This window comes from Cryptomeria japonica, chromosome 11 (assembly GCF_030272615.1).
Source record: "Cryptomeria japonica chromosome 11, Sugi_1.0, whole genome shotgun sequence".
Taxonomy (NCBI): domain Eukaryota; kingdom Viridiplantae; phylum Streptophyta; class Pinopsida; order Cupressales; family Cupressaceae; genus Cryptomeria; species Cryptomeria japonica.
Window position 1 is genome coordinate 10773434 of NC_081415.1, and position 144179 is coordinate 10917612.

Genomic DNA, 144179 nt, shown 5'->3' on the forward strand with positions numbered 1-144179 from the left:
CTCGATCCTTGGCTTTTTTCCCGAAATTTCGCGAGTCAAAATTGAGTGTATTTTTTTGCTTAAATCCAAGAAATTGGCGTACTTTATCGGTTTTTACACCGCTTAAGGTCGAATACAAATTCAAATTTCCACTCTCTTAACTTTTAAATTAATTTTCATAAAAAGGTCCTAATTTTATATCTTCTTTTCAAGTAAATTAAGATTTTAATTAAGAGACTTTCAATGACAATCAATGCATTAGATTTATTTGCCATTTCACATATGATTACATTATTTTTAACATATATTTAATACAATCATGTGTTGGATAATGGCTTCTTTCATTTCATGTTGCTTCTTTTCATTCATAGCACTTGGTCATATTGTGTTGCTAGGATTTCAAAGTCATTTCCTTTTCAAGTTGATCTCAAAGCTTTCATGAATCATTTTTGTTGCATTATTGTGATGTTATTAACAAAATGCATTTCATATGTTAATCACCTTAAGGCTTTTGTAGATCCCAATCTTACAAATCCTAATTCGTGCAACTCTCCTAGGGTATCTTTTGTGAATAAGATGAGAGCTACTATATCAACCAATAATCTTTTTAAAAAGAGCAAACATTGGAAAGCAATATGGGCTCATCTTCTTCTCATACACATACCCTTGAGCAAGGGGGGCAAAATCAAAATATCAAAATTCTCACACCTTTGGACCCTCCTTATTCTCCTAGGACCTATCTTCAACATCAAAATATATGTAGAGAGGATGATGTTATGAATTTTATTTATGATCTTTCCCCTCACATAGAAATAAGTAAAGATGAGCCTTTAGATGTTGAATATGTTCATCCCCAATCTCCCAAAAAGGATAAACATGATAAAAGAAAGCAAATTATCCTTTCAAATGATCTTCCTTCTTCATCTACGAATCCTTTTATTCTACCCTTACACATCATATTTCAAAGAAAATCATGATCATATTCCCCAACCTCCTCATTTGCAACATTCTCATAATCGTGGCTTTCATATAATAACAAAACAAGGTTTTATAGGACAAGAACTTCGTAAATTTGAGCAAGGAATTCGTGTCCCTATAAATCCTCCCACATAAGCTACTACAGAAGGCCTACGAAATGAAACTCGTCTCTCTATGGATAAACTCCTTAGGATCCACAACTTTAAAAACTATCTCCAAACACAACAAATCAAAAGAGCCCGCAAGAATGCTTCTTCAAAACGTCCTTTTGGTTCATTTCATTAAACCCATGATCACAATGCTGACGATTGCCCTGATTTTCAAAAATCTATTCAAGATGGCATAGACAATGGCAAAATTAGAATCGTGGATAATAATCCTTCATCTCCTAATAATTCTTCTCCTTCTTGTCAAGAAAATGAATTAAAACATATTTATCATCAAGTGAAAGACTATCTACAAGGATCTATTGGAGATTGAAATATGATAAGAACATTTCCTTTCCTCCTAAAAACCAAACTAAAAATCTTAAGCAAGTGAAAGGATAGGAATATTGCATTTTTCATGATTCATATTCACATTCTCTTGGAAAATGTCATGCACTTAATAAATTTGTTCAAAAGCAATATGATTGTGGACGAATTTGTCTTACAATAGATCTAGTTGTATTTCTTGGCAAAAACATAGTGCCTTAGCAGTTCTTTTCTTTTCAAGATTGCTCTTCACCCTAAGACCTAATTAGCCAACTTAACTGGGGGCCCTTTATCATTTGTGGTGGTATTGTTTCAAGTTTACATACTTTGGGGCAACAACATGAAGTTAACTTTTCTTCTTCTTTTTCATTTGTGCATTATTCATTATTAGATATCCTTCCTTGCATAGAGTCATTCTTATATGAGCATATAATTTTTTTCTTTCGCTTTCCTCTTTGCTAGGAGAAGAGCATCTTTTATGAGTAATCCATTTCTCCTCTTGCCTTCATTCTCTTGGAAAACTTACCTCTTCTATGGTTCCAGTTATTCACAAGTATGATATACCCCCTAGCATGGAATGATCTCTCGTGAATTACATGTCCCTTCCTTGAGAAGATTTGTTTTGTTAGGAGGGCATATCACTTGAAAATGATCACCATTAGAAGATGTGTAACATTTCTCCTTGTTCTTCTAACTTGGGTAGCAAGGATTTTGCTCATTTCTCTTTCTTTTTATCTCATTATTTCCTTTAGGCGCTACATTTTTCATATGTGATTATCATTTTTGACAATGGTATGTTCTTATGATTAATCCCTCTTGGGGAGTATGTGATGCCTTATTCTCTTAGAAGATTACCACTTCTTGAGACATGCATTTTACATCTACTAATGTCTTTTCTTGCATGTTGTCATGTAAGTTCATTGCGCATTTGCTTATGTTTAATCTCTCTCTAGAAGATTGTGTAAGCTCTTCTCATTGTCTCTACACTTGGGGGGCCCATAATTTCTCTCTTTCTCTAAGGATCCACCCTTTCCTATGTTGTGGATGGTGTGAATTTTATTACTTGATGTCATTCCTTCAGTGAAATCGTTGTTGTTTGCTCAAGGATTCTCTCTTATACAAAAGGTGTAAGTCCTTGACTACAACCTCTTTTACATTTGGTAGTGTACATCTATAATAAATTCACTCCTCCCCGTTGGGAATAAAAGTGAGTCATCCTCCATCAAGAATCCCTTTCACCTAGCAATAGTGGGAAGGATTGAATTCTTGTTCTGTTTTGTCCTTCGTTCTGGAAGATGTTATATTTGTCTAAGACAACTCCTCTTGGACATAGATGTCTTTTCACCTAAGATCTCTTCTCCTCCAAGGATCTCCTTTAGACCTATAGAAAGATATCTCTTTTCAACTATCTTATCCTTGCTTGAAGAGTATTCCCTCTCTTGCTTGTATCTATGACATTGTTGCATGATGGATATATTATTTGTGTCGAAGGAAAATATCCTTGTTCTACTTTCCTTAAGATATCAACATTAAACTATGTTGACATCTTAAGGGGGGGCACCCATACTGCTCCTTTCGTACTATATTTCTCTCGTGCATTGTGTCTTTTAACAGTGGGTCATTCTTGGAACCAGAGGACAGCCTCTTCGAGCAAGATGTTGCCACTTTTCTCTTGTACAGTGGCTCATTCTTGGAACTAGAGGACAGCCCCTTAGAGCAAGATGTCGCCACTTTTCTCTTGTACAGTGGGTCATTCTTGGAACCATAGGACAACCTCTTAGAGCAAGATGTCGCCACTTTTCTCTTGTACAATGGATCATTCTCTGAACCAAAGGCAGCCTCTTAGAGCGAGATGTCACCACTTTTTCTCTTTTAACAGTGGGTCATTCTCGGAACCAAAGGGCAGTCTCTTAGAGCGAGATGTTGCCACTTTTCTCTTATGCAGGGTGATTATTCTCAAAACCAAGGCATAGTCTCTTAGAGCGAGATGTCACGTCTTTCTTGACATTTGTACTATAAATCTTATACAGGTTGTAGCATACTCGGGCATAGACTCCTATGAGGTGCTCCGAACTTCACTTGCACACACACGCAAGAGGTTGAGTGGAACTAACGGCGTTCTCACCCTCCTCCCTTACATGGATCACCTAGAAAAAATCTGGGGGCTAGTTTTCCATGTCCTTTTTTCTCCATAGATCACCTAATTCTAGGGGCGACATGTCCATGGTTCCTTTTTGTTCACCTTTCTTCTCATGGATCACCAAAGTGTGTATTCATGTCCTGTCTCTCCTTCCTCTCATGAGCTCATATTTTTACTATTGATGGTTCATGGATGATGTTAGCTTTGCTCTTTTATGTGATTGTTGGTGTTCATGTGATGGCATTTGTCTTTGTGTTTCAATTAGTTGTTTGAGACATTTGTATGAAGGTCTATTCAGCTAGTTCATGTGTGCTCTTGTGTTTTGTTTCTATCATGTGTATTTTGTGCTTTGTCTTGTTTTGTTTGTCTTGTTCTTTTTGTTTTGTGTGCTCTTGCATATGTTTGAGTGAGTTAAGTTCTAAGATTGGGGGCTTTTGTTCCTCAAGATTAGTGATGTCTTATACTCTCAGTGGTATTGCTTTGAGTCTCTCATCTTCATCTCTTCCTTTCTTCTACTTTCCTGGCAGTATTGGCATAATTCATACTCACGCTAAAGTGGGGGCTAAATGTAGCGTCATAAAATTGCGACTCTTGCAATTTTGACTGTGCTTTAGGTCCTCACCCTAGCAACTGCATCTCTCTACTCGACTGAGACCCTTTCCAGCACCTTCATTATGAATCTTCTCTCATCTCAACCCTGATGACACCTCAGGACCCTGTCCAGGCCCCAAGATAGGGCAAGACAGGGGCATGGCACCCCTGTCCCCCTTGGATAGAGGTGTGGTGCCCCTATCCTCCCTCTTAGGGTGGCCCTAAGATAGGTCTTCTCGGCTCTTGAACATAATTTTCTCTTCGGGGACTTAAACTCTCCTTTGTCAGCTTTCGATGGGATGAAAATTAATCCTCTTAGGCATGTATAAAACGAGACATAATTCCCTAATTTGATGATAATATACAAGCATACAGAGGAATAGGCGAAGTTCACGAGGAAGGTCTTCATTATCGTCACCAAGCATTCAAGCCTTCAAACATCTCCTTCTTCATGTGTCTTTTGCATTCATCCATTGGAGAAACATTACAACATTCATTGGCAAGCATGTGTGTGTTACGGTTTTGTCATGTTACATGTCATTTCATACAACATTTGTGATTACATTCTAAAAGCAAAGCAACTATCATCAATCAATTGCAGATCTACAAGTATAAATTTTCCATCATTTACATTTAAGCATTTGCAATTACTTTCTTTCAAGGTTGATTCCTCAATCGGGGTTTGACTGAGGCAAACCCCTATCCAGATCCCTTCTTCTTTTCTTTTATGTGTGGAGGTTGCAGGTGTCCAGCTCTAATTGCAAGTCTGGGCTTCATTTGCAGAGATGGAAAAACCCTTTTTGGCACACGGATTTTTTGAAGGACCAAGTACACTTTAAACCTGGGCCCGACAACTTTTCTCCAAATTTACAGGGCAGATCCGTATCAGTCTAAATATCTCAGATCTAAAGTTCCAGAGCGATCCCGAACCAGTAACTCTTTGTTTCACTCATTTTATCCCCCTTTTCTACATAGTCAACAAGTCAACATATCTATTTAAAAAAGAGGTCAAATTGCATTCCAACCTTTTGCAATCCACTTGGTATTCATATCCTTATTTCCTTTGGATTTGGATCTAGTGGATTGAATCCCCTCTTTTGAATGTAAAGTATCTCTGAAGTGAAAATCATCCTAGTGGTTTTCTTTCTCTCTCCTAGGTGGCGGACCAATAGGATCAAGTTTTCCACTTTACACTAACCCTATCCTATCTTGCACATCCTAACCTCTTTTATACTAACTTCTTATGGTTTGGATATCCCCTCCTTTAGACACATGGCACTTTGGCCATATGTCTTCTCCCTTGTACACTTGCCCTCTCATGAGCAAGGTTCTTTGACACTTGTCACCAAAAAGATGACATGTGTCCCTTCCTCCAACCTCTTCTCCAACTTTCTCAATCTTGGCCCTTGATATCTTCGGATCAAATCTAGACCGTCGATCCCTGCCACCTCAGCTTTGGCCTTGGAATTCCTATAAATACCCCTCATTTTGGAGCAATAAAGATCCCTTGCATCCTAGATATTAGCGTCATTACTATAGGCATTTCATATATTAATCATCTAGCATAATTGGCAATTAAATCAATATTAGCATGTTTAGAATAGCTTTTAGCATGTTAGTTTAATTTCCATTTTATCAATCATATAACTTGAATAGATAGTTCTAGCTAAATCATCCATCAATCATCATGCATCTCATATCATTTGCATAATCAATCATGATAAAGTAGCTACTCAAATCTTGAGTTGTCACTATTGAAGGTCATTGCTTTGTTGAGAGCCAACAATTCTACAACCTTCAAGGTCCTCAAGAATAGAGGAAGATGGGATATTTGAAAGGAGGCTATGGGTTTGCATCTTTAATTTAGCTTTTGTATTTGCTTCCTACTTATGTTTTATCGTCTCATCTATGTGTAAGCTTGTTTTCATTGACACACATTTTTAACAACACAAAATTAAACATTGGAGATGTCAAAACTGTGCATAAAATCCACTTAGTAGAATCTCTAAACCTAGAAGAAAAGGAGAATTTTATCCAGTTATTTAAGCAAAGATCGATAAATTTTTCCTAGTCATATGCTGACATGTCAAGGCTGGGTCCAGAACTCCTTCACTGCATCATTTATCATTGCTTCCAAGAATAAAACCATTTAAGCAAAAGCTTTGAAAAATGCATCTACAAACCACTCTGTTGATTAAAGTAGATTTATGGAAGTTGTTAGATGTGGGTTTCATCAAGCCAATCAACTGTGTAGAATGGATATCCAACTTGGCACTAGTTAAAAAACTCACTGGAAGCATCAGGATTTGCACAAACTTCAGAGATGTGAATAAAGTCTACCCAAAAGATGACTTTCCACTCCCAAACATTGACATGATTGTAGATTTAACTACTGGGAATGAAATGTTATCACTCATGGATGGTTTATTTGGGTATAACAAAATCAGAATTGCACCAAAGGATCAACATAAGATAGCATTCACTTATCCATGGCGAACATATTACTCGAATGTGATGTTGTTTGGGCTAAAAATTGCTAGCGCTACTTACCAAAGAGCAATGACGACTTCCTTACATGACATGGTACATGATATCATGGACAATTATGTTGATGATTTGTTAGCAAAATCCACGACCAAATATAGTCACCTTGATGTCCTTGCAAAGATTTTTGACAGGCTTGAAAAGTACAATGTTCGACTAAACCCAAAAAATTGGGTATTTGGAGTAACAACAGGAAAACTCTCGGGTTTCATAGTCTGAAATAGGGGCATTGAAGTAGACCCTGCTAAAGTAAGAGCTATTCTAGAAATGCCTCCATCATCTACTCTAAAACAATTGAGGAGTCTACAAGGAAGGCTTCAATCCATTAGGCGCTTTATTGCACAATTGGCAAACAAGTGCCAACCATTTCAACACCTTCTCAAGAAAGGTGTAACTTTTAAATGGACAGACTAGTGTCAAGAAGCATTCCAGGCACTAAAAGATTATCTTTTCTCAACACTTGTTCTTGTCCCTCCAGCACAAGGCAAGCCTTTGCTATTATACATATCAGCAACTAATTCATCCTTAGGAGCACTCATGGCACAACATGATGACCAAGAAAAAGAAAGAGCTATCTACTACATCAATAGAACACTAGTAGGATATGAGGTCAATTACACCTAGATAGAGAGAGCATGCTTGGCAATAATTTTTGCATCACAAAAACTCAGACATTACATACCTAGCCACAAGGTGCAACTAATTGCAAAATTTAACCCGCTCAAGTATCTACTAAGCAAAGTTGTGTTGATAGGCAGACTAGCTAAATGGGTCATGATCCTAAGTGATTTTGACATCAATTATGTCAACAGAAAAGAATCAAAAGCCAGATAATAGCAGATCAATTAGCAGAAGCACTTGTACAAGATAACCATCCATTTCTCACATATTTCTCCGATGAAGCAGTATTCACATTGCTAGCTTCCACAAGATGGAAGTTGTATTTTGATGGATCGTATACCAATCATGGAGCAGAAGTTAGAATTCTCTTTGTCACCTCCAAGGTGATTCAATTCCCAAATCATATAGAATAAGTTCCCCATGCACTAACAAAATGGGTGAATATGAGGCCCTGGTTATAGGACTTCACATTGTTGTGCAATGGAAAATAACACTTGCATGGTTAGACACAATACACCACTGAGAGGGGGAGGGGGTGAATCAGTGGTTCTCATACTTTTCTCTTTAGCTATCCTATGTGACCATACCGGTTAATAGATCTAACTTAATGCAGACTTACCAGTTAGTGGGGAAACCAACACAAATGCAATCACACACAAGGGGCATCACATAACACAAGCATGTACGAGGAAAACCCAAGATGGGGAAAACCTTGGTAAGCAATGTTGTTGGAGTCTACTGCTCCAATCCAACCTCACAATGAAAACTCTGTTACAATGTTTAGGGCACCAACCCAAGGAGCACCAACCCCTAACTTGTTTATGGGCTACAACCCCTGAACCGAGCTACAACTCAGTGATCACAATGTAAACTTCAAGTACAAAAGTAGTTATCTTGTTACAAGTGAATCTTGCAACCATTTGATATACCTTACTCTGTCAGTGAGATACCTTCTCTACAACACCGACTCACTTCTCTTGCTACTTTCATCTACTGCTTCTTTGTCGGTAAGCTCTACCGGTACACCTCTCCTCTTCTTCTTCCTTGTTGAGTCTCCACCCTACTCTTTTCTCTTCACCAGTATAACACTTTGTCGATTCTCTGTCTTCCTTCTCTGCAACCTCCTTCACTTCTGCTCTGTCGGTATGGTCACTACCGGTTCTGCTCTGCTACCGGTTGAACACTTCAACCTGATTCTCACTCACTCTCACTCTCTTCTGAGATATTCGTTGAGCACTCGGCTTATATGCTCTTACATGAAGAAGTCACACACTTTGCAGCAGCACAATATCCTTCTATCTAGCAGAAGCAACAATTTCTTTGGCCTGCATATATATAGTCAGGTTTTCCTGCCAAAAGCCAATTCAAAATCTAGGCGGTTATGGTTTCCTCATCATCCTCAAGGCAAAACAAATCCAATCAGATCTTGCTCGATCTGATCTTCCTGATGGCCAACTGTACATCTCCACCATTACCATGTCTTCTTGATCACGCCTTCTATCTTTGGTGATCTGCTTTTACCCTATCGATTGATCTCTTGGTCAAACACCAAGATCTATCATGTTGTTTCCTTCATCTGCCTTGATCTCCTCAGTTACTCTTAGCTGGCTCGTAGTTGTCCTCTAGACCTCGAGCCGCAAACCTCTGCAAGGACTCTGCAACACGTCCCATGATTTATGGGATCTTCCATCAATCTCGACCAACTCTTCAACTACCCTGTCTGTGTACATTCCTTCTTCATCCGAATGCAGGTCTGCCACCTTGATTCCATGTGGCATCCATGTCAACCAACTCCCAGATTGGCTCTTCAAGTCGGTCCAAAAAGGATCACTGACCAAACCCTCTACCAGTTCCTTTTTCTTGTTAGTTCACTAACCCTAGCGGTATTCCACATTCTACCAGTTAACACCTGATGTCTACCACTTGTTGAACTGTCGATGGAACACCTAAACTGGTCTTCAAACATGTCTATCCCAAGCATGCACGTTCCCACAAAGTGGGAGGACATCTGCATCTGCATCTTGCTCATATTACCTGTGGACTTGCATACCGGTAAACCCTCTAGATCTGTACCGGCATCTCAACATGCCTTCTTAGTTGGTTCAGTGCATATCCCTGATTTCAAGCAATTGATGCACACATCTTCTTCCTTGTCTCACAAAACTATGATGCACACAATGCATAATAGGAGATAAGTTCCTCATATCGGTGGAGTGACACCTTATCTTCTACATCCTACAATGTGCACATGTGATCTCGTGTGGGCACATTCATTGTTAGTCATTGTTTTTCATGATGACTGCATCTTCATCACGTGGGAGTCCTGATATCCTGCAACCTTACAGTATACATGTGCTCTGTTCATTCTTTCTCCTCGAGTGTTGATGTGATTCAGGTAACATTCTGCCTCTTCATCACAAACAACAGCTCTAACAGCTTGGACCTCCTGCTTGTATACTGGGCATGACCTTTGCAGGCTAATAACTACTCACTTGGTTGATCTGACTTCTTCATGTCAATACATAACCTACCATTTTGTAAAACGGAAAATCGAACCCTAGGTGTTCTCCCCCACTCCAAGGAGAAAGGGGGTCACTAGGATTGACGGTTTTCACTTAGGAGGGACTTTACATTCAAAAGAGGGGTTGAAACCCACAAGATCCAATCCCACACAATGCAGGAATGGATTCTAAATGAGTTTCAAAGGTTGAGACATCAAGGATACCCTCTTTTGTAAAGATCGTAGATAGAAAGATTGAACTAGGAATGCATGTAAAGTAAGAAAGATTCGCTCATAAACAGAGATAGGGATACGGGATGAAGCTGCGGACCTGGAATTAGCAGTAAAATGTCGAGATGATGTTGTTCTGCAAATTTGGGCGAAAGTTGACGGGAGGATGGCGCCCGGCGTCCACACGGTCCTCCGAAAAATCCGCGAAATGAAGGAGGATCTGTTCGTCTCTGCACAAGGGTTCCAGATCTTCAATTACAGTCGCGTACCTACAACCTACACACAGAAAAGAGAGGACGATTGGGGGGTTAGGGATTAGGGGTTTGCCTTTAGGTCAAACCCCAGTTTTGGAATTAACCAAGAAATGAGAATGTTGTAAATGTAAATGTTTGTAATGTAAACAAGTACTGATACCTTGTTGTAAGAATGTTTGTATTCTTACATGCGAAGGTTTAATGAATGTTGTATTTTGTATGTTGTAAGTGATCTCCTCTTCAATGGTTGAATCCTTGTCTTGAATGCAACACTTAGCCTTGAATGGAGACTTAGAATGCTCAATTGCTTGAAGGAATGCTTGAATGCTTGAATGTTTGAATGTTTGAATATCGCTCCCACGTTTTTCACCTATATCTCCTCCTCTTTTGAGAGGGGAAATGTAGTTTATATACTTGTCAATTAGGGTTGATAGACTGATTTTTCCGACCTTAGGCCGACCTAGAAACAATATTTTCCAATTTGCAAACTTAAAGACCCGATGCCCAAAAGAGACCGGGCCCAAAATAGGGCCAAGGACCAGGGCGCTGGGCGCCGTGCTCCCACCTCCCGGGACAGCAGGGTGCAACGAGGATCAGGCCAGGGTGCTGAAAAATGCAGTTTTTGGTGTCGTAAACAAGTTTCGGGGTCTCCATTCAGGTTCAACGTTGCGCCGCCATCGTGAAGACCCAAATGCAGTCAAAATTGCAAGTGTCGCAATTTTAAGATGCTACATTTAGCCCCCACTTTAGCGGGAGTATAAGCGTACGCCCATACTTCCAGTAAAGTACAAGGAAACAACATTGAAATACTTTCACCACGTCAAGAAGGCAAGATACACCAAGCCCCAAGTGGACTAAGGATCTTACGACTTCGATTGACAAAATAAAAGGGAAGATCACGAGGGAGAACCATGACTGTCAGTAGTAAGGTTCCCTCACTATGAGTCATGCAAGAAAGATAACAAAAATTTTCAAGGCAAAGCTAAATTTGTCAAGAAATTTTCAAGTATCTTGAAGAGATATGAACAGGGTGTATGCCCCCCTACGTTAAAGCGATCGCACACGCCTTATCGGGGGTGATTGCTTTAAGGTAGTGATACATATAGGAAATGAGAAGGAAAGGAGCACCTTATCACAAGGATTTAGCCCCCAAGTGTGAGATAAGCCCAAGGATAATAGACACAAAACACAAAGCACAAGGTGACTTCGCTTTCCTTGCGGTCAGTATGTTGTATGATAATTCATCTATATCATATGTATGTATGCATAATTGTTCTTCATTCCCCAATCAAGGAAGGTCACCTAGCAGAAGGGAACACGTGTCTTTTGAATCAACATGAGAGAGACCAAAAGAGATCTCAATGCTTTGCATCGTCCTCAAGTAGACAACACTAAAGACAACAAATAGAAGAATGAGAATAACACATAGAAGAAGTAACAAAAGAGAGGAGGAAAGAGTCTGCTATGCTGATGAACTAGTCTAGCACGTCATCTACCCCCCGATCTTGCTGATCAATGTTTCGGGAAGGCAGGGAACACGCTAGAGGAGGAACATCCAACACAGCAGATGGAGCTATCACAAGATCCAAACAAGGGCTATGTTCATGTTCCAAGCCACGTTGTTCTTGTCTAGGAGCTAGGATAAGTGCTTTAGAAAATTTGTTAGATAAATAGTTATCAACATCAACATATTCATATTCACTAAAATAAGTATCTTTTTCATCATGAATAACATTTTCATCTATATCATCATCAAGATTTATAAAAATAGGATCTTTAACTCGCACAGGATCAAGACCATCATGCATCTTATGTTTAGGAGATTTTGGCTCAATTTCCAGCTGAGGAGAAAATGGAATAATACTAGCTGAAGGTGTTTTTGGGGATTGCAAAGTTTGAGAAGCAGCTGCCTGAGCTCTAAGATGACGCTTTCGTCGACGTTCGCGTGCAGAACGATTTCGTCTAGTCTTAGTAGGAAGTTGAGAAGATTGAGGAGGAGGAATGTTCTCATCCTTATCACTTGGGTGTTTAGGTTGTGGTCTCTTAGGTTGGATAATAGGAGAAGAAGAAGGTCTCTTCTCTCTATAAAAAGGAGGAGGAGGGAAAGCTCCATATAAAGGAAGAATATTTGGTTTAGGAAGGAGACCAAGTCCATCATGACGAGGAGGTATAGGTCTACTTTTAGGAAGTTTATTAGGCATAGACATAGTCACATCCATAGGGATGGGTTGAGAATCTTCTTGAGGAAAGACATTAGTTTTATCTTTCGAAGGAAGAACTTCCTTCTCAAGAATGATAGGAATATCAAGTTTGGGTGTTCTAGGTTCACTTAGAGATAGGATCATATCTTTTTTCCACTTTTGATAAGATTTGAAAAGATGATCACTTCGCGGTGGAAGAGATTGGAATTGTTTAGGCCAGAAATAATCAATAGGAACGCTAGAAGTTCTTTCAACTGGTTTAAAAAGACTATGATTGACAGTAACAACTTCACCATTATGGGGAAATTTCAAACACTTGTGAATAGGAGAAGCAATAGCTTTCATGGAAGATAGCCAAGGATAGCCTAGCTTCACACGAAATTGTTCGGACGATGGAATAATAGCAAAGCTCACATCAAGGGATTTGTTATGGACTTCAATAGGTAATGTAATAGAACAAATTGCAGGGGAAGAAAATGCATCAAATAATTTCACAACCACATTTGTTTCGTCATAGATCACTTGATTCAATTGCAAAGTAAAAGAAATTCTTCAGTAATAATATTAACCATGCAAGAAGGATCAATAAGCACCCCACGGCAAGGTGTATTCTTGACTTTTGCAACTATATATAAAGGACCATCAGGTGCCCTGATAGTTTCACTGGAATCAAAGGTGATGGAAGGTTCTTTAGGGATTTTCTGCTGCTCCACAAAGTTAATCACATTCGGAGTCATAGAGACAAGATCATCAGGTGAGACAGAGGAATCATTAGTATCGATCGCATTAGAGGTATGAGAAGGTAATGGATCAGTAAAAATCTGAAGATTTTGGTTAGGAGGAGCTACAGATGTGTTGCCTTTATCATTCATACCAGAAACAGAGATAGTATTATTATCAATCAAATCTTGAATTTTACCCTTTAAAGCAAAACATTTTTCAGTATCATGCCCAGGTTGACGATGAAATTGACAAAAAGATTTGTTATCAAAATAGGGTGAATTAATCTTTGCAGGATCTATTTGCCTTATAGGAGGAAGAGTAAGCACATTTTGTTCCAATAATTTATTCATAATACTATGCAATGATTCATTCAAAGGAGTAAACTTTCTTTCTTTCTTGAAAAACATAGAAATAGGAGGCACACCTGATGCTGCATTGACATTGTTGTTGATGATGTTTTCATTGAATTTAATGGACTCTTTGTTTGGTTTAAACTTCCCAAATGGTTGTTGACTACTATCACCCTTATCACTCGGAGCCATAGGATTTGCTTGTTCCATTTGACTCAAAGTCAGTTGATAATTGTGAAGAGTTGCACACAACTGTTGGAAAGAAGTAAACTCAGAAAACAAAAGTTTTTCTCTAATATCTTTTTGTAAATTAGAAATAAAGATTCTTTGAATATCATTGTCAAGCACTGGAAAAGAAATTTGAGCATACAAATGCTTATATCTACCAATGAAATCAGTCACTTTTTCTTTAACACCTTGTTTACAATGCATTAAATCAATCAAAGTAACTTTAGGACTTATATTGTTTTGAAATTGTTGAATAAAAGCATTTGCCAGTTGTTGGAAAGAAGTGATAGAATAGGAAGGCAACGAGCAATACCATTGTAGAGCAATTTCGAAAGTTGTTCTTCAGAAACCTCATGGAGAGCTTCTTCATCATTAGGAGGATTAGAGGAATTACCCGTGTCCTCGTTAAAAAGGCCATTCAAATTAGTTTCCATCTCCTCAGTAATTAAACCTTGGAAAGACTTAATTCTAAGGCTTCGTCTAACAGAAATAGTGTAAGTAGGGCTTATTGTTGTAAAACTCGTGCACTAGGGAGAGAGAACATTTTGAATTTTAGAGGTAGCAAATTTCAGTAAAATCAGCCAATCTCCTAGATTTAAGTTGTTAAATACAATCAGGACAATCTCCCGAAATTTCGGAAAAAATGTCAGGGACCATGGCGAACGGAGTGCACACGGTCCTCGCAACTTTTTTCAAAATTTTCAAGGATGAAAGTTATGATGATTTTAAAGCTAATCTGAAAAAATTGAGTGATTTTAAGATTTGTAGATAGGCCAAATTAAAGTTGCAATCTCAAAATTGAACCCTACCAAGATTGTTGAAAAATGCAAAATTTGAATTTTGAAAAAGAGAAGGAAACTGTAATTTTGAATTTTATGATTTTAGAGGGAATACTAAAAGCAATGCAGGTTTTGAAATTTAAAAATTGACTCAATTTCACGCAAAATTCAATTTTGAAAGTGGAAATCAAGGTTGTTGCAATTAAACATTAAATTTCAAAAGTCACAAAATGCAAAAATTTGAATAAAGCACTGAAATTTCGAATGAATGCCAACACACTTTTCAAATTTAGGATAGTAAGAAGCACAATTTTGACATGAATTTTAATTTCAGCAATTTTTGAATGTTTAGAAGCCTCAATCCAAGCAATCACTAGACCAACTTTGACTTTAATTTTGAAAGTGTTAGAATTGATGAAATCAGCCAAAATTCTGGATTTTAGCAGAAAAATACAGTAAGATCTACCTCCCAAAATTTCGAAAAAAATGTCGGGGACAATGGTGCTCGGGGTGCACACGGTCCTCGCAACTTTTTTCCAAATTTTCAGGGATGAGAGATATTATGATTTTGTTGCGGAATCCAAAGTTACAGCTTATTTGGAGATGTTTTGATCAATGAAATCATCAGTCAAAGGCTGAATCAAGAGGGTTTTAAAAATTAGGGTTTTGACACTTAACCACTTAATTTTCAAAAATAAAGCACAGATATGATTTGACAATTTGCAGTAGAAGGGTAGATCTGAAACAAGCATTAACGATTAAACATTTCACAAGCTCAATTACTAAAAAGAATATTTAGGGTTTTGTGCAATTAACCTCTAAAATTTGCAAAAGATCAAACATGGAAATGTAATCAAGGAAGCGAATTTTTCAGATCTAACCATGAATAATCAGAATTAGGATGTTCACGTCGGGTTCACCAAAATGTAAAGCGGAAAATCGAACCCTAGGTGTTCTCCCCCACTCCAAGGAGAAAGGGGGTCACTAGGATTGACGGTTTTCACTTAGGAGGGACTTTACATTCAAAAGAGGGGTTGAAACCCACAAGATCCAATCCCACACAATGTAGGATTGGATTCTAAATGAGTTTCAAGGGTTGAGACATCAAGGATACCCTCTTTTGTAAAGATCGTAGATAGAAAGATTGAACTAGGAATGCATGTAAAGTAAGAAAGATTCGCTTATAAACAGAGATAGGGATACGGGATGAAGCTGCAGACCTGGAATTAGCAGTAAAATGTCGAGATGGTGTTGTTCTGCAAATTCGGGCGAAAGTTGACGGGACGATGGCGCCCAGCGTGCACGCGGTCCTCCGAAAAATCCGCGAAACAAAGGGGGATCTGTTCGTCTCTGCACAAGGGTTCCAGATCTTTAATTACAGCCGCGTACCTGCAACCTACACACAGAAAAGAGAGGACGTTTTGGGGGTTAGGGATTAGGGGTTTGCCTTTAGGTCAAACCCCGGTTTTGGAATTAACCAAGAAATGAGAATGCTGTAAATGTAAATGTTTGTAATGTAAACAAGTACTGATACCTTGTTGTAAGAATGTTTGTATTCTTACGTGTGAAGGTGTAATGAATGCTGTATTTTGTATGTTGTAAGTGATCTCCTCTTCAATGGTTGAATCCTTGTCTTGAATGCAACAATTAGCCTTGAATGGAGACTTAGAATGCTCAATTGCTTGAAGGAATGCTTGAATGCTTGAATGTTTGAATGTTTGAATATCGCTCCCGCATTTTTCACCTATATCTCCTCCTCTTTTGAGAGCGGAAATGTAGTTTATATACTTGTCAATTAGGGCTGATAGACTGATTTTTCTGACCTTAGGCCGACCTAGAAACAATATTTTCCAATTTGCAAACTTAAAGACCCGATGCCCAAAAGAGACCGGGCCCAATATAGGGCCAGGGACCAGGGCGCTGGGCGCCATGGTCCCACCTCCCGGGACAGTAGGGTACAAGGAGGATCAGGCCAGGGTGCTGAAAAATACAGTTTTTGGTGTCGTAAACAGGTTTCGGGGTCTCCATTCAGGTTCAACGTTGCACCGCCATCGTGAAGACCCAAATGCAGTCGAAATTGCAAGTGTCGCAATTTTAGGACGCTACACATTTAACATCCTTTCCTTTGCGGTGATGCATTGCACTGGGATCGATCAACTTACCATTCTATCCACACAAGTCAGGCACCAACTTGTGTATCGGGGTTATCTTTCTTACCTTACCGGTGTTTTGCAGCACAAGGTGATATCAAAGATATCTCAACCTGTACTCCTCCTTGACGGTGTTGCACATACATCTCTCTTACCGGTAGTAATCCCATACCGGTTGACATCTGTGTAGGGGAAAAAGCGAGACTAGGTTAACATGCCCTAATCCTACCTTTTTACACACATTACGAAATACGAAAGAGCCTAGAGATATCGCACAATTGGCTACTTCTTTTTGTGAAAGAGAGAGCCACGGGATATCTATTAGGATTTCTATTCCCTTGTTGAAATTGTAAGATCAAGTAATGCAAGTTCAAACCCTAATCCCAAAATGCAAGTATGAACTAATAACAAGATTGCAGAATTGAGATTAAACAATGAACAGTTGTAAATACAAGGATGAGATAAGAATGCAGATGTGTACCCGGAGTCAAAATCGGACTGAAAATGTTCGGGACGGGAGCGCGGGCGCCACTGTCCTGAAAACTGCACCAGAAACTATCGTTCCGCACTCTGAAACACTGTCGGGAAGCTGTCTGAAAGCTGTCTGTCCAGAGGACCAGGGCGCCCAGCGCCTCTGTCCCAGGGACCAGGGCGCCCAGCGCCCCTGTCCCAGTCTTCTGCTCTGCAATTTGACACAGAGTGCTCTTTCGACCTTCTCTCTCCGGATCTGTATCCCGCGGCGTCGTCCGAATCCCGAAACCTACAATGATATTCGAAAAAGGGTGTATGGGCGGCTATATAGGGTTTTGCCTTAGTCAAACCCCCGCTTCGGTGATTTCCACCTCCACGAATAGCCAAGTTGTTTTGTAAAATGTATTGTGCGTGCAGACCTAGTGTGTATGCAAGGTCCTAAAATGCAAGAAAACAAACTAGAGCAACCTAGAAAGTAAACCCTATTTGCTTGTAAATGATAATGTAAATGCTCTAAATCAAGATGCAACGTGATCTAAAGCATGAATAAATGATGTATTGAATCTTATGTAAAGACATGAAAACAACATGAAATCATACCCAACCCTCAAGGGAGGAGTACAAGCCAATCTTCAGTCGGTAATCTCCTATTGTTCTTCAATGTCTTCCAAACCCTAAGTGGATGAATGAATTTGATAGATGTTTGATAGAAGGATGTTGAATGTTGTTGAAGTCTTCAAAGATCTGCTCTTTCGCTGCATATGAAGTTCCTGAAAGCAAAAATCGGATCCTTTCAAATGAAGAAAGAGAGCTCTTATGTAGGAAACCCTAGATCGTAAATTCGTCTTTTGGCCGACCTAGAGATTGAATATCCCGCCAATTTCTTGGGGTTAAGCTTTATTTTATGATTGGATCGTGCTCCTAAATTTTCGGGAAAAATGTCCGGGACCATGTGCACTCCGGGCGCCACGGTCCTGACAACTTTTCACCAAATTTTCAGGGCCACCGGATATGATGATTTTAGAGAGAATCCCGAAGTTACAGGTGATTTCGAGATGTTTTGACCCCGAAACCAAGCCCCCAAGTTCGAAATAGGACTTAATTAGGGTTTTTGATTAAGTGATGTATTGGAGGAATAAAATGCGAAGGGCACGCTTTAGCGAAAGGGCCCAACTTTATGATGTAGAGAATGATGAAATAGGACCTTAGACCTAATTAATTTGATTAATTAAGTGCTAAAGGAGCAATGCAATGCAAAATGTAAAATGCACTAAGGCGGGTGCTAAACTAGGTGTGAAATTGTATCACCCTAGCGAGTGCATACAATTTATGACGCTACAACATCAATGACAACACAATGCCAATAAACATCTACGGAGATCCATAGCTCATAGTCAATCAAGTTAATGATGACTATACCACCAAAGATGACAAGTTAATGCCTTGTAAAAGGATGGTGGATGACTTCAAGCAACATTTTAGTCATATTATCTTTGAGCAAATCCTTGGACTACAAAACGGAGCAGCAGATGCAATGCCAATTGTAAGATATCTCCTTTACATGTCGAGCAATGTAACACAGTTGAAGTTCATGGTTGAGCAATTGATAGTACCAGCATATGAGATCCCCCCTTCGGAATATGTATGCATTATGATTGGTCCTAAGTCACCATGGTATAATGACATATATGCATATCTTCATGAGTAATACATGTCTCCTGATCTATCGCGCAATCAACGCAAAACTCTTATGCGTCAAGCATCTAGACATATCCTCCTAGTAGATACTTTATATATAAAGAGTTTAGATGGCACACTTCTTTGATGTTTGGATTCTGAAGAAGCACAATTGCCCTTAAAAGAAGTGAATGGAATTTTTGGCGCCCATTCTAGTGGCCCCCGCTTCGGCAAAGAAACTCTTGGACACAAGTTACTATTAGCCAACCATGGAGAAAGATGCATATAAATATGTGCAAAAATGCAAACAATTCCAAATACATGGAGATCTAATTCATGCACTGGCCCAAGATATTCAACCTATCACATCACCATAGGCATCTTCACAATGGGGCCTTGACCTAGTAGGAAAAATCAACCCTTCTTCCAATGGGCACAAGTTCATTTTGATAGCAAACAAATGGCAAAGTTTATACTCAACTACATTATCTGTCGGTATACAATCTGAATGTGTATAGTGATAGACAATGGACTCCTTTTCGAGAACGAAGAAGTGCACGAATTGTGCGATCAATTCCATATTCAACACCACTTCACAACCTCATACTATCCTCAAAGCAATGGGCAAGAAGAGGCAACAAATAAGACCATTCTCAAAATTCTCAAGAAAGTTGTTAACGAAGTTGGACGAGATTGGCACCTCCAATTGAATCCTACACTTAAGGCTTATAGAACAAGTGTCCACGCAGCTACAGGAGCTACTCCCTACTCTTTGGTCTACAGATCAGAAGCAATTTTGCCTATTGAGGTAGAATTGCCATCCTTGAAAGTCTGTTTGAAAAATATCATATCAGATGAGGATTACAGAGTAGCCAGGCACTACTGTATTTGACTCCTAATTATGGCGAAAGTTTGGTGACATATCGACAAAATATTGTCGATTTACCGACAAAACACTGGCTTAAATTTTGCCACTAGAATTTCTTCATTATAACGACCAATTATTATACGCTGAAACCACGACCCATATTCATCGGTCAACAGCAAAGAAAATGTTTGCGATTGTCGTCACAAATATTCGTCCATCTATCGATGAAAAAGACCACAAAACATTGCAAAACATTCATTTGAAATCGTCGAAAAAACACTGCACCGTCGTCCATTTTTTGACGAAGTGGAGCAAAATATGGTTCTCATTACAATGAAATCAATGTCTCGTGTACAACAACCTTGTCACCAATGTTTGTGCTTCGTGGGGCTTTGTACGTCGCAAGTTTAAAAACAATAATTGATCGAAATAACTTTTAGAATCGGTGTACCCCTTTCAAGTTATCCCGACAGTGTTAGCTTGGCGGACGAGTTATTGTTCGAGATAGCTATTCTAATGTAGTGTTTTCAGAATGACCTGTGTTGTCGGGATACATATTCTGATAAAACTATCATTTTGGTGACCGATATAGCTATGCCAAAAAGGTCATCTCCGAGGATGTTTGTTTATCGGTATAACATATACCAATTTCTATGTTTGTCGAAATTTCGACGAAACTTTTCAGTTTTCTTTTTTTTTTTAATAATTTGTTCAAAAATTGTTTTGGACTTAGTGGAAGCATATCGAGATAATTTACTGATGGTTAGTTTTCGCCTTGACAATAGTTATTGGGATAGCTTAGCCAATGGCCAGCTGATCAAAATAGTTTCTACTGTCGATTTAAAGTTTTCGTGCTATTATGATACTATAAATCTGGCTAATGACTCTTGATCGATATAGCTATACAGATAGTGTTCCAAGGTGCATTTTTGGAATAAGTCTATACTGTCGGTTTATCTTTTTTGTGCAATTCCAGTACTGTTGGACATTCCGATGGGATTGTGTTTTGAGATACCAATGCAAATACAGGAGGATTCACAATATGTCATCCGAATGACTTATACTGTCATTTTAGCAAGTTTTTGTTATGCCAATAGTGTAATAGTACATTGCCACATGATGAAGCTACACGCAACATCATTAATTTGCAGTAATAGGACAATGTAATGAAAGCAACAATAACTTAGTGCTCAGCAATTAAGAATCAAAAGTAAAGAGTCAAAAGTATTAAAGCAAATATACGCACATCAAGACAACATGAATAATGAACATTGATCACTAATACATCAACAGAAAACATACAACAGGCACCTCTTAAGGATGTTGATACATTAACAAAGATGATACAGGCCTGCATTCATTGGTTGTTCATGAGGCAATAAATGTTTTCAAACAATGTTGAAATACATATTGTAAGTACAAGAATGGTATCTCCAAATAATAAAATGTACCTCTAACTATTGTGATAACTAAAGGAAGATGTAGCATCAGAAATCCACATGACATATTTGTGTTCAAAACATCCCCAAAAATCATAAAACTCTCACTATCATATCTTAAGCAAAATCAAGCATAGGTGATTAATAGCCCTCATTAACAACTTGATTGATCACAAATTTCCCCAACCATAGAGAAACTCTCCCTTGACTCAGATGACAAACAAGATTTTACAACATTCCAACTTGTATCTGTATACACCTAAAAATCGTTTGAAGATAGTTAATTAAATACGCTGTTATTTGATTAATCCCCCTTCCCAATTAATTGAATTCACAAGCAATTTGATTAATTTCTATATTCATCTACTAAAAAATAAATCTACATGATTTATTTATATAGTTCATTTCATATCCCCCTTTGATTAATTAATTCTAAATTAATTAATTCCCCTCATTTTTGTCAATTCTTCTAATTCCTAATTAAGATTAACAAACTCAAGTTTGTTGAGATTAATTACCATTTTCCAATTATTTTAATTTTTAAATTCAAATGAGCACGACTCCTAACTTTTAACCACCTAACCTAACCGCCCTCTAACCTAACCCACTCCACCTAACCCTGGGTTTAACTAACCCTATCCTATCTTGCACATCCTAACCTCCTATGGTGTGGATGTTCTCCCCTTGAGACGCATGGCACATTTGCCACATGTCTCCTCCCTTAGACACTTGCCCTCTCATGAGAAAGGCTCCTTGACACTTATCACCACAGAGATGACAAGTGTCCCTTCCTCCAACCTCTTCTCCAACTTCTTCAATCTTGGCCCTTGATATCTTCAGATCAAATCTAGACAGTCGATTCCTACCACCTTAGCTTTGGCCTTGGAATTCCTCTAAATACCCCTCATTTTGGAGCAATAAGGATCCCTTGCACTCATAGCTTTAGCATCATTACTATAGGCATTTTCATTTCACTCGTCTAGTAATTAGCATTTTGAATTAATCATAGCATATTAATCTAGTTTCTTAAATCATGCATTTCATATCGTTTGCATAATCAATCATGATCAAGTAGCTACTCAACTCTTGAGTTGCCACTTTGGAGGTCATTGATCCGCTGAGAGTCAATCAATCCAACAGCTTCAAGGTCCTCAAAAATAGAAGAAAATCGGACATTCCAAAGAAGGCTTATGGTTTGCATCTTTAATTTAGTTTTCAATTAAGCTTTCCATTATATTTTATTGTCTCATTATATGTATATGCTTGTTTCTATTTGCCACATTTTTAGCATCACAGTATCCACGTAGGTTCAACTCTTAACTAAAAACAACTTTCAAGATGCAAAGTTCAATCCTGGATTGTGACTGCTGTAGAATTGACATGGCAGGCAATAACACTATGAGAAATAAGCAACTAAGGAAACATTTACCTCTTGACATCTTATTGGAGAAAGTCCATGCAACATTGGAAACATCTCCACAATCTACCACCACCTAAACCCATATACATCATGCCCAAATACTTTAACAATCCACTATCATTGTTATCACTGATCACAACCATAGTTTTCGCAGTACTAGGGCGTCATTAAAACCCTCCCAAACCTCTACGAATTAGCCTGCCACTTTGAAATCTTGCAGTATATATATAAACCCTACATATCACCAAAAACTAGATTTTGCCACTGGCTATATTAGGAGTTACAAATAATTTGCTTGTTGGTTACCCGAAAAACTAACATAACTTGCAAAAAACAATGTGAAAATTACTTCATATTTGACCACCTCTTTCACTGTAATACTCATAGAGTTGCAAAACTATATGACAAGTGGTCATCATGTTATCGAAATTTAATTTCTTTATACTTTCTCTTGAAATTGGACTCTAATGAAAGGAAAGACATTTATCAGCATGCCATGTTATATAAGACTATTTGAAACCAAAGAACATTATATCCTTCATGTACTACGGTCACAAAGATCTGAAACATGAAAGAAAATGACAAATTTTCATAGTATTCATTATCAAATCTCCTTACAAACCTCGACACCTGCCATCTCTCGATGGAATCATGTTAAATAAACCTTCATAGACTTCACATCACTCTCAATTCCCCATACCCGATCATATAACATTAATCATTCATTCATCCATTAATAACATATAGCATTCATTCATCCATCCATTAATAACATATAACATTCATTCATTCATTAACATATTCACATTCAATCATTAACATATAACATTCATTCATTCTATTTTTACATATCATCAAAAATATGGTTGTCAAAAATATGATTACAATCACTTTTTTTCTTTTCTTTTTTGCAACTAAATAAAGAAGTGGAGTATCATTTTCTATATCATTTGTCCCCCTTCAGTTGTTCTACCCTCTGCACATAATCTTAATCTATGCCTAGTCATGTACTCACGACGTGGAGGCCGCTGCAAGGGGGGTTCTGTTGCAATAGCAAAGAAATGTTAAATTGATACATTTTATTATTATTGTTGCAAGTATCTCATTAATTAAAACAACATTAGAGTGGTCCTCTTTACCTGATGGTGCCACATCATGTTCTTGATCGTGTATAGCTTGATCATGCTCAACATGTTGATCACGCTCTACATCCTCTACAGTTGAAACATGAAAGGTTACATTAATTGCAGAGGGTAGAACATTAATACATCAATTGCAAGTAAATATATATGCTTAAAAGAACATTAGAGTGGTCCTCTTTACCTGATAGGGCCACATCATGTTCTTGATCTTGTCTAGCCTGATCATGCTCAACATGTTGATCACGCTCTACATGCTCTAAAGTCAAAAAACGAAAGGTTACATTAATTAATACACCAATTGCAATTAAAGATGTTTAATTGTATTAATCCATATTGCATTTTGTAGAGACATGAATACATCTAGTACCGGGATGCACATCATGACCTTCATTTCCAGGTTGTGTTCCACCCTCAACACGCTGCATTCCAATATCATGTGCAATATTATCATTGCTTGCCTGTTTAAAACAAATAGGCACATAATTACTTTATGGTGGAAATTAATATAAAATAGATTGCAAAAGTATTCAATATTAAATAAACTTCATTGAGTTGATTTACCTGCGTGTCAGATGCAGTGAAAGCTTTTGCTTGCCCAGATAAGAGTCTTAAGCGTTCAGCCACGACTCCATAGCCTTGTTGAAAGGCCATCCTTAGGTCCTCTTCTGTGGGCACTCTATTGAATTCAGAGCCCTGCATTTTTGCATAAGATCATGAATTTTGCATCTATGGTGTGATAAAACCAAAAGTGTTTGCAATTTATTATTTAGAAGCAATATTTCATTTATTGATACTTACAATTCGTGCGACTAAATTCATATAACCACCAAACCCAAGTTTGTGGTGCTCGCATTTTTCTAGTCTTGCCTTTGTTGCCTTCGATGTGTCGAGCATCCTATGAAAAGTTTGAAATACGTTAGATTATGTAAAAAGAAAGAGTAATCATTATATAATTACATTGTTGATAGTATCACATACCTTCCTTGGCCCGATGGTGTCTCTCCTTTTTTCTTTGCAGTCTTATCCTTTCCATCCAACACCAGGTCCTTCCACTCCCTCTCTGGAATCATGGGGGGGCGCTTGTACTTTGTGTTCTTCTCCAAATGTCTCCTATATCAGTGCCTCGCATCCTTCAGATAGCTACAGGCATTCTTAAGGACCTTGGTTCGGTTGAATGTGTTATTACCAAACAACAAAACTAAACGGTTAATGAGCTCATCTTTTAAATCTTGATTTTGGGCATTCCACCCTGTACGTATGGTGGGCCCGAAGATCTCCAATGTAATATCATTTAGATGTTTATAGAAAATGTCATTTCCTGCAAAAAGATCATGGATCATTAGTCTAAAAAGAGTGATCAATAACTAAATTTCAATTGGATTATATATAATAATAATTAAAACATTTTAAAGTACCTAGGACCTTCTCGTTCTTTATGGGAACAAAATCCTCGGTCACCACAAATGTGACCGGCAATGTTCCTGTACTAGTAATACGGGAAGATCCAGGAAATGCTACTATAATATCACCACTAATAGTGGCCTTTGCATCCCCAGGTACATGGCTTGACGCATGTTCTGGTATATGTTCACTGCCAGAGGGTGCACTATGCAATGCCTGCATGCTAAGTGTTGTCGACAGAAATGTCGACAATATAGGCACAAATGATGGTGTCGGATGATGTGATGTACGCGCAAGAACATTAGGATCGACACTTGTACCAAACCCTACTCTCCGAGTAGCACCTCCAGTACCCTGATCATGGCCAGCAGCATCATGAGGACGCAAAAAATCCTGTAAAAACAACACTTTTTTAGTTCATGACATAAAGGAGTACAAAATATAAAACCATGAATGAACTTGTGTTATAATTAAAGATCTTATGAAAACTTGCATGTTTCATGCTCTCTCAATCAATATTTTAACCTTTTCTCTTATCTCATCTGTTTGAGGCACTATAAATAACAATTGAAGGATTTCTTCATTGCATTTTTTTTGGGTCTTCCTTATCATTTCCAGAAGGTTTGCGGAATATGCGATGTCATTATCGCATAATAGTGGCTGCACCTCCCTATGGATGCTCCCCTCTAATGATGGTGTCTTTCCCCGATCATCCGACTGCGACAAGAATATTAAAAACATTATCGAAATTAACCCAATAAACTTACAAACAAAAACATAATAATAAAACATTGTGCTTGTATCTAATTTGTACAATTACAATGAGGTAAACCTGTCGGGTAGAAGCGATTGAAGATGCATCACTATATGTGCTATGGGCCGAAGTCTTCCCTTTACAGTCAATGTCCCGTTGTGACAAAAATTAAAAATAAAAAACATTACCAAATTGAAACCAATAGACTTACGACAAATATCATAATAATAATAATAAAATGGCATATTGGACTCATTAATTGGAGGTTAGGTAAAATGGTATATAGTATGTACCAACCCCACAGTAACTGTGTTTGTATCTATGCGATTCAAATTGTAATCGATTAGCAACAATTCCACTGCAATAATTGATTTTATCGCACATACGAATACACGGTTTCCCTCGCGCACCTCAAATATGCAATTGGGTTGCTTATTTGTTGACACAGGTCCTATACTGTTTATAAACCCTGAAATATTCCCTGATGCTTTTGGCCTTCCGTCAATGTACATAGCCACTCCTTTATTTTGATCCTTGTCTTTTAACTCTATATAATTTGTTGATAGTGCATACCTATGCACACTTCATGTATATCGAACCAACTACATCCAATCTTTGTAACTATAACAGGGTCCGACATACTCCATCAATTCAGTAACTTTGTCATAACAAACCTTTATGTTGTCCATGCAAAATAGGCCCAAACCATGTAATGGCGATGGTGTTATGTGATATATCGTCTTGTTGACACAAAAATCAATCTTTATTGGAGCAAGTTCCTTGCATACCCATTGTTTTTGTAGATGTTTGTACCTCAAGGGTACCTCAATGTCGCCTATGCTCTCATCATCATAAGAACATGACCCCCCTTTCAGCAAGAAAAAATTTCATGTGTTTACGAAATTTTCTTCTAATCTTTTGACCTCTAGTTGATCTCTCTCTTTTAGATCTACTACATGTCTCGCTTTCCTCTTCTCTTCTTGAATTTCCCTCGCTCAAGAAAGACGGATCTAAAAAATAACTATTTGCTGGTACAAGCACTCCATCGAATGAGATAAGGCAAACAAATACTCAGCACTTTCTCTTGTGACAAGAGAATCTTCTTAGGGCGATGTATGGTGTAGGAGTACCAAGAGCTCTTTGAGGCCATTCCCTGAATAAATAAGGTCATTCCATGTATTGGATCAAAGTTGTAAGGCCATCGTGCCATTTTTTGTCATCTCTAGGTCAACTAGATCCTGAATAGGTCAACATTGGTCAACGCCTCCAGAGGTGGCCAAAACTGATGAAATTGATGTAATTCATGGTTTTATGTCATATTTAGCATGTTTGAGGAGTCCTAGGTTGATAGGAGATCATTTAGTTGAAAATTGCAAAAGTTGTCAAAATTGCTCAAAACTTAAAAATGAGCAACTTTGCGATTTTGGTGCAGAAACTAGAATTTTATTTCCCAAATGACCAACTAATTAGAAAGTTAGTTAAAATAGTTGGTGAGGGTCTATAATGACTATATAAATCTGCTTTGGAACGAAGGTGTAAGTTGGTTTGTCGCTAATTGTTGCCCCAAACTACTGCTCTGTCTAATCCATTGTGTAGCCGTCATATGTACAATTGACTTTGGTTTGTTTTGGAGTCTGATGTGTCTTGAACCATCATTGGAAGCATATTACAACACACCCAAACTCCAAAAAATGGCTCCACAAAATCTTAATCCATTATTTCTAATATACTATTATTATTTCTAGTATACTATTATTATTTCTAATATACAATTACTATTATTTATAATATACGAATGTGTATTCAATACTAGCCCCTGCGAAAGGATAGTGCACATAGTATGGGACATGTGAGGAATGTTGACTCTGATAGCCTTAAATTCCGACGGTCGATGTTGAGATGGATTGCGGATGTTTCCTGTGTTAATGCATTTAAAGCCTTTAATTCCAACGACCGATGTTAATGCATTTAAAGCCTTGGGCTTGTTTGCAGTCGTCACTTTTGTTTTCTTGCTCAAAGCTACAAATATCAGGTGGTTTTGGTTAGTGCATAATGGAAGCGAATTTCACATTCTTGATTGACAAGAAATCGTTGTCATTTTCAGGCAAGATAACAGATAGGAGAATGAAAGGTCTTTTCCTTTACAAAGACCAGTGTTTGTATGAAGCAGTTAAAATGTTGCTTGGGGAAGATTTTGTCCATGTGAGTCACCGATATCAGACTAACATGGAAGTGTACTCTTTGATTGTTGCTTGGGGGTTGCAATTTGAGGAAGGGGTGGAGAAGTTGAGGAGGGCTCTGAGAACTTTGATTGATTCAAACTACCTGTTGAATTTGGATGATATATGTGAAAAAGCAATTCTGGGTGTGGGCATTAGGACCTCTGCAGGCGAGGATGTACTGGGTGCGCCATTACCTTTTTATCTGATGGCAAGAGGATGGCTTGAAGGCTCGTTGCAGGGACCTAGCTCGTCATGGGTGGGAAGCATTCAAAACCTTTGCTAAGTTGATGAGGTCAGAGGAGATTCTGCTAGCTTTGCACAAGGTGGCGAGAGCGGAGGTGGGTCGAGAACTACGACCAAGGCCGAGGACGGCACAAGCAATGAAGTCCCTCTCCGACTTCAACAATGATCCAGCGTAAAAGCCACTTATGGGATAATTGTTGTGCCTGGTTTGGATTCTAGTTTTCTTGGTCTAGCTCCTACTTTAATAAAATGTTGTTTCATGTCTTTGGTGTCTAGGACTTAGTCTCCAACTCTGTGAATTCGAGCAGGTGTCATGGACACAAATTTTGTATTGTCGGGTGTGTGGATATGGGGTTTTTTTTGTATGACATGGGGGTTTCTGCATCTAGTCTGAATAGGCGGTTTTATAGAAGTGTTTTTTGGGCGGTAGGGCTAACTAGTGGTTTTATGAGACCACTTTTCTCTGGTTCAAATGTACTGGTTTTCTTATTAAATAATATAAATACCAATTATCGATCCAAAAAAAAGCATATGTTATACCAGAAAAATTACTTCTCCTACAATAAAAAACTAATTAATAACAATATTGTAACAAATATGAGCTCAAAGATTTAAGACTTTTTCAAGATGGCAAGTTTGCTGAAAAGACAGAAGGAAGGGATATCTTCTCATGACCTCATGTAATGAAAAGGCAGAAGGACGGGATATCTTCTTTTTTTGAAGATGTAATGTTATTGTGTGTGCTTCAAGATCGAGCAAAGCAGTAGAGGTCTTTTTGATGCAGCTTAAACTTTTTGGATGATGTTTGTAGCTCAGTTATTATGACTAAAGCCCTAGGTGTAGTCGATAAATTATGGTTAGGCTTTGGGAGGTTTAGCACTTAGTTTTAAGGACTCATTTGTGGAATGTTTTGAATGTAATTTCTAAATGTGGGGAAAAAATCACTTAGTCATGGTCCCTTGGTTGATTTTCCCTTCCTGAGTGCCCTCGCCTCTTGCTTTCGCTTTCCTCCAGCCAAATGGTTCTCGCATAACTCATATAGATAATATAATTCTATCAAGAAATCAATATCAAATAGATAATATAATCGCATAACTCATACATTTCAATGTCATTGATCTTCTTCTTCATCCAACTCTGTCTCTATCATCCAATCCAGATTCGACATTGTAAGGATTGGTCATATCATCATCGTCGTCATTGATATCAGTTTCGATAATGTCATCATCCACACCGATGTCACCGATATCTAGTTGATCTCCCTCTTTTAGACCTACTACATGTCTCAATATCATCTCCCTCGTTTAGACCTACTACATTATGATACAAATAGCTTGGGAAAAGGGATGATGAAATGGTTAAGTATGGGAAATCATAGATATAGATATAACACCAAGGGAAGAACACTAGAACTAATTTTAGCACTATGGATTAATCCAAGACTCAAAATTCCACTAAGAGGCATCCCTTACCTCTTAAACTAATTCCATAGGAGGGTTTATCGGCCAATATAGTGCCATTGGTTAGCTTATCATGTGAACTTCCGCTATAAGTAGGATTACCATATACTTTCATAACATGCATGTGTGGTTTCAAAGAGGTTTATACGTTCTTGTGAATTTGTAAGAAAGCCATGTTTTGACTTTTCCAATAGGTGTTAGGGGTTAATTTGACTTGGTTTTAGCATTAGACTGACAAACATTGTGGTTTAGGTGTTCCTATTTTTTTGACAAAGTTTAGTCTTTCTCAAATAATAAGTTAACTCCCCTTGTTATGTCATCACCAAGCTTTTGTATTCAACTAGAAAAAGAAATTCTTCTCTAAGGCTCTTCTCAGTATTTTCTAAGTTGTCTACAAACATTGGATTGAGAAGAATGGTTTATTTGATCACTGTTGTTGAAGTTCATTAATGAAAGACGTGAATGATAAAACAATTAAATATGCATCAACTACTGAGTTTGCTTAATACATGAACATGAGTGCTAAATGTAGCGAAAAATGTGGCTCCCATGAGGGTCGAGCCCAGCATGGAGTAACAAAAGGAAACGAAATCTATCAATTCATTTCAGAAAGTCAAGGAAAAAAATACATTATACTCCTCGTTATATGAAATACTCAGTATCGACAAGACTCATGAAATGCTACAACGAAAAAGAATCTTTTGGAATAGCTAGTAACAACGCCATAGTAAGTATGACCTTATTTCGAAAGGGATACTTGTACAGAAAAGGAATTTCATATCGGCATATTATCACATTCAATATGCTGAAAATACAAATTTTAGTGTATTGTATTTATTCTACCAAATATAAAAGTACTTTGTCGAAAGCACATCCTACAACAAAGAGAAGATATATCGGGGTAAGTCATGCAGGTTATACCAACGATATAAGGTGTTTTTTCTTCCCACCAAATGTTTCTCGACAAAGTATTTCAAGTCTCTTAAACCCGAGGTTGCTTTACTGAAGCGGTATGTTATACCGAAAAGGGGAAAACGAGGTATCGGCAAGCATGAATGTGGTCTCACCAAAAACTTGTTTTCAATGTAACCATATCATTCGATGAAAGGTGAAAGCAATATACCGAAGATGCATCCTTTGACAAAACGAGACTATCGAGGGAACCATATAGACATTTTGCCGAAGTGTTCAAGTTTTGGTATAGTGATTCAGATTTACAACGTTATGAAGTCGGACGTTATGCCTTAACTACAAAGGTCTTACCGAAAAACTTGTTTCCGGAATAGCTAAACCTATCGGTAAAGGAGCATGAGTACTAGATCGAAGGTTATATCTACGTCGAAATGTCCGAGAAATGGAAGGATGCTACACCGAAACATTGTGTAATTCAAGAAAGGTAAAGATGACAAAGAAGGAAAGTAGGGCTTTGGCGATAGGAACACATACACTAAAAAACCTAAGTGACTGAATAACGAAGCCCATTATTTTCCGACATTAATAAACGTCAAGTTGATAGCTTGTCACACGAATTCGAATTTAGGGCGATAAAGGATCGTTCTACAACTACATTTTAAGGCAACGATTCGTAGAGTTAAAGCATATACTTTGCACTCATCACATCATTGTGGAGGAATTCAAGTAGCAGAAGCTAACACGATCGAAGAACGAGGAACTAAGAGAGATTAGCTACAGAGATTTCATAACAAGTGAGTGCCTAATCTCCTAAGAATTCTTTCAGTTTCAATTAGTTGGTACTAATTAGAATGGAAGGCACATCTAAGAAACCTAGGGCTAAGAAACAAATGGAAAAGTTCATAGAGCCACGTAATCCTCCTGAACCTAAACCTAAAAAACAGAGGAAGCAGGGACAACATTTGAACGGAGACCTGATCGAACAATTTCCTGATTTTGGTCAAAAATACAAAATGTCCTCCCAATTCAAATTGCTAGGAGATAAACATAATAGGCCAGAGCCACTATGCAACCCGTGTGAATTCAACATAGGGAAATTGGTCGTATCGAATGTCTTTGTGAATGTTGATTTGATGATATCATTGGCCAAGAATTATAGGCCTGAAGACAAAACAATTTATGATGCTACCGGACAGCCATTGTTGCCGATAACCAGGGATTTCATGTCGAGAGTGTTTGACCTAGATATAACCCTTAATGAGCATATCGACCCCACCCTCTTGGCCAATGAATATGTAAGACTTAAGGAGATATACAAACGATGGATGTTGCGAATACACAAGCGAATGGATGGAAGCAGTCTCAGAGTGTTCAGAGAAGATGAGGAACCTCCACATGATGTCGATTTGTTTCATCAGAATTTCAAATTCACCTATTATTCAATATGCCAGATCATGGGAATTGAGGTGGGTGTATTGATGGAGGTGGCACCTATGGTATTAACTGTTTATGCATAGACACATGATGCTTAACCATTCGATTATGTAACCTTAATGGTGGATCAAATCAACCATGGCTTGGAGAGGATAAAAAATGATTCCAGTGATATCCATTTTAAACATTATTTTGTGCTAAAGCATATCTCGTTGTATGTTGGTCAAACAGATATGTGGAGTGACAGTATGAGAGTGAACAAATATGATAGGGAGGGTATCAGGAAACCAGCACAAATGTGGACAATAATATGGGATCAGAGGAGCCAGCGGCCCCAATATTTATGCTTTGAAGAAGATTTCGTTAAGCCTATGTGTCAACTCCTTGGCTACCCCTGCAATTACACTTTAACTCTAGCGATACAAAAGTTCCTCGAACCAAAAGATAATGATGATCGATAGTTAGTGAATCATAATTGGGGGGACTTGTTGCTTTGAAGAGCTACACCAAGATCAGAATATATGGGTTTGAGGGTGGTCCCTTGCTACTTTCAAAAACAATACCAAATAGGGTTGCATATTTAGAAATCATGATGCAGTTACCGGAAGCAAATAACTTACATTTGGAGAGACATGGGAAGCAGTCCAAATTAGCTGGCTATTTGTGTTTTGAGAGTTTTACTATTTTTTCTATAAAAGGATACGAATGTATTAAAGATAAACTGGCCTATTATGGCCTAAGCCATGATGTACCAAAGGTCAATTATGATCCTAAAGGTTTTATTAATTCTGCAAAACAGTCACAAAAGCTAGGCCCATACAAACATGCGCCACTAGAAGAGGAGGATTTGATCTGAAACCTGGAGGAAGCACAGGCTACTGAGAAGCTAGAAGCTTATGAAAAAATTAGTAGGGCTGAGGATTGGAAAAGGGGCAGAAACTTGCCAATGTTGGACAAATATTCAGAAATTCAAGATCCCATTGCTCGTGCAAACATCAAAATTGCTCATCTAAATGAAATAATTGAAGGTGTCCCAATGAGCATTATAAGCGGGGAAGCAAGAAGGCCTATAGGAAGAGGCATACAAATTATGACACCTCTTGCTCAGTTGTCCCCTCAACCTGCCCCTGTGATACTTAATGATACAGAAGATGACCAAGAATATGACTTGCAACAAGAGTTAAGAAGAAAGGAAGCTCAACCTGATGATAAGGACACATGGTCACTTGCGAGTGAGAGGTTCGTCTCTGATGATGAGTTTATCCATTCACGTTAGTTTGAAGCTTTCTTGTAACAAATATTGAGGAAAATTAATTAGGCAACAGGCTGGTAATGTGACTGCTGACAGTGAAATTGCTACAATGACTCCAGTCAAAGGCAAACAGCTTTTACAAGAAGTTGATGTACTCACTGTACCTAGATGGAATATAAATTTTGCTCTTCTTTTTTATAGCTTTATGGAAAATCACAAAATGTTTGGGCATCTTATGGTTCAAAGAGTGGGAGAAACGAATCCCTTGGAAACGGCTGATATTAATGTCAATGTGGCAGAATTTACAAAAGCTCAAATGAGACATGTTGTAAAGGAGAGGAATGCTTACAAGTCAAAGTATGAGACAGCCGAGTGATGCAGGAGCATCCCCGGTTCACAGCAATCTTGCATCAACCAAAAACAATTTTTTTTGTTTTGTTTTATGTTAGCAGTTTCAATTATCCTTTCTGTATATCCCGATTTTGGCTCACCGAATCTTGTGGAGTTGGGTTCTACTTGAAGACTTGATCATCTTTCTTGCTTTCGGACCACATCGGATTTGGATCACTTTCCGGCAAGATATCGCTACCGGTTTTTGTGACAGTTTCTTGTTACCGGTTGCCTGAGACTTATTTTGGTGATCTACCAGAACCCATTCTGAAGCTTGCAGAGCCTTCAGCATTGATTTCGATGTTCCTTGGCGTCTGGCCGACCTTTTCCCGCGATCTACGTTTCATCATTTGGATTTTCCAGAGGAATCTCTTAGCAGAGGCCGACCTTGTTTATTTTGCACGTTAGGTCTTGTTCTTCGGGTGTTGATCCCTTTTTGGGTCGACTGGATCCTTTGGATCGATATATATATTTGTAATCATGTTTTAGAATGCAAGTACTTAGAATCAATCAAAGTATCACATAGATAGATTGTGCCTAGAAGATAGATCTTTCGATTCAAGGTCCCGATTGTGACCTATTCTACCAGGCATGTGCGTCGATATGTTGTAACCCGGTTGTTACCGGTTGGATGTAATCAAATTTCATGCAATAAAACTATATGTTCTACATTGCCTCTGTCATCTTTGTGAGTTTCTGTTGTGTTTACTCTTGTTGACCGGACCAGATTGATCTCGTTAAGATCCCTCCTCATCGATGACTGCTTCACCGAGGAACGAATCCAACAATTGGAAAAGCAATTGAGATTAATGACTAATAGGGAGGACTTTTCTTATGAACGTGAACGGCAAGTTACTGAAGCCCTCCAAGACACCAACTATCAGAGATATCAGTCTGAGAAATTGCAAAAGAAATTGGAAAAGAAAGAAGTGCAAGGAAAAAGAATATTTATGATATGATGGCAGGGTCAATTACCCATAAATTCAATAAGATGAAGAAATACACACATGGCTATTGGAAAACCTATGTGGGTACCTATAGGGCATTGCAAGAACACACTCAGTTAACAGGAAGGATTGTAGAAATAATGAACAGAGAACAGGATCCAGAGTCATCAAAGTTGCCAAGGGATATGAGAAGGATGTGGTCTAAGCACATAGAGTATAAGGAGGAGTTGCAGAATGACCTAAAAAGGCTGGATACGGAGGATACTGAAAGTCTTCCTTCATTGCTCGGCGAAGTTGGCACACTTATGTCCTAGGATGAGTGGAGAAACTTACTGTCATAGGAGCACCCGCGGGCATTGGATGCAATCAATGATGAGGATCACATCTTGGATAAGGCAAAGATAATCTTGAGTAGATTATACAGAAAGGAGTATGTTATGAGACACTTTGTCTCAAACATAACAACATACAAGGATCAAGAATACACAAATCATTTAGGGGCTCTTAATCTTTTCCTTTTACACAGTTAAGTACTTGTTTGATAAGTTACGATATGTAACTAATTTATTTACTATTCCCAAAAGACATGTTGTTATATTTGTGTTGGAACTATCCTTATAAAAGGAAGATCATTTCAATGTCATGAGGGATCATCAAGACTTTCAGTTTTAAAAAGACATTAAGAATTTTAATACTTTTTATATGCAATTATGATGCAAGTAATATAAAATCAGTTATCTTTATGCTTATATGTTGTATTCAGTTTACTGTGGGTTACTTTCGAAACTCCTATTTTGATACTGTGAAGATTGAACTGTGAAGATTGAAGGTTGCAATAAAAGTTCTTTCCATGTATTGTTATTGTCTTGTTATTTTCATTTCATGAACAAGGAGGTATACATTCTTGGATAAGTTATTGTGTGCTTGATTAAATTCGCCATATAGTGCTTGTCATAATAAGACTAATTGGTGTAGGAAGATCAACAGTTGATAGTTAAGTGATAACTGTCTAGTAAGGAGACAGAAAGAAAGGAAGCTTCATAAGACTTTGTGCCCAATTAAGAGAAAGACACTGGTATGTATTGCATGTCCAGCATTGCGATTTAAAGCATAATTCTATTTTTAAATTCACAAAGTATAAGTTAAGATTTCATTTTAAGTTTCAATTTTGCAAAGTAGGAGTAGAAGATATAAGATTTAAGTCATTCTTATTTCCATGCCATTTGGAAGTGACTTAAGATAAGAATACTGTAATATATTTTGCCTAAGTATTACCAGCTAATTGTATTATATAGGAGGGGAGTTGGTAATAAGGTACACCTGCCTTGGTTTGGTAGGGCCAAAAGTAAAAGGAAGATACGTCAAATTGATCACTCCACTAGTTGGCTAAAATCAATTGTTGATCTAATTATAGGGAGTAGCATATCCTTAGGGATCATCAAACTAGTGATTTTAAGCTCCAACATAAGGTATGTTCCATAAATAAAATATACATCATGAATTAATTATGTAATGGCATAAAAATTAAAAACATCATGAATTAATTATTTAACCATATAAGTCAAATATAATTCTACCAAAAATCAATATCAAATAGATAATATAATCTCATAACTCATACATTTCAATGTCAATGATCTTCTTCTTCATCCAACTCTTTGTCTATATCATCTAATCCAGATTTGAAATTGTAAGGATTGGTCATATCCTCATCATTGTCATTGATATCAGTTTCGATAATGTCATCATCCACACGGATATCATCTTCATGAACATTAACTCCTACATCATCATGATCTAGTTCCTCTTCCTCGAGATCTTCGTCAGGCACATCATCAACTAATTGTTAATCCTAATCTTCATCTACATCATCTTCTAGTACTTCATGTCCCAAAATGTAAAACCATCTGCAGGCATTCGAAGAAGGCATCTCCACTTCTATTTTGTGCATGGTAATCCATAAATTGCGCTAAGGTTTCACACCTAAATAATCATTGCATGTGAGGAATAATGAGAATATAACAAAGAACCTTGCGAGGCACCTTTTTTGTTAGTTGATCTGATCGATATCTACTGATATGACATTTCAGGCATTCTATTGCAAATTCATGTTGTTTATGATATATAATATGATCATTGGGACATGCATTTATTGCTTGATACTCCATTCCAATATCTTTCATAATGGCAGATAAAGCTCGATATGAGCGAGGTAAAATATTTGATGGTGGTAACAAAAATTCACCTATCAATCTACAACAAAAAATAATAATTTGTTAATATATATAACATTAATGGTACATATTTCATCATTTATTTACTAGTGATGAACTAACAACAAAAATAGATGAAAAAAGATAACATATATGACATACCTTAACATTTGTGAGATTGCTATGTTGGATAAACCATTCATAACTTTCAAGTTCAACACCAACAAAACAGCAAAGAGAAGAGTTGTTTGGGAGCCCTCATAAAGGAGCTTGTATGCCTTCTCAAGTTCAGGTAAATCATGAACATCATCAAAGTCATCTTCATCATCATGATCAGCCGCACCACTAAATGTGTCATGGATAAATGTATTTGTACCATCATCTTCAACTGTGTTTTCTAGCGTATGATCATCTTCTTCCATAAGATCATTAACTTCATCTTAGATATTCACAACACCATGTTCCTCCGCTTGCAAAACCACATTCTCTAGGCCGTGATAATCCATATCGTGTGCCCTAGGGCACCCCACCTTTATAATAATGATCGACACAACTAAACCATGAACATGACCAAGTGATTTTTTGTATACATACAAAATGTTAAAACGATATAAACATTTGCAAATTCAATCAATATAATGACATATAATGAACATCTTACCAATGGACAATAATCATGCCCCCCTTTAACGTGACCATGTTGCCTACAATGTTTTTCAGTTGTTGTGATTAAAAGTCTTCTCGTCTTTAAGCCCTTACAATTATTACAAGGACAATAACATTTCCCATCACCCTTTCTTTTCAATCTAGCCCACAATCTAGCAATTGTCTCTTCATTTTGTTCTGAAATAATATTATCTGACATGATTCTTCTTTACCAAGCTCACAAGTATATGCAAATTTGATTACAATGGATCAAGTTAAAGAGTCAGCCATAGGAGTGCATACATTTAATTTGATAGAAGGTAAAAGACCCTCAAAGGTCAAAATCCCCTAATAAGAGTCCAGAATCCCTTCCACGGTTAGTTATAAATGTTTTTTGACAAGCATTAGCCACAGCGGGTCGCAATTATAGATAAATTAACGAAATCAATTTTATTTTATCAAAAAACATTCGTTAATACCTCGACGAATGCTAACCATATACCCATCGGCCCACAAATTAAGGTGGCACTGAACATATACCCGTCAGCCCACAAATTTAAGAAAATGTTGAAATAGCGACGAAAATCATGGAGCGTTGCAAGTTTGACGAACATTGGGCAAAAACGAAAAAAAAAAATTAAATTTCGCATAGGCACCCGACGATACAAATAATTATTGGACTTTTGTTGGAAAGTTCTGTCGGATTTTGCAGTCAAACGAGTTAATGAGCCTACAAGAGTTAGAATTGCTCGATGAAAAAAGACAAAGTGCACTAAACCACTTGCAAGGATATCATAATAGACTAAGAAGGAGCTACAATAAGAGAGCAAGGGTAAGGTTCTTTGAAGTTAGAGACCTAATCCTAAAAGAAAACAAAGAAATCTGGTAGAGCAAGAAAGACCAAACAAGATTGAACCTAGCTGGTTGGGCCCATATGTGATAACCAAGGTCGTTGCCAATGGGGCATATTATTTGACAGCAATGGAGGGAGATTCACTCTTTGAACCCATTAACAACATGCATCTCAAAAAGTACTATGTCTAGTGGTTGGGTAGTTTAAGTTTATTTGCATTATCTCAGCATTGCATTGCATATAGTTTCTTTCAAAGTTGTACCGCATTTACATTTCCATCGCATTGCATATAGTGGATTTAGAATTGCATCGCATTTGCATTTGCATCAATAAAACGTTTAAGCATGCAATTGTGTGAATAAGTCACTTGTTTGCATTCGAGCAAGTCAAGGTTCATCTCATTTCTTAGATATTCATCCATAAAGTCTTCGAGACCCAAGGTTGGTTACCTTTAGTATCATTTCGTGATTATGATTTGTCCTTGGTTGGGTAGAGAGCTCATTGTTGTTCTTGTTACCGAAATCTATCAATTGCAATATCTTTTACACATTAAATCATTTGCTCTATCTCATTATAGATACCTGATTGATAGTTTGGCTAGTGAAAAATCTAAAATCCTAATTCAACGCCACTATAATTATCACACCCATGTAAGTTTCATTACTTACAAGCTAATGCAATGACGAAATTAAAAATGTGTAACAATGTATCAAATATCAAAGCAATAATAATGAGCAATAAAAAGAAATATCAAGCAAAGGATCGCATTGAATATCAAAGGCTTGGCTATGGGAACATACGAGTAACTCCATCGAGGCTATGAACACTCGCTAGCAATGGAGCAATGTTTGAGAGATTACAGTGATAACCTCATCGAGGCTATAGACGTTTATTGGCAGTGAGGCTCTATCCAGGATGTTTTTGGAGTTAGGATAACTCACGTAGCTAGTCACGTAAGATTCTAAGGGTCGCTAATGGTCACAAGTGTTTGAAAGAATTCAAACGCACATATTGTTGGTTCCCAAACCACCAGTCCCCGAGTCCTAGAGGAATTGCCACTAATTCATAATTGCCACTAATTCATCGACAGACTCGGGGAAGGATTTGGCCAACGAACGAGATTCGATCACAAGACTGAGATCTCCTGCACTTTTGGTTCTGCAAGACCAAGGCGGGTGAACCTAAGCAATGTCCTAAAACTTTCAGCTTCAAAACACTCTTGACATTACATGTTACAGCAAATCATCTCAATGAAAGATATTAAGGAAGATGGATAAACTCTTGGTTATGGCTTTAACCTTAGTTTGTAAGCATCTAAGCACTCATTGAGGAAGGGGGTTTCTACACTAATCCTATTCCTAATGCAGAAAGGAAATGCGGAAAGTAAAAAGATTGATTATGAAACGGGTTCTGAAAACTGTAAACAACCCCATGATTAGTGCCTTGTATGGGCAGCAGAGTCTATTCTCAGTATGCAACCTTACACCTAAGTAGCTTGAACTGTAACCACATAGATCTCAGCATTAATGCATTGACATTAACACCCATTAGCTTGGTCCTTCCTGCAATCATACTTAAAGATCCTATATGCAAAAAAATATTCCATCATTCCACTCAAGCATCTTAGTCTCTTCCTTGAAGAGAAGCAAAAGTAAAACACACACCAGACTTGTTGGGACAAAGTAAGTAATCCTTGATTATTTACTTCATAAAAGATGATATTACATATTAGAGACAACAATAAGAAAGACCAATATTCATAATATGTTTGTCTGGTTACAACTACTCAGACCATAAAACAACTACAAACTAAAAAATGACACTAACTGTCATGAAAATCTTGCACACTTGCATGGAAGCCCTGCTTCCAGGAAAAGTTACATTCAGAATCCTTTTTTTTTCTGAGAAGAGAAGAGAAAGATATACTCAAGAAGAGAAAAACCTAATAGAAACCCTAAAGGAATCTCAAAAAGAGGCCTCTCTTCTTCTTGAAATCTGCAACTTTGAAAATCTGCTCCCCTTCTTTCAAAATTTGCACATTTTACCCACTTGCCAAAGTTTGCTAAAATTAGCTCCTGCCCACCTCTGATTCAAAAAAGTTGAAAAATTTAAAAATTTCATCTCATGGTTGCTTGCCAGTTTCGAAATTTGCTCACTGCTCAAAATTTGTTATTTTTGATCCATTGTCGCACTTGTCATCAAGAATTCAATCTGTTGAACACAACATCCCACTGAGAGGGGGGGGCGATTAGTGGTTTCCAAACTTTACCCTTTTAAACCTAAGGTGTATGTACCAATTAGCAGATCTAACATAAAACAAACATACCAGTTAGATGGGAGGATGACACAAATGCAACCACACACAAAAGGAACATCACATAACACTGGATGTACAAGGAAGATCCAACATGGGAAAAACCTCGGTGAGAAATGATGTTGGAGTCTACTGCTCCAATCCAGCCTCACAATAAACACACTGGTTACAACATTTAGGGTACCAACCCAAGGAGCACCACCCCTGCTTTAGGGCACCAACCCCTATTTTTAGGGCACCAACCCCTGCACCGAGCTCCAACTCAATGATTACAATATCATATATTAAAACAAAAGTAATATCCTTGTTACAAATGAGCTTCGTAACTCTCACACATGACTCTCCACCGATTTACCTCTATACAACTCTCTGTCAGTTCTCTGCTCGTCGTCTCTTTGTTGCAACCTTATCGGTTCAGCCTCTGCTTCTTCTCTGTCGGTACTCTGCTCTCTACTCACTACTCTCTGATCACTATTGGTTCTTCATAGATCCTCATTATGCTCTTCTCTTCTTTGCCTCCTCTTTGTCAGTTCAATCACCACCGATGCACTCCACTATCAAGCTCAATAATCGTCTACCGGTTACCTTACCCTGTCGGTTGAACTCTTCTAATCGGTTCTCACTCCCACACTCAGTCTCCTCTGTGATTGTCGATGGTACTTGACTGATTAACTTTCTGGTTTCACTCCCCTCACCGACTTTACTCTCTCATGCAACAGCAACAGATCAGGTCTTCAATCTGCACATTTATACTATGTCATCCCGCCAAAACTACATTCAAACTTCTGGCGTGCTAGGGTTCCTTCATCAACCTCGAGGCAAACCAAATCCAAACAGATCTCCTTGCAGAGATCGACCACCTGCAACTGATCACTTATCACCGCCAATCACGCTACGTCCAAAACACATTTGCTATATTTTGCAAACACGACACCTGCATTTGTCAAAAACCTATGAAGCGATCATGCAGATAGCTTCACCTACCCTGATCAGCACCTGGACAAACTGCCTTGATCATGAAGCCACCAAATCATATTTTTGTCCTCTGATCAGTCTCGAGTCGCACCCTTCTGCTCTCGAACCATGATTCACGCTATCAACATTAATGTCGACCAGTCACTACCTACCTCACCGACAACACTTCACCGACCACAGCATGCATGACACTCGTCACCTATGTGTCATCTTTGTCGGCATCCACCTCTGTTAAGTCTTTCGTGTCAGTCCAGACAAGATCACTGACAAACCACACAACCAGGTCATCCCTATCAATTCTCTAACCCTATCAGTTATACCCTAACCAATCTGCCTTCACACCTGCACTTTGTTGCTTTTTCGGTGGAACACCCTTACCGGTTATCACACTTGCCAAGCCACCTCATGCACATCTTCCACATATGGGAACCTTTCACTTTTGCACCTTGTTAGCTTTACCGGTGGACATACTTACCGGTAACCACCTTGATGACACCATGTCATCAACCTTCAACAATCTCCATTTGTATGCATCTGTGGCAACACCTTTCTCCATCTTCGATCTGGTTGCACTCTCTATCTGCAACTGCTTCAACTTTGCCTTCTTCATCAATAGACCGGTTCTCCTACCAACTGGTTTGTCAAAGTGACAAATCTATCCTTCCTTCTCTATACCGGCAACTCATCATGTCAACCCTTGTTGATCTGGTGCACATCTCTGATTTCATGCACTTGGGGCAACTTAGTGTTTCACTGGTCCATCCGGTGAGAGCCTTCAACCTAGTTGTCATCTACTTTTTTGTCTTATCTCAAAGGACTAAGATGCATTCCATGCATAATGAGAGATAAGCTCCACTTATTGGCGAGAGTGGATCCTTGTCATCTCATTCTACATCTGTCATTGCATTAACATGCCTTACCTGACATTGAGCATATACATCTTCAATTAGGCACATGTGATTTGGTTGGGCACATTCATTGTCAATCTTCTCATCATCTGGTGACTGCATCTTTATCTGGCGGGAGTCATGTTGTTTCACATCCAAACATCCAACAGCATAGCGGTTGACACTTCTGCATTAGCTCACCCTGCTTGCTCACTTGTCAGTTGGCAACAATGCACTGTCAACATGTCACTTACCGGTTGTTATCCAATACCGGTCTCCAATCCTTGTGTCTTCAACACAAGCCAACACTGACTTGTGTACTGGTGTCTCCAATGATCATTATGCTAGATGACATCAATGACACCATTTCTAGTATGCATTAATGACAACACTGCTCATCAATCTCCCATACCGGTTGCCATCCTATACTGGTTGACATCAACGACAACACAATGCCAACACACTTTTCCATCTGTTCTCAAAACTGAAAAATCCCCTTTTGGTGAAAGTCAAAATCTGACTTTTACCGCACCTTCCATCTGATCAAAAGTAGCAAAATCTTAATTTGACTGAAAATGAAATATCAGTGTCTTTAACTGCACTTTCCTATTCATAAATATTTTGTACTCCTGTTTGGAGATTTCATATTAGAAATCTACCCGAGTAAAAACCAATTCACCCTGCATCTGATTTGAAAAATATTCACCTTCTCTGAAAATGGTTCCCTTTGCTGAAAGTGACAGATGATTTACATTTTACACTATGCACAATCATTCAAAAGTAAAGAATAACCCCCTTAACTGAAAGTGCTTTCTCACTGGCCCCTCTGTTGGTTTCTTCAGTAGAAATATTCTCATAAGTGAAAATATCCACTTTACCAATATTACTCTTCACTTGCATCCTTACCCTTGACCTTTGAGGATTGACGACCCTCTGCGCACAATCTATCTCTGGGTAAGAATAGTATCCTACGAGTACAATTTTCATATTCTACAGTGTGCAATCGGATCAAGGATATATAATCTGGAAGAATAGCAGACACTACTTCCATATCGTCATTTTTCATTACATTTTTTAACAAGACACTTAAATTGCTTGGCATCAGCAATCATAGTCCTCTCTTAATACCGGCAACCGAATACTGGATGTACTGTGAGCAAGGATCGAATCTGTAAATAAGTCATAACAGTGCAACCCTAATTCTATCCATTTCTGCCTCTTTCTCGTGTAGCTTCTCGCACATTGGGTGTGCATCATTAACATGCGCCCAAGTTCTTTCTGGTGCCCCATTTACTAAAGTAACACAAGTGCCCAAATCTCGGTCTTGCAAGATGCACTCGTCCCAGACCCCTAGAATTCTGTCATTTCCAATTCGAAAAGCTGCCAAGATGATTTGGATGTTGATTAAAAGGTAGACTCGAACCCGTGAACACTGTCGCTTCTCTATGCCACGGGCCTCCCAGATACTCTGCCAATCCATTTTTGTGATCCTCGGCATACTGTGCTTGATCAGCTTCCACTATCCTCACCTATCGGAGACTCCTTATTAACAACGATACGCCATCAGTTTATTAGTAATGGCTAAGCAATAATGCAACCATCGTTTAGAGGGAACATCCTGCCATTACTGTGCTATATGATATATGCATCCCTTTAGGGGATCCCACCGAATCTACTTTCCTCGAGATGAACTTCGCTTTCAATATACACCACAGCCTTTGTTCTAGAAATCAAATGTCAAAATTGCAAGGGTGCCCTTGCCGCCACCTACGAGCAGATAGGTATGGGCAATCGGCGCCCTGAACCTCCTCTCACATCGTTGAATCAGTAAGGATTTGACTGAAAAAACACTAATTGCCCAGCTTCCAAATCATGTTGCCATTACTTTGCCTATCACCTGCAACTAGTCATAGCAACTAGAGCCTGACGCCCGGTCAGTGTGAAACCCTAAATTTTACCCATATGCTTTCTCGAGTTTCACCTCTCTTTCGGAACTGCATACATTTTCTTATACCGCATAGATTTTTGTTGGGTCCTTATCCATCGCGGGATAAGAAACTACTCCATCCGAAGAGCATGACGTCTATCCCGACCTGGGACTTTCCACGACCCTAACTAGCGTGGGATAAAACACTGCTCAATTACCCAACTTCCTTAGCCCGCGACGTTCCCAGCTGCACCATTTGCACACGCAGGATAAGGGCGTTGCCTCTCTTCGCATGTTTAACGATTATCTCGTGATATAGGGGAAAGGACCCAGTAGTTGAGCATGTACCAATTGTTGTGAGGGTTGTTGATACCTTTTGTTCCAAAAATTGAACAAATAAAACCTATTGTTTGAAACAAAAAATTTCAATTTTTGTTAGAAAATGTACCAACAGTTGTTAGGAAATGTACCAATAGTTGTTAAGAAATGTACTAATATTGTAAAAAGTAACCAATCAGGTGATGCCATGTCAGCTGCACAACTATTGGGGTCTCTTTTGCACGCCTATTGGTCTCACTTTTTTGGGGGGCTGTTTTGGACACCTTGGCAAAAAGCATGCTGATGAGGCATCATATTTGATGACGTGGCCCTGAAACCTTAGTTATTAGCAGGGGACTTGCCAAGTAAGCTGCTATAAAAAAATCGGAGTGATTTGAAATTTCCAAGTAGGATTTTGAGAAGCGCGAAGTTAGGGTGCACGACTACTGGGTCCTTTCCCCTACTGCATGCTCCACAAAATGCTTGCGGGATGACAACTCATGAGAATTTCCCTCCCGTGCAACATTAGTTCCCCTCTGTGGGAACGACAAACCTCTCAATGAACACACGGGTGATTTAATTTGACAACCCAAATCACCATGAAGTAAATTTTTAAAAAAAAACTTTTACCCTTGACTTCACGGGCCATCCCAAAAAAAACTTTTGAAACTTAATTTTCTCTTTCCTTTATCTGACTCTTAATCGGCCCATAGGTGACTTACTGGAAGGTAAGATGCATCATGTGTAAAATTACTTTATAATGTAATCATTTAAATCTTGCGAAATGATTCAAACACTCATTTATAAAATCATACGCTAATGATCATGATTTATTGACTTTCACCTGCCCCCTTGATCCAATTGATCAAATCATAAGCTTATTTAAATCGGAGAGATTTAAATAATATATTTTCCTTCAAGAACCTTAATTGGTTGCATAAGGACATAGCTTTAGTCGAGTCCCAAAGTGGGCCCGACTAAAAAAACATTGTTTCCTGGCTGGCTAGCTGAGAACACTCTGAATGCTGACTGGAAGTGCTCGGGATCTGAAAAAATTGAATTCAGGATCATTAAAATTGACATTTGTTGCAACTTTGAAATTTGGCAAAAAACACCTAAGTAGCCTCCAGAATCAATTTCAAAAACTGATCAAAACACCTGATCAAACCCTGAGCGTTAACACACTGATAGACTGCAAAACAAAGATTCTAGTGCATATGACAAATTGTCGTTACGACATCCGAGTCAGAAGTTATTAACTGTCAAAGTTGCCTACTCAGGGTTGTTCGAAACTAAAACTGCTGAATCAACCTAAGTAGCCTGAAAACCTTGATTTGAAAAATATCAAATCACAACTTTGGGAGCCACCACTTGGCACACTGGCACATCAATAGACCATGAACATGTGTGCAGGAGGGTTTGACCTGATTAGGTCACATATGAAAATTATTAACCCTCAAAGATGGCTTCTCAAAAAATTCTGAACATGTTGCTTGCAAAACCCTGAAAATGTTCGTTTGGAATGGGCTTCAAAAACTCGTCATATGAAGAGCTAGGGAGCTACAAACTGGGAATCTTGTAGAAAATTCTACAGAGAATCATGGGGTACAATTGGGTTGAAATGCAAGTCAACTGAGCATGAAATGTGAATTTTCAAAATGGCCTCTTGACTGCTGTTTGACACAGTTTAGTTGCAAAACTGAACTTTTTACAAATGGAATCAACTTGGGAAACTTGTCAAACGGATTCATGGGAATGAGCCACTTGACACAGGGCTTCAAAAAATAGCAGGGGATCATAGACAACTCTCTATTTGGCCTGAAAATCAACCGGTCCAAAGTTATAATGTCTCAAACAGGGCTACTCAAAAAAGTGGAATAACTGCAAATCAGCAACCCTAACTTCAGGACCTCTGAAGGAGACTTCACAATCGCATCATAACTGATCTAGGGAAGCTGCAAACACGCATTTGGCATCTTTACTACAAGGTGTATAACCATCCCTCAAAGGGATTTCTCTCGACAATTCTCTGATGCAAAAATATGAGCTCACCAACTGAGCTACAAAGGCATGCTTTGAAAGGCGATTTTGAATGCAATCAACAAAATTTTGAGCTGGGGTCTTCAAAATTAGACAAAAATTTTGAAGTCCCAATGCATACATAGGCACTTGCAGACCAAAGTCTTAAGAGTCAATGGAGGAGTTTTATGTGTCTCCATTTGCAAATCATAATCACCTAGTGTACCAAGATTGAGCCATCCAAAGGTTGTTGAGAACAGAATGGGTCCTTATCACCTAAATGTTTTGCAACCTCAAACTTATCAGTGTATGACATGATCAAGACACACAATCGCCATTGTCTGAATAGGCATTTCATTTATCATTATGCTTTGCATAATAAAAGCATTCATGTTGTGTCAGTCATCATCGTGTCAAATACCCAGCTTGCATGAAACATACACATGGTTCATTGACTACGTCATATGGGTATGCAAAATGGACGCAAGTCTTTAAAAAACCCAAAAAATAAAATAAAAGTTCAAAAAAAACCCTAAAAATAAGAGAAAGTCCTTAAAACCCCTAAAAATCAAAAAAAGTCCAAAAAAACCCTAAAAAATCGGAAAAAGTCTTGAAACAAACCTGAAAATCGAAAAAAGTCCTATAACCCTAAACATCGGAGAAAGTACTTAAAAACCTTAAAAATCAAAAAAAGTCGTGAAAAAACCATAAAAATTGGAAAAAATCTTAAAAATCACAAAATGTCTTAAAAAAAATTTAAAAAAATAAAAAAAACCCTAAAAATCGGAAAATGTCAAAAAAAAAAATCAAAAAAATCTTTCAAAATCCAAAAAAAAAATCATATAATGTCGTGAAAAACCCCCAAAAACATCACATAAACTCCAAAAAAAAAAAACAATTCACAATAAATTATTCTTTGCAAATGACAAGCATTTCAAGAAACAAAATACAAACAGATCAAAACATTGAGCTTAAAAATCATGCATCAATAGACAAACTACCAAACTAGCCTACAACTTAATTGATCAATTGCCTATCAGTTTTCAACATCCTTATCAAACAATGTGCCTTTATAGATACATCGTTCCTAAAACATGCACCTTATCAGATATTATGTCCTAACAAATACATCTTCCCTACAATGAACATCCTATCCAAAAACACTTATCCTTGGCAAGAAGATCAATATGATTGTTGACTCGTTTGGTCTAGTTAGTCTTATCTTTTATTTGATTTACCTTTATCAATTGGTGATAGACCATGTTCCTATGCTACTCAAGGATGTCCACAAGTGACTAGAGGAGTCTGGATCGTTCATGATCCTTTTTTTTTGTTATCTGTGGTGTGAACCAATGAAGTTCTAGGGCAATGGTACTTTGAGTGTCTGTGTCGGTATGTTCGTTTGACAAGTATATTATGCAAAAATGAAGTCAAGGATAACTATGTTTGTGACTATCACACGTACCTCAACCCTTAGTGTCATACAAAAGATGGAGGGGTTCACTCCTTGTCCGTAATGTGTTTGTTTTCTACAATGGGATATCATTCAAACCTTGGTTCCTTATACCCTAGTGTGCAAAGTTCCATTAAAACATAATAAGGCTCAATGATGATTATATTACGCTAAAAAATAAAGGCACAAGAAATCGTGGTTATATTTTTTCCAATCTCTTTAACTCATCTTCTCATTGTTGGACATTGGTTGATGTGTTGTCATTGATGTCAACATATTCTTCTTTGTATTCCAATGTTGTAGTTTTTGGTTGGATGAGTTGGTTTAGCCTGTGTGTTGCAGATGAGCTAATGCAGTTTAATGGGTTTTGAGATTCTTATCTCTAGTTGATTCAACAGAAGTTTCAGAGGTCCGCATGTTGATTTGATTGAGTTATGAGATCCGGTATTGAGGATGTTATTCACTTGTTCATGTTATTCTATATTCTGGTTTGTGCTTCGTATTGCTCCAAAATTGTAATATCTTTAGTTGCGAATGTGTGGGATGTATTTTGGACATTGATGTGTGTCCTTAGTTCGATTGGTTCGTGATTTGGAAATCTACAAGTAAATCTTTCAAGCTGACAGTTAGTTATGATGGTGTTCTTGGGCTTCGGTAATGAGATGATGATGATCTGAGTTATTGCGGTTGTTATGGTGCAATTCGTGTTGCTTGTAAATATCTCTAAATCGTGTTCTATGTGTATTGGTGGTCCGCATTGATTATTGCGCGCGTTATTGAAGATTTTCTTTGTCTGGTAATGTTCTTCGTGTTATGCGATATTCTTAATGATTGTAGCATGTTGCGAATGATCAAGGCGTAATTGTTGGAGGTGTTGCATATTCATAATGGATGTTTAGGTCCAGACTATGTCTTAGCTGACATTGTTTTGGTCTACATGCATTGTTGTAGCATGCGAGGTTATTATTTTGTAAATTTTTTTAAAGGTTTAGCCAACTTTAAAATATAGGTTGATGACTTGTATAAATGAATGTAATAATCATTGAGAGATATCATGCTATATGTGAATATTGTATGAATCATTCAAAAGCAGGAAAGTTGTACGAAGTATACGAAGAAGTGTGTTGCAGAGAAGATTTGACAGTGAGCTTAACCGAAATTGTACTTAGGCATATGGAGATGCTATTTTCACAATTCATGTAATTCGGATTGTTGTCCAAATGCTTTTGTAAGTCAGTGAGACTTCCTGTAAGGCAATGAGACTTCATGTAAGGCAGTGAGCCTTCCCTAAGGGTTGTAGCTTTTCTGGGTTTCTTGTTTGAGCAGTGAGCTCTAGGCAATGTGCCTGAATGCATGTATGCATGTGCATTCCCCATTGTAATATTTCATTTACTCCTGATAGGGTATTATCTCATTGTGGATAGGTTCCCACCATGGTTTCTCCCTTAACCAAGTTTTTCACGTCAAAAATATTGGTGTTACGTGTGTTATTGATGTGGTGTTGTTTCATGCTTTAACTGTTAATTATCAAATCTGATTTGTGGTTTAAGTTGTAGAAAGTTTTTTAGCAAACTCATTCACCCCCCCTCTCAGTTTGTTGCATTGTTGCCAACATTCATTTCTCCGAATTCCATCTCAAATCATTTCCTCACATCAATTATTTTATTCATCAATCAATTCTATCTCCTAACATTCTTCACCTTCATAATATCTTCATCATTCATCCAACTTTCATAAATCGTATGTCTTATACACGATGTGTCCTTCCTGAAACCAAACGCGATCATCTATCTTCATCTTATACAGGATGTGTCCTTCTTGAAACCAAACGCAATCATCTATCTTCATCTTATACAGGATGTGTCCTTCCTGAAACCAAATGTTTTGATCATATTTTTCTTATATAGGATGTGTCCTTCCTAAAACAAGACTTGATCTTTATCAAATCAATCCAATCAATCCCATGAATCCCATCAATCTTATCAATTCAATCAATCCAATTAATCTGGTCAATCGATCAATCTACAAATCACTCCAACCATATCGTCTGCATAATTAGACCCATGCATGTTATCAACTAACAATTCTTCTATCTCACATTCTTCTTTTTTTGAGAGATCATTCATGCCCTTAATGCACAAAAAATCTCTCAAGGAGGCATTACACGCTACAATCGTCGGGGCACACTGGGGTAGGAGAAAGTCCTGCAAAAACTCTAAAAAATCAAAATCATCAAAAATCAAAATCGAAATCATTAAAAATCGAAATCATTGAAAAAGGGAAAATCAAACAACGCAAAATGTCCTGAATTTTTTTTTTTAAAAAGCATATAATGACCTAAAAAAATCATCAGAAACAATGAAAAATGGTCTTGAGAAAATACCAAAAACAACAAATATGATTCTAAAAAAGCCCTAAAAATATAGTCTTGAAAAAACACTAAACTCAAAAAATCAACAACAAAAATCTTGCAATAAAACGTCTCGAGAGATTAAACACTTGGGCAGATATCCAGTAAACACTTCGCACAAAGGATAAAACTATCTTATCAAAATCTACAATCAAACCGATTAAACTGTCTTAGCAATCGTACCAACCAACCGTATCAATCAAACATCATCTTCTCTTAAATAAGGAAGGGTACACTCGAAATCAAATAAATCAGACTTAAACGAGGTATTCAATCTTTGAGATCAAACATTATCAACCATCACTTCAAACAATCAAAGCAAAGGCACAAATCAGTATGGTTGTTAGATTTTTGGTCCTAAGTTAGTCTTTATCTGTTATCAATTAATGACAAGTCATGTTCATATGCAACTCAAGGATGTCCACAAGTGACTAGAGGAGCCAGGATGATTCGTGATCTTTTTTTTTGTTTGTTGTTTATTGTGTAAACCAATGAAGTTCTAGAGCAATGGTAATTTGGGTGTCTGTGTTGGTACGTTCATTCGACAAGTATCCTATGCAAAGTAAAGTCAAGGATAACTATGCTTGTGACTATCGCACATACCTCGACCCTTAGTGCTACACCCAGAATGGAGGGATTGACTCCTTGTTTGCCATGTCTTTGTTTCTACAATGGGATATCAATTACACATTGGTTCCTTATACCCTAACATACAAATCTCCACTAAAAATTAATAAGGCTCAATGAGAAATATGTTGCACTAAGAATAAAGCCATCAGAATTTGTGGTTCTATCATTTCCAATATTTCATTCACTTCTAATCTCTCTTAATTTTATCTCAAAATGTTGCCCATCAACCTTTTCTATCTTTAATCTACTAACACTTCTTTTGAAAGACTTGGGGCACGCAATAATAGATGTTTTGACACATTGAAACACACATTTGCATTAGTTTGCATTCATTAACACATTTGCATTAGGTCGCATTCATTATCATTAGGTTGCATTCACTTTCATATTCACATATTGGCATTATGATGACATTTTATTTAGTCTCATCATAAAACACATCTAAAATTCATTATTCATTAGTTCATTTTTTAGATACCATTTTATAAGCACGATCATTCATTAGGTTTCATTCATGTACCATCGTAATTGCATCATCATTATATCATATACAACATTTAGAAAGGGCATAAGCAACACAGCATCACATCAATATAAAATGCATCATGTAAAGCATATAGAACATCATAGAGTAAACTACATCATCATAGAATCATGTAAGAAAACACATAAACATGCATATAGAACACCGACGCAACTACATATCTCATATAGCTCTCAAAAATAATAATGTGTCAAGATACAAATATCATAAAAGGCTCAAAGGTACAATAACATGACTAACAAGTGTCTCAATCGACACTACCCCTATCAGGAGCCTGTCTAGGCACTTGTCCGCTCATTCCTAACCCAAGATGACCCGATGGTGGACAAGGTGGTCCCATCACACCCCCATTGCTTGTATCTCAAGTCGTAGACCTGCCAGGCCTACTTTGAGACCAGTAAGAGCAAAAACTTTGCACACGATGTGCCTCAGGAACAACAGCCTCGTAATGCTAATGCCAATACATAGCCTCCTACACCGCATGGATGGGCCTATCATCACGTGAGCATGTATTCGTCCTAGGAGCAATATATTGATCATGTGCATCTTGAACTAACTAAGCTCGACGAACAAAATCATCCCGCTCATTGCGAAAGAGATCTTGCTCTACTATGGCTAAATCTAGCACTATCCGCAAGCTATCCCGCTCAGCCATCAATGTATCTCACTCATGTATCCAATCCTCCTCCTCCCAACAAAATAGAGCCTGATCATATCTCTTGCCCTGTTGCTTTGTGGCCAAGTCATCCAGTAAACTCTAGATCTGCGCTCTCATAACATGCATATCCTTGCCTTGATCAATAACCTATCAAGCAGACACGTCTCAAACAATTAAGTTGACATAAGTAGTTGTTGAGGTTAGTGTGTAGAACCTTTGGCTTGGTAGTTAGAGGTGTGATCAAGCATCTCTTAGAGGTTACATATGTTGATTATATGAAGCATGAGTTCATATATATGGCTATATGGTTCTCATTTGCTTGTTCACACAAAACTAATAGTTACCACTGTTTTCTAATTTTATATTCAATTTTTAATATATATTTATATTTGTACGATTAATAAAATTGATAAAAATAATTTAATGAAAAAAGTTTAGTACAAAATCCTTCATAATTAAATTTTTATTGACAATTTACAATTTTCTTAAAACCTCAAATGAAAGGCATTTTAACGATCAAATTGTCATAATTTTTCATGAAAGGTACAGGTGACCATCAAATTCCACGCCTGCATCTTCATTAAAAAAGTAGCAAATATGTAGTTTGAAGTTTGATGAATCAACAAAATCCATCAGCTTACATTAGAATAAACATAAACAATGGCACTTGCTCGAGTGATTATATAGATTTTAAATAAAGGCAACAAATCAACAAAGGAAAGAAATATTATTTATGTTTGGGATCATTTACTTTAACATTGAGTTTTAATGTGCACTAAGCAATTTTGGCTATTCCTCTCAAAAATTTCACACAAGATAATCTAAGATCATATATGCCCGCCTAATGAAAGAAGTAATACTTCACTACTAACACAGCGATGCATCTCTTTCGAAGTGATTTATAATCATTATTAAAAATATACAAGAAAAAGGTGTCATATCTATAACAATTTTATGAAAATTTAGAGTTGCATTGGTAGAAAACATCCAAACGTTGTATGGTAGTGTTGTGACCTAATTCACACATCGCCCCATCGTAGATGGGAACCCCTGTTTTTCGCTTTTTAGGGTTTTGTCCTAGCTTTGCATTTTCATATAACTTCATTTTCTGAGAGTTTAAGAGTTAGAGTTTTGAGGTCATTCTGAGTCAAATTAAGAAATCTTGCTCAAAACTGCATTTGAGTGTTCACAAAGTGCTCAAAGGGTCTGAAGGACGAGGATCGCAATTGCTTTGGGTCATTTCTGACAACTTGCTATTTTTAGAAATTTTTGCTTTTTTGTTTTTTTTTGGTTTTTTTTCTGTTTTTTTCTGCTTTTCTGCTTTTCTGAAAGTGGCATATGGATTTTGTTCCTCGAGTTATTTTATTACTACCCATTTTGTCAAAATTTGAAAATCTTGTCTCTAGATATAAAAAGAAGGCTTCAAATTTTTTGCTTTTTTTTAAGATTATGGTTTTGTTCTTTACGTCATATTATTCTTGCCCATGTTTTCAGGGTCGAGAAATTTTGCTTCTGAGGATTTTAAAAGAGTAACATATTGAAAGTTTGCCTATAAAGGATAAAGTTCACTAATGAAGCTTCCCAAAGAGCAAACACAAATTGAGATGAAGCATGCCAAGACATAGGAGGTGCAGATTGAAATAAATTTGTTCCAAAGACACAAACCCTGAGGCATGACATATCCACAATCAAGAAATTGCCCAAACCCTCGTCCAAGCAAGTTGATCAAACACTGACACGGATTGATTCATCTGGGCATAAATGGAATATGTGAAAATGCCTGACTAGAGCTAAAATTTGATCCATTAAACATGAAAACAATCAAAGATAAAAATTTGATCAAGAATCCACATCAGACCAGCAGGTTGGAAAATATTTTTTGTTAATTATTTTCCAAATTATTTTTTAAAAAAAACAATTTTTAAACACTTAGAAAATTTTCAGAATTCAAGAATTTTGGAAAATTCAAGAAGATTCTTTGGCTAAGATGAAGTTTTGAGAGAAAATAAAACTTTCCATTTTGGAAAGATTTAAAACACAAAATATAAACAAAAAAAAATTATTAAAAAATAAAATAAAATAAAACTTCTAAGTTTAAGAATCCTAAACTCTATATATTCTCAACTAATTCACTCTCACAATTCACTATTCGGGTTGAGAATTCAGAGAGCAACTAAGAAGAAATTTTCTCTCAAGTTTATGAAATTTTTTATTTTCAAGAGAAATTTTCAGGAAGCGAAAACTTCTAAGTGTTAGAGGTCAAGAAATTAGGTACTTTCTCTGATTTTAAGGCAGATTTTCAAAATCAAAGGTTAATTTCAGTCATAAAGATAATTCAAAAACTCAATCTAAATGAATTTCCTTCACTTTCTGTCTTATTTTCCTCAAAAAAAAATTAATTCCTTGGCCAAACCCTTCACTTTCAAAATGCTTTTTCGCAGAAATTTGACCATTCATCAAGCTGAAAATGAAACTTTTGGGAAAGGGGTTTAAAAATCAGGTTTAAAAGCTGAAAATAATATTAAGTTTTCATGTGTTTTGTAGGGAACGCCATTCCGGAAGCATCAATGAAGTTTGCAAGCAAAAGGATACAGATGGACTCTAAGATCAAATCCAAATGGAAGAATGTCACAGACACCAATCTTGGACATATTGACTTTGAAGACTTCAAGAAGAGAATGTACGATCTTGATGGACACCTACTAACACCCTTAGCTTTTCGGATGATGAGGAATGGCATTGTCCAAGCAGCAAGATTTCCTCTAGCTAAGCAATGTGTTGAGCTAATGGTTGAACGTGCTAGACACTACAATGCACAGTCAAGAGAAATCATTGCACCTGATGGAAGAGTTTTAGCCAACCTTTGAGAGCTATCCATCCGGAAAACATTCGAAATTCCAAAATACAATAAGACCACCTACAAGACAAAAGAGGACACTAAAAGGATTTATGATGCTCAGTTTGAGCTCTATGCAACCAATGTAAACAAATCTTGGTTGGAAAAGAAGACCCCGAGGAAAAATGCCAAAGGACCTGCTACGTCCATACTTCAAGGAAGAATATAGAGACATTATCCTGCTACTGAATAGGCTAATGGGCAGCCCTAAGGGTGCACCATTCAAAACATGGATGTTTTACTTCATAGATGAGATCACCTCAGGAGTCAGGATGTTTAATTGGTCTCGCATAATCAACAATAACCTTCATGAGCAGCTGATAAATTTGGAGAAGACAAAATCATTCTACATGAGTTCTTGCATAGTCTATCTACTAGTTGCAACCTATAAATATTCTAGACTAATTTGTAGAGGCATAGTTAGCATTGGAGAGAATGAATTCTGGTCCTATGATTGCTACCCGTAGCTGCAGCTGAAGGAGAAGAGCTATCAAGCACATGATGCATACCTAATGTACATTACAAGGACGTTGCAAGGAGGAACTCGCCAAAGATTGTCTCCTGAAGCTAAAAGTTTGATTAGCAAATATGGATCCCGATTCATCCAATGTCCAAAATTTACATACATAAGGATCCAAGGCTTTGAAGGTCATCCTTACAAACTTCCAATTTACCCAACCAACCCAATGGTTCTCCTTGAAGTCCTCAGGCAACTTGAGACATATCAGAATTTCAAAAGAATAAGGCAGAAAGCAGCTATCACATTTCCATTCTTTATTGGAAATATGGAAGAGTATTGTCCGACAATGCAGGCAGCCGAGAGTGCCAAGCCCTAGAGATGCAATGGTACCCTTTCACGTTCTTTCGACCTAGAGCAAATTATGATCCTCATAACAATATCAGATTAGCAAATGAAGGAAGATTCCAACACAGGGTAGACATAGAAGATTTTTGGGCTACTGTTGCAAATGAATTTGATATCATGAAAAGGTTTTTTTCCAAACTGTCAATAAATTTCACCAAAATGACTGAACCTTTTCTTGTGCAAGATCAGTTGGAAGATAATGGAGAACATACTCGGTCTGGCTTTGACGAGCATGCACCCATTCCTCCTATCAAGTGGTCAGAGCCAGATCATGCAGATTTGACCACTTTGATGTGGCCAGTTATGCAGTATACCAAGTGGTAGGTTGACCAGCAGTGTCATAGGCTGGAGCAGAAAAATATAACTTTAATGTATACCCTAATGGAAGCGGCAGAAGGATATATCTCAAATGAAGAAGCAACTCAAAGTGTTAGTGCTAAAAAGGGGAAAGCAATTGTAAATGAGGAGCCTACTCAGAAGAAGCAAAGAGTAGAACCATCTTGTTCTACCACACCTAAGAATGAAAAATATATACTAACTGTTGATGAGTCATTTGTGAAGATAGACATTCCTTCTTCAATTCATGAGGAGAATGCAAAATTGGTCCACCAAGAAGATGAACGACCACCATCTCCCACTAGCACGAAGATTCTAAAATCAGAAAATGAAATGGATGTTGAAGAAGGAAAGTTTCAAGAAGAAATGATTTCCACCCTTCGAGGTATTGGATTTGAATAAGGCAATCAGGAGATGGAAGGCATTGAGCAGCCCACTGTTCCTAACTGGCTAAAAGAAAGATTGAAACTAAGGACACTAGTAATAGAGAATTCAGAAGAGGATGATATGGCAGATTTCTTGGCTATACTAGAAAAGGTGGTAGTGAAGAAACCAGACAAGAAATTTTCCACCATCCAAAGAGATGAGGCAGGCAACCGTACAGTGCAGATAGTCGTGCCAAAGGTAAACAAGGCAAAGGGAGACATTGCTCCTAATGAGTATGAGATCACCATCTTTGACTTGGGACCGAGCATAAAGACCAAAGCAAAAGAAGACCTGGACAATTCAGTTGCTTCTATAAAGGCATAGCTGGACGAAGAGACAAAGAAGAAAAGAGAATAAAAAAGAGAAGTTGAGCGTCTAAAGAATTATATTCAGCACTTAACTAATCCAATCAATCAAGCCAACCCAGAAGCTCTCTCACTTTTCAATTCACAGCATGTAGTCAAAGGTTCTGAGGAAGATGCAATAACAACCAAAGAAACTAGAGATTGGATGGAAAGTATAAGAGGAGAAGCAGCCAAGTTTATGGAAGGAATATCATCAGCATATGAACAAACTTCTTCTTTACTTTCTAGGATCGCGAACATGGAAGAAGTGTGGACTGACTTCCAAGATATCCAAGATACAATCATCCCATGCCTTAAAGAGCTAAAAGGAGTCTCGCCTCAAGAGTTGGTCGATCAAAATATAATTGAAGGAGGGGTTGCCTATGACTTCAACAGTTGGCACTGGACACTAATTGCAAGTGAAGTCTTCGAGAAGGTAAACGTTGATGCTGATAAAATAGAAGAACGGATAAGGGCAATTCAAGACAAGATTTTCTTTATAGTTACAGAGATGCTTGGGAAGAAGACTATCCAGGAAAGTGATATGCAGTTGGAGAATTGGAAGGCAAGAGTTCAAGACATCTTCTTTGCCATCACAGGATCAATCTTGAAAAGCAATTTGGCTAAGGCGTCGAACCTCCTGTCCATCAAAGATGCCTTTCAGAAGCAGGAGCTAGACTAGGAGATCACCTTTGCTCTATGTCCAAATAACTTGGAAGGGTTAGAGTCCAAGATCAACATGTTGTCACATGTCACAATGGAGGAGGTTGACCAAATTGTGTCTAAATTCATTGAATATAAGAAGAAAGGGATGCAATCCTAAAAAATAGCATCTTGTGCTACGTGTCTCATTTGAAGTTGATCTTGGATCTTATTTTAGGAAACTCTATCTAGGGCTAGGTTGTCTAGATCTCAGTCATCGTTCTTAGATTGATCTCAGCCGTTTATTTTGCTTTCAAAAATTCTATATAAACTCGCTCTCTCATTTCATTTTAGTGTGGAGAGATTTATGAAGTTGTTGCCTAGAGCTATTTGAGTAATAAAAGTTCATTATCGGTATTGTCTTGAAATCTTTTAATTGCTAAATAGTTGCATGGTTGCATATTCCCTTCAACACTCAGATTATATTTGCTTAAGTTATTTGCTTTGAAGTTGTTAGATAAATGACGGATTGATAGTTTAGATTGGTGAAATTTTGCTCGTACTTTTGTTGAATGGTTGATTTTCATTCAATGTGTAAAGTTAGCCTGAGCTTTGATGTGGATGCTTAACTTCTGCTTTGAGTAATATTGTTCAATTGTTGATATTATTCCTAAGTGTGAAAATCTTAAGCACAACCCTAGAAGATTGCACCTGCTTTGCATAGTTGTCCGAGTGTGGTGAAACAAAGTGTTGTTACCAGTTTCACCCAATCTTTACCGTCTCTTGAGTTCATAGGAATAGCTTAGAAGTAGGATAGAATTCCCAAACCCTTATCCTTTTTATCCTTCTTTTGAAATCCTAAATCAGAAAATCCAAAAACAAAGAGCAGTCATTGATAAATTCGCCTAAGTCTAACTTGTGAATGTCCCCCTTGAGATTTTCAACATAAACTAACCAAAAAGGTATCCCACTAAAGCCATTTGTTCGCACATATAGACCTTGGAGTCGCGTTGTGGTCTTCTCACAATCTTGGTACAAGTAGTGATTTTGTTCATGAGAGGATAGAGTATCCTTGTGGTATTTTATTCTAATGTTTGGTAGATGATAAAACAAACACCAACAGGTAGGTGGCTCTCATGAATTAAGCTTCCAAATTAATTCAACACAAGAAGACCTTTCATGTTGGTCAGTCTAATAACCCTAATTTAGATCATGTAGGTAAGATCAGATCTTGGTAAAGGCTAGTTTACAACAATTTAACTTATAATAGCTGGTTTCTAAAAGTAGTTAATATAATTTGTTGGTAATACAATTATCTACATAAGGAGGTATAATTTGCATTCTTAATACAAAACTCATACCAATATTCTTTCAAAAAGTCTTTCAACAACATTATGGAATATTGATGCCTGAAGTATTTAATCGATCAGATCTTAACAAATTTAGACATGAACACAAAATGATAAACAGAAGAAAGAGAAGTAATAAGGTTGTCTACCTTTTCTTCATCACGTTTGCGTTTCTTTTCCTTGACCTTTTCTTGAAGATGTGCAATGTACTCATCAAATATCTCCCGACAGAAGCTTTCATCACTAATTGCTCTAAATATTCATATCCAAAATATATTTGTAAGTAATAGTAGTGAAAGACACATAACAACTACCATTTATTACATACAATAAATTAATTCTTAATAGTTGACTCTTTTACCTGTACACTTGGGCATCTTTGAGCAAAGGTATGCAATCCTCCCATTTTGAGGAAGCAACAATTTCCTGAAATAAAAAAGCTATATAATTAATCCATCAAGAGATGGATAGAAATTCAGTCATGATAAGAAATTTTAAGCAGATGTAAGAAAAGTACAGTAAAAAGAGACTTCATTAGAAGGTTATTTTTCCAAAAGGAAGAATTTAAACCTTCACAGAATAAAGCAAATCCATGAAATCATTTGCCAGTCTTTGCCTCTTTTTTCCTTCTTTCTCTTCCTTTTCCTTTGCTTGTTCAAGCAGTTCTTCAAACACAAGCTGCAAGGAAAACACAAGATGCCAATAAGACCAAAAAGAATCATCTACTCAAAAAGAACTTGAATTACTTTCAACATTTGTATTTCTTACAGTTTACCTAACAAAAATTCAATATCTATAAATAGGAACAGGATGTTGTGGATCCGCTATAGTGATTCATTTTCATTAACTACTTGCAAGTGCAAATAAACATAATAGAGCTGGTGCAATGATCTAATCAATTGAAACCAGTCATATGGCACAAAAGGCTAAGATCCATATTTGTGTAGTTAGAATTTGATATGAGCATAACAATATGTGGCACTGCATAACACCAATGTCACATCGTTCAAATTAAAATCCCAGATACTTTTCTTGTAAAGATACTGTAGCTAAGACCAAAAGTCTAGATATGGAACTAGAACAAACCTTAAGATTTGTATTAGATGCGGCAGCCAAATCATATACTTCACCAATGGAGGATTTGAACTTGTCAAGAGTCCATTCTGATGTTACTGTGTACTGCAATCATCACATCAAAAAAATTACAATATGTTTTTCATTCCATGGAAAATCTCAAAGCACAGAAGACACACCTTTCCTGCCTTCAAAGCATCTTTTATGTTTGCTATTTCCTCCTGGTCCTGCCAAGCATACATCAGATTCAACGTAAGATTTTACCGAAGGAATGAAACGTACATTGCATTGAGTAACAATGATTACAAACCTGGTAGTTAAAGTGCAATTAACGTCTGTAATAAAATCATTGAACAACTTCTAACTTTCATACCTGCTTTTTCATCTCTTCAACAGCATCTTCAAACAAATCCTTGGGCGGTGAACCAGATGTGTTTGAAGCCATGGCAAGATAAGCAGGATGGTCCTTGACCTACAACGAAACAGATCAAAGATCTTACATAGAAGCACATAATCTCAGAATGAACATGAATAAAACTCCATTAAGAGTAACGCTAAAACAAAACATTAAATTTCTATAAAGTATTCTAAACAAAATCCAAACATTTAATACCTTGGCAAAGCAATCAAGCCAGTGTGTCTTTGCTGTAAGCAGGCCAGTGGCCTTATGATCCTCCATTAATCTTCGAAATTCATCCCAATTTTTACGTTCCTTTCGGCGCAATTGATCCTGCATTTAAAAATATCCAAGTCATTCAAATGTGCAAAAATAAGACAGTAAAAACTATGAAAGCACAACTACTCTCATTCTAGACACCTTTTGAATCTTTTCTTCTTCTTCTTCCTTCTCCAAATCACGTATATACTCCTGCCATATCAAAAACCCATATTAATGGCTAAGATAACAAAATAAAATGGCTAGAAAAATGAAGAAAATGTTATTTGATGTCACCTGGAAAATCTCCAACCGGTCTGTTATATCCAGTCTTGAGCATCTCTCATCATCCTCCAGCCTATCTTGAACTTTCCTCCATTGAGTATTTGCCTAAAAATTAGACATCAAACCATGAATCATTCTAATAGATCTTATAATTTCAGAGAACTATAAAACATTTTGAGACGAAGTTTAAGGTGCGCACCTTTATGAAATCACGAGATTCCAAAAAGGCTCTATACTCAACAATATTCCTTTTTAGCTCTTCTTGTGCCTTCTCCCGTTCCTGAATTCCTCACCTAATGTTAATTTAAATAATAATTGCTACCATACATAGATAAAATCTCTTCACAGAGAGGCCAAATCATGATGAAAGAGTAATCAACAATTGTAATGTCATACTGTGATTCAGTTTCTTTAATTTTCTAGATTATAGACCTTTAACAAAGCAATAGAGTTCTTCTATACTGATAAGCAAACCAAGGGAACAAAATACAAAAAACAAGGAACAAGAAACAGCCTTCATATGTAGGAGGCGCTAAAAAAGCATGCTCTTTTGTGAATAGCATCCAGCTTTCTGCATATCTAACATTTGAATTGCATACCTCTGAGCAGATCTGTTTCATTCTCATTAAAGGTCAAAATTTAAAATCTACTTAATACTTATGCCTCTTGCCATGTTTTAACTTTTCATTTTTAGTCAGAACTAATTAGCTACTGCTGGTAATTAGTTGTCTCAACTTCCTGTACTCAGCACTATCATGAATAACTTTGACATTGAGATAATTGAAGATGTAATCCAATTGGCTGGGCCTATTTCACTCCTGAGCTTTGCCACAACTTCAAAATCAAAGGAGGCAAAGAATTGGAACTATATATTTACACAGATAAGACCAGAGGTCTCATACGAAAGTCAGGCAAGCAAAGGGACAGAGTTAATCCCTGCCACCCTTCAATCATCTTCACAGGCGCATATGCTATAAATTGGCATCTATGCTACTTTAAAATGTTATCTGCCCAAAATGAAAATAATAAATCCAAAATGTCCATGGCATTTTGACAACAGAATGTTGTGCATTGAGTTTGACCACAACCTGCTGCCTCTAACCAAATCATGAATAATTACACTTGAACAAGAGAATAGCCGAGAGCAATGTTCTATAACACTGTGGTAAGAAAACTGAATTCTGACTGCATCTTGAGACATCATAAACTTAACAGAGATCCATATAATTCTAATTTTGATTTTAGTAGAGTTCAAGCCAATCGAAATCTTCCAAAAATAGGAAGCATTTTGTCCGGGGAAAAGACATACAAGAAAAAACATAAATAAGCTTATCCCACCATCAATGAAGCAAACTCTAAACTAGGACAACATCAACTTTTAACAGATGACATAACCAATAGTAACCATATTTGAAGATTATTTGAAAAAACTTCAATTCTTCAACACTCCATTGATTTGCCTCTCTAACAAAGGTATGGAACTTTACAAAAAACAAATATAAAAGATATCTTAATCCAAGCAATCTAGCCAGGTTGATATAGCAAAATGAGCAGAATATGACAAAACAAATATTCAACATGACACGGTAATTGTTAGTCTGCAAGATGACCAGCCAGCATTGATACAAAGAATGTTATACTCTTTAATAATTTTCCAATACAAAATAGAAGAAAAAATCAATTAACAATACAATATTTCCTCAGACCATTACAATGAGTTAGCAAGATTCTGATAGAAAACTCTGCAAGCTTTTTGTATTGTACAATGACAGAAATCAATTCACAAACACTTCTAAGATGAGATCTGACTTTCAGACAAGTCTCTCTTTGATGCTATCTAACACCATACCAAGTACACACAGTCCTATGTTCATGAGAACCAACCAGTTGAATGTTCTTGAATTGATGTCATCCTGCTTTGACAAAATATTTCAGTGGTCAAGCAGGTATAGTATGTCAGTTTTAGGCTTCCAACCATCAACAGTTTGTAGGAGTTTATGATGTGCTATGCAAACTCTACTCTACAATTCCTTTTTAAGAATCAACTGGATTACCCAGTTCTGGCAATCCTGAATTTAACATAAATGTTAAATTTAAATAGAAAGCAGGATAGCTAAAGTGTTTAGAATGGTGAAATATACAAAACCCAAAACGCTTTCCAGTTTTCATCCAATCAATATGCTAACAAGAATTTTAAAATCAAGATAAAACATATAAGCAAATATATGCCGAGTATGTTTTGTAATATTAAACCTACAAGCAACATGGAGCTTGCACTAGCATGTAAAAACCAATACCGTAATTTTTGGCAAACTAGCAATGCTTCAGAGAAATTCCATTGTATTGCATTGCATCTGAAATTTGGAAGGCTCTAGAAGCCTACCAATAGAGTCTAGTAATACTTTTTATTTGTTTATTTGAAGAGATGAAATATATGCATGTGAAAAGCCAAGAAACAAAGTATTCTAAACCAATTTTCAATTGGTTTTTCAATAATGAAAAAGGTGAGCTCTTGAAAGGAAGAAAACAGGGAGACTCTTGGTAAGGAAAATGAGGGGGTGGTATTCTTTTCAGTAGAGCGAGATTCTTGGAGAAAAAGGAAGAACCGAGTTCAGATTTTGCAAAGAGAGATCAATTGATGTTACACAAGTTTTTGAAGACCTGTCATAAATTTTTTAATCGGTGTTGTTGCTGATCATGCTTTCATGATTTCTGAGTTTTTGAATCTGAATTAAAATTATGGTTTTTTGTGTCTTTATCATGCATCAGCGATATGTGTATTAAATCTGGATTTTGGCTGCAATGATGAGGCTGCCATTAATTTGGATCCCTATCCTTGACAGCATCATCTGTTGATCAGTGTAGCTAAAGGCCTTCAGAACAAGCTTGTGTTGTTAATTTCGTAATGTACAGAGGTATAACATTTAACATTCTGATTCAATTAGGTTCTTTTCATTCTTTCCAAAAATATAAGGGCAGTATTCCCTTTGCAATTATAATTTTCAATCTTTCCTGTATCTCTTATTCTTCAGGCTAATATGACCTAAATATTTAGTACTTTATTGGAAGTTCTTAACAGCATTTTTTCTTCCTAGGTTTATTTCATTATTGATTTTTAATTTTTTTAAAACTGTTTTTCGATAGATACCGTGCAGGAGTAATTCATGACATATGGACAACTATCCATTTCAAGGCCTCAATAGCAAGTCCTCTTTTATTGCAAATTTAAAATTCTACACAATACACTGTTTTGGTATAATGAGGGTTCAGAAGTCATGAAAATGACAATACTCGACATTTTTCGCTTGGAGCAAAAGGGCAAATCCGTCATAAAAGTAATTGTATAGTTTGGATAACAAGGATTACCTAGCTTCATAAAACAAGAAAAAGCACATCAACAATGCTTATAAGGCTATAAAAATGGCAAGTTTGCACTAGGTTTTTTCAGTACGAGAGGAACGAATAATTGGTACATTGGCATCTGGGGCTAACAGAAATTCGGTCATAAGCACGCCCGGCGTTCTGGAAGTTTCAAAAGATGGTCATCTTAGACTGCTTGATAGCAATGGCAGGTCAGTTTGGTCGACTGATATTGGTCTAATAAAGAACTCTGCTAATTTCATTATGCGGATTGATGCCCACAAAAAGTCTGAGATTGTTTGGGAGAGTTGCCTGGCATGTAGATGTGGAAAGACATGAAAATAACTTCCCAGAAGTGTTCCATATTTCTGGATCCTGCAAGTGGGCTTTTTTCTTATGGAATGGACATGTCCTCAGGCATTATTGGTATACAACAACAGTGTTCCATATTCCTCAAGTGGGGAGTGGACTGGGAATTGTTTTACCAAGATTCCGGAGATGGAAGGTTAGAAGAGATTCTGAATGTTTTGTGTATAAGAGACCATATGGAGAGGATTTAGCGAACTGGAAAAAGGGGAAAGGAAAATGATCCTAACACTAGCAAGCAGAGACATAACCAAATACTTATACAGACATTTTTTACAATGGAAATAAACATATAGACAACTGCCAAAACAATTGCAGCAGATGAAATTAAGTGTACCGTATAGGATGATGACGGTGGCAGCATACTGACAGTCTGTGATGATTTCTGAGATTGCTGTAACTAAGAAGACCTAGTTAACATTGGCCTTGAATGCTGAAGTTATGACCTGAGAAGAGCCTGATGCTGCTGAAACAACTAGAGACTTTATGCATTTTGCTTAAATCCTACATTAAGCACCCATTCTTAATGAAAAAAATTTACCTTCCTTGTTTCAAATTTTTCTTGTGTGTACACAAAGATACCAGAAACAGGAATTTAAGCATGCAAGTTCATTCTTCAAAAATATTCTTGCTTCGTACACTTCATTTATTGTGACATAATCTTGTTTGGTGTTTTTATTAAGTCCTCACTTGTCATCTAATTATTTTTCAACATGGGGCGGATTTTGCCCGCATGAAGAAATTTAAAATTTAAAATTATTTTCGTAGCATAAACAAAACTGCTGTGAAATACCCTAGGTATTGCCATTATTTCACCCGTATTCTCCCTCGCCATTTTCTCGGTTTCTGTTTCACGTCGTAAAGAATGTGGACCTGGCGACATTCTCTGTTCTCTAGGACAAGGTAGCCATGTTCATTACGCCGAAGGCGTTCCCTATATGAGATTGAAGAGCTCATTTTGTTCATCATTCCGTCAATTTGCATTGCCGTCAGTTCGTCTTCGTCAGCGGTTTTATTCTGAGGATATTCGCTGTTTACCGTTGTTATTATCAGTTTGCACATTCAACGAAGCATAAATGCTGCCACAGTGGGCGAGCCGATACATTTTCCGCTGATTGAAGGGCCATTAGTACCATCGATATTATTACTCTGCCAAGACTGTCAGGACCGACCAACGATGCAATCTGCCATCCAAGTTACCGTGGCATGCGCAGATGTAATAAAACCTAACCTAAACAAGAACGGAATTTTTTTCACGCTTGCAAGCCTTCATTCTTCACTTCCTTGCAACTCCTCCACATTCTGTCCGTATACGACAAAGAATTAAAGATGAAATTCATTATTCTTTCCTTTGCCTGTTTTTCCACGCTATGAGAAAATCAAGGAATTAAATGTAATTATTTTGATGGTTTGTTTTCCCTTTCACTTATCAGCATATACGTTGAAGGAGGGCCTCTTTTTAATTGTATGTGAAATTGACATGTTATTTGTTTTACAAGTATAATTTTACTTTTAACATTTTAATTTTAGCTTTTTACTTGTAGCTTTTATAAATAATTATTATTTGTTTAGTTTTAGAAATAATTTATTTAAATTTCTATTTTTTTATTTTTCGTTTATTAATTTTTAGATATTTAAGTTTATATTATTAAAATAATACATATAATATATTCCTATAAAAACAAAATACATCTAATACATTATTAATCATTTGTAATAAAAATCTTTTAATTATGAATTTTAAATTTTAAGACTTTACAATTTATTTCTAATTTATTTATTTCAATAATGATTATTATTATATTATAATATACAAATGAGTGATATTATGATCATATGACAAATTTTCATAATATTATTATTTAAGTTTTTAAAATATATATAGATAAATAATAGAAATTGTTTATAAATATACTTATTTTGGCAAAAAAAACATATTAATTATCATAATTATTCATATATATATAGTTAAATATATAATTTTGAACTAACATGTTATATTTTAAATAAGTATAATTTTATTTTTAACATTTTAACTTTAGCTTTTTACTTGTACCTTTTATAAATTAAAATTTATCTTTTTCTTTAATAATTTTTTGTAAAGTACAATTTTTTTAGAAATAATTTACGTAACATTTTAACTAACAAAATCATATGATAACAAAAAATATAAGTATAGAATAACCAAAAAAAATTTAAATTGCTAATGTAATATATATTTGTTGTATAGGGAAGCAATTACTAACACATGGCGAGGAGGAATGGGGAAAATGCTCTGCAAAATCAGTTACACATCAATGGAGGAGAGAACACCAGGAGGAGCAGTAATTTTCAGGAGACAAAGCGGGAGAGAAGGGAAGAGGAAGCCTTCGAAATTGATCTTTCCTCTGAGGTGGAAGAAGAGAGAGGGCTTTGGACGGAGTATGCTTTAATCGGCAAAGTGGTTGGTCCGAGGATGACCAGAGCCATCATCAGAGATTCGATATCCAAAAATTGGGGTCAGAGGTTGATTGTGAAATTCATCCCTAGGAGTTTTTTCATAGTGATTTTTGAAGATGGGAAGGAGCGAAATAAGTTCTTGTGCAAAAACAATTGGTTTATTGAAGAACACCCTTTGTATTTACAGCCTTGGTTCCCCAACTTTAATCCATTACTGTTGGCAGTCTACGATAAACCAGTTTGGATAAGGTTGTACAATTTGCCGATGGAGTATTGGGGTGAGAATTGTTTGGAGAAAATTGGTCGGTCATTGGGGACCTTGTTGGAAACTAATGAGGTGCTTTTAGAAAAAGACAGTTATATTTATGCCCGATTGAAAATAGCGGCGGTAAAGGAGATTCCTCCCCAAATCTTGCTAATCTCTTCGGTTGGAGTATGGATACAACAGTTGGAAATCGAGAAAGATATCACCCCTTGTCCGAGATGCGGTAGCAAAATGCACAGAGAAGGGGATTGCAGTATGTATGTTAGAAAGGCTCAAAGAAATAATTTCCCCAAACAACCTAATAAGCATCGTTGGGTCGAGAAAACCGTTAAACTCCCTGTAACAAATATGGACAAATCTCAGAAGGACCCGGACATGGAAGCGTATTTGGCCCCTGTAGTTAAAGAATCTGCTAATACGAATGGTTTGGAGAACGAGGACCATCTGTTTGCGGAATCTACAGATATCAACCCAACTAATAAAGAGGATATCCAGTTTCCCTAGACCTCTAACTCAGAATATGATGAAGACCCAATTCCTAGAGAAGAGGATTTAGAAGATGAATTGGAAAATTTGGATCCTAGAAGCATTAGCCAATCTGCAAACATTTTGTTGGGCAGAGCAAAAGGTGGTGGAGGTAGAAGGAGTCATAAACAAGTCAAAGAGGAGAGGGCTCTTGAGAAAGGGATCGTCAGTGTCATCGACTTCTTGAAGAAATCCAAGAGAGGGGATATCTCCCTTGGAGATAGATGAAGATCCTCTCTTGGAATGTCAGGGGCCTTTCGGCCCATGACAAGAAGCGCTTAGTTAAAAGAGCATTAAAAAATCTTGAATGTGATTTAGTTTTGATGCAGGAAACCAAGCTCTTGGAGAAAAATATGAACGATTTTATTAAATCTTGTTTCAATTGGAATGGAATGTCCCAGTCATCCATAGGCTCTGCAGGAAGTTTAGGAGTACTCTGGAAACCTGAATTTTTTCAAGTATCCACCATCTTCTCTCATTAGCATTGGATGGCATGCCAAGTGGTTAGATTGGAGGATCATTTTGACTTCCCATTAATAAATGTTTATGGGCCTATCAAGTCGGAGGATAAGAAAGATTTATGGAACGTTATCAAAAACCAAATGGAGAATATAGGTTTTGAGAGGATTATTATGGCTGGGGACTTTAATGCTTTGTTAGAATTAGATGATAAAGAAGGAGGTTTAAGAAAGAGCACTCAAGTCATGGAAGATTTTAGGCAATTTATTAATGATATGAGGGTCATGGATATTGTCCCCAAAAAAGGCAAATTCACTTGGACCAACAGAAGGCTCAATTTTTCAAATATTTCTGAAAGGTTGGACAGATTCTTTGTAGGTAAGTTTTGGATTGATGGGCAGTTTAACCTAGCATCTTTTATCATCCCACAGCCAGGATCCGATCATTTTCCCATCAGACTAATTTTGGATGGAAGTAAGCCTCCCCTGAAGAGCTATTTCAAGTTCCAAAGTATGTGGTGGAGAGACTCAAATTTCTTAAACAATTTGAAATCTTGGTGGGAGGAAAGCAAAATTTTTGGAGGAACACCAAGTTTCTGCTTTGTTAAGAGATTGGGATATATTAAAAAGAAGATCAAAACATGGAACAAGGAGCATTTCAAGAATATCTTTTCAGAAAAGATTAGATTAGAAGAGGAAATGGCTATATTAAATGAGAAAATCATGATGGCAGGCATGTCAAATGAAGAATTTGAACTAGAGAAGAGTCTGAAGGTAGAGTACATGGAAGTTCTACGGAGAGAAGAACTGTATTGGAGGGATAAGTCGAGAGAACTTTGGATCGCGAAAGGTGATTCCAATACCAAATTTTTTCATGCTTCGGTAAAGGCTAGGATTTCCCACAATCGTGTTATCGGCATTCAAGATGAGCTCGGCAAGATCTACTCCACAACGGCTGATATAGAGAAGGCGACAGTGGATCACTTCACTAGAATTTTAGGATCCAAGGAAACTCTCAAGAAGGAGAGTGTTCCGTTGGTGGACAGATCCATTGAGAAATTGCTATGCCAGGAAGATAATGAGATGTTGTTGGCACCTTTCTCATTTGAAGAAGTTAAAAAGATCACGTTTGCATTGCAACCCTTTAAAGCTCCGGGACCTAACGGTTTTACAGCAGAATTTTATTAGAGATGCTGGGATTTCATGGGAGAAGACATTGTTAAGGTAGTTGAAGATTTCAGAAGAAACAGGAGATTTGTTAAATCTATCAATCATACGATGATAGTTTTGATCCCAAAAAAATCTACATGTTCAACCATGTTAGATTATCATCCTATATCTCTTTGCAACGTCTTATATAAAATTATCTCCAAAGCCATGTCTGAAAGATTAAAAAAGATTCTGCACAGACTCATTTCAGAAAATCAGAATGGCTTCACCCCTGGAAGGGAGCTAGTGGACAACATTATTCTTACCTCGGAGGCAATCCATTCGATGACCAAGGACAGGATCAAAGGGATGGCAATCAAACTGGACGTCTCCAAAGCATATGATAGAGTCCTTTGGTTTTTTCTGGAGCATGTCCTTAGAAGGTTTGGTTTCGACAGTAAGTGGATTGACTACATTAGATTTTGTATCTCTTCTGTTAGTTTTTCCATTTTAGTTAATGGAGCAATCTGTGGTTTCTTTGTTGCTACTAACGGGTTGAGATAGAGAGATCCCTTATCACCTTCCCTTTTTGTTTTGATGGTCGAGGTCCTTGGGAATAGTATAAAGAATAAGCTCAGGGAGGGTGTATGGAAAGGTATCCCAATACATCCTGAGATGGCAAATTTGACGCATTCTCAATTCGCGGATGACACGCTCTTGTTTGGTGTTGCATCGATTACAGAAGCAGAAGTTATCAAGGAAACTTTGGAGGAATATGCAAAAGAGTCGAGACAGCACATGAATAAAGATAAATCTCAAATCTTCTTTTTTAATACCAGTAGGCAGAATCAGAATTCTATTGTGTAGATTCTGGGTTATCCTAAAGGGGAATTTCCTTTGAAATATCTAGGCATTTCTATAGGAATAGGTACGTTCCAAAAACAGCTATGGGAAGAGGTGGTTAATAAATGGAAAGGGAAGGTGAATTCGTGGAAAAATAAATGGCTCTTACAGGCTGGAAGGATTCAGATGATCAAGTCTGTCTTGTCAGCAATTCCTATATATAGCATGTCTTGCTTCAAGATGTCCAGGCAAGCATATAGTAGTGTGGATGGTTTGCTTAAGAAATTTTTATGGGAAGGTTCCAAAGAGGGTAGGAGAATACCGTTGATTAATTGGGACACTGCCTATCTTATCAAGGAGGAAGGTGGAGTAGGTCTCAGAAAAATGGAATTGCAAAACAAAGCATTGGGTGCCAAATTAGCCTGGAAAATTTATAAGTACCCAAATAGATTATGGTGTAGAGTGATTAGGAACAAATATTTGGACTCTTCAGAGTAAAAAAGGATTTTAACAATGGCAAATTCGGAGAAAGGATCACCTATCTGGAATTTTATTTGGGACAGCAGAAGTCTAATCACAGACCACCTATCTTGGAATATAGGTAATGGTAAAAAGGCAAAATTCTGGTCAGATTCTTGGGGAGGAGAAAAACCTTTAAAGGAAATTTTTGAGGATCAGGATTGGGTCAATTCTGTGGAAGCCATCATGGGTAGCAAAGTGAAGGACTATTTTTCTCTCGAAGGTATGACAGGGGAGAGAGTCATACGGAAGAAATGTTGCATAGGAAATAGGGACCTATGTGTCAAACTAGATCAATTGTTATCCCAAAGGTAGATTTTCGTATCTGACAAAGAAGATAAGGTTTTTTGGTGTGCTGCAAAATCAGGAGAATATAAAGTCAAATGGGGCTACGAAGTTCAGAGAAAGAGAATCAGAAATCCTGAGTGGCCGTACAAATTATGTTGGCATAACAGAATCCTTCCAAAAGCAGGAGCTTTCTTTTGGATAGCTCTTCAAGACAAAGTACTGACAGGTAACAGACTAAAATCTATTGGCATAGCAGGTCCTAGTAGATGCATTTTGTGCAGAAAGGATGAAGAATCTGCCAATCATTTGCTGTTTAATTGCTCTTTTGTGAGTAGTTGTTGGGAATGGTTCTTTGATATGATAGAATTTAATTCTGCAAGAAATTAAATACTTTTAGATTTCATGTCTGCTTGGCCTCTATACTACAAATCTAAATGGGGTGATTTATGGTTAGTAGGTCCCTCTATGATCGTATGGCATATATGGAAGGAAAGAAATGGGAGAATCTTCAGAGAGGAATTTCACTCAAGAGAAGAGGCTATCATATCTATCAAATCTGCTATTGAGGAAGTAGTTAATGGGAACATCAGGAAGAAAACTATCAGATTCTATAATGCTTGGGATAAGATGATGGAGAAGAGGTGGGCCTTCAAGGATTTGATCGAAGTTAGGATTGCGGATAAAGCCAAAGATAGAAAAAAGGTCAGATGGATTGCCCCAAAGAAGGACTGGACTAAGCTTAATTTTGATGGTGCTAGTAAAGGCAATCCAGGTAAAGTAGGGTATAGACCAATCATTAGAGATGAAAATGGATCCTTCATTCAGGCAGTTTATGGGAAAATTGAGGATACCACAAACAACGAAGCTGAAGTAAGGGCCTTGGAAGCAAGTCTAAAATTATGTATAGAAAAAGGACTAAATAAAGTCACCATAGAAGGTGATTCCCAAATTATAATCAATGGGGTATCTAAAAGAAAATTTATAAGTTGGAAGTTAAATAAGTGGATCCCAAGAATTAGCGTTCAGTTGGATAAAATTGGAGTCTTCGAACTCAGGCATATGTATAGAGAGGGAAATAAAGTGGCAGATACTCTTGCAAACATGGGTGTTTCAGCAGATAAAGGGAAAATTCTCATGGAATGCATGTCAGGAGACATTGAAATTTTGGTACAAAAAGAGATAATGGAAGGATCTCGTGAAGGGATCGGGTGAACCTTGTTCAATACAGCAATGAGATTGAAAGGTCTCATCAGATGGGATGGATAGATTCTTTTAAGTCAGGGAAGTCTTTTCTGTATCAGTGAAGGAGAGAATTATTCAGGTCTGGTCGGAGGACGTATACAGTGTCGGCACTTTGCAAAAGCATTTAGCCTACCTCGGGTTTGGAAGATTGAAGTGATGGAGGCGGTTTAGGTAGCTTCGAGAATTCTGGAATACCTATATTAGATAGTCGATTCTTGTTGGCAAGTCTTTGTGATAGTAGAAGAATCAAACATGGTGCACTTCTTGGGTTTAAATTGTGCCAACTATGATGTCCCTCTGGAATTTTAGGTTAGGGACCCGTTTGTTACTTCAGAATTTGGTTATGATGCCATCTCGGGTATTGTTGAAAGCTCCCTCAGTTTGGATCGGCATTGGTGCGATGGAGCAATTTATGAGGCGGTGCTTGCACCCATAGTGGATATCCTAGAGTCTAGGGTCAAATACGTGGAAATGTTGGAGGGCTTTGTGAAAAAAGAAAACGGAGACATGGTTGCGGAAGCCATACTCGACCTGGAGGAAGGCTGCAAGAACAATGTACTCAAGGTTTATTTCAGCCCTGAGAATTATTTTTCAGATTCAGAGGAAGAGCCTGAGGAGGATGATAGAAATGAGGAGGAGGAAGGGAACGACAGGGATAAGGAAGCAGAAAAGGAGAGAGCAATAGAATTCGCAGAAGCAGTTTGGCAGCATCTCAAGCACGGGATCATCAACAAGGATCTTGCAACTTTTAGAAGCTCTGTGGAGTTTGAGGAGTGGTGGATGTCAGAAGCATCCACTAAGAAACTAAATGACTTAACAGATTATGCTATGGTCATTTTCCAAACCATGAAAAAGTAAGGTTTCCTAGATTAGATATGTGGTGGGTATTAGATTTCAGAAGTAGGTTGTTAGATGGCTTCCTTCGGGGCTGTTTAGGAGTTTATGGTATGTTGTGATTGCCTGAGTAATAGGCAAATTTTGTAATGAATATATTTTGTAATTTTATTTAAGAAATATAGGGAGCTATCCCCATTAAAGATAGCACTTATCTCAAATATATATATATATATATATATATATATATATATATATATATATATATTTGTTGTATAGTATAAATATTATATATTATGGTAAATTATTAAATAAGTATCATTTTAACCAAAAAAATTATTAAATTATTTTTTTCTTTAATATTTTTTTGTAAAGTACAATTTTTTTAAAAATAATTTACTTAACATTTTAACTAACAAAATCATATGATAGCTGTAGGATAACAAAAAAATATAGGTATAGAATAACCCCCCAAAAAAAATTGCTAATGTAATATATATTTGTTGTATAGTATAAATATTATATATTATGGTAAATTATTAAATAAGTAGGATTTTAACTTTAATTTTTTACTTATCTTTTATATATTAAAATTTCGCTGAAATGAATTCAATATAGTTTATTTTTATTTTTATTTTTTTGAAATACAAATTTTTAAATTTAATGTAATTAACATTTTAACTAACAAAATCTTATGATAGCTATTGATCCAGTATATTACTTTTTAATCAAGAAGATATTTATTTTTTCTCTCAAGAAGATATTTATTTTTTCTCTCTTCATTGGAATCGCAGAGATATTTTATTCAAGTACTTGTTCATTTAAAGAAAAGAGATGTGACTTAGGAAGACTTAGGAAGATGGTTGGTCGGAGTGCTACAAATATTTCGGTGTTCCTGTATTTTAACAGTCACTTATTTTACTTGTAATTTCTGGGTTTTTTACAGTTTGGCATCAAATAGGTATGTGTATTATACTTTGTTTTCTTTGTTCATCCTATTTATTTAGTTCCTCTTGACTATAAATTGTTTTCCTAATTGATTAATTTGGGGATGTATTGTTTCCAGCTTTGCATCAAACAGGTATTTTCCATGACTATTAAACTTTATATATGCTATTGTTACACTTTGCCATCAAACAAGTATTTTCCATGACTATTAAACTTTATATATGCTAAAAAATAAAAAGACCTTCTACGTTGCTCAAGTTTTTATGCTCAAATTAACAAAGAGCTCCATTGTGTTAGTTTATGGTTCAATTTTTTTTTGTTTTACTATGTGCTTCCTGCAAAAATAAAAACTTATATTTATGTGAGTTTTTCCATTTATTTACAATGGGCCTTCTCTTTACTCTACCCTGTTGTATTTCTTGGCTTAGCCCTCTTTTTAATTAATTAGCACATCTCCTAAATGGAGCCCTTCTCCTTCCACCCAGCAAACTACCACACACCATCCACCTTTCTCATCATCTTTACAGTTGTAACCTGTAAAGATGATTGCCATTTACAGTTGTAACCTATTTTAAATTTTACCATTACATTGGTGAGGGCCCCAATAGAATCCTGATTAAATGGAAGGTGCTTTTGTACGATATCTTATAATAATCTTAAAAACTAATAATATTGTATTTACATTTTACTATGCACATTGTAAATTGATTATATCTATATTATATTTGTTTTATTTTTTCTTTATGATATTAAAACACATGCTAGATTCTAAATAAAAATTTTGTAAGAAAGAAATGGACACGATTTCAAAACATTAATTATTTTATCACTTTACAAAAAATAAAAAATAAAAATCTCATCCTAGGCTGCTCACAATTTGAAGCATCAATAAGATTTTATCCCAATGTTCAAATACCACAAATTTAATTGTCGTATATTTGATTGAATTATTTTGAACTAAATAGTTTAATAATAGCTTAGATGAGTTGTATCACAAGGAATACTTTAAAAAAAAATTGTTATCATTATATACTCTCCATCTTTTAAAAATAGCTTAGATGAGATGTGTTAAGTTTGGTGAACTTTTCTTTTTAAACATAGCTTACCAAGGAAACAAAGAGTTATATTATTGTTTATAAAGATAGTTAAAAAATAGGAAAGATTGGTGGATAACTTCAACAACTGTTCAAACACTTTTTTTTCAAAAAAAACAATCTTAACTTGAATACTACTTTGAAGACTTCTTTTTTTAATACTACATTTGTAGAAAGAAAGAAAAATTAACAAATTTCAATTTATATAAACAAACATGCTATTCCCACTCAATTTCAATTTCATGTTGACTGCAATTTCTTTGTCGCAACCTAATTGTCCTATTTCAACTTATTCACAAGCCAACATCTTCCACTCAGTTTGAATTGAATGATGGCAACATTAACTACAAATGCCATAGCAGACATTCTTGCAGGCATGTCTCTTGTTGACCCTTCTTTACAAGTTACGACAATACATTCCATTCAACAACCTCATTCTACAAATGTCAAATACCGACTACAACTCTCTGATGGTATGCACACCCATCCAACATTGCTTCCTGACCAAATGAACAATCTTGTTCTAGAAGAAGCTTTAGTCACAGGTTCTATTCTCTGCCTTACAGAATATTCTTGCAAGATATTCGACAAATACATGTATGTCCACATTTTCCAATTTTTTTTTTGTAATCTTGTTTCTTCTTATAGACCTCCTCACTAAATAAACATCTCATTTTATTGTAGGGCTATTATAATTCTTAGCTTGGACATAATTTCAAATAATGCAGCTATCATTGGATCTCCAACTCCACTCCTACAAGCTATTGCCTACCTTCCATTAAATAGTTCTGAAGACCCATTGAACCCTTTCCCAATTATTCCCATTAAAACATTGACCCCATATCACAAACAATGGTCCATTGAAGGTCGAGCATTAGCAAAAACCCCTATTCACAATTTCAAAAATGCAAGACGTGATGGGAAAGTTTTTGGATTTGATTTTGTAGACATGTTAGGATCTGAAATACATGTGACTTGTTTTAATGAACTTGTTGATAGCTTTTACCATGTTATTCACTCTGGTAGTCTTTATGTGATCTCCAACTGTCGTATTAAAGTGGCAAACACAAAATATAGTAGCTCCACAAACCCTTTTGAAATAATCCTCCACAACTCTTCCACAGTAACTCCTACCACATGCATAGCTTCCACATTAAGAGCATAGATTCACTATAATTGTTTCCTATTAATGCCCTTGTAGATCCCATTGGAATAGTTTTATCCATCTCCCCTACATCAACCATACGTAAAAGAGATGGCAATGAGACAATAAAGTGTACTGCTACAATCATAGACATGTCAAGTTGTACCATAGATATTACATTTTGGGGTCACCACTGTCAAATCGAGGGCAAACAAATATTTGAAATGTCCCTAGAACCGAATCCTCCCGTTCTTTTGATCAAGTTTGGTCATGTAGTATCTTGGAATGGAAAATCACTTGATACTATCTTTTCAACTACACTTTTAATCAATCCAGATTTGTTGGAAACCACAACATTACAAACATGGTATGCCAAGAAAGGGGTTGACGAAACCTACATTTCATTGTCACAAACCAACCTTTCCCCCCACACATTTGAAAATCCAATAGATATTTCATCTATTACTCATGAAAGCTTTCCTGGCCAAAATAATGTATGTGTGAAGGCCACTATTACAAAACTTCACTTGGACAACTTTTACTACCTATCTTGTCCACGAGTAGTGGACAAAAAAAAATGTAAGAAAAAAGTTGTGCAAAGTTCACCCAACACATTCCAATGCCCAAAGTGTTCTACTGCTCTCTTTGAATGTGATTTTAGCTACATGCTTAAAATGGACTTGCAAGATGAAACAGGTGAACTTCTTAAAGTTATCGCATTTGAAGGACCATCAAATACCTTATTGAGTGTTGCTGCAGAAGATTTCCAACTACTTCTAGCGGAACCTAATGTTGTGGAACCTATATTGAGCAATGTTATTGATTGCAAATTTTTCTCTAATCTCAACATCAAAATGGTTCCATTTGCTGGCCAAGAAACACAAAGCATTGTTATTGCAGCCATTAAGCCTACCTAAAAGTTACATATAATATTGTTCATGGATATGTATCCATTTTGTATATCTTTTTCAATAATATGTATTTCACTTGTCCATATATGAAAACATTTTGTATATCTTTTTCAATATTATGTATTTCACTTGTCCATATTATGTTTACAGTATTATGTCATCATCATGTATTGTACTTAGTCATGTTACTTCAAAAAATGCTTTTAAATATACTTAAATTTACACAATACAAAAAATTAATGCAAACATTCCATATATGTAGAAATAATCAACCTCAAATAAACATATATGTAAATCAACATATGTTGTATTTTTTTTATTTATGATCAAATTTTATTTATTCAAACAATTAATCTCACAACTTTCTTTATAATGGTTTCATATGCTATTTCACATTACACTAGCACTTATTTTGGTATATAGAAATTTTTATTAATTTGTTATATATTTATATTTTAAAGATTTTCATTCACAGATATATCATATACCTTTCATTCTCAACACACTGTGCCATGGAAATACAAAATGATACAGTGGAAGAAAGATGTGCTCATCGAAATCAAATGCAACACGCAAGGTACCATGGAAGGAAAATTATTCTTAACAAAAGAAGAAGAGAAACCAGACACTTTTTTGTTGGACAACCCTCCACATCCACAATATCGTCTCCCCACTTTCCACCCCATCTAGAAACACATGTACCCCAAATCCAACATACAAATCAACCTGCCCCAATTACCGAAATCCATAGTTCCCCAAACTTTTGTCAAAAATATTGCATTGCCAGAAACAACTTTCATTCAAAATTGGACAAGCTTTCAAAGATTTCAACATGTCTAATATGTTTGGAGAGATACCCAAGAATTAAAACTCGAGAATTTAATGGAAAAAATACTTGTTACAAATGCACAACAGAAAAAAATGGACACCGCTACTCAAATTGGAACAACATGGACCCTAGTGAGCAACCTCAATGTTTGCAAATACTAACTCAAGTTGAGGAGACGTTGATAGCAAGGATTAGCCTTGTCCTTCAAGTTACCTATGCAAGAGGAGGCCAACTAAAATATAGTGGCCACACTATTTGTTTTCCTCAAGATATTTCTTCAATTGCATCCCACTTGCCTACGCATATAGATGGATTGGACATGATAATAGTAAACAAAGCAAGTAGTGGCCAACAACAATACAACTTCTATGTTAGTAGAGGACGTGTGCACGAGGCATTACAATATAAGATTTGTTATGACCCATACTACAAATATGTACAATTAGATGAATTAACATTATCATCTTTACCCATTAACCCCACTAATATATCTGACCTATTATATGCGACCACTTCAAATCCTGATCCCATTGACCTAAGTTTCATGCAAGAAGATGTTACGGAGGATGGTCCATTGACAGAGAACTTGCAAATGACTAATTCATTTGTGGCAAATCTTCCACCTGCATGTCGAGAGGTTGAAGAAGTGCGCTCTTTACTACAACTAGGGCAAGGATGCCCAACTCCTATAGTTAAATGGCCACCCATTTCCTCATCTCCTATAAATGAATACACTACTAAAGGATAGTTTGTAATGTCATTCCCCACTTTGTTCCCTAAAGGTATAGTTGTATTCAAACAACCACGTCTTAAAGAAGTTAAGCTACATGAGTATGGTCTCCATCTTATAAGATACCATGATGATAGATTTGGTCAACACCCAAGGTTTAGGTACTTCATATTGAATATACTAATGCGTCATAGAAGTCAAGCCACCGCATCTATATTTGTCCACAAACAACTTGATGATTCAATGCCTATAACAATTTCTGACCTTCGACAAAGATTAAAAGACTTGCCTGATGACAAACTAGCATATCAACTAATGCGCTTTAGCTCATCAATTCATGGAACAAAACCATTCTAGAATCAACGTAGAAGGGAACTTATAGACATGGTCATCCAAATTGGTTGTCCAACGCTATTTTTCACACTCAATGTTGCAGATACAAAATGGCCAGCTTGCATAATATCATGCCAACCACCACACCTACAAATCCATATGCATCTGCTAGGTGGAGATTACAAAATATAGTTCAAAATCCACACCTTACTGCAATGTACATGCATCACAGATTTACTGCATTTCGTGAAGAAGTGTTGGAAAAACTTCTTGGCGCAAACGACTATTGGTATAGGTATAATTCTTGCAACCTACTACTTTTACCTTCAGCTCTTACCCTTCTTTTATTTTTTTCCTTTTTTTCTAAAAACCTCTTTTCTCAGGTATGAATGGCAACATAGAGGCTCTACACATATCCATCGTTTCATTTGGCTACCAAAAGGTGCCTGACATTGCCAAATTACAATGGAATAACATTCAGTCAGTACAAAATGCACTTGCATACATTGATAAATATGTATCCGCATGGAACCCACGAAGTCATGAATTGAGAAATCAAGTGTTCCACCGATCCATTGTTTACGACCCTTGCTTGATGGACACAAGCATGATAGTATCAAGTGATCCTTTCATTGACTATTGTGAATTGGCCAATCGTGTTCAAAGACATACAAAATGTACTATCCAAACATGCCTTCGCAGGAAGGGGACATCTCTTGAATGTCGTTATAAAGCCCCTTGGAACATTACAGAAAAGTTGTCTCTTTCTAATGATGATAATGGCCAACCTAAGCACACCCCTGCTCGTAATGATGACTGCCTAAATCTTCACAACCCATTTATACTCTCAATATGGAGGGCCAATGTAGATTGCCAACCTATTCTCTCAATTGATGATGTGATCAAATTTATTGCAAAATATGCTGCTAAAGCTGAAAACAAATCAGAAACATACCATGCAATGTTATCTCGAATATCAACCAAATTTGAGTCTGATAAACCAGCTCCTAATGCTTTTCACAAAATGCTTCTTGATAACCTTGTGGATCGTGATATAGGTGCCCAAGAAAGTTGCCACCTTCTGCTAAAGCTACCACTCTCCCTTTGTAGCCGAACATTTTTTTCTTTAAATGTGAACCAAAAAAAATTCCAAAGTGTACCAATCACATCCACAGAAACAACCACATATCCAAACTATATTTCATCTTACATGGCATGACCAATACATTTAGAGAGAATGTCTCTTATCGAAGTAACTCAAAAATGGTCCTTCAATGCATCAAGAAAGAGTGATCAATGGAAAGAACGAGCCACACCAGTCATAGTTCAAGTGTCTCCACGATTCAGAACCATCCCTACAAAGGAAGAAAAATGTTTTCAAGCATTTTTTTGGATTGAACTATTACTGTCCCACCCATCCCGCAACATTCAAATGGATTTCAGCTCAACAGATGATGAAATTCGAGCATTGTGGGAAAGGTTCTCGCACAAGTACAAGCCATGGCATGTACGTCGAACATCTACAAAAGCAGATGAAAGATCTAATCCTACCACTCCTTCAAGCTACACAGAGCACCTGCCTGAAAACATCCTCAATGAATGGCAAGTACTGTCAGCTTCATACCCAAGACTTCCTATTCACCTGGATGAACTTGATATGCTTGGCCAACGTGATATTGACTTGAACAATGACTGGGGAGTACATCACTTCGGTCCACAAGAAAAAGAAATAGCCACAAATTTCATACACTCCAATCGCTGAACATTTTAGTCCCATCATGTTCTCCAGCAGCAAAGCCAAAATAACCTATGTATACAACAACAAAAGGCATATGATATAGTTATTTCACATCTACATGCTAATAGTTTGGAACCACCATTGAAAATTACTGTTCAAGGAACTGCAGGCACAGGAAAGTCACACCTCATAACAAGCATAAAATCAACACTCAAAAGATCAACACCAAATGGCCAATCACCATTATTGCTCCTTGCACCAACAGGAGTTGCAACATTCAATATACAAGCATCAACAATTCATTAAGCACTAAGAATTCCAATCAAAGAAATGCACCCTCTACAAGGACAAACATTGGCAAGCTTCCGAGAAAGCATGTACTTCATTTGCTACATTATAATTGATGAAATGAGCTTCATTGGTCCAAAGTTGATACAATGCATTAATATTAGGTTACGTGAGGCATTCCCTGCCCATAACCAGCTCCCATTTGGAGGACGCTCAATCATTCTCTTTGGTGACTTGGGCCAACTACCACCTGTCAAAGACATTCCTATGTATGCTTCAACTTCATATGGAGGGACACTATGGCGTAGCTTCATAACAATTATAACATTGAAAAAAATATTTCGTCAAATTGGAGAGCAACCTACACAAATTGTCTTTCATGCACTTCTCTCCAATTTACAAAATGTAGAACCCACTATTGCAGATTGGCAACTTTTACTGTCTCGAGCAAATTCAACACTTTCCTCTGTAGAGTAATCTTTATTCTTATCATCCACACACTTATTTGCAACAAATGAAATGGTGTCATTACATAACAAACACATGTTGTTGTCTTTGGCAAAGCCTATTGCCCTATCTATTGTAGAACAACTCAAGGGAATCACATTCTCAAATCCTGATGAGGAACAACTTGAATCTAAGATCCTCTTATGTATTGGCCAGGAAGTTATGTTATCTGCCAACTTGTGGGTGGAAACAGGACTTGTCAATGGTGCACTTGGACAAGTCAAAGAAATTGTATATAATGGTGGTGAAAGACCACTTGAACTCCCCTTATTTGTTGTTGTTCAATTCAAAAAATACATAGGCCCAGTTTGGGACCAAAACAACCCAAAAAATATCCCTCTTATTCCAATAAGTCATGGTCTTCAACGTCAAATACCACTAAAAATGGCACGGGCCTTAACAATTCACAAATCACAAGGGCTGACACTTCAAAGAGCGACAATCGACATCGACAATACAGATCGACAAGGGTTGACATTCACAACAATTTCAAGGGTCCATGACCTTGCAAGTCTTCGCATACACCCTCCATTCACATTCCAAAGATATTCATGTATACAAAAGAGCCCATATGTTGCTCAGCGAAAACAAGAAGAGGAACGATTGACAACGTTATCAAATGAAAACACTTCTCCAGGTTTTTCCTCTTCAACCCCTTATCACATTGAATCTTCTTCATTTCCCATTCTTTTCTTTACACCAAACAACAATCTTATATGAATTTTTAAAACTAAAAACAATACATGCACACCATTTGTTCAATCCAATAGTGTTTGTCCTTATATGGACTGTGCTTTCTAAAACTATATTTGACATATTTATTGTGTTTTGTAACAGCGTGAGAAATTCAAAGCCTTGTTGTTACTGAAAAATGAAAGGTCTCTACATGGTTACAAACTTGCTTCAAATGGACTGATCTTTATAAAACTATATTTGACATATTTATTGTGTTTTGTAACAGCGTGAGAAATTCAAAGACTTGTTGTTACTGAACAACAAAAGATCTCTACATGGTTCAATTTGCTTTTCTATTTGATCAAATTTTCATTTTTACATATACTACAAATTCTAATATCACAATCTTTTTTCATTGATTGCAAAGGACCTATTCTATACCATATAATGGTTTTTATGTTATTCTCTTATTTCCCATCTTCTATTCGGCGCACCCATTGCACACCAAAGTGCAATTGCTAGTTATTATAAGAGATTTTATTGAGAAATATAATTCTCTTATTGTGTATGTATATGGTTAACCAAATATAAAAGTAAAAACAAATAAACTAAATTGCATCTTGGTGTGCAATCGGTATGTCGAAAAAGTGTGGAAGGTCAATTAGAAACTGTAAGGATCCGTTAGTCCTTACCTTATATTAACCATCATAATTAAATCCTATTATTATTATCTAACATGCATTTAAACAATTTCAATATAAATCACCATTAAAATGTAAGGGTAAGATTAAGCATTCATGCATTAAGAATTTTGTAAAGTGAAGTAAAAGCTAGATGATAACGAGCATGAAATATCATGTCAAATTGATAAATATTGTAGCCTATAGTTAGTGTGCATATGAATAAGATAAATTTATCAACATAAATAAACGTTATCAAACCACCCTCCTAAGCATTAAGCATTCATGAAGGAAATAAAAGAAAACTCATCAAGAAAACACATACGCAATGATTCATGCATATGATTAAAGTAAACTTGGAAAAACTTAAACTTGGAAAAACTTAAATAAGCATATCCTAAGCATTCATGTAATGAAAAGATAGAAAACTAAACAACGAGAACTCATAGACAATGGGTCGTGCACATGTTAGTGGCTTAGTGTTTTCCTTAGTTTCCGGTTAGTTACATCTCACATGGTGACTTTCTGTCGCATTTACATCATCAGATCTCATAGGTCATTTGCATGGATTTCTTAGCCTATAGTTCGTGAGACCTCATTGGTCTATTACAATAAAACAATAATATAGTGTACATCAATACATAGGATTTTACAATGCAATAATATGAATCTTTGTCTCCGGATGTAGCGTCTCCATTGCCATCGGACTTAACTCCATCCGCAATCCGGAAGATGGACATACGAACTACGTGTTTTATCTGTCCAACCAAATGAAGCTTACGCTTCCCGATGCTCATGATAAGCTCTCGTCCCTCACGATGGAGTTTCCTAGCAAACTGGAACCAATTGTCGAGAATGGAACATGTGCGTGCATGTGGTATCTAACAACCAAACTATTGAACTTAGCTACATGTGTTATGATAGGGAGAGAAATCAATTTAATTATTGACCAACTAACCCTATTAGGGTAGGTGATAACACCCTTCCCTGGTTCAACCCATAGCAAGCACATCTTTCCTAATACATTCATCGTAGACCATTTAAAATTACCCTTCCCAATTATTTTTCATTTATTATTAAGATATCATTCTCTCTTTTTCATATCCAAAAATAGAATTTAAATTCCATTTAACCTCGAGAACTTCAATATCTAAATCAACACATTATATATATAACAAATTTGATATATATATATTGGTTAATACCAGTGATCAAATTAGTGAAATAAAGATTTGAAAAATCAGATCAAACTATAACTAAATGGAACTGATAATAATCCAAGTCACAGAAAAATAGATATATGTTAGCTGGAAAAATCGACCTATCATGTCAACATAAAACATTCAGAGAAGACAAGTCGATGGTTTTCCTCTTAGCCATTGGAAAGGGGCTGTAAAAAATATCATCAAATGTTTCCCAATCATGAGTCGATCTGAGCTAATCAATCAAATTCTACAGTATAAGGGGAATAAGGAAGAAATTCGTTAGAAACCAGGCTGGCTAACAATATTTGGCCAACTCCAAGTAAATCGATCTGGCAGAGGTTTTTTTTTTTCCAGCAATGAAAATATGAATTACCCGTCTCTCTTAGGAGAAAGATGATAACCCTCACAAAAGCCAAGGTACGATTTCTCTCGAGTAAAATCGACCAAGACACAAGGGAATCAGTTGTCATAGAAGGCAAGAATAGTCTAGCACACATCACAGGGCACAAATAAGGTCAGGGGTGCGATATGGGCAATCACAAACAAAAAAGAATTACCCTCCAATAGCATTTGACTAGGCTGAGGTAAAATTCTAAAACAAAACCCAAAAAACGTCAGAACCAGCACAATATTATCGAATCACAACAATATTAGTGAATGTCATTTGCAGATCAAAAATTACTTGAAACCAAGTAATGCGATGGAAACAATGAAAACAATAAAGGAAGGTTACCCTGCCAAAAGCGTGGAGAGGAGAGGGAGATATGGAGTCAATTGACAGAGGCAACACTCAACAATCCCTCTGGGGAGAGGAGATGAGAAGTGCGGTCCTCTTCAAATGATTTTCCACTCTCCAATCTCCTGCAAACCCAAGTACCCTACAAAAAAAAGTGAGGAGATAGAGAAGAATCTTGGTGTATTCTCCCTACAGAAGATCGACCTCCCAAGTCGACTATACGATTGATTAACAATAGAGAGAGAATGAAGAAGGGGGTGCGATATGAAGAAAGGCCCCCAAATTTGATTTCCAACTATTGTCTGTGCCTCAAGTTCGACATCTCACTTGTTTTTTAAACCTTTTTTTGGTTGAGAGTTCTATCCAATATGTATGGATCTAGATTGGAGAAATTCAGGAGTGAATGGGGAGTTGTAGTGGAGAACACTAAATTGTATTAGCCAGTTATGAATTGCAAATTGAGAGTTGGACTAGAGTTAGAGAGTTCATCTCCATTTTTTTAATTCATGTGTTATATTTAGAAACATGTTTAAATTCAAAATTAATTAATATTAAAATTTTATTTATTATGACTTTTTAATTTTATTATAATATATAATTAATTTTGTGTGTGTATACATAGGTTCACATTCCTTGGGTTGTTGTTGACGAGCTAGGAGACCCCTCCTCGGTCATATGTCTGCCTTCAACAGTCGACCCTGCATCCACCTCACACTCAACAAAAACGTCAAATCATCATGTAAAAATTCATTAACATCATCACATAATTAACGTTATATTAAAAATGTCATCAATAATATCATATACCATGATAATTAATACCACATTAAAATAATATCGCTAATGACATTAAATAACATAATGCCAAGCACATTTATTAGCATTTGTAACGTCCTAAAATTGCACCCCTTGCAATTTTTTACTATATTTGGGTTTTTGCCTTGGTGTTTGCACCCCTCATCCTGATTGGAGACCTGATTATGCTCACACATGTCAAAAACACCATTCAACTCAATGATGCACCATGCCTGCACCTTGATCCTGCCCCAAATTAGGGCAAGATCAGGGCGTGGTACCCTAGTCCCCCTTAATGGGGACCCATCTTTGGATCCCTCCCTTGACCTACATTAAACTTGAAGAGGGAAAAATCCCTCTATGTTGGCTCAAGTCCAAAAATTAATCAATTCAACCTGCGAGCAAGTATATAAGAGGAATTTCCCCTCTCATTTGAAACTGACTGGCAACTAAGCAATCTAAGACACATACACAAGAGATCAAGCATTCAAGGGAGATTGAGCATTTTTAGTCTTCCTTCAAGCTTTGGAGCATCAATAGAGCCGATATTTCAAGCATTGAAGAGGAGACCATCATTCAACTTCATGACATCATAATTCCATATGGAGGCAAGCAAAACTTCACAAGGAGGTATAAGCATTCCATTTTCAGTCAATTCTACATCCCCTCAAAGAGGAAGATTTCTACTTTCAGTCATTTCAATTACATTATTTCAACCACTTGGTTAATTCCAAAACTGGGGTTTGACCTAAACGCAAGCCCCTATTCCCAGCACATTTCCCTTTCCTTCTCTGTGTAGGAAGCAGGTGCACAATCGTACTTCTAGAATTAAGCTTTATTTTCAGAGACATGGATGCCCTTTTCGACGCATGGAAAGTTTGGAGGACTGATAGGAGGGCTTTTAATTATAAATTTTAAAAGGTAGTTGATCACATAGTGTATTAGATTAGGATGTTTGAATTAGTATCAAATGGTTGTGGGTTCAACTCCCACTATTGTTGGCAAAGTTAATGTCTTTTCTAATCTATTTCTTTGTTGCTAATTTCTTTTTTTTCTTTTTAGAATGTTTTTACAAAGTAACTTATGATGGGCAGCTTATGATGTAAAAAATTTCAGGCTAGCAATTTAGTCTCCACATTAGCTTTGGTTTTTCATATTTGTGCACTCATTTTGTTCCATCTTTTGACACTGAATTTACATTTCTATTTTTTATTGGTACGTAAAAGGATCTTCCCATGAGGTAAGGAATGAAGATAAACTTTCTTGAGTGAAAGATAATTAAAATGAGATGAAGCAAACCACTTACAATCTTTAAAAAAGTTGCATTCTATTGTCCAGTGCAGATTTTAATGAATAACTCAGGTGGAACTAATGACTACACAAATATGAAAAAAGCCTTAAACTTGTTTTTCAAGGCCCAAACTATTTTTTGATGCTCGACTAAATAGCCCATTCAAAAGTGTTATATTCCCAAATATATTTCAAGTTTCAAACACCTTTCTTATATAAATAAAAAATATGCTTACAAAAAAACAAATAGCAAGAGGCTAATTATGGTACTACACTAGTTTGTTCCACCATATTGATGATGATTCAAATCTAAAACCATGCTACAAGGAGGATCATTTCATTGAATAAATTGGAAAACATGTTGCCAAGCCTTCTAGATGGATTGCAAAGGTAAAGAGCCCTTTCAAGATTTGAAAAAAAAGAGCCATGATAATCTTGTCCAGCCAATTAACACTTACCATTTTTTATTTGTACCAGATTGAAAAACTCAATTACAAACAAGTATTTTCCATGGCCCATCCCCTTTAGTAGCTCTTGTGATCCATTTCGTAGCAAGAAACAACCCTTGAATTTTAGGATCAATTATTCACAACCCACCTGTATGTTTTGGTTGAATGCAATGAGACAAAGAGGAAGCAATGAATCAACACTGTCCCCCATTTGGACCAAGGAAATTTCTAATTAGTTTGTTCAAATATTCATATTTTTTCTTAGATGGTATCAAATACTATGAATAACAAATATAGGAAGCAATAAAAAATTTGTTTGCAACGTGAATTTTCTTTACCAAAGACAAGAATATATTGCTCCAATTATATAACTTATCTTTGAGACTATTGAGGAACCAATTCCACATGTCTAAAATAGAGAACCATGTACCAAAGGGAATTCCTAGATATCCAGTAATCTCCCCATGCCTAATATGCCTCCACTCCTTAGGAATCCACTTAGGAATGCGCCTAGATTGAGTCATAAAAAATCTAGTCTTATTATAAGCCAACTGAGAACCGAAGATGACACGATATAATTCCAAGATATTTAAGGTATTATATAACTCTTCTTCAAAATTTTGCAAGAACAACATGCAATTGTCTAGATTTTTACAATCTAGCATTAACTTTTGCAATTGTCAAGATTTTTACTATCTTAGTTATATGTATTTTGATTTCTTTATTCACTAATTAATTTTTTACTATTTCTTGATGGATAAATGAATACTTAGGAGATTGTTTTTGTGAGAAATTTATCTCTAGTAGAAGAATATGGTGGAATTTCAATAACCACACAATTTAAAATAGATCCTATTGATTTTCTTTCAAAAAAGGGTTTGATAGATTTGGTCCCAAAACATGATTATTTTATCAAAGAAATATAAGATTTGACTCTATTTACATCACAAAGAGGTTAAATAGATTCTCATGTTGTCATAATTAGTTGATTTTAATCTTCTTCTTTTTTATATATCTGGATCATTATTTGATAATGCAATTTATTTCTGTTTGATCATTTTTTATTTTTTTTATCAGTAATGTAAAGATTTTATTAATATTCAGAAGTATAGAGTTTTACAAAAAGATCCAAAAAGCCTAGATTAATACAAGCGACCAATTCCATACCCATAACATATGCAACCCCATCAACCCCATAATAGCTTTCCACTAGTTGGATCCTAAACAAAAATCCCAACTTAACGACTATCCATAAATACATACAGTGGCAAGCCAAAGTTGGTGATCCCATTTCGATCACTACACCTACACGATCTACAATCCAGATTACAGAGCCACAATACATTAACACATATACATATAAAACCAAAATACTCATTGTAATATCCAATAGAAATAGAACAAATAAAATAAAGTAGAAAAAAACGGAGCACCAAAAACCCTTGCACCTTCAAAACTAGGGCATTTTGCGTTATTCTCCACTCAAGCCATCACCACCAAAAAACCATCCTTCACCGCCCCATGCCTTTGAATTTCACATGTTGTCTAGACATAGATCCCGACCCCTCTGCAAATTCTACATCCATCTTCTTGTTGCGGTTGTTTTTTCTTTTCTTCTCACGCCATTTCTCTTTCATTTTTTGTCGAATGAACATATACCATTAATTCTTTCCATGCTTCACGAGCCTCATTGATTCTCTTCACATGGTCCAAACCATCCCTCCACAACATAAATGACCGATATTCAACATTCACTTGGTTCGACATCACACCCTCCCCAAATGGTCTCCTCAGTCCATGCCCAAGAATCACCCTTCCCATCAAAGAGACCAATTTATATAGTGAATGGGCATGTACATAAGATTTCATCACCCATTCAACCTCTGCTTTAGTTCCAAACATCAAGCCTCAAGCCACCAACATCGACACAATATTCATATTGGCTCTGCATATAAATTTTGAAACTAGATACTCCTGACCCAGAAGATGCTTAATGATTTCAAGAAACACATCCTCATCACAAAGGAAAATGCCACCCAGCCGCTTGTCAAAGATGACACCAAGGAAAGCCAGTTGTTGCTTGGTGGAATGGATAGTGAAATTGGCCTCCATTTTCACACAGAGCAAAAGAAAATTAACTCCACCCAGAGCAGAACAAAGCACTTCACTCCATACCCTCATAGCTATCACGACCCATTTTAGACACATGAGTTTTAGGCACTTATACTACTGACATTTTATGCAAATAAATGCGCATAATGACTTTGATTACATTATTAAGATGATTAATGATGTTAGATAATATTGGTGATATTTTATATGTTTAGTTATCAATGATAATTAATTATCTTATGACGATGTTTAATGTTACCCACGATGTTAATGTCGTTTTAGTTATGATGTTTAATGATACTAATGTTTTTGTTAAATTTTAAATACGATGATGAATATAATGCATTTTTTATCGTGATCTGACAACTTGTTGTCGAGTTTGAGCTGGTTGTAGGTTGACCGTCGGAGGCGGACATATGACCGAGAAGGAGTTTTTCTAGCTTACCGGTAGTGACCTACGGAATGGGACCCTGTGCAAAAACACAAATTAGATAATAATTAATAAATTAAACTTTGGAATTAAAATAAATAAATCAAATAAAGAAATTAATTAAATAATTAAAATATAATAATATATTATTTGAAAGTAAAAATTCGAAAGTGAAATATTAAATATAAAAATCAACTTAAGGTAAATTATAAAATTGCCATGCGAGGATAAAATTTAAGATTTATAATCAATAATTATAATAATAGCAACATGTATGAGATATTATTTGAGAAAATATAATAAATAAACATGCACGGATTTAGGTATTTAAATTATAAAAATAATAAAAGAATAGAGGATAAATTATTAAAATTTGTAAGAAAACTATAAATTTTAAAATAGGAAACAACATGCAAGGGGGTAATGTTAATTTTTTTTTAAGAAAATAAAATAAAAATTATTAATCATGAAGAGGTCCCGAGCACGACAGGCCAGCAAGGGCATGAAGCCCGCGAGCTGCCAGCCCAATGAGGGCCTTCACGAAGTATTTTTTGTCACCCGATATGGGGGCACAAGCCAATAGGCTGAACCTCTTCGGCTAAGAGCCAAGGACTGAGAGGTATCCATTCTATCAAAATCGTCGGGGCATGATCCCCACCTCATCCCTTATGATGTCCGAGCCTTGCACTCGGCAAGACTTGATACCTGATGGGCTCATTTGGAACAGTAGACTAAAAACTATTATTAGAATTAATTGAGTTTCAAAAACTAGAATAATTCGTGCATTTTGTAACTGGTTATTACAATCAGTTAAGTTTTTCTTTATATTAAACTCATTACCTCTAATTTTTTGTTACTTAAAAATTAACTTCGTACATGCATCTTACAGACAATGACCAATCTTAGTCGTAACAATTATAAGCATAGGATCGACTGTCATATTTCAGACATCAAACCTGGCTGGAAGTTTTAATTTTCTCAGCAAATCAAGGGACTGCACTCCTCTCCTAAGTTTATCCTACAGGTTACATCTCTGAGGTTAACATTTAACATTATTTTTTTGCAATTTTTACGAATTGCACTGGTGTCTTGGAGTTTGCATAAAAACAGAATGTTTGAAAAGGCGATAGGGGATGGAATGAATGATTTTGCAGAAATTAGGTGGTCTTCTCCCCTCTTTTATCTTCCACGCCTCCTTTGGAGTCTGTTTGAAGTGAATTTCTGGAAAACGACGATAGGTGGTTTGGAAAGTAGCAAACCCAAAATTGTCTGATCTCCCTCTTCAGCACCTAGTTTAGAAGAATTGCTAGGCAAAGTCTCACCAATTTATCCAGCCTATTACCTCTCCTTCCACGTTTTACTCTGCAGATTTAATTGTCAAATCTTTGTGCCAGGGAAGCGAATTAGTAAGTCGGGTCTGTAAGACTTCTGATTTTAACAACTCGCCCCCTCCTATCCTCCATTATAGCGACTAGAGAACTTCTACAGGTAAGAACGAATTAGAGGAGTTGGATTGATTTGCCGCAACAGTCAACTTGCACGTTTATTTCACCCTTTCTATATCTTTATCCTAATTTGATGTTAATTTTCTAATTCTGAAAAACAACTTGTTTGCGATTTGAGATGATTGGGTTGAGTCTACTCAACTTTTAGGGAATATTTGTAGGGTATACTATCACTTGTATCTATAGGAGGTTCAAGAGATTCGCTGATAGGATATTAAAGGTAAAACTTAAATCTATTTTAACATTGTATAATTAGTTATATAATAATTAAAATCTAACTTGCCTTGCCACTTCTTCATGGTGGGTTTCTGCCTAATTGTGCGGTGGGGGCTCTTTTTTACATTGTTTGGGTTTCAACCTCTTGTGTGACTACTAATGTGGTTGTTGTTTAGCACTTAGGGTTTGTGTTTTTTCTATTGCCCATGTCTGTTGTGGATATGTGCCTTGACATCGACATAAACTTTACCTATGGTGGGTATATGCTTATTTGGTGGTGGCTATTGGTTTTGGGGCATTCTTGGATGTTGCCAACTTTGACCTTGCTACACCCTAGTGGTGGGAGGTAGATGCTATGTTTCCTAGCTTCAACAAAGTGTTTGGTTATGGCGGGTTCATTTGTTTGGTGGTGGTTGTTGGCAATGGGATATCCTTGGATGCTTGTCTGGTCTTCGACCTCTGCAACATTTGGGCTTCTCTAACCCTCTTTGAAGGTTTATTTTTAGGATAAATCTTTGTTCCCTATTCACCTATGGTGTATCTTTTCTCTTTTTAGCTTGTTGATCCCGAAGATTCCCCTACTAGCTTCTTTGTTGCTAAAGACTTTATGAAGGATGACTCACCTATGCCCTCCTTTGGTGAGGGCTTTTGTTCCTACCATGCTATAAGTGATGGTGGGGGTCTCCTCTTTGTTTGTTGAGGCTCTCTTTGTTGTTGAGTTGTGAGGTGTTTAGTTTGGGTTTGGGTCTAGATTCACCCTATTATTGGTGTGGGTTGTTAGTTCTTCCTATGCATTGTAAGTGGCCTTTTGGCCTCTGTGTTGTTAGTGACCTACTATGGTCTCAATAATGTAAGTGGTATGTTTAAAAGTGGCCTTTTTGGCCTTGTTTCTCATACCTTGTCATTTGGGTTTGTACCTTGGTTTGATGCCTTACTACTCTATGACTTGTGTGTTGTTGATGGCCTATTTGGCCTCTACGTTGTTAATGGTCGATTGACTTGTCTGCTAGTGGCCTTTTTTTGCTTAGTTTCATGGCCCTTGGGGCTATGTAATAGGGTTAACACCCTTGTTCTGTTGCTATTAATATAAAAAATAATTAATATATTATATTTTAATATTATTATTATATTCACATTACGATGTTATTATATTATTGTAGTCACATAAATCTGTCTATTTAATTAAATGAATATTTCGTATTTATTTGATTAAAAATCCACTAGCCATCAATTAATTAAATTAATATTTAATTAATTCATCTTCAAACATTCTCCTATTAATTAAATAAATTATTCAATTTATTTTAATTCATTCATTCAACCAAATTCACACTCAATTAAATGAATAAATTCTATTTACTTAATTTAATCCTCTTTCCTCTTTTAAATAAATTAAATAAAACATTTATTTAAAATCATAATCCCCCCCACTTGCATTTTCCTACAAATGCAAGTTGCAACCACAAGTTGAAATAAATTAAATTTATTTTAATTAAAATCCTATTTTCCCTCACCCACCAAATCTACTTGCACTCCTAAACCCCCTTCTAAATTCTTCTAACCCCTTCCTAATTAGCCTCATTCATCCCCTAATTATTGTCACATTCATAAGCAACTTGGAGTCACTTCTCAAAGACTTCAAAGTCTTTGAAAAGCATTAAATGCTTTGTATGTTCAACAATTTAACCTCTAAAATCTTCTAAACCACTTATGGCTCTTACATGACCATTTATGGTTAACCCATAACTCAACCCTCATGTGACTCATGTGTCTCCTCAAGCATTTATTGCTTTGACCATGGTTATCCCTTTAACCTTTGCACAAGAATTTATCCATTGGATAAAAGCGTTATTCTTTGGATAATGAATTTATTCACTCAACCCAACCTTGACCTTAACTCCCAAGTTAACTCTCAGGTCATGTCAAGCATTTAATGCTTATTCCCTCTCCTCTCAACCTATCTCATATTGACACTTGTCATTCTGAGATTGGGTTGAAAGTCCTCACATGGATTGAATATCATTCAATCCTGACCTTTGTTGAGATTACTCAATCTCAACCATCCATTGCTCCATTTTTCTTATAAATAGAGCCCATTTCTTCATAATCCAGATCCTGAAAGCTTGTATGCATCTAAGTTATAGAGAATTTTAGAGAGCATTTAGCATATCTTATTCACATTCACTTTTTTGGTTAAAATTAACAAATAGCATTTAGATTACTCGTCCTTATTTGGTTATTAAGCTTGCATTTGTATACTTTTCATAATCATCTACAATTTTGAACCTCCATAAGCATCCATAGTGCAAAAAGCTACTGAGAGCTACACTAATTTGGAACTTGGAGAGAAGAGGAACAAAGGAGAAGGAGCTAAGAGCATGGTAGAAGGCATTTGGAGATGTCTTCTTGCATTTACATTCATAGTTAAATGCTTTACTTTGTTTTTAGTGTCTCTTTTGATATGCCTACTTAGACTAGTTTTTGGTTGATTAACACTAGTGTTTGTCTTTGTTTCTTGTGTTTTTGTGTGTTATACGACTACAGGGTTTTGTCTAACATTGTCCATTTTGCAGAGCATCAATTATAATTAATATTAGTTTATATTATCTTTATTATAATACACATTTAACAATTATATATCAAAAAAAAAAAGAAAAAAAAAAAAAAGAAAGACTATACTTCTGATAGAATTTATCTAACGGCATTAGACTGTACTTCTGATGTAGCGACGGAGGGGGCTAGGGCTTCGATCTAGGGAGTTGCAAGTTTTTCGATCATAAGAGGGACTTTCCTATGACCGAAGATATACAAATCAGGGGATACGGCAAAGTTTCATGCAGTCGCGACTTGGGAAACACCCATGGCAAAATCCAAGCAAGGTTTGGGAGGATTAGAATAGGTTTCTTTATCCTCAAAAGCAGTGGGGGGAGAAGGCAAAAGCCCGAGATTCTAAATTCTTGAGAAGTGAGACTTTCAGATTTCAAGGGCCTCGCAATAAGGAATACGGACCTAAAACTATCTGGCAACATTGCCAAGAGAAAGAGTGGTAACCCAAAAGAAATTTACAGAAGCTAACCAGGGTTCCGGAGAACAAAGAGGGCATGAGGTCGGAGAAAATTTCGTTGATGCTAGACAATAAAAGCTGGACTGACTCAGTGGCCTTTTTTCGGGATAGGGGATTCTTTATAAAATGTTTTGGTGATTGGTCATCTGTGGGTAAGATGAAAGGTTGGTGTGCTGAAAACTAGAAAGGCAAAGTCGAACTCAAAACCCTACCAAATGGCTTCTTCTTGGTAACCACTGAAGATGGTCAGGATAAACATGAAATTTTGAATAGTGGGCCTTTCTTTATGGGTGATAGGGGACTGTACATTAGGGACTGGGCACCTAACTTCAATCTTGTGTTGGCGTCAATCGAAGAGGTGCCCATCTGGCTACGATTATATAATTTGCCCAGAGAATACTGGAATGAGGAGTCCTTTCAAGCCTTGGGGAACAAACTTGGTTTCTACATCAAAGCGGACGAGGCCATTGAGTCAAAAGACTTCAGTATTATGCACGAATATGTATTGGGTGGAAACCCCACAACCCACTCCCAGAACAAATCGAGATCATAACAAATGCAGAACAGTGGATTCAAAAAATCAAGGTTGAAGAGTCAAATGAAAGATACAATCATTGCAAAAAAGATGGACACACGGAGGAAACTTGTTTGATTGGCCCAAAAGGAAAAAATGTGGAGACAACGATCAAAGATGAAGTAAATTTTTTTGTGAGCAAAGCAAATCAACGGAAGAGACGAGAACAAACGATGACACAACTCAGCCTCTGCCAAAGCCTTTTTTTCAAGGGGAGGGTTCGATGGCCAACAACAATAGAACCCATGAGGTAGAAGAAATTGTAATAGATGCTTCCCTTATAAACAAACATAGGGAGGCAGCAGATTGGGTAGAAGAAGCCATTGTAAGAGTGGAGAAAGCAGTTGAGATCCTGGATGAGGTAAAGTCTAGGGCCACACCTCCTGTGGAAATAGGTTTAAATTCGGAGATAGTCAAGCACACTGAGGATGCTCAAGATTCTGGGACTGAAAAGGATGAAACCAAGGAAAACAAAGAATCAGATGGAGAAGATGATGAGGAAGACATTCTGGAAACAAGGACAATAGAGCAAACGGAGCCTGTGTGCAACAAGGTGCGTATGGGAGAAAAGAAATCCATAGGTAGAAAGTCAAATCAATTCAAGATTGCACTAGCTGGGAGTGCCAAAGGCCAAAACAAATTGATAGTAGGGAAGGGAGTCACCCTTCCTGAAGGACAATGAAAATCATAACCTAGAAAGTCAGGGGTGTAATGCCCCTGACAAACGTCGATTGATCAAACGAGGTTTGGATCAATTAAGGTCAGATGTAGTTTTCTTACAAGAGACAAAGATGAATAAAGAGGAAGCTAGTTTACTCATGAGATCTTGGAAGCCGTGGACGGGGGCCTTTGTGGACTTGGAGGGAGCCTCGGGAGATTTGGATATTCTCTGGAATCCGAACAACCACAAGTTAGAGGAAGTATTTGTTTCCCATATGTGGCTGGTGTGTAAGATTCATTCCTTTCCTTTAAATGTTGATTTCATTGTGATTAATGTCTATGGTCCGTCAAAATCAATTCATCAAAGAGAATTTTGGCACCCCCTCTCTTCCCTCATTCAAGGACTGGAAGAAGGTGTTATCATTATTGGGGGTGACTTTAACGCCATTTTGGATCTAAATGATAAATCGGGGGGCAAGGGAGGACTTTATGCATCCCAAGTAAATTTTCAAAATTTTGTGATGGATCATGGTCATAGGGAAGTCAAATCCAAGGAAGGTCAGTTCACATGGTCAAACTGAAGGATCTTAGGGAACCATGTAGCAAAAAAGCTTGATCGTTTCTTCTTGGGAGGGCCCTGGGCGGAAACCAATTTCTTTTTCGTCTCAAATATCCAACCGATGGTTGCTTCAAACCACCTACCAATGGAACTCACCATACCTTTTGATGGCCCTCCCATTAGGTGCCCTTTCAAATTTGAAAAAATGTGGTTGCGAGATGGAAGCTTGAGAGATTTAATCAAGGAATGGTGGTCTGGGGCCCCCAAGGTCTTTGGGACTAAGGCCTTTGTTTTTGTCAAGAAATTGCAATTTGTTAAGTCTAAAATCAAAGAGTGGAACCGAATCAAGTTTGGCAATATATTTGTCAATAAAAGAGATCTAGAGGAAAGGTTGGCTGCACTGCAAGAGGTAATAATACAAAAGGGGATGTCCTCAGAGACCTTTTTGCAGGAACGAGATCTCAAAAGTCAATATAATGAAGTTTTGGCCCGAGAAGAGATCTACTGGTGACAAAAATCGAGGGAGTGTTGGCTTGGGGAAGGGGACAGGAATACAAATTTTTTCCATAACTCGGTCAAGGTGAGAAGGTCCCGGAACAAGATCACAACCATTTATAACAGTGAAAATATCTTGTTGGACAAATCAGAGGACATAAATAAAGAGGCAGTTGATTTCTTTTTGGCATTACTATCCAAGGAGAGTAATACCAATTCAGAGCACCAACAAAATGGGCTCAATGTTATCCCGGAGCTGATAACAGAAGCACAAAATCAGGCACTTATGAAACCCATCCAGGTCAAGGAAGTTTGGAAAGCGGTCTTTAGTATGGTGGGAGACAAAGCTCCAGGGTTGGATGGTTTGCCTGCTTTTTTCTACCAAGCCTTCTAGGATGTTGTAGGGAATGATGTTTGGGCAGTAGCGGAGGAATCACGGAGCAAGGCGAGTGTTGCAAAGGAACTAAACTGCACATTACTAGCCCTTATTCCCAAGGTGGGGCATCCTACTTTTAATGAGTTTAGGCCAATCTCATTGTGTAATGCCATTTATAAAGTGGTAGCGAAAGTGATTTCAAATAGGTTGAAACCAATGCTGAGTCTATCATTTCAGAAGAATGGAGTAGCTTTGTCCCAGGTAGATCGATTGTTGAGGGAATAATAATTGCCCATGAAGCTATCCACACAGTACGCCAGTCAAAAGTGGATCAAATGCTTATTAAACTAGACATTAGGAAATCGTATGACATGGTGGATCGAGAATTTCTTCTTCAGGTTCTGCATAGTTTTGGTTTTGAAAAAGAGTGGATTAGCCGGATACGGGCTTGTATAGGGGGTGTGAACTTCTGTCCTGGTCAATGGCAGCCTGCAAGGATTTTTTCATACTACTCATGGGATCAGACAAGGTGATCCATTATCACCTTTCTTGTTCATTATCTTGGCAGAAGTGCTGGGAAGATTAATTCGCTTTCAGCAACAACGTGGAACCTGGAAAGGAATCAAAATTGCGGAGGTAATGGAGCCGGTAACACACCAACAATTTGCAGATGATACCCTGCTTTGTGGGCAGTCTTCACTTCAAGAGGCTAGAGTGATCAAAAGGACAATAGATGCCTTTTGTAGAGCTATTGGTCAGCAGGTCAACTGGGCAAAATCGGAAGTTTTTTTTTTAATATAGGGGGCAGCAGACAATAAGAAATAACCAACATCCTAGGAGTCAAAATGGGCCTTTTACCTGGAAATTTTTTGGGTACCCCCTGTAGCATTGTAAATTGTATGCACTTGCTAGGGTGGTACAATTTCACACCTAGTTTAGCACCCGCCTTGGCGCATTTTGCATTTTGCATTGCATTTCCCCTTTAGCACTTAATTAATTAATTTAATTAAGTCTAAGGTTCTATTTCATCATCATCTACATCATAAAGTTGGGCCCTTTCATTAAAGTGTGCCCCTTTCATTTTATTCTTCCAATACATCATTTAATCAAAAACCCTAATTAGGTCCTATTTTGAACTTGGGGGCTTGATTTCGAGGGTCAAAACATCTCGAAATCACCTGTAACTTCGGGATTCTCTCTAAAATCATCGTATCCAACGGCCCTGAAAATTTGGTGAAAAGTTGTCGGGACCATGGCGCTCGGAGTGCACACGGTCTCGGACATTTTTCCCGAAATTTTAGGAGCGCGATCCAATCATAAAATAAAGCTTAACCCCAAGAAATTGGCGGGAGATTCAATCTCTAAGTTGCTCAAAAGTTGAAATTAAGACCTAGGGTTTCATATATAAGAGCTCTCTTTCTTCATTTGAAAGGATGGGAATTTTGGTTTCAGGGACCTTCTATGCAGCGAAAGAGCAGATTTTTGAAGACTTCAACAACATTCAACATCCATCCATCAAACATTCATCAATTTCATTCATCCATTTAGGGCTTTGAAGACATTGAAGAGCAATAAGGGATCATCGACTGAAGATTGGCTTGTACCCCTCCCTTGGGGTTGGGTATGATTTCATGTTGTTTTCATGTCTTTGCATAAGCCTCATTATATCATTTGTATTCATGCTTTAGATCACTTTGCATTTTGATTTGGAGCATTTACATTATCATTTGCAAGCAATTAGGGTTTACTTTCTAGGTTGCTCTAGTTTGCTTACTTGCATTTTAGGATCTTGCACACACACAAGGTCTGCACACGCATTACTTTTACAATACAACTTGGCTATTCGTGGAGGTGGAAATCACGAAAGCGGGGGTTTGACTAAGGCAAAACCCTATATAGCCGCCCACCATACCTTTTCAGATATAAGTGCAGGTTTCGGGATTCGGACGACGCCGCAAGTTGCAGATCTGACGGAAGCAGACGAAGACTGAACTTCACACCAAATTTCAGAGCAAAAGACCAGGACAGGGGCGTGGGGCGCCCTGGTCCTGCCAGGACAGGGGCGCTAGGTGCCCTGGTCCCTGGGACAGGGGCGCTGGGACAGTGGCGCCCGCGCCCCTGTCCCGAACATTTTCACTCAAATTTTAATTCCAGGTACGCATCTGCATTCTTATCTTGTCCTTGTGTTTACAACTTTCCATTATTTAATCTCAATTCTGCAATCTTGTTACTAGTTCATACTTACACTTTAGGGTTAATAGTTGAACTTGCATCATTCTATCTATCATTTGCAACAAAGGAATAGAAATCCTAATAAGTAGCCCGTGGCTCTCTCTTCCACAAAAAGAAGTAGCCAATTGTGTGATACCTCTAGGCTCTTTCGTATTCCACAAGTGTGTGATTGAAAGTGAAATTAGGGCATGTTTGCTTAGTGTCACTTTTTCCCCACACACCCCCTTATTCGTTGGACCAAACTGCACTACCTTATGGAACAACCTTATTGATAGTTGTGCGAACCACCTTGAAGGTTGGAAAAGTAAATCGCTTACTTTGTCTGGGCGGAATATGCTCCTTAAGTCGGTTCTCTCTACTCTCCCCATTTTCTCCATGACTGCTTTAAAAATCCCGGAGAAAGTGATTAACTGCATAAACAGGGGGATGAGAAAATTTCTATGGAACGACAAAGAGACCACCAACAAAATCGCTTTGGTTGTGTGGGATAAAGTTTGCCAAGCCAAACAAGCAGGGGTTGTAGGATTGCGAAACTAGACCTTGCTAAATGAGGCAATGGGGGCAAAATTGATATGGCAGATTTACTCCCACCCAAATCAGAAATTGACATAAATTCTAAAACACAAGTATCTACATCAGATGAGCAGGGAATGCATTTTTACCATCGGCGCCCTACCAAAATGCTCTGCTATTTGGAATTTTATTGTTTCCTGTCGACATGTCATTACTGAGCACATCACTTGGGAAATAGGCAATGGGACATCGGCTAAGTTCTGGACGGATTCCTGGGATGGGAGGCCAGCTCTCTCGAATAGACAAGATCTTGAGATTATCAAACAGGCCACTAAAACTCAGTGGGGAGAGAAGGTAGGGGATTTTCTTACATAAAGTAGAGTTTATGGGGTAGATCTGTGTGAATGGAAAGAGGTAGAAAATATTCCCTTGATAACACATCACAAAGATCTGTTGGAGAACATTATGCAGGAGTACACACCCACTTTATCTAATAAGGAAGATACTCTTTGATGGTGTGGACCAAAATCGGGGCAGTACTCGGTCAAGATTGGCTACATTATTTTAGAAAAATTGGAAGAAAGAAATGATTGGCCAACTAAAATTTTATGGAGCTCCCCCATCCTCCCAAAAGCAGACGCTTTCTCTTGGTTGGTTCTGAAAAAACGCATCCTGACAAGGGAAAGGTTGTGTAGATTGGGCTTCCTAGGCCCGTTTAGATGTATAATGTGCAAGAAGGCAGAAGAATCTTTGGACCACCTACTTCTACAATGTGAGGAAGCGCATAAGGTATGGAGTTTCCTTTTAGGGAAGATGGGATGGGCTATCCCTTTACCTAATTCAATTTTTGACATTTTCTCTAGCTGGAATCTACCTAGCCGTAGGTCAATTTTCTCTTGTTTATGGCTAGTATCCCCCTCCCTCGTTGTATGGGAGATCAGGAAGGAAAGAAACAGGAGGAATTTCCAAGGAAAAGATGAACCAGTGGAATGCATTGTAGAGGCTGGAGAAAAATGTGTGCAGGTCTAATGGAAGCAAACTTCACTCTGCGAACTGAGAAGAAGTTGGTGCCATTCCTGGGGATGGTATCGGAGAAGAGGATGCAGGGGCTTTTCAGATACAAAGAGGAGAAATTATGGAGTGCGACGTGCTTGATGCTAGGAGAGGAGGTGGTGCATATCCATTTTCACTATAGGACGAACATGGAGGTGTATTCCCTGATCTTGGCATGGGCATGCGAGTTTGAGCCGGAGGTGGAGAAAATCAAACTCACTCTAACAAAATTAATAGATGGGGAGTATCTAATCAACCTCAACTCCATTCTGGAGTGGGTAGTGCCTCAGACAGACATTCGCATTAGGGAGGGAGACGAAAATGAGGAGTTGTTGCCTTTTGTTCGAGGACTAGAAAATCACATAAATGAACAATGTCAGGAAAGAGATCGCATTGGCTGGGAAGTCATGAAGCTCTATGTAAAACTCATTAGGACGGATGAAGTACTGAAGGCCCTAAAGGTGGTGGAATGGATGGAGGTCGGGAGAGATATGCGAGATAGGTTCGAGGAAGGGCGAGCGGTCCAATTGCTAGCAAGCCTAGAAGGAGACCCCGATTTTGGATGCTTGGAATGCATTCCGAAGATAAAAAATGAAGTTGCAAAAGGCAAAGCTTTGGCTGACATTGCGAACGAGGAGCAGGTGAACTAGAGCGAGAGCGAGTGAGTGGCCATGGGGCCATTGTTTTTGTTTCCACTTTCTTCCAATATACTATTTTTTAAATAGGCTTTTTAGCCATGTAATATTTGGAGCATGGATGCATCGAACTGGTTCTTTCTTGGTTTGTTTTCAAATGTTTTTCAGAGTAGGTCATGACTATGAATATTTTGGGCCGATGTTTACATCATTTAGCAGGGCCTTGGATGGTTTGTTGTACCTTTTTTTTCTAGAATTAATATACTACAAAATTACCGATAAAAAAAAACAATTATATATCATATTTTAATATTATGATTATATCATCTTATATTGTTATATTGTAGTATTATAAAATTGTAATATTATAATATTTTTTAGTATATTATGATTATAATATTACTATATTATAATGAAACTCGAGATCATCGTGGGGTACCTTTCAGGGCTTCGCGAACCGTTTCTCTGTTCTGGCTAACAACTTTCAGGTTGAGGTTCCCATTATAGCTGCATCACGGACTCATGAACAATAGGCTTTCTTCATGAAAACCAAATACTCTTTGATCAAAATGGATAGGGCTCCCCCTCTTCCTTGCGAAGGCTATGATCAAAACTGGCAGACAGTTAGACGCAGAAAACCCAAGCATTCAGATAAGCGGGTGTTAGGTCAACCAAGATGCTATATCTGGAAATCTCAGCACTGCCGGGAGGAGGATTTTTTAAAACCTAACCATCTAAATAGCTCCATTCTCCGAGATGTCATTCCTACATGAAATTCCTCAATAAAACTGGTAAAGGGTAAGGAAACCCTAGGCCGTCATTCTATTAAGAATTATCATAATGCTAAGGATGTCAAGCATCCTAAGGTTGACTCACCAAAGAATCCTCCAGTCACAACGAAGGGGTCGGTGGTTGAAATCAATAATCAAACCCTATCTAAGTATCAAAGGCACTGTAAATAATGTGTCATCTTTGCCCGATGGGAAGGTGTGAGGATCCCGTCCGAGCAAATTGTTGATTGGTTATCATCATCCTTCAAGGACCAGGTAAGAATCAACTTCCTTCCCGATAATTTCCTAGCTATTGAATGCGGTAACTCAGGTTTAAGAAACAGATTGTTGTGTGGGGGCATTTTAACATACAAAGGGTTTTTGTTTAGAATGCTGGGAATGGCAGCCCCTTTTTTTCCCATCCCAATTAAACTCTTTCATGGTAAATAAAGCAATTTTAATTAAAAACTTACCAGTAGAACTGCGCAATTCTGATTGCTTAAAAGTAATATTCAATAAAATTGGGAAATTTGTAGGGGTTAAAAAACCATCTCTTAAATTTTCTAACCAGATTCTTATCGTAAGCATGGATATCAACATCAAAGCTTTAGAACCCATAACGCTAAAAATTAATAACTGTAGTTTAACCCTAGAATTAACCTTTTATGTTGGCCCCATCGAAGTAGATATCCCTAAGACATACACTCTTGTGTTGCCTCATCCTAGGTTAGATCTCAAGAGCTCTAGCGTCTTTCTCAAATTCTTGGAAGGAATTGGGGGTTTTCCTTTGGAAGGCCTGGAATCTAAATCACATCCTAAGCATCATCCCTCTGATCTTTCAGAGAATCGATGTCCTAAAACCTTTCCCAAGGACCCCCTCATCAAGAATTTTTGCTCCCAACCCCCCCCCCCCCCCCATCTACGACAACGGGCATTTCACCAATAGCCGACCCCAGGATCAGCGACCTGGACTCAGAAGAAGGCGAGATTAGTGAGCCTCCTCTTCAAAAAGATCAGCCAAGATTAGTTAATAATGCAGCCTCTAGTTTTCACTGTCAACCTAAGACGATGAGTCCCTCGAGGTCCCCATCAATCAACAATTTTACCCCCTCTGAGCAATCATTGGAGAAGGAAAGTTGTCCCCCGTTTGTGATTAAGGACTCTAGGCAGGTTCAACCGACAACTCATGATTCAGATAGGAGGGCCAATGAGGAGGTAGAGGAATCTCCTCCACCCCTATAGAATACCTACGTGGCATATGCAGAATCTGAGAGTGAACAAGTAGCTAAGGAAATTAACATTATTGCCAATTTTATAGGGGAAGAAGTAGTTAACGACCTAATGGAACAATTTGTGGATGAGGTCTGTGATTCTGAGGAACTAGAGAAATAGAGGGAACTCTACGTTAAAAACCTAGTGGATAATGCTAGAGTCAATTTAGAAACAAAAGAACTTTTTGTGGCCCTGGACAATATGGAAAATGATAACCCAAATATTATAGGCATTCATATCTCTGAAGATAGCAAAGCCTCTCCCGACTATGCAAAGCTCTTTAAGAGAAGAGGCAAAAGATCCCTGGCTGAGTTAAGAGCCAAGGACGAGGAAGCAAGGGGTTGGCCTAAAATCTCATCTCTTTTTAATGCAGGGGAGGGGAAGTTCCTCCCCACAGAGCCATGAAAATCATAACATGGAATGTTAGGGGCTTGAACTCCCCTAACAAACAACGCATCTTAAAGCGTTGTATATATGAATCAAAACCAGACATAATTTTAATCCAAGAAACCAAAATGATCTCTTTCGAGATCGACCTCTTTGAGAAGAAACAAGGCTTTTGAAAACTGAAGCATTCCTCGACCATGGGGGCCTCAGGAGGCTTAGCAATCATCTGGGATCCCAGATTCTCCTCGTTTTCACCATTAGAGATAAAATAGAATTGGATAGGTGGAATAGTAGCAAGCTATAATAACAAGTTAAGATTTAATTTGATCAACGTTACGGTCCTATCTAGAATAGGGACAAAGCCCGGGTATTGTTGGAACTTGAGGCCTTCCTTGGTAATCACCCGAACAAAGTTTGTATCATTGGTGGAGAACTCAATGCCATCACTAAAGTTGAAGGCAAAAGGGGAGGCAACATCAAGCTCCCCCCAGCATCTGTAGACTTCAATAACTGGATCAATAGGAACTCTCTACTGGAAATCCAGACGACAAAGAACGCCTTCACATGGAACAATAAAAGGATAGGTTTCTGCAATATTGCGGAAAAACTTGATAGGTTTTTTATCCATGGAGGGCTCTCGGAGCTCAACTACACCATGGAAGCAGAGATCCTACCTTTATCCGGCTCCGACCACTTCCCACTTCAACTTAACATCTTGACAGACCACTCACCTAGAAACTGCCCCTTCAAATTTGAAAGCATGTGGTTCAGAGATGACAACATCATCAACCTAATTGGACAGTGGTGGAACAGTTCAGTTTTCTCGGGCTCGAAAATGTTTATTGTGGCTAACAAGTTGAAGCTTATCAAGAGGAAGCTCTTGGAGTGGAATAGGAAAACTTTGGTAACATCTTTGACAAGAAACTTTTAATAGAAAAGGATCTTAAGGATGTTAACATGGAAGTTCTAGAAAAGGGGATGAACGAACATCTCTTCCTTATGGAAAAGTCATTACTCTCTGAGTATGAAAAGATTCTATCGAAAGAAGAGATCTTCTAGAGACAAACATCTAGGGAGTCTTGGCTGAAGGATGGGGATTGCAACACCAAATTCTTCCACGATAGTACCAAGTAGAAGAGATGGGTTAACCGAATCTTTAAAATCAAGAATCACCAAGGAACCATCCTATCTGACCCGGCCGACGTTGCCTCTGAGGCTATAAGATTCTTTGATGATGTCCTAAACAATATAGATGGCTCTAACCTTAGGGGCCAACTCAATATTATTAACAATCTCCCAAAACTCATTAATGAATATCACAATAAATGCTTGCTAAAGAAATTCTCTGAGGAGGAGGTTGAATCCGCCCTTATGAAGATGAATCCAAATAAGGCCCCGGGCCCTAATGGCTTCCCCACTAGCTTCTTCCAAAAATGCTGGAGTTTTATGGGGCTGGAGATCACAGAGGCCTTAGAAGGTGTCAGAAACTCAGGGAAGATTCTCAAAGAGATCAACAATACCTTCCTAGTTCTGATCCCAATAAAAGAGAAACCAGATAGCTTCAATGATTATAAGCCTATAGCCCTATGTAACACCCTTTATAAACTCCTTACCAAAACCCTAGCAGCTAGACTACAAAAACTTCTCCCCTTCATCATTAGCGAAGAACAAACAGGCTTGGTGGCCGATAGATCAATCTATGATGGGGTAATAATAGCCCAAGAAGCTATCCACTCGGTCCAGCTTAATAACGTCCCAAGTATGCTAGTCAAATTAGATATCAATAAAGCCTATGACAAAGTTGATTGGCGCTTCTTATGTAAATGCTTGGAAGCATTTGGCTTCTCCAAAACTTGGATCAACCTAATTTTTGAATGTATCTCAACCCCTTAATTCTCCGTTGTGGTCAATGGCACTCCTGAGGGCTTCTTTAGCAGCTCGAGAGGGCTTAGGCAAGGAGACCCCATATCCCCTTTCCTCTTCATTATCACGGAAGAGGCCCTAGGGAGGTCCATCTCAAAGGCCAAAGAGGAGGGCGAGATCCAAGGTATTCCCATTACCAACGGTCTCCCCTCTATTACCCACCAGCAATTTGTCGATGACACGATGCTTTTAGGTCAAGGCAACATCAAGGAGGCAAGATCCCTCAAAGGCATCCTCAATTCCTATATGTTAGCATCGGGTCAAGAGGTCAATTTGGAAAAGTCGATAGTTTTTATGTTTAACATTGACCCCACATTAGAGGAGGAGATCTGTAAAGTCCTGGAGATCAAGCAGGGTCTCCTCCCCTGCAAATATCTAGGCATCCCCCTAGACAAGGGAAATAGGTCATCAAATTTGTGGGACCACCTGGTGGATAAAATCAAATCTAGAATTAACACCTGGAAAGGAAGATGGTTGTCTTCCGCAGGTAGGGCAACCTTGGTTAAATCGGTTTTGGCAGCTATGCCCATTTACCAGCTTTCCTGTCAAAATTTATCTTCTAAAAGATAGGATGAACTTAACAAACATCTTAGAACATTCTTTTGGCAACGCGCCAATGATGACATGAATTAACACCTGGAAAGGAAGATGATTGTCTTCCGCAGGTAGGGCAACCTTGGTTAAATCGGTCTTGGCAGCTATGCCCATTTACCAGCTTTCCTATCAAAATTTATCTTCTAAAAGACAAGATGAACTTAACAAACATCTTAGAACATTCTTTTGGCAAGGCACCAATGATGACAGGAAAATATCACTCCTATCTTGGGACAAGATATGCAAACCAAAAGAAGAAGGAGGTGCAGGCATCAAAAACCTCTGTGACCAAGGTAGAGCCCTTGGGGCTAAGCTGGTCTGGAGAATGTTCAGACATTCCCACCTCAAATGGGCAAGGTTACTGCACCATAAATACCTTAATGGAGGCAACCCTATCCAAATCTTTAGAGAAAACAACCCCCCTAGAGGATCTCGCATATGGAATTTTATGCCGGACTGTAGAAGTATTATATTAGACAAACTCACTTGGAATCTAGGGTCCGGGGATGAAGCCCTTTTTGGGTCTGATTCGCGGGGAGGGTATAAGGCTATCGAGAAAATTTATGACTTTGGGGCCTCTCTTGCCCTCCTTGAATCACATAGAGGTACCCTGTTAAGGAACTATATTTCCCCCTTAGTGGATGGGGCGGGGTGGCAATGGATTGACAAGGAAAATGAGGATATCCCTACAGGGGATAAAAGCAAACTCATGGCTATTCTTAGATAGAGGAACATATCCTTTGGCCAATATAAGGACAGGCTTGTATGGGATGGCTCCTTGAGTGGGGAATATAATTCTAAGGATGGATACTCTCATATCTCCAAAGCCCACCTTAGACCCATGACAGAGTTACCCCTGAAACTCTGTTGGGATAGGTATTGCCTACCCAAGGCTGGAGTCTTCTCCTGGCTTGCTCTCTAGAATAAGCTCTTAATGACGGATAAATTCAGAAGAATGGGATATGAGGGACCCAATAGATGTCCTCTCTGTGAGGCAGATAAAGAAGACACCAACCATCTTCTCCTCAATTGTTCCTATGCTTACCAATGTTGGGTTTGGTTCACTAAGAAACTTTATTGGTCTGCTGCCTTTCCTCATTCCATTTTTGGGATGCTCAAAGCTTGGCCTCTCCTTAGACGAGGTTGTCTCTTTGAAGGATTAAGGATCTCTCTCCCATCTCTCATAATGTGGGAGTTATGGAAAGAGAGAAATAGACATCTCTTTAAAAATGAAAAACAAGAGGCTCACCAGGTAATCAATAAAATTGAGTCTGCTACCACTGAGCTCATAAACAATCGGATCTTCTCTGGCATGAAGAAGAATGCCTCTGTATCCTATTGGGATGAAAAGATGAAAGGTCGATGGGGGAGTCTATCTATCCCTCCCTTTGTGGGGGATGGCCCTGAAGAAAGTTTTAGAAAAAGAGCTGATTGCATATGGCTTCCTCCAGGCGAAGGATGGTTCAAGTTAAACTTTAATGGGGCATCCAAGGCAATCTAGGAGTAGCAGGCATAGGATGCTCTGTCCACAATTGGTAAATTAAAGAAATCATCATCTGGGCATCCCCTGTAGGCATCAAATCCAATAACTGGGTAGAGCTGATGGCACTGGTGGAAGGGCTGCACCTGTGCAGAAAATTAGGAGTGAAGAGACTGGATATTGAGGGGAATTCTGCTATTATTGTCAATGCTCTTAGAAAAGGCAATATGCCTAATTGGAGACTCAACACTCTGTTGTCTTGGGCTATTGATTTATGCAGAGGGTTTGAGAGGTTCACGGTCAATCATATCTATATGGAAGGCAACAAAAGAGCGGATGAGTTGGCCAACATGGGAGCAGATGACATCCATCTCCCCTCAAACCACAACTGAGGCTCTCTGCTCTCAATATATTCCTACTCTTATCATGTTAATCTCACACACCCAGCCACCCCCCAGCACATTGTATGCCCTCCTATCACTCACACTACCACTCCTTTAAAATTATTAACAACAAATTTTAACCCCTCCTAATATTCTACCTCCAAAGATCCACACACACACACACACACAGATATATATAGCCATTCTTTGTCCTGGCTCCATATATAATTGGGGTAAATGTCTAGCAAATATCCTTTTTTGATCCATCGACAATGAAATTAAATAAGTTTTAAGACTAGTAGGAGGTAGTAGAATATAGGAATAGGCATAGATATATAAACATGCATGCATATGTCGCCACATCAGAAATATGCAAACATGGATATACAAGTATTATTATTCATATAGATATTGCATTCTATTAGGATTAAAATTTACCTAGCCATCTAAACTACGCCATTCTTTCTGAAGGATATCTAAATTTAGCAAACCTCGGCTAACAGATGAACTGTGTTGTGTCGGACATCATACGTCAGCATTTCCTCCTCGATCAGTACCACAATGATGGCTCCATAGTAATGTCGAGGTGACGTTCCCTCAGTGATTTGAATGATGAAGTACCTTCAGCTTGAAGGCTTAAGGTGGTAAAATTATGGCCTAGATCCTTGGAGATCGCATTCCTTACATCATGACCCTACGATCGGCGACTAACCTAGTTACTCATCATGAAGCATTAACTTGTCAGCTCTATTTAGGCGGCTAAGCTGGTTTCCCTCTTCATTTCTCATTTCAGCTCCGATGGATACCCCTCTCAGGCTTCTAAGGTTGAAACGTCAAATGGCTTTTGTTGGTGAGATTAAGGAGGAGCGTACGAAGGGTATTCAAGCCCAACAGAACCCACTGATCACTAGGGCTGTGATGCAAACTCTAGGGAAAGACTTTATCATGTATGAGGACCAAACCAGAGCGAACCCTGACATTGCAGCAATGTTTCTAGCCATCACCATGCATTTAGAGAAGGATAGAGATATAGTGGTAAACTGTGCAAGAAGGTCTTCAAAAAAGATATTTTGGGCGAATTAGAAAGGGTAGTGGTCAACATAGATGAGGAACTTACGGTTCCCAAACCCTAGGACTATGATATTCTTATCAGAAAGAACAACCCAGTCCCTCGATTCCCTATTCTGGTGGTCGAGGATTCCGCAACCTTTGAAGCCTATCGCCCTGTCAGAAGCAGAAACTTCCTCTTCCTCACATGGATTCTTCAAGTCAAAAAACTCCCCCAGGAGAAATGCCTGACTAACTACCTTGAAGTGGAGAATATCACGGTTATCCCGGACAACATGCCAATTCCTCCCTCCACTGCAGACCCCCCAGCAGCAAAGCTAGAGAATTCTGGCTCCAGGCATCCTCACAAGCAAGGAAAGAAAGACTGAGGCTCCTCTGGGATGGCAAGCCTCCTTGTTTTCATTGCTCATCGGGTTTTGATTGTTAAGGTTGACCTTTTTTGGGGGCCTGCTTTTTTGTCTTCGATGAACTCTCTGTGTTTCTGCCTCCTTTCAGTTGATACTTGCTAAAAAGACCTCAGGTTGTTTTATACATATTACGTAACTTATGTTCTGTTGTTACTTAAATATGTTTATGTTTTGCTACCACTATTTCTTAGTGAATGTTTGGGTTTAGTGAACTCCAGGCGTTACAGGCCCTATATGACCATATATATATATATATATATATATATATATATATATAATACAGTCATATAGGGCCTGTAACGCCTATATATATGCAATTTCAGCTTCATCTTAGCTATTCTCATAATAAGCTCCTCTATGGATATTATATGCTCCTCTTTAGTTTTGAGTCTTTCCGGTAGTCTTCATTTCCCCTTGAGCTTTGACATATTAGTAGTTTCTATGCTCTTTAGTTCAATCGGATATGGGTCTCTTCGGCAATTTTCATTTTCCTGTGAATTCTATGATTTGGATTTAAATCTATGATGGATGGCAACTTACCCCGTTTCTATGCAGAATTGGTTATGGAAGGTTGTTTTCTAGTTGAATATTGAGTTATATCCAAAAACCCTCCAGTGGTTTTAAGCACTTGCCAAGCATTATGATTTTGGAATTCCCTTGTGACTAATATCTTGAGATTTTATGTTATAACAAGGTGGTAATCCTAGCAGGTGTGATCCGCTATGAGATCTAGTTAAGCCAGCTCGAATATCGCATGTTGTTTGATCTTTGTTTGTTTTTCTAACATCATGTTGGGTTGAAAGATGTTCTGAGAATTATGTGTAGTTTAAGGGCAGCGGCCAGCTCCACTCATACACTTCAGGTAAAGACGGGGTTGTCGCTCATGGTAGAGGTGGTCTCTTGCAGAGAAGGACATTATGTTGCTTATATAATTTACGATGTTTTTTACAAGCTTTCTCTTCTAGACCCTTTTGGTCATTGGGTCATTGATTCCTGCTTCATCTTCATTATTGTATCCTATATCTTGTATATTTTTTTGATCCATTAATGGATCTGGGCTAGACCAAAGATTTTCTTTCCTCCATTATTTCCTACCGGTGCCCACACTGAATGGAGGTGTAATTGTAATTATCTCTTAAATTAATAAAATTTCTATGGCTTCGACCTCTTATCGATATATATATATATATATATTATCTTATATGTATTTTATTATTGTATCAATATTTTATATTATCATAATAAAAAATATTATTATATTATAATCAATATTTCGTCGTCATTGTCATGATGATGATGATGATGATTATCATCAATTTTTAAAAAATAGTGTAGAAAATTGTTCATAAAGATAAATTTAATCTTCAGTATAATTATTAATTATTATTTCAAGATTATATTATTTTAAACGTATCATTATATTTATTTTTTGAACTAAAAATAATTATAATAAAAAAAAATTACTTATTTTATTTTGAGATTTTTATAAATATTTAATTGACTATTGTTTTAATCAAATAAAAATTATTTTTAAATATAAAATATAAATTTAAAAACTAAACCTAAACTCTATTATCAAATAGATAAAAAATTCAAAAAATAAAAAATAATAATTGATGACTTTGAATTGGATAAAAGTTTGTTGCATTGACTTGGAAACAAAAATAAACAATTCTTTAAAAATCTTTTACTATTTTAATTGAAAATAAATATAATAAAATAATTAACTTATTTTATTTTAAGATTTTTTATAAATATTTAAATTAATTATAATTTCAATCAAATATTTAAATAAGTTTTATATATAACATAGAAATTTAAAGATTAAACCTAAATTCTATTATAAATAAAAAATTCACAAATAAAAAAATTTCATAGCAACTTTGAACTAAATAGAAATTTGTTGTATTGACTTCAAAATGAAAATAATTAGTTATTTAACAAGAGCTGTGATACAGCTGGAGTCCCTGCCAATTGCAAAAAAATGTCAAAAATATATATATATATAGCGAAGATTAATAGAAAATATTGATCTCTAGTGTGGAAATTGCAGTTGAGATGAATAGTCAGAAGACTTTTGTTTGTTTTCTTGCTAATACAATAGATCTTTAAGGTTATAAGAAAGTTGTAATTATTTTGCAGTATCCTGCTAAAACATTGTGAAATAATCACCATCTTGAAAGAACCAAATAAAACACTATATCCTTCAAATCTTCGTTAGGAAATATTTGTGATGCAAGAGAAAGAAACCCCTCTTGCCAATAGAAATTCACAATTCAAAAACAAAAACAAACACAGACTCTTGTGTTTAGATTGCAACAAAAAATTTAATCTTATTCTCCTCAAAGCTGTAAAAACACTTTTACAATAATGGCCTTCTAATGGCCCCTCTCAAACTTGCAGACAAACGAACTTCTCTCAAGCTCTGCCCCTCTTTCCTTCATGGGTCACTGCTACTTTCCACGATTCCCTTCCCTATTTACACAACCACACACCCGTTTCTTATGTCCTGCACACCTTCTTCTTCACATGGGTTACTTCTACCATCGACTCTCTATCCTATGCAACCTTCTCTTATTAGTCTCAGCCGACTCTAACTTCTTGATGAGTCGTTTCTACTTCCTCTATCCCAACAATGCCTCTTGTTCTCTATTAATCGCATTGTTCTATTATCAAGTCATTTTCTTGTAACACATGCTATGTCTCTTCATATTTTACCTTTGAACTCGGTAGAATGTGATTGCAATTTGAGTTTTACTTCTGCATCTATTGACCTTACGCATTCCTTCACCATTGGCTGTTTTATGTACCAAAAGGCTGAATAGCCTTCGACAAAATTTAATATTTTAAAATAAACTTGCTTCAGGTTTAAAAACTTCTGAAGTTTAATAAAAAATTCCATTTTGTGCAGCACCAACACTCATTGGATTCCACGTGAGGATATTTTATGAGGCATTCTGTCATATCGACCAAAGCATCAAATATCTAACAAAAATCCCCTCCTTATGCTTTGATAGATGTCCAAATACTGTTTCAAAGCCCCCACTTTGGCACAAGTTGGGAGGATGTTCGCTAAGATCTTTGAACTTCAGCTTAATGCCTACCAATTTGCACTTGCTAAAAATGTATTGAGACAACATTTATTTAAGGCATTCAGTCAAACAGTTCATACACTTTATCTGAGCTTCAACATTTTCCATACACAGCTACCAGGGCAGTCACAACTACAACATCTGACAAATTTTTTTTGATTTGATGAACATTCATGCCCTGATCACAAGCCGAGCAGAGAACATACTTCACTCTTTGTATGGTCACAAAATACAGCTGAATTTTGCAAAAGCATGTTAATGTGATAGCTATGGTCGGATCCTTCAGGCCGACATAGCAAATGGAAACGTGTGAATGGCCGATATCGGCCTCACACATTTATAAGTTCGATTTAATACTTATCCTTACCAATTTGTAATTCATATTTAATTAAAAGTGATTTAATTATAAACGGCTAATAATGATTATTATTAATCGGTTAGTTCAAACCGATTATTGTTTGATTCACCACCCTTGAAGAAAGACGCATTAATTGAAGTAGAGCCGACTTTTGATAAGGAGACGTGTTGCTTGGAAGGGGCAGATTGGTTGGAGACACCCACATGTGGGTACATATAACTCAGTTCCCTCTCTCTCCAGGGGCATCGAATGTTTAACATAACAAGCAGATCGAATTATACCTTCAACAGATCGTGTAAGCAGATCGACATCATCTTCAGCAATATATTCTTAGATCGTGTCAAACCAATTTGCAGTTCGAGTATATTGCTTATCATCAATTGTTTGTGGACTATCATTTAACATTTTGGATCTGATTCATCTAGCAGAATAGATTGATTATATATTACAAAAGAATCATATTACAGTGTTGCGATGATTGGCTTCATTTTTGAGTCTGATTGTAATTGAGATCATTCAATTGATAAGGAACTATATTGTTGGGTTTTTCACCTTCAAGTTGGAAGGTTTTTTCAGGGTATCTTGGTATATGTTGTGCAATTTATGTTTGACTCATTGTCTATCTATTCTGATCACTAAAATTTAACAAAGCATACTGCCTATTGACTATTTGGATGATCATCTAACCAGCTTGGTAATTAGTAAAAATCTTGGTCAAAGATTGCACTGATCTCTTTTTAAAATTAGTGTCATTTTATATGAGTATATGATAATGGTGTGACTATATTAACTTTTGAATATACTTGCTGGAAATGTGAGTACAGATGTGTCTCTGATGCCGAGTTTCCTGGTGACTATGGTCAGAAATTTATGTTATATGCATGGATAGGTGCTGGTTAAAACATCTGGCAGTAAATAAAAAGTGCCCTAAAGCAGTTTCTATGTATTTGGTATCTATGTCTCAGGGTTTGCCAAATTTCTAATATAAAGTTTGAAATCTGACGGACTTAAAGAAAACAGAAAAAAAAACATTTTAGTTTGCCCCAAAATTTGTATGGAAAAAGGCTTAGCGTTTGGAAAAAGGCTTGGAGTTTGTAATTAAAACATTGTTTAAAAACATGTTTTTAATTAGGTTTTTTCAGATTTATTCTTGTGGGCGTCACTCTTATTTTGCGTTGTTGTGTGAGTCATTGTCTTGTGAATGTTGACTCGTGGAAACTGGGTGTTTAGTGTTGATAGCCTTCTGCTTGTTGTTTGCAAATGTGGTGGCTGCTTGTTTTATTTATGTTGACAGTCTCAGGCTCACCATTGTAGAGATGGTAGCTGCTCATACAGATTTTATTGACAGAATTAATGGAATGTGAAGCAATTCGATTTTGTTTCAATAGTTTAGCAGCCAAGCCCATGACAGAGGCATATGTTATTAGACAGGAGGGTTGTTTGTTGACTGTTGAGTGTCACCGCAAAGTTATGTGGTGCTGCAATGCCCTGTGGGGAAGCTGTAGCTACAGGAGACAAAAGCCCTACCACACTCAATAGCATCTGTTTTGAAAAGAATAGACCTGTTTCATAGAGACTGAATAAATATTGACAGGCATATGATTCCCAAAAATTTGCTATTAAATACTGATGCATTGCAAAGAATACCAAATAGTTACGATAAATAATCCACAATTCTATAATACTATAAACCAATGAGTTCGAAAAATATCATGCATTGTTAAATCTTAGTGATACTAATCAACATAAAAATTCAACTGGCATCTTCCAGTAATGTAGCTAGAGAAGACAAACACATCAATGATATGAGTACATTCTTTGCCAGACTAAAGCTGTGATTTTCCAAAAAGTTGTGTAATTAACCATAAAAACAACATAAAAATTCAATTGGCATCTTACAATAATATACCTGGAGAAGACAAACACATCAATGATATGAGTACATTCTTTATCAGTCTAAAGCTGTGATTTTCAAAAAAGTTGTGGTTGCTCATAAAGTTTTATTGATAGAATCAATGGAATGTGAAGCAATTTGATTCTGTTTCAAGAGTTTAGCAGCCAAGCCTATGTCAGAGGCATTGGTTATTAGACGAGAGGGTTTGTTTGTTGAGTGTTGAGAGTCATTGTAAAGTTAACTTCGGGTCATTAAATCCAGGTGTATTGTGGTATATGATAAGGTTATTAATCAATTTGCGATTCTAATTGCAAAGAGTGGCCTGAATTTTCCCTGTGATTTCTGTACGGAAACACTTTTTTATGGTAATTAGTAGGTTTGTGGTAGCTCTAAGCACCCTCAGGTTCTCAAATTCAGTTATACTCTGTTCTATTGTAAGAAAACTATTTGCAATCACCATTGCAAACAGAGCCCCAAATTTCCCATGTAATTTCCTTACTGAAAGCCTTGCCACTAGACAGTGGATGCTGCAGTGAAATCCGCTAACTATGGCAGCCTTCGACTCATTCTTACTGTGTGACACAGCTGACACAGCTTGCATTGGGTAGCTATTTGTTTCGAGAAATTATCAATTTGGTTGTAATTTAAGGATTTGATCTACAAATTTATTTGGTTGGAGGAGCTACTGAACTGTTGATTTCATTGAAGTTCATGTAAATCTAACCTTGGAGTTAAAGACTAGATGTAGCTATTTGCAAAGGATTCAAAGTGTATCTTCTCTCTAGCTTTACATAGGCAAGACCTGTGTCGTTATGGTTATGTTTTCAATTGAACATATGGTGAGTGAAATGTAGACATCTTTGTTTCAATTTGACAAAGTCATCATAGTGAATTAGGGCATCCCTTGTGTAAGAAGCTACAGGGGTTCTTTATCTATGCCTGTATTTCACTTCCTGATGAAATCACTTACCTGGGTCAAACTAATTCATGGTTTAAGACCCCCTAAATTGGATACACATTACCGGGCTTTGCTCAATGGACATGCAAAACAAAAACCTAGTCCTACACACAAATGCTAATATATGAGCTTATCATCAAGACATCAAATTCTTATTTGTGTGACAATTAAGGCAAAATTAACTTACCGAAGCGGCAACGATGAAGGCTGGCTGAATGAACGACGACAATAAAGCTGGTTGAATGAGCGACCGCTTGCAGGGGACAAGGAGGTCTCTGAAGCAGAAGAGTGGAAGAAGGTCGTTATTGGCTGTAAAGAAGGGGACATGGCCCGCAAAGAGTTTTAGTTTCCTGCACCTTCTTCTTTAATGGTGAAAGCAATCTGGAGGATGCTGACGGTTAATGCCCTAAATTCCCAGCGTCACACATAGACATGAAAACAACTCGTAGAATGCCACATAACCACCAAAACCTTTAGAAACTAAACATTAGGAAATTTCTTCAATTTTTTTCTGTTCGTTTTTCATTGGTCACAAGACTTTTTCCTTTAATTTTTAATCGACAAAATATAAAAATCCCCAAGAAAAATATGGTAGGCCAATCATAAAAAGAAGAAAATTGTCTAAAATTTTATTTTTTAAATCAAAAGTTGCAAACCATAGGAAAAGTTGTTTATTTATTTGTTGGCATGCTTCCCGAGGAGAGACTAATAAAGCGAGACGAAAACATAAGTCTCTAATAATAATAATAATAATAATAATAAAAATCTGTTTTAGACATCCGTTGAAAGTGGAAATGGCTCGTTTATATTATCTATGCACAATTCATTGCCACCACACAGCATTCACACTTTATTCCATGCGCACCACTTTTTAGCAAATAACGTTTCTTTTTAACGGCAGCCTCAAGGTAGTTTCTCAGCAGCAAAATGATGGTTTTACGGCAGTGAAAAGTTGTTCACAGGCGAGTTTTTGGAGTATTGTACGCGAGGTTTCTCGCAAATAAAGCCTATCAGCAATTATATATTGTACTACAATTAATTGATTATTTCCTTACAATTTTCCTCAATTTGGTAGTATTGGTTGACCTTCCAATTTGGTAGTATTAGTTTTATCCTTGTTTATTTTAAATTTGAAACTCAACAATTGGTGAATAAGGTAAAGTTTGATAGAAATTGAAGGGTTAAAGAATTTTTTTTTGTGAAATTAGTTTTATGAATAGTTATAAAATAAAATAGGGAATTGGTAAAAAGGAGAATAAAATAACAGCAAACAAAGATTATTTTATTTGGAATTATTGATATTAGTAAAATTTTAATTTGAGGATTGATTAAAGAAGTTGATATTTATATGGAGGAAAGGAAACTAAAATAATGAAGATATATATATATATATATATATATATATATTTTTATTTTTTTTTTTGTCTATGAGAGATGCTTATGGAACAGTGTGCTTGTTTATGGGTTAATTAGGGAAGGTTGATTTTTCTTCACCTCCCCAATAGGGTAATGATGACCATCATAATTATTTATTTTTCTCCTTGCCATAACGCATGTAGTTAGTTCAACGAGGATGGGTTGTTAGTTCTACATGAATGCATAGGTTCCTTTCCTGCCAATTGGTATCGGCTTGTTAAGATACTTCGTCGTGAGGGACGTGAGCTTATCAAGAGCACAAGGAAGCTTATGCTTTGTTTGGTTGGACAGATAAAATGCTTGGGTCATGTGATTGTAATTTAGTTTGTGAGAGGAGGTTATCCAGGGCAAACGGAGACGACACATCTGAAGACAAAAAATCAGAGCTTCAAATAAATTTTGTTATAATTACGCGATGTATATTGTATCTTATTGTAAAAGACCAAAAATGTCACATGTAAAAGTTATGTAAAAGACCTATAAGGTCCATGATGTAATGCAACGTGAAGTCGCCATGCAATGTAACTAATAAAGAAAGAAGAGAAAAGCTACTAACATACTAACCCACTAACACGCATGATTTACTTTCTGTATATTACTTTACTTTCTCACATCCATGCATGTTCATATTTAATTTTTAGTTAGCTGATTTAATTATACATTTTGCATGTTAACTTAACTCATAATAATCTCATGCACACAATTTATTTCTACCCATGCGCACACTTATTGCGATATCGTAAATAATCATGGTTTATGCATGTTATTTAATCTTCATGCACACTTTACTTTGTCACTTTTACTGCATGCATATTTAGTTTCACATGTTAGACATGAGATGCATGGATGTTCTGTTCACTTATCTATTACTTGCATGTCAGTTATCATAAACTTTGCATGTGCATTAATGGCAAATTTAATTTAATTGTAACTGTGGGTTACTATGGTGGTTAAACTATGGTTAGGACAAGCGGGTCCTTGAAATGGTGAACAAAGAAAAACTTCACAATTCAAACAAAATATAGAAATTTCTAAATAAATGAATCCGTCCTCTTCCCACTCTGTAAAACATGTCGCCTCATTTGCAACCAATCCCAAAAACTATAGTCATAATGACAAGTTAAGGTGACGACACAAACTTAATAATGAAAGAGTAAGATCAACACAGAGAACAACCCAGAGGGATGAAATAAGGTTGCAATTGAAGACACTAAAAAATGATCAACACCTGTGTCTCCTGTTTTTTTAACATATCATGCGCATAGTGCCTCTTAAGTTTAATTAATTAATTTTTATTTTTTTTAAGCAAGTGTTATCTATTAGTGGGGATAGCGCCCTATATTAATTTCAAAAAATATTACATAGTATCTCAATGCATGTCTGACAATCCAATCCTTATCACAAGAGGCATCCCATCTATACAAAAGGGATACTAACTCTTACACACACCTATCCTGACTAAACAAACAAAACACACAAGACATCTTCAAAAACAACCAAATATTGAAGTCCCCCAAATTATATTAGCTTAACAAATGTAGAAACCCTCACCCCAATGTCCACCACCTTATCAATACTATTGCGAGAGAGCCAACCCAGATCATCCTCCATCATCCTGCGAAATGGTGTGAAGATCCCGTTAATAACTCCGACCTAAAAAACTTCCCAGGCCTTCACCATAAAGTTCTCCTTCCTTTTCTGCAACTTTGCGGCTGCCACCTGCTCTTCGTCTTCCGAGTCTGAAACCTCTATCTCTGATTGCAGACACCCCGGGTTGAAGTAAGGGCCCAGGATGCTCGCTCACTCTTCTTCTACTTCCATAATCGCACTCCCAATCGCCTCCGCGTCACATTCCCGGAGAAAACTTGTAATTTTTTCCACCACAGTTTCCTTGGATGGCATCACATCCACTAAAAGGCAAAGCATAATCTCATATGGTCGTCGCATCAATGCCTATCTTCGCTAAGGTCATTTTGGACTAACACCACGATCGCAGCTTAACCCTCAACATCAATGTCGAAGAGCTGATCACACTGTTCTTCCAGGGATTCCTCCCAACATAAACAACTGAGCTCGAAATGGTGAACCATTGATGCTAAAATTGATAGAGAAAATGCCTCAAAACAACAAGGAACAAACCGGTTAATATAGATGCTATGTCTTCCTAATCCATCAGGTGCCCAAATTGAGGTCGATCTGAATCTTCTTGGAATAGGAAGTGATTCTGCGAATGACTCTTCCACACCTTTTCCTCTATGAGCTAGGTCAGATCACTATACTATCCACCACCCTTCTTAGAATCTGCCAGGACACGGGAATCAAATGAATAATGTTAATACTTACCACCTCAGAAACCGTATGTCCTAACCCGTGTGCCTAGCTGAAAAATAGCAGCATTGTCCAAGGTCATCGAGACCAATATCAACTGACAACATTGCTGACAGTTTATTCTCATCCAATTCCTTGTCTAGGAATCAAATCTTTGTCCTGAGAAATGATGTTCCGCACCCCCTTAAGCAATGCATCAACACTGTCAAAATCTCTGACACAAGACTCCTCAATCCCTAGATTCGCCAACACATCCACAACTTTGTTTCCTTCCCGAAACATGTGTTGGATGTGAAAGTCACCAAGTGAATCCAAAAACATCTTGATCCTCGGTATCCAATTTTCCAAACGCCAATTTTGAAACTTAGAAGAACTTATCCCATTGAGTATGATTTGGGAGACTCCCTCGATAATGAGTTTATCAATCCTCTTGAGTGCACACCATTTTAAGCCAACCTCCAACGCAGAGATTTCTGCCACGTTGTTTGTGGCAATGCCAACTAGGCCCGAGAAAGGTTTTAGAGTAACTCCGAATTCATCCCTGACAATTGCACCCAGTCCACTCCGACCCAAGTTGCCTTTGTTTGCCCTGTCGAAGTTTAATTTCAACCACCTTGGAGGTGGGGCCTGCCATACCACATTTCTTCGCTTCAATCTATCATCTTTTAATCTATGTTTGCTGGTATGTTTGAAGGACCAAACCTTTTCCATATCCAGGTCCCATTTCGAGATATATTTATAATTAACTCCATGAATTTTTTCGTTGATTTCTTCGATGACAAGCTTAATTATACAAAGAAAATTATGAACATCCAATTCTCTCCCTTGGAACACTCACCTATTCCGCTTCTTCCACACATGCCAAGCAACTAAAGAGGGGCCAATAATCCACATGGGGCCCCATTTTGAAAATCTGCCTTGAATCGGCCATGACAAGAAAAACTCTTTGAAGGTTTGGTTTCTGACAATGTAGCATTGCAACATCTCTAACAGCCACTCCCAGCAGCTACTAGCCACCGGGCACCAATAAAGGAGGTGATCTGTCGTTTCCTCCGCCTGTTTACACATAATGCACATTTTGGGTCCTATGAATCCAAACAATTTGAGTCTGTTACCCATTAGGATCCTACCATGGATGGCTATCCAAAGAAAAGTGCTAGCTTTTGGCAGAGGCGACTTACCCCAACAAAGAATAGAAGGCCAATCACTAATCCAATCCCTCTTCCTCTGTAAATCATACCCCAAACTGACCCTATACTCGCCCGACTTAGAGGCACTCCACATAAGGCTATCCTCCTCATTTGAAGGGAAAACCTTTTTGTTGAGAAGGATGCTATTAAGCCGATTATGATTAAGAGGATGCCATTCTCCCACTTCCTTCCATACCAATGCAGAGGTCGACCAACGAAGGAAATAATTTGCAACCCAAAGGCCCACTGAAGCTTCGATCTGGTCAACCCACTCTTGGTCCTCGAATACTTCTGCCAGAGGCTCATCCTCGTTCCATGAATCTTGCCAAAACCTGTCTTTTTTGTCATTCCCGATTCTCTAGGCCAAGTGTTATGTGAAAAGCCTGCGACTATCTCATAAGAATCTCCACATAGGAGATCCCCCAATCGAGTCTGTTATCGTCAAGATCCTCTCCGGGGATTATGAATCAAGATATTTAGCTGCCATGATTCTGCACCAAGGCTTTTGTGGACACTTTTACATTTTCCACACAAGCTTGGCCCCTAGTGCTAGATTTTGCAAATTCATCTTTCTTAAATCAACCCCACCTTCTTCTTTAATCATACAGGCAGCATCCCAGCTAATCAAGGGGATCTTCCTCTCTAATTTAGAACCTTCTCACAAAAACGTTTTTAGCAAGCCATCAATAGCAATGGAAGCTCTGCTTGACAATCTATAATAGGATATGTAGTATGTAGGTATAGCTGATAACACTGCCCTGACCATCTGGATCCTCCCAGCTTGTGAAAGCCACCTATTTTTCCACGAGTCCATTTTCAACCGACGCTTATGAATAAACTCCTCCCGTAACCCATTGTTAATCCTTTCTGCAAATAATGGAACGCTAAGGTATGTAATGGGAAATTCTCCCAGCGTGAAGCCCAAAATGCTCGTAATTTTAGATCGAAGACTGCATTTGGTATATGTAAAATACACCAACGATTTGGTCATATTCATACTTTGTCCCGAACCCAATTCATACTCATCAAGCACTCTTCTCATGATCCTCGCCTCCCTCTTCAAGGCTTCACCAAACATGATGGTATCATCTGCGAATTGCGAATGGGAAATAGGTTCCAGGCTCTCATGGATGGTGATGCCTCTCCAAAGACCCAGTCTAGTTTGCCTTTTAATACTTTTACCTAGTACCTTTGCCATTGTTTATGGTGAAAATGGATAACAATAAACAACAATATTGAAAGGCTAAAATGAATCCAACCACTAAACCCTAGCCTAACAATGAACAAAGATCCACCATAACATATGAAGATTACCTAAGACAATGTAAATAACTCAAAATCACAAAGATTATACCATCACATGTCCAATAGGGTTTTGATCTCCATTCTTCCTATCTCCATTGATCTTTCTTGATATATATTTGCTCTCAGATTTTTATATGCACAAGAGCTCAACAAAGAACGGAATGTGGTTGCAAGTAGGATCTTAGTGTAGCCAAGTTGCATGAAAGATCATTAGCATGTGTCATTAGGGTTTGACAATGAAGAAGGCATCTCCTTAAATAGAAGACACAATAAGAAATGGAGGGTTAAGATTGAGAGGTGTAAAAAAGAGAGGTCGGCTAGGATTAGAGGGTAGGTAAAAGAAATAGTAAAATAATGAAAGGGGTAGGTAGTGTAGGAAATAAGAGATGAATGACATGTGTCATGTGTAGAAAAAGATAATGAATTAATTAAATAAATAAATATTTATTTAATTAATAGAAGAAGTAGGACAATTAAATAAATAAAATATTTATTTAATTTAGGAAAGGGATAATTTAAATAAATAAATGTATTTATTTAAATGAGAAATAAGGCTAGAAGAGGATAAAAGAATTAATTAAATAAATAAAAATTTATTTAATTAATAGAAGAATTAGGCTTAGATAATTAAATAAATAAAATATTTATTTAATTAGACATGACAATTTTGAGTGTCTACAGCCATCAACACAAAAAGAAAGGGAGACAGGGGATCACCTTGTCTTAACCCATTAGTAGCCTGAAAGAAACCACACACCGAACCATTCACGAAAATGGAGAAAGTGACACTCGTCACACAGTGTGAAATGCATTGCACCCAACTTTGATCAAAGCCAAATCTAAAGAGGATATCAATCAAAAAGGACCACCAAACTCTATCATATGCTTTACTGAAATCTAGCTTCATAATCATACCTTGTTTCTTCTCTTAGTGCATAGTATGGATAGTCTCCCCTGCCATAATAATGCTATCAACAATTTCTCTACCAAGTACAAATCCATGTTGTTCACGAGATATCAGATTACTCAAAATGGGCTTTAATCTGTTCACCATGGCCTTCGAAATAATTTTGTACAGGGAGTTGCACAGAGAGATAAGACGAAAATCCAACATCTGAGAACAGTCTTGTTTCTTGGGAATCAAGGCGATCATTGTGTGGTTGATTTCCCTGACAAACTTTCCTTTTCTTCTAAATTCCTCCGCCACCTTGAATATATCCTCACCCATAAACCTCCAACATTTTTGAAAGAACTCTAAAGCAAAACCGTCGGGACCTGCCACTTTATTTAGGGGATTGTTGAAGGTAGCCTTTTGATTTCTTTAAGAGTGAAGGGACGCGACAACTGCTTGTTATCCTCCTCTGTCACCTCCCTTTCTATTACATCCAGCAACGAAGCGTTATCATGGATGTTACGGACCGCATTAGCCCCTAGGAGATTTTTGAAGTGACTAACTGCTAATTCTTTTATAATTTCAGCCTCTTCCTGCCAAGCTCTCGAATCATCTTGAATGCGAAAGATCCGATTACAATCTCTTTTTTATTTTATAGATGTATGAAATAATTTCGTATCCAATTCTCACGCGCCTTATCTCTCCAACAAGCCTCTTCTCTCCGAAGAAGCTCCAACAATTCTTCTTTCAACAGTTTTTCTCTAACAAATTCCTCATTTGACATACCTGCTGAAATCACCAGATTATTCAAATCCTCCAACTCTTTCTCTATTCTTAATTTTTCCACAAAAATGTTCTTGAACGAACTCTTGTTCCACTCCTTAATTTTTCCATTTAAGACTTTTAATCTTTTCAGAAAATAGAAACTCGGGGTTCCTGAGAAGATGTTGCTTTCTTTCCACCAAGACTCCAAATTTGGGAGAAAGTCCTTATCTCTCCACCACATGCTTTGAAATCTAATACTCCCTTTGATGTTATTGTTTACCTTTTGAAGGAGCATCTGAATGGGGAAATGATCTGAAAACGCCCATGGAAGAATACAAGAATCAACATTGAAATCTGAATCCACCCAAAAGGGTCCAACCAGAAATTTGTCCAATCTTTCAGAGATCCTAGAAATTTTTTCCCTCCTATTGGTCCACGTAAATAAACCATTATTTGGCTTTACATCAAACAAAGAATTGCCTGCCACAAACTCCCTAAAATCTTCCATAACTCTTGAATTCATTCTCAGGCCACCTTTTTTGTCGTCCAATTTCGGCAATGCATTGAAATTCCCTGCAACTATGACTTTATCATTGTTAAGAGTAATGATTTTTGTCGTTATGTCTTTCCAAACTTTAGCTTTGCCAGTCATTTTAGTTGGATCGTAGACATTAAAAAGAGGGAATGACACGTTATCCTTCAAGCTACGAACAACACCAAAAATCCAATTGTCTGATCTCTCCAAATCATAAACTTTAATATTTTGAGGATTCCACATAAATCCCAAACCCCCAGCAGAGCCATTAGCTTCTTGAGAATAACCTTCCCACGACCTGCAAGATTGTAAGAAGCTGAGAGCTTTATCCATTCACAATTTAGTTTCTTGAAGTAGTACCACTTCACAAAAAACTCTACTTAACACTCGTTTTACCAAGCGTTTTTTGTTAGAGGCAGATAAGCCCCTAACATTCCAAGTGGTGATTTTCATGATGCCTTTTTCCTTGGCTCTGTCTTTCCTCAATCTCTTATTGCTCTGTCTACCCCTAAAGCCTTTAGATTTCCCGAGGAGGACATTGGTCGATTGGCTAATGCACTGTGGGTCGACATTGTCAAACTCATCTTCCTACAAAAAATCCTCATCCGAGCCTTTGTCAAACTCAAACTCCGTGTTTGATAAGCCTTTGCCCTGAGTGGATAATTTACATGTAGGTGTGGGCCCCTAGTGAAAACTAGCCGAACCTTCCCCACCATTGGCATCCATTTCCATTTTGATATGCTCAATATGGTCTGACTTATCTAGGATCTTCTCCAAATCGGAATGCCCCCCAATCTGACGTGCTAAGCTACTGGTTTTAACTTCAGAATCCTTATTCGGATTGAATGAGACCTCATCACATTTTGCCTCTGTGGGTTTATCAACGACTTTCGACGTGGATTCGTCAATCTTCTCTTTGCTCCCCGATTGTGCCGCAGGAGGATGCATCGTCCCCATAACCGTTTTCTCAAGAGAGACCGTCTTACCCTTCCAGTTTTGAAATGGTTTTCTGAAGACCTTTTTGGCCTTCCTAACAAACATTTTGCAATCCTCCTCTCCATGCATCCTACTCCTACATCTCTGGCATTGACGTACCTCTTTTTCGATCTCCAACTGTTGGCTCCATTCACCATTTTCCGTTAGAAGAGTTATACTTTCCGGGATGCACCTAACCACTGCTATTCTCAGTCTAGCATACTTGCATAGATCTGCTTCATCATCCACATCAACCTCCATAAGAGTCCTTAACGTCCTGCCAACCTTCTCCAAAAATCCGTCACCCCAATATTCGATCGAAAGGTCATATAATCTGATCCAAACCGGGTCAGAGTAATAAACCAAAGGGATGGGATTGAAATTTGGTGTCCATGGTTGCAAATAGAGAGCATGCTTATTGACAAACTAGTTCCGCTGGTTAAGGATACTATCTCTGACTAACTCTTCCTCGAATAGAACTACAAAAAAACCTTTGGGAATGAATTTAATAGCTACCCTCGAGCCCCAATTGCCTTCCACCCATTCTGTAATCGCTTTTCTGGACCAGTTTAGCCCGATGATTCTTGCGATAACCGCCTGATTTTCCCAAAAAGATCTGTCTTCCTCCATTTCTTCTGAAAAGTCAATGGTAATTTCCTCATTGTTGCTTGCATGATGGACCATCAATTGCTTCTTCCTCTTGTTCCCCGACCCACCATTGCAACCTAACTGATTTTGCAGAGTAGCATCCTCCGCCATCTTTTTTTTATTTTAGTTTAATTAATTAATTAAACCCCTTTTTACTAACAATTCTTCTAAGTGCTAAATAAATAAATTTAATAATTTATTTATTTGTCCCCTTTGTCTATTAATTAAATAAATTCATTAACTAATTCATAAATATGAAGCAATAAATTAATAAATCATTTTTTATTAATTTTCATATCTATCTTCCTCCAAAATAAAGATAATTAAGGAATTTTATTTATTAATTCATCTTTATTTCTTGCTTTTCTTAATTTTTTATTCTTTTGTTTTATCCTCTTATGTGGAGATATTTGATACTTTTTAATTATTAAATATTCTCATAAATCCTCCTAATTTTTGAATTTGGAAACTAATATCTTTCCTTGATTTTCAAAAATCAGTCTTTTTGGCAATATATCATTAATCTTAATTTATAAATTAAAAAATGAGGTATGCATCTTCAAAAATCTGCTTTTTATGAGAGGGTAATTTAATTTATTTTTAATTCTTTTATTTATCTTTTCGAATGAAGATATTTGATAATTTTTAATAATTAAAATCTTCCTAATATTTCAAAACCTACTAATTTGGTATTTATGAAAGATTTTATTATTTATTCTCATAATATATTCTCATTTGCTTTCTTCTATCTTCATCCTTCCTTGAATGACATCTTTGTTGTGCACTCAATCAGGTCCATCCATCTAACCAATTTTTTTTCAATCTTAGTCATCCAATCAATCCCAATTTTTTTATTAATTGAGCTCCCATTACTCATTTTCGACAACCACATTTCGAGTATCCTTACGATGTCAATTTCATCTCTATTTTGCTATCATCTTGCTTGCATCACACTTGCTTTGTAGGTGAGATCCACAACATATTTGAAAGAGAAAGAGAAATAATGGAGATCAATTAAAGGAGATGCTTTTGTTGGTTTGCATTTTTAATTTACATCTTGTCTTCAATTCTTCTATTAAGTGTGATAGGACTTTATCTTCATTGCATTGTTAGTTTCGTGGTTCCCTAACCATTATGCTTTGATGCTTATGCCTACTTCCTACATCACAACAGTACTACGAACTTAGAATAAACAATCATGACGAATGCCAACTAGGCCTGCTAAGACACCTCCACACCTAAGCTGTCCCACCACCGGATTATTAGAGGGTCCAGGTCACATGCCACATTAGACAAAGCATCAAGCTCCCCATTCCCCTCCCGCCTGATATGTGAAATTTTAAAATCTTCGAAGGAAATTAATTTTGAGCAAACAATTGATACAAACTTGTTAATGTGCCAACATTGGGAAGATCCACTCGCATATGTAATTATTTAGGAATCGCCTTCAAGATAAAGTATAGAAATTTTAAGGTTGCAAGCCAACTCAACTTCCAACAATGCCGCTTGAATCTCGACCTCATTGTTTGTTCCATCTTGCAGCCTTTGAGCACCTTTAAACAAAATTTTCCCTTCATCATCATGAGCCAGACAACCAACACCTGAAATACCTAGGTTTCCTCTTAAAGCACCATCAAAATTGATCTTCACTCATCCTTTTTATGGTCTTATCCAAACAAAGTTAGAGACACCACAACCACTAGGATTTGCCCCAGAGAGCCCATTAATGGGCCCTATTTGATCATTTGTTGGTAAGATGTGCCTTTTTAATTTTAAAATATGAGGTTTTCATATTTTTTTAAAATGTAGTCAAAGTTTTGGTAGATGAATGCTTTCAAATTGAAAGATTCTAATGTATGCACCCTGGACAAGAGATTTGTCTACCTCAAAGATTAACCAAATCAAAGGAATAGTGTTTCTTTTTTTAAAAAAAGAGAATTATTTGGGATTTTATATGTAGAGGTTGAAAGATGGAGTGAGAGGAATATCTTTAAGATAAATCACTTAAAACACGATATTAAAAGATTATAGTGTGGGAGGAGATTGGTGTTGATAAGACCACAACTCCAATATAGAAACAAGGGACACAATGTGTCAAGTTCTTGCCAATAGTTTTAGGATATGTATTTAGAGTTAGGATTAGGTGGGATCAGTAGTGTGATGTTGTATTCATTTGATGAGAGTGCATGATTTGAAAGTGAGTATTTGTTAGCTTAACTCACAATGTCTAGTTGGGGGGAATCCAAGACATTGAAGGTATTTGTAAATGATAAAGCTACAAGGTTCACATCTACGACCATGATGGTGACCTGGGTCAAGCCTACACATATAAATCTAATATGAGGTGATGCAAAATGCATCATTATTCTAAAGATCAACAATACTACAATTAGGATATGAGATGTTATAAGCTACATTAGTATGAGAATATATCACTTGGAAACTAATTATTACATTTAAAACATTCTTGATAATATATATTATATAAAAAACATTTTAATCAAAGCAAACCCAAAACATAAAACATTATACATTTAAACATTTTATATCTATAAATTTAATTACGAATTTAAACTTTTAAGATACATATAATCAAATTTATCCATCAATAATAAAGAATATTGTGAGATTAATTTAAAATTAATAATAATCTTAATTTTTGATTTGTAAAAAGTGGGAAGGAGGGAGGTCGGTATGGAAGGAACCCATTGTAATAATTATTGAAATAAATAAATGAAAATTATTTTTAAAAATATTTTAATTAAAAAAGAATCGGTAATAGAAATGTTAATACATAACTATGTAATGGAACCTAAAATTTCATTATATATTATAATTTAATAATTATTAAAATCTTAAAAATGAAAACAATAGATAAAAAATTTAAAATATATAAGTAACTATTTATACATTATATTTATTATTTATATATACATCATAATTAAAAGAAATCAAAAAATCTAAGTTTGAGAAGTTTTAAATAAAAAAGTTTTGAGTTTTTAATAAATAATGAAATGTATTTAAAAGGTCAGTTCATTATATAATAATGTCTAAACTTTGATTACATATACTAATATTTTAATCATTATAATTGATTAAAATAAAAATAAAAATAAAAATAAATTTAACACACATTCATTTAGTTTATAATATTTTATGAAAAAAAATGAAAAATTAGAAGCAAAAGTAAGTTCTTATTTTTACATGAATATATTTTTTTATATAATAAAATTTATTTTTTACATAAAATTAAAGAAAATCTAGAAATAATATATATTATACTCTTTATTAAATACAAATATTTGAAGAATCACATCAATTTATAAATAATTTTTGATAAAATAAATCTTTCCAATGATAATGCAAAAATATTGTATTGGCTGAAAAACTAGAAATTCATCATTTGATATGTAGACCCATACAATAAACAAAGTATATAATTGTAGCATCTTGAAATATATAGGGTAAGATGTGAGTGGAGAACAATACAAATTTAATGAAATTTGTTTTTCTTTGCCTTTTTGGTAAAGTTCTGCGGTTATTCTATTTGTCTTTTCGGTAAAGTTCCTCGGTTATTCTATTTTAAAGTTAAATATATCCATCCCAACAATAAAATTGTATTCAATTGCATTTTGCTTCTCAATTATTAACTCTTAATCAAATGAATAAGGACACAAATTGGAGTGAAAAAGGCAAGTGCCTAATTGCAACAAAAGTTTGACTCTAAGTGATCCGAATTATGGTTCGGAGTACAATACTTGGTGCGAACCTGCGGTATTGTCAATTTGATTTCAAGAAAAAAACTAAACAAAAATTGTAGCAAGGCAAAAAGTGCATTCATTCTATTTGAAAATCTTCTATATACAAAGTTCATGGGATCCCAAGGGTCACCAAAATCCCCTTGGAATTGAAAATGAATAGTTTGGAATGTTTATTACAAAATAAAAACCATCAACTAACAAAAAGAACAAAAAACTATATAAAAAAATTAGTCCAACTTTGAAAAGTCATAACTTTTCACTCAGAACTTGAAACTGTGAACCATTTTCACCATTGGAAAGATCTCCAAGAGCTCTAGATCGTAACCTTTATGGATGTTGCCAACATCCTTAAAGGACCGTCCAAAGTTCCGAGGGCTAAAAATGCTTCGAAGACCTCCAAAAATGTCATTTACTAAAACATAGAAAATACCAAAAAAATTATATTTTCGATATTTTCCCATCACTGCTTGTTTCCTGATCACTAAGCTAGCATGCTTGACATCACTGTGTTTAATCAATAAGCTTATTTTTGTGAGTCCACTTTTTATAACATCTTTTTTCCTCCAAAAAAATATAAGACAATTCAATGTCTATTGTGTTTAGAATTTTTTTGAACTATAAAAGTTTTTAACTCCAAATTATTAAATAGATACGTTGTCAAGAAATGTTCATTTATAATGATATCTTATAGACTTATGAATGTTTAATATATTAACCCTTCACCAATGCTCAAATTCATTGGTGTCTTCATTTTTAAGAGTTACAACTTCTATCATTATTTGTTTATTGTCTAATTTAAATTTGTGCAATGTATTGAAACATCTATGTTCTTGAGATTGACCTCTTTTTAAAATCACAAAATTATGATAGTTGTATTTGGTCAACATTATAATCTAAAAAATAAAAACAAGTCAATGGTTGCTTGATGCATTAGTAAAGTTGAAATGTAACAAGATATTTTAATTGAAAACGTAACAATTACAATGATTATGATTAGACAAGACTATAATATCATTTTAAAAAGATATAACTTAAATGAAATATACTGTAAATGTCCATTTTTGGTAGCTCATACCAAAGTTAAAAATTAAGTGCTCTCATCATCTTCATCATTTGAAAATGTATTATATGTTATTTTATTGAAAACATCTAATTATATTAGCTTTAATTTGTATTTAAATTATGAACTTATGTTTTAACAAACTAAATGAAGAGAAAAATAATAAAAATAAAAAAGTCAACTCATTATTAAAATCTAAAATATATATTTTAATTTTTTTAAAATCTATATTTTTAAATCATTTCAAAATGACAAAAAAAATATTAAACAACATTTCATTATATTAATAATAATAACTACAAGGCCTATTAATGGGTTGGGTTGGGTTAATCCAGATTCGAGTCTAATAGAGGAGGGCACATGGTTGAAACCGATGGAGGGATGGTTTAAAATCAACTTTGATGGTGCCTCAAAGAGAAATCTAGGCCCTTTGGGCACAAGATTTGTGGTACGATATTATACAGGAAGTATCATCGTCATGGGGGCAGAGCGGTTAGAGGATGGAACGAATAATGTGGCAAAAGTAATGGCAACTCTTCAAGCTATCAAATTCGGTAAATGCTAGGGGCTCTCAAAAATTTATTTGGAGGGTGATTCTTTAATTATCACCAATGCTATTATTTCAGGTGAAGAAAAAGCTTGGCACTTGCAAAAGTACATTTTTGGAATCATGCACAAATTGGCAACTCTTGAAAGTTACCAAATTAGTCACGTACAACGCATAGGGAATGAGGTGGTCGATGCTTCATCTAAATGTAAGCTATCTTTCAATGATGTTGGGGAGATGCAGATTGAAGATTATGGTAATTTCACATTTGATCTTTGACATCATTGGCACATCGTCACATGAATGGTGCATTTATGAGGGTAAGGAAAGGTGGTTGATGGGAGAAGGGTCTCAATCCGATGTTAAAAGGCGGTGAAGAGTGGTTTTTTTTATGCAGATCGATGCAACAATGGTTTTGCTGAGACAAGGTGATGGAGGTGAACTTCACTTTGATTACTTCTTAGTAGCAAGTGGCATTCCTGGGGCCAGTCTCTACGAAGAGATTGAAAAGCCTCTTCAAATTTGTGGATGTGGAGTTTGTGTAGGTGATAGAATTGTTGTTGGGGAAATCTTCCTTTAGACCAAGCATCAACATAAGACAAACGTGGACATTGTTGACCATTAAATGGGTGATGAAAGTGATTGTGGAGGAGGATTGGACTTTTAGGTTGGACTCTGTTTTGGAGTGGGGTTTGACATGAGAGAGGGCATTGATTATTTGAATGTCGAGGAGGTGTATGAGCTCATTCCTTTTGTACATTGGCTAATTGGGTGTAACAAATATGAGAGACATGTTGAGGTGTTAATTGGGTGGGAGTCCTTGAAGGCGGTTCTCCAATAGAAGGAGGTAGTGGAGAATAGTGCTCTGGTGGCCATTGAAGCAGGTGTCAAGGATAAGAGGAAGTGAATTGCGAGGAAGGAGAAGGTGGTGATGCCCAAGAAACAGAGCACAAAGTTGTGCAGAATGCGCATGAAGTTAGGAAAAAAATTTGCTCCTAAAATATTGTAATTTAGTTTTCTCTGATACAATGTATGTATTAGGGGATTGGTGGGCGGCGTTTGGTAACGACGTGATGGAATTTTTGGTCTCTGTACCATTTTTTGTAGTGGTTTGGTGGTTGTTGGGTGGGTTTTCTAGGGTTTGTAATGACAATTTGGTTTATTTTGCTTGTACTACTTTTTGCTTTTTGAATGACATAGTCCTATATGGCTAGGGTTTCACAGTGGTGGTAGCTTGGGGTTGGTATTGGTCTTTTTGAAAAACAAACTAGTCAATTTTGACGGCATTGTAAATGTTGTAATTTCTCTATTTTAAATATTAATAAAATATACCAATATTATCGATAAATAATAAATAATAATAACTACAAAATAGACTCAAATATCTTTACAAATTCTAAATTTAAAATTGGATTCGTCTTTAACCTCTCTTGAATCCTAAAATATATAAATGCTTTGTCCTTTTTATTTGAGTTTTTTAATTTATAACTTAAATATGATGCAAAACATTAACTCTATTTTTTAATTCTAAAAGCTTTGTTTATAAAATTAAAATAATAATATAAGATGTGTAAAAAAATTAGTTATTTTTTTGTATGTTAACATTTTTTTAATTGAATATCGATTATAAATATCTCATTCATATGAGCATCAACATTACACCAATATACACATTCCTTGTGAGAAAACACATTAGGAATTACCTATGGAAGATTAATAGTCACTACTTAGAAATCCACTTTTTATTTAGAAACCACCTCCATATTAGAAGTCAATTATGGAAACCAAGAGTTATGGCTTAGAATTCCACTTTAGATGTCATTATTGGAAATTGAACTAAGGTCCTCATAAAGGCTGCAATTATCCTGGCTCCAAAACTGCACATCAACAACACGACAAGTCAATAACATGAATTTTAAAAAAAATTACAGATAGTTGATCATGATCAGTAGACTTAGCCGTGACTCTGATTTTTTGATTTTTTTTGAAAAAGCCAATAACATGAGTTTTATAATCCTCTTTTGGAGCTAGTTTAGCTGCATCCCTTCATAATAACGAAAATCCAACATTTTAGCCAATTACTCTAAATCTCTTAGACATGTTAGCACTTTTATTTTAGTCCCATTTCAAATTATATTAGATTAGAAAATATATTTGAAATTTAAATTAATTTTCTATACATTATTTCTATGTCAATAAGGGTGCAGTCATAAATTGTCATCTTCTTTGAGATGCCAATGTCTTTTAATCATGATAACATCTTGTATGGTCACAAGTTTATCTTTTATAACACATATCTAACCTTTTATATATAAGAATTGATAGTAACATGGACATCTTTGGGGATTTATCTAGAGAACATTGAATTTTGAGACCTTGATTATGATTAAGCCCCATAAAATGTTTGAAAGGTTCTAATAATAATTGCCCTTTGAAAATGTGTAGAGTTCTAAGTGACTAATACACATGTATGCATTATCAACTACTAAGGTGTAGTAACATGGCCACTATGGTCTTGTGCTCATACCTGTTGCTTCTTGCTATGTGTTTTTTAATTTCTCTAGTTTGTTTATGCAAATGTCTTTATCTTTTATAAATAATTATGCTATCCTTGTTAATTATTTAAATGCAGCAAGAATAAGGACACAAATTGGAGTGAAAAAGGAAGTGCCTAATCCCCACAAAAATTCGACTCTAAGCTAGCATGCTTGGCATCATTGTGTTTAGTTGATAAGTTTACTATTGTGAGAACACTTTTCTAGAGCATCTTTTTTCCTCAAAAAATATAAGGTAAGTCAATGTCTATTGTGATTAGAAATTTTTTGAATTGTAAAATCTAATAGAACTTTTTAGCTCCAAATTAAATAGACACATTGTCAATAAATATTTATTTATAATGACATTTTACACACTTACAAATGTTTAATATTAACTCATCACCAATACTCAACTCATTGATGTCTTCATTTCTAAGAGTTTCGAGTTCTACCATTACCATTTGTCTATCATCTAATTTACACTTGTGCAATATATTTGAAATATTTATATTCTCGAGTTTTTTTCATTTTTTTTAATAAAATCACAAAATTATGGTAGTTGTATTTGGTGAACATTATAATCTAAAAAATAAAAACAAGTCAATGGTCCCTTTGTCTACTAGTAAAATTGAATGGTTCTAAACGAGCCCACCAAGGATCAAGTCTTGAGGCCTTGACATCATAAGAGATGAGACCAAAATTGTGCCTAACATGATTCTGGCAAAATGGATACCCTTCAATGGTTGACTCTTAGCCAAAAGACTTGTATCAACAAAACCATTACACTTCACATAATACAACTGCTAATACCATATTAAATAATAATAATGGTTTAGCCCCCAAGGTGTGATTGGTTGATCGAGTCGTTGGAAGACATGGATGATCGACAAAGGTTTAAACTTTGACTCACAATTACGTATGTCGTGGGGCAAGCGATGAAATATTACATTGGTCCAAAAGATTTGTCTTGCCTTCTCTAGAGTGACTTGACCACGAGGTCTGAGTGGAGTCAGGGTAACACACATAAGATATCAACAAAAAATAAAAAAAATAATAATCCTTCAAAAAGTATTTTTGTATTGTATGGTGTTTTTAGTGAAAAGAAAGAGAAAACTTATTTTGTACATACAAATGAAGCCCAATTACATACGATCAAATCCTATTTTCCCTTTAAAAAAATCAACTTTTCTATATCCTATATACATGTACATTTTTTTTTCACAAATAGACCTGCCATCTAATTAAATCACCAGTCTTCGTCTCCTTTGTACCAAACATCTAATCATCTAAATCAGAAAAAAATACTAATTTTATATTCCCATTTTTTCCTGACACATTAGAAAATGTTCTGTCCACGTGGCAGGTCTCCGACCTTTTTATACGGGGGAAATTCAAATGCCCGCATTCATACAAACAAACAACGTTAAGCATAAATTTCCCACCCTAAATATACAGCTGCCGTTTCAAAACCCTCGCCTTAAATTTCTGGGTATTGTCGGATCTGTCGGCTCTCAATTATTGGCCCGGCTCTGCTCGTTGATGCTAAAATTGGCTGTCATTTGCTGGAGAACGACGAGGATTTGACAATAATCCAGTTGCCCCGTCGCATATAACGGATCTTCTCGGTAGAGGTATGTAACGGAAAATAATGGCATCACTGACTTTGTTCGAAAATTTCTTTTTGAGAGAGTTTACCCGCCGAATTCGCGGGCCCGGGTTCGATTATCATCGGCCTTTCGAAAAGACAAATTATGTTTTTTGATTTATTTATTTATTTTGGTTCTGGGCTTCTTTTTAGGGATTGTTAGGGTTCAGAGTTAGAAATTGTACTCATATGTAATGGGCTTATGGTATGTAATTTGAATTTTCGCTGGGCAGAGGGATGTTTGAAGTGTTGAGGCGGTCGTTGTATGTTTTTAATTTATTTATTTATTGGTGTCAATTGAGGTCAATTTCGCCATGTTGAAGGGGTTTGCTTATGATTTTCACAGGTTCCAGGAAATGACGGTTTTGGCGTGGAAGAGCCGAAACCAGGCTGTGCTCGATATCAAGCGGGGTTAGATTAATGCGCGTCATTTGACCGACAATTTGCGAGATTTGAAGTCCAGATTCTAATGTGGGGAGGAATAGCTTGGCAGGGGCCTCATGACTCAGTGGAAAATAGATTCTTGGTGATTCACTGCTTAGCTAATAAAAAGAAATTCAAGCCTGGTTGAATTTGATTAGGTTTTTGAGGAACTGGGGGTTTTGGCGCTTGGGAAAAATGATAATTTAGATCTGGGATGGATTGATCAGCTGAATAGTAATCTGTGTCACATTGCAGCTGCTGGTGCACAATTGGGACTTTTAGAGTTATATTAATTCAAAGTAAGATAATTGTGGGTTCGCAATGGGGGCTCCATTCAATGACGAGGTTGTCACTATCAAGCTTGGGAAGAATAGTGGGGATCCTATTGTTATCACAGTTAATTGTGCTGATAAGATTGGTCTCACTTGCGATTTTGCCCGTGTAATTTTTGATTATGGTTTGACCGTAGTCAGAGGAGGTAAGATTTACAATTCTGTATATCCCATTTGTGAATTTTGATGTTCATACGTTTGGTGCTTCTGTTGTGAATCATTATGTAATATCATTTTTCCAGAATCAGACATTGTAATATCGGGTTAACCTTCATGATAGTTTTGAGTTTTAGTGCTATTGTATTTTGATGTGATATGAGTTGAATGTGGGGTAAATAGATGGGAACCCAGATTTGCGGATTTGTTACTATTTCTTTCTGGTTTTGCAGTATTTAACGTTGTAATGTGTTAGAGATTGAATCTGTATTGTATTCTGACAATGCATATGCATAAATTTGTTGAATTCTCGAATATTTGCGCTTTAGAATATGGCTGTTTGATGTGGTTGGAAAGGAACTTGGGGTCAATTTATGATGTTGGAGATGTTTTGATTTATTGTAATCAGATATGAATTTTGATGTTTTTAAATTTATGATTTGCTGATGTTGTAGGGGTAGAATTTTGGGTAAGTATGTGACAGTGCACCAGCGTAGTTTTGTTGTATTATGTTATGGACTTTTGATACTCGTGCGATTATGATAGTCTGATGAGGAGTTGGGATCAACTTGTGACAATGTAGATGTGTCAACTGATGGAAAATGGTGTTATTTGATATTTTGGGTCCTGCCGCGCCCTGGGTCACCTCGGAGATTCCCTTGGGCAATGCTCAGGAAGAACCTTACATCTATTTGTCCCCCTAATCCTGCTCAGCTTTTCTTTGGAATCTATTCAGATCCAAAGCCCCCAAAGGTCTATGTCTTGCAGATATCTTTGTTGGATCGAGCAGGTCTTCTAAATGGTCGGTAGTCCCACCTTTTATATTTTTCTGGTCCCTGATGTTGTAAGTATTTGGCTAAAAAAGTGACATATTGAAACATGAATTGATGCAGACATGTCTCAAGTGTTGTGGGACCTTGAATTTTCTATTCAGAAGGTGAAGGCATCGACGACTCCAGATGGCAGAGTGATGGACCTCTTCTTTGTCATAGATAACAGGTAAGAATTATGATTTCTGTCTCATGGTAAGCACAATTGTCCTGCATTTTATGGGCCTGATTATGCCAACAACAAACTGTATTAGGGAGGGGCCTCAATCAACCAGGGGTGTGGATTAAGGAGGCTCTTGATTTTATCTCTTTTGGTAGGAGTGAGATGTGCAAATTTGGTCTGCTTATGTATTTGCCTATATCTTACAGGGATATGCTTCATTCTGAAAAGAGGCAGGTTGAAGCTTGTAATCGCATAAAAACTGTTCTGGGTGAATCTGCTACGCACTGTGAAATCCGTGTAGTTCCCGATCTTGGGACCATGGATTGTGCATCATTCTCTTTGCTTCGGCCTTCCATTATTGAAGATTTGTGCAAATTATCATTAACAGATTCCGAAACAGATGCTAAAAGTGTATATGCTAATAAAAATGTACAAGCTACTCAAGATTTACAAGCTAATAAAGGTTTACAGGCTACTAATTTCATACAAGCTAATGGCTCTCTCACCAGCAAAATTTCAGTCACAATTGATAATTCTTTAAGCCCTGCCCACACCCTGCTCCAGATATCGTGTAAAGATCGTAAGGGTCTTTTTTATGATGTATTGAGGACTTTAAAGGACTATAATATCCAGGTAATTCTTTATAGTTCTCTTTATATTGCTGCTATTAAATGTTGAAACTATATGGTGAATACTAAAAGCTCTGTTTATGTGGTACAAATTTCTTGCTGTATCATTCAGATTTCATATGGACGGCTTTCTACTAATGCCAAAGGAATCTGTGAAGTGGATTTGTTTATCTTGCAAGCTGATGGAAGGAAGATAATAGACCCACAGAAACAAACCTGCTTGCGTTCTCGTCTGGAAATTGAAGTTTCCCATCCTGTACGAGTGAAGGTTGTTGATCGTGGACCTGACACAGAACTGTTGGTTGCATCTCGAGTAGAGATATGTGGAAGGTGTAGGCCGAGAGTTCTATATGATGTAACATTGGTGTTAAAGACACTAGATATCAGTATTTTCACAGTAAGTTTATTATAACATGCTATCTTTTGTATACATGAATCAGATGTTGCTACTCTGATTTTGTTAACCATCTCTTATTTGCTATGTTTGAGATTATATGGAGTTGAGTAATGAAATGACCTGACCTTATCACATAGGATGACCATGGAATGTTTTTATGTTTCTGTAGGCTGACCTTGTCAGATATGCAATGGGTGACCTCCAATGGGAGGTGTACAGATTTCTTTTAGTTGATAGGCCAGATCTATTGCTTGAAAGCAGTCGTACTAGAAGCCATATAACAGAACGCATTGAGAACATGTTGATTGGTTGACAAAGAATTTTGTATTACAAGTCTTTTTCTGGAAGTGTTGTTTGCTATCAAGACATGCTCCAAGTAAAAAACCACTATGGATTGTAACAATTGATGTGGAACAAAAGGCGAGTTATTGATCTCTATTAATGATTTTCAATCAACATTTGAATATCATGGCTATTTTATTATTGCGACATGGCATAAAAAATGTGCATAATGATTCATTGTAGAATAAATGATAAATTTGGAAATACAATAGCTGTAAAATTAGGTGATCTCGTGAAATTGCAATATGGTTCAAAAGGAGAGTAGCTTAAGAAATTTACAAAATACCTGTCTGTAAAGGGTAGGTATTTGGAACCCAAGTAACAAGGGCTTTACATCATCTTTAAAGACTTTGCAAGGTTGGATCAAGGAATTTAGAGTTATCTGTTCATACTGTTGCTAACAGTCGCATGGTTCAAAACATGTTTTTTATATTCATTAACAATTTAACATAATCATTGTTTGATGTTTTGATTAAAAAGAATTTTCAGTAATTTACTCCGAATGCAATCTTTTTATTGCTTGTTCCTGGGTTTGTGCATATGCCTGCAGATTCAGTTCTATTCTTTATAATCGAACAATTCTTATATAAATTTCCTTGTTCATATTATAAGCATATTACCGAAGAAGAACCACAAGAACATCCTAGATTCTTTTATTGTACATGAGACACACAGTCGTGACTGTTTGATCGTTTCCAAATGCAGACATAGCTAAGTCGTCCTCACAGGAAGCATATGGCCTTCAAGAAGATTCAGCACAATGGTCTCAAGTTTCGATTAATGGATCTCTCTGGCTTGTCTTCTATGAGAATATTTTGTTAGTCATGGATAAAAGACAGTTGTACTGGCTGACTGCTGGTATTGGCTTACTCACAGGTGACATCTCGTTTACAAGGAACAAGTGCAAAATCCTTAACTAACAAATCTGGTAGGTAGCTTGCATATGAATGTTAGGATGGTCAGTGCCTACCTCAAAATTTGCAATAAGGTATGCTTGTAAAATGTGAACTATTTAATTTCAAGTTGTTTTGAGCATATTGCAAATCACAACACCATCAAAAAGTTTTAAGATGCTACTCTTTTTGGTCTTCCAGCAATCCATGTACGTTTGTAAGAATTTGTTGAATGCTGCATTGTTAGTTATTGTTTGCATTTGTCACCTTCTGACATGGAAGGTAAACATTTTCATTCAAATACATATCCATTTAAAAAGTTGAAGGCCAATATATGTAGCTGCCACCAGGGAATATCTTTTATAGTTTAGTAGTTTCCAGAATGAGAATGGAGCAGTTGTCGTCTTAGGTACTTGATGATGATATTAATTTTGGTCTGCATGCTGGATTCATAGCACCATATATTCTTAGGGAAGTGCAAAGGTACCAAGTGTTAAATTAGATTAAATTACATATAATGATATGTCCACCTCCAAATGTGAAAAACAACAATAAACAAACTAAAGAGAAGACTGCATCTTCCTCTTTGCACCTCTCCTAATATAGCTCAATTTTTCAGTCAAGCTAGAAGTAGTAGCAGTGGGTGTTGTGGTATCTCTTTTGCTGATTTAATCTTCTTTGCTCTCCTCCTTCAAACCCTACAAACCTGTTTTCACCAAGAAAGAAAGGCAAATGAACGAAAAAATGCAAAAACAAATCACTTTTTAATGTTGCTGGGCGTCATAATTGGGTCGCAGGAGTCTCTGCAAAAGACTCGCCAGGACTTGCCTCACGAGTCCTTGGCGAGTCGACTCGTGGAGTCATTTGACTCGCGAGTCCGTGGTGAGTCCACGAGTCTTCAAACTATGCTTAGCTGTACTGAGAGATTGGTAGGTTTAAATTAATTAATGGGTTTTAGCTTTTCAGTTTAGATTTACAACATGAGTCATTTTAGAGTCCTTAGCATGCAGTTGAGAAATAACTTGATTCAGAAACATTCTTGGGGCAGTTTCTTCCAATTAGCATTTTTTATATACAGAGCAATCTGATCTACCTCTTTTATTAATGGCATGTGAAAGAAATCCCGTCCATAGCAGTCACATCTTTTTCAAAATTCATTTCGGTGGCTGCTGAAGATATTTGTGTAGTCTGATAAATTTGTCTGTTTAATAAATTAACATGTTGCCATTCATTGTTTGATGCCTTCTCACTTCTAGCTTGCCCTCTGAAACTTACAGGGTATGGCTCTCCAATAAGTAGCAATGCCTATTTATTGTAATGCTTAAGTTTATAGTGAGCTTTTGTTAGTTTGTTTAGCAGGGCCTTCTCTCTTGAATTTTCTACCCAAATTTTTTTTCAAAGATCAAAATTATATAGTTTGCACAAGTTGAGATTAAGACTGCACAGAGATGCTAAAACTTTATTTGTACAAATAGTAGTCTTCATCCATTCAGGAAACTGATATTTGGTTCTGCGTTTTATGAAATCAATGTAAAATATGATCATTGGGTAGGAACTGTTTGCCTTAAATTAAATCATACAAGTATTTCTAACTTTGCAAATTTCAAATAAAATTCCAAGGACTGTTAACAAGCAAATACCAAAATTTTTCATAAAATTTCCACTTCTATACAGGGGTGGATTGAAGACTTCCTTTTCTGAAAGTTTAAATTAGTTATTTGACAGAGATCATTTTGGAGAACAACCAAGTACTATGTAAGCCACGAGAACAAAATTATTACAGATTTTTGTTTTTCTTGTTTGTATAACAAACTTTTCTAAATAACTAATAAAAATAGTGGGTACATCTTCCCAGTAAAACTAGTATTGTGAAATGTACCTAGAAATCCGAGAGATTGGAAAGAGGCTTTATCCTATGCATATTTGGAGTCTTTTGGAGTATTAGGGAAAGGATATGCTTTGATCGATAGTATGATTTTATGGATATTAGGAGAAAGAAAGAGATGCCTAAAGAGGGAATAAAACCTTAACAGCACAATTATTCTAATTAAATATTTACTTATGCAAGAATGGCCATTTGTAATAAGAAAACCTAATTCTGCTGGGACAAACGGATTACAAAGTAATGGGTTCATTCAAATCTATAAGGCTTTTGACAATTCAAAATATGTGTTGTATCTATACACATCTTCTGTTGTTTAATCACATCTTTACTATTGATAAATGTCTTGTGATGTTTGATTCTATGATTAAACAGCAGAAGATGTGTATAGATACAAGTGACAACACATCCTTAGAATTTTCAGAAGCCTTATAATTTGGAAAACTATTCAGTTTTACATCTGGTTTTTTTCTCATTCTATCTAATCATCTTTAGTAAGAGAATACACAAGCTAATTCAAGATGACAGAAATTTGCCTTCTTGGCAATGGACTTTCTCAATTATTTGCTTAGTCAAGGTGGAAATCCCAAAAACAAAACTGAAAGCAAATTTTGATGATATCATAAAGGTGAACAGAATGGATATCTCTCTTGTGGTTATCTCTTTTAGAAGAAGACACAATTTGAATGTTGGAGATAAGTATGGCCTATTAAGCAGTTATTACACCTTATAAACCTAGCCTTTAATGATTCTTGAAGCTTAAAGGATGAACACTTGCTAGATAAATATGTTTGAATGTCCTTGTCAATGTGATGATTGAAAGTTAAAGGGATATGATGAAAATGCTGCTGTTAAGGGCATTCAACTGGAAATAGTAAGGATTTAAATTTCAAGAGATTTGTCACTGTAACTTGAAAATGAATCTAAACATTGAAGCTAAGATGGGGAAAATCAGTCAGTGTCAAACCTATTGGCTATTTAGATTATAATTTATCATGGTTGCTAGGAAATTCCATTACAGGAAACTCCATTATAGGAATGTTGACTGGTACTTGTCCCCATATCCACAATTTCTGGGGACATACATTTATAAACATAGCTGTCTTCATGTTCATTTATCATGTGTCCTAATGTGAAAGATACCAGCACAATGTAATGTCCCCTTCCTAGGTGACATGCAGTTGAGCAGGGATTGGCCTATCATCTGGTTTCTGTAGGGCAATGGAGTGAAGAGGGAACCCATTCAGGAGTCATGGAGCCTTGCAGCGGGCTTTGTGAGCTGATTTAGACGTTCAAATGACAATTCCTACTTTTAGGGAGGTCTCCTATTTTTTAGGGAGAACTGACAGTTAATTAGTTGACCACTGGGGGGACTACAAAGCTGAG

The 144179-nt window shown here is 36.7% G+C and overlaps 3 protein-coding genes across 7 annotated transcripts; 1 reads left to right on the plus strand and 2 right to left on the minus strand.

Moving 5' to 3' along the window:
- Window positions 1-23294: 23294 nt before the first annotated feature.
- Window positions 23295-24829, minus strand: LOC131049462 (uncharacterized). Of its 2 annotated transcripts, none has more exons than XM_057983518.2 (7): window positions 24738-24829; window positions 24558-24654; window positions 24321-24452; window positions 24127-24217; window positions 23941-24015; window positions 23757-23831; window positions 23295-23659 (listed from the first exon to the last, which is right to left on the minus strand). In XM_057983518.2, exons 1-7 carry the CDS (start codon window positions 24827-24829, stop codon window positions 23559-23561), a joined length of 663 nt encoding a protein of 220 aa, XP_057839501.2. In that variant the 3' UTR covers window positions 23295-23558. The 2 variants fall into 2 exon arrangements, with proteins under 2 accessions (XP_057839501.2, XP_057839502.2); XM_057983519.2 differs by having other exon boundaries at window positions 23359-23659; window positions 24145-24217.
- A 45-nt stretch (window positions 24830-24874) lies between these two features.
- Window positions 24875-66510, minus strand: LOC131049460 (pre-mRNA-processing protein 40A). Of its 3 annotated transcripts, XM_057983515.2 has the most exons (14): window positions 65556-66510; window positions 61692-61772; window positions 61505-61597; window positions 61370-61420; window positions 61166-61282; window positions 60926-61024; window positions 60732-60779; window positions 60565-60657; window positions 60049-60156; window positions 59840-59904; window positions 59628-59730; window positions 25686-25877; window positions 25175-25553; window positions 24875-25077 (listed from the first exon to the last, which is right to left on the minus strand). In XM_057983515.2, exons 1-14 carry the CDS (start codon window positions 65580-65582, stop codon window positions 24875-24877), a joined length of 1659 nt encoding a protein of 552 aa, XP_057839498.2. In that variant the 5' UTR covers window positions 65583-66510. The 3 variants fall into 3 exon arrangements, with proteins under 3 accessions (XP_057839498.2, XP_059070272.1, XP_057839500.2); XM_059214289.1 differs by lacking the exon at window positions 61692-61772; XM_057983517.2 differs by lacking the exon at window positions 25686-25877.
- Window positions 66511-136498: 69988 nt separating this feature from the next.
- On the plus strand, window positions 136499-140163 carry LOC131049468 (ACT domain-containing protein ACR9). Of its 2 annotated transcripts, none has more exons than XM_057983524.2 (7): window positions 136499-136732; window positions 137093-137647; window positions 138241-138459; window positions 138551-138656; window positions 138857-139283; window positions 139392-139676; window positions 139846-140163. In XM_057983524.2, the coding sequence occupies exons 2-7, from the start codon at window positions 137491-137493 to the stop codon at window positions 139987-139989; spliced, it is 1338 nt and encodes a 445-aa protein (XP_057839507.2). In that variant the 5' UTR covers window positions 136499-136732; window positions 137093-137490; the 3' UTR covers window positions 139990-140163. The 2 variants fall into 2 exon arrangements, with proteins under 2 accessions (XP_057839507.2, XP_057839508.2); XM_057983525.2 differs by lacking the exon at window positions 136499-136732 and adding an exon at window positions 136814-136951.
- The last annotated feature ends 4016 nt before the right edge of the window (window positions 140164-144179 follow it).

Bases quoted from the DNA above. Each gene is read 5' to 3' on its own strand.
- LOC131049462 (XM_057983518.2), bottom strand. From the start codon at position 24,829: ATGATTCCAGAGAGGGAGTGGAAGGACCTGGTGTTGGATGGAAAGGAT. The intron at 24,218-24,320 runs GTAAATCAACTC...TGTTTTAAACAG, and splicing joins TCACTGCATCTGACACGCAG to GCAAGCAATGATAATATTGC. The intron at 23,660-23,756 runs GTAAAGAGGACC...CTATTGCAACAG, and splicing joins ACATGATGTGGCACCATCAG to AACCCCCCTTGCAGCGGCCT.
- LOC131049460 (XM_057983515.2), bottom strand. From the start codon at position 65,582: ATGCTGCCACCGTCATCATCCTATACG. The intron at 60,157-60,564 runs GTTTGTTCTAGT...TTTTCCTTGCAG, and splicing joins CATCTAATACAAATCTTAAG to CTTGTGTTTGAAGAACTGCT. The intron at 59,731-59,839 runs GTAAAAGAGTCA...ATGAATATTTAG, and splicing joins AAAGATGCCCAAGTGTACAG to AGCAATTAGTGATGAAAGCT.
- LOC131049468 (XM_057983524.2), top strand. From the start codon at position 137,491: ATGGGGGCTCCATTCAATGACGAGGTTGTCACTATCAAGCTTGGGAAG. The intron at 138,657-138,856 runs GTAAGAATTATG...TATATCTTACAG, and splicing joins TTCTTTGTCATAGATAACAG to GGATATGCTTCATTCTGAAA. The intron at 139,284-139,391 runs GTAATTCTTTAT...TGTATCATTCAG, and splicing joins TAAAGGACTATAATATCCAG to ATTTCATATGGACGGCTTTC.